At 35.4% G+C, this 138,067-nt stretch overlaps 20 protein-coding genes, 2 long non-coding RNA genes and 2 other non-coding genes across 37 annotated transcripts; 11 read left to right on the top strand and 13 right to left on the bottom strand.

Moving 5' to 3' along the window:
• Positions 1–19,023: 19,023 nt before the first annotated feature.
• On the top strand, positions 19,024–19,616 carry LOC122303660. The gene has a single exon (XM_043115530.1). The coding sequence runs from the start codon at positions 19,117–19,119 to the stop codon at positions 19,495–19,497; it is 381 nt and encodes a 126-aa protein (XP_042971464.1). The 5' UTR covers positions 19,024–19,116; the 3' UTR covers positions 19,498–19,616.
• A 6,006-nt stretch (positions 19,617–25,622) lies between these two features.
• LOC122302764 (truncated transcription factor CAULIFLOWER A-like) lies at positions 25,623–50,986 on the top strand. Of its 2 annotated transcripts, none has more exons than XM_043114179.1 (7): positions 25,623–26,257; positions 41,746–41,824; positions 42,598–42,659; positions 42,924–43,023; positions 47,576–47,617; positions 50,306–50,347; positions 50,452–50,986. In XM_043114179.1, exons 1-7 carry the CDS (start codon positions 26,073–26,075, stop codon positions 50,578–50,580), a joined length of 639 nt encoding a protein of 212 aa, XP_042970113.1. In that variant the 5' UTR covers positions 25,623–26,072; the 3' UTR covers positions 50,581–50,986. The 2 variants fall into 2 exon arrangements, with proteins under 2 accessions (XP_042970113.1, XP_042970114.1); XM_043114180.1 differs by lacking the exon at positions 25,623–26,257 and adding an exon at positions 41,018–41,185.
• On the bottom strand, positions 49,788–50,532 carry LOC122302765. Its single transcript, XR_006240514.1, has 2 exons — positions 50,393–50,532; positions 49,788–49,959 (listed from the first exon to the last, which is right to left on the bottom strand). It is a non-coding gene; the product is annotated as an uncharacterized LOC122302765 (long non-coding RNA).
• Positions 50,987–53,630: 2,644 nt separating the features above from the next.
• On the top strand, positions 53,631–54,752 carry LOC122302761. The gene is made up of 2 exons (XM_043114177.1): positions 53,631–54,184; positions 54,434–54,752. Exons 1-2 carry the CDS (start codon positions 53,821–53,823, stop codon positions 54,451–54,453), a joined length of 384 nt encoding a protein of 127 aa, XP_042970111.1. The 5' UTR covers positions 53,631–53,820; the 3' UTR covers positions 54,454–54,752.
• Positions 54,753–57,338: 2,586 nt separating this feature from the next.
• On the top strand, positions 57,339–57,835 carry LOC122302763. Its single transcript, XM_043114178.1, has one exon. The coding sequence runs from the start codon at positions 57,476–57,478 to the stop codon at positions 57,686–57,688; it is 213 nt and encodes a 70-aa protein (XP_042970112.1). The 5' UTR covers positions 57,339–57,475; the 3' UTR covers positions 57,689–57,835.
• A 4,220-nt stretch (positions 57,836–62,055) lies between these two features.
• Positions 62,056–65,527, bottom strand: LOC122302322. Its single transcript, XM_043113517.1, has 3 exons — positions 65,055–65,527; positions 64,499–64,619; positions 62,056–62,469 (listed from the first exon to the last, which is right to left on the bottom strand). The coding sequence occupies exons 1-3, from the start codon at positions 65,456–65,458 to the stop codon at positions 62,227–62,229; spliced, it is 768 nt and encodes a 255-aa protein (XP_042969451.1). The 5' UTR covers positions 65,459–65,527; the 3' UTR covers positions 62,056–62,226.
• Positions 63,418–63,964, top strand: LOC122302760. Its single transcript, XM_043114176.1, has one exon. The coding sequence runs from the start codon at positions 63,642–63,644 to the stop codon at positions 63,846–63,848; it is 207 nt and encodes a 68-aa protein (XP_042970110.1). The 5' UTR covers positions 63,418–63,641; the 3' UTR covers positions 63,849–63,964.
• Positions 65,528–67,152: 1,625 nt separating the features above from the next.
• Positions 67,153–68,617, bottom strand: LOC122302759 (nuclear transport factor 2B-like). The gene is made up of 2 exons (XM_043114175.1): positions 68,270–68,617; positions 67,153–67,473 (listed from the first exon to the last, which is right to left on the bottom strand). Exons 1-2 carry the CDS (start codon positions 68,564–68,566, stop codon positions 67,399–67,401), a joined length of 372 nt encoding a protein of 123 aa, XP_042970109.1. The 5' UTR covers positions 68,567–68,617; the 3' UTR covers positions 67,153–67,398.
• A 136-nt stretch (positions 68,618–68,753) lies between these two features.
• TRNAS-UGA lies at positions 68,754–68,835 on the bottom strand. Its single transcript has one exon. It is a non-coding gene; the product is annotated as a tRNA-Ser (tRNA).
• A 4,594-nt stretch (positions 68,836–73,429) lies between these two features.
• On the top strand, positions 73,430–78,357 carry LOC122302758 (protein NUCLEAR FUSION DEFECTIVE 4-like). 2 transcript variants are annotated; one of them, XM_043114173.1, is made up of 3 exons: positions 73,430–74,112; positions 76,460–77,391; positions 77,495–78,357. In XM_043114173.1, exons 1-3 carry the CDS (start codon positions 73,771–73,773, stop codon positions 78,012–78,014), a joined length of 1,794 nt encoding a protein of 597 aa, XP_042970107.1. In that variant the 5' UTR covers positions 73,430–73,770; the 3' UTR covers positions 78,015–78,357. The 2 variants fall into 2 exon arrangements, with proteins under 2 accessions (XP_042970107.1, XP_042970108.1); XM_043114174.1 differs by having other exon boundaries at positions 73,969–74,112; positions 76,446–77,391.
• A 927-nt stretch (positions 78,358–79,284) lies between these two features.
• LOC122302755 (peroxidase 55-like) lies at positions 79,285–81,806 on the bottom strand. Its single transcript, XM_043114170.1, has 3 exons — positions 81,475–81,806; positions 80,162–80,353; positions 79,285–80,045 (listed from the first exon to the last, which is right to left on the bottom strand). The coding sequence occupies exons 1-3, from the start codon at positions 81,682–81,684 to the stop codon at positions 79,479–79,481; spliced, it is 969 nt and encodes a 322-aa protein (XP_042970104.1). The 5' UTR covers positions 81,685–81,806; the 3' UTR covers positions 79,285–79,478.
• A 3,323-nt stretch (positions 81,807–85,129) lies between these two features.
• On the top strand, positions 85,130–86,739 carry LOC122302756 (protein transport protein Sec61 subunit gamma-like). Its single transcript, XM_043114172.1, has 3 exons — positions 85,130–85,399; positions 85,550–85,670; positions 86,494–86,739. The coding sequence occupies exons 1-2, from the start codon at positions 85,306–85,308 to the stop codon at positions 85,663–85,665; spliced, it is 210 nt and encodes a 69-aa protein (XP_042970106.1). The 5' UTR covers positions 85,130–85,305; the 3' UTR covers positions 85,666–85,670; positions 86,494–86,739.
• Positions 86,740–86,810: 71 nt separating this feature from the next.
• Positions 86,811–89,183, bottom strand: LOC122302757. Of its 3 annotated transcripts, XR_006240512.1 has the most exons (4): positions 88,717–89,137; positions 87,455–87,556; positions 87,081–87,347; positions 86,811–86,943 (listed from the first exon to the last, which is right to left on the bottom strand). It is a non-coding gene; the product is annotated as an uncharacterized LOC122302757 (long non-coding RNA). The 3 variants fall into 3 exon arrangements; XR_006240513.1 differs by lacking the exon at positions 86,811–86,943 and having other exon boundaries at positions 87,059–87,347; positions 87,455–88,136; positions 88,717–89,183; XR_006240511.1 differs by lacking the exon at positions 86,811–86,943 and having other exon boundaries at positions 87,059–87,347; positions 88,717–89,134.
• Positions 89,184–90,512: 1,329 nt separating this feature from the next.
• LOC122303286 (probable methyltransferase At1g27930) lies at positions 90,513–91,727 on the top strand. Its single transcript, XM_043114985.1, has one exon. It carries the CDS (start codon positions 90,767–90,769, stop codon positions 91,625–91,627), a length of 861 nt encoding a protein of 286 aa, XP_042970919.1. The 5' UTR covers positions 90,513–90,766; the 3' UTR covers positions 91,628–91,727.
• A 934-nt stretch (positions 91,728–92,661) lies between these two features.
• Positions 92,662–92,742, bottom strand: TRNAL-AAG. Its single transcript has one exon. It is a non-coding gene; the product is annotated as a tRNA-Leu (tRNA).
• Positions 92,743–93,640: 898 nt separating this feature from the next.
• On the bottom strand, positions 93,641–97,201 carry LOC122302754. 2 transcript variants are annotated; one of them, XM_043114168.1, is made up of 7 exons: positions 96,813–97,185; positions 96,669–96,709; positions 95,914–95,971; positions 94,881–94,974; positions 94,472–94,556; positions 94,324–94,389; positions 93,641–93,904 (listed from the first exon to the last, which is right to left on the bottom strand). In XM_043114168.1, the coding sequence occupies exons 1-7, from the start codon at positions 96,925–96,927 to the stop codon at positions 93,791–93,793; spliced, it is 573 nt and encodes a 190-aa protein (XP_042970102.1). In that variant the 5' UTR covers positions 96,928–97,185; the 3' UTR covers positions 93,641–93,790. The 2 variants fall into 2 exon arrangements, with proteins under 2 accessions (XP_042970102.1, XP_042970103.1); XM_043114169.1 differs by lacking the exon at positions 94,324–94,389 and having other exon boundaries at positions 96,813–97,201.
• An 18-nt stretch (positions 97,202–97,219) lies between these two features.
• LOC122302752 (ribonucleoside-diphosphate reductase small chain) lies at positions 97,220–98,720 on the bottom strand. The gene has a single exon (XM_043114167.1). The coding sequence runs from the start codon at positions 98,350–98,352 to the stop codon at positions 97,360–97,362; it is 993 nt and encodes a 330-aa protein (XP_042970101.1). The 5' UTR covers positions 98,353–98,720; the 3' UTR covers positions 97,220–97,359.
• A 1,383-nt stretch (positions 98,721–100,103) lies between these two features.
• Positions 100,104–105,805, top strand: LOC122302750. Of its 4 annotated transcripts, none has more exons than XM_043114161.1 (13): positions 100,104–100,600; positions 101,078–101,219; positions 101,305–101,441; positions 101,566–101,767; positions 101,860–102,098; positions 102,201–102,312; positions 102,402–102,546; positions 102,684–102,829; positions 103,064–103,236; positions 103,315–103,719; positions 103,791–103,846; positions 104,034–104,236; positions 104,320–105,805. In XM_043114161.1, exons 1-13 carry the CDS (start codon positions 100,388–100,390, stop codon positions 105,582–105,584), a joined length of 3,438 nt encoding a protein of 1,145 aa, XP_042970095.1. In that variant the 5' UTR covers positions 100,104–100,387; the 3' UTR covers positions 105,585–105,805. The 4 variants fall into 4 exon arrangements, with proteins under 4 accessions (XP_042970095.1, XP_042970097.1, XP_042970096.1 ...); XM_043114163.1 differs by having other exon boundaries at positions 100,109–100,512; XM_043114162.1 differs by having other exon boundaries at positions 100,109–100,600; positions 101,082–101,219.
• Positions 105,806–105,939: 134 nt separating this feature from the next.
• LOC122302751 (uncharacterized protein YciO) lies at positions 105,940–110,257 on the bottom strand. 2 transcript variants are annotated; one of them, XM_043114165.1, is made up of 9 exons: positions 109,905–110,250; positions 109,335–109,450; positions 108,849–108,902; positions 108,723–108,747; positions 108,344–108,466; positions 107,784–107,950; positions 107,502–107,571; positions 106,826–106,924; positions 105,940–106,407 (listed from the first exon to the last, which is right to left on the bottom strand). In XM_043114165.1, the coding sequence occupies exons 1-9, from the start codon at positions 110,202–110,204 to the stop codon at positions 106,318–106,320; spliced, it is 1,044 nt and encodes a 347-aa protein (XP_042970099.1). In that variant the 5' UTR covers positions 110,205–110,250; the 3' UTR covers positions 105,940–106,317. The 2 variants fall into 2 exon arrangements, with proteins under 2 accessions (XP_042970099.1, XP_042970100.1); XM_043114166.1 differs by lacking the exons at positions 105,940–106,407; positions 106,826–106,924 and adding an exon at positions 106,970–107,133 and having other exon boundaries at positions 109,905–110,257.
• Positions 110,258–113,173: 2,916 nt separating this feature from the next.
• Positions 113,174–116,599, bottom strand: LOC122302749 (mitochondrial import receptor subunit TOM20-like). The gene is made up of 6 exons (XM_043114160.1): positions 116,293–116,599; positions 116,060–116,138; positions 115,491–115,660; positions 115,336–115,383; positions 113,940–114,029; positions 113,174–113,653 (listed from the first exon to the last, which is right to left on the bottom strand). The coding sequence occupies exons 1-6, from the start codon at positions 116,569–116,571 to the stop codon at positions 113,528–113,530; spliced, it is 792 nt and encodes a 263-aa protein (XP_042970094.1). The 5' UTR covers positions 116,572–116,599; the 3' UTR covers positions 113,174–113,527.
• A 2,867-nt stretch (positions 116,600–119,466) lies between these two features.
• Positions 119,467–123,620, top strand: LOC122302748 (B2 protein-like). Of its 3 annotated transcripts, none has more exons than XM_043114157.1 (6): positions 119,467–119,589; positions 121,136–121,726; positions 122,013–122,113; positions 122,705–122,788; positions 122,897–123,007; positions 123,150–123,620. In XM_043114157.1, the coding sequence occupies exons 2-6, from the start codon at positions 121,147–121,149 to the stop codon at positions 123,195–123,197; spliced, it is 924 nt and encodes a 307-aa protein (XP_042970091.1). In that variant the 5' UTR covers positions 119,467–119,589; positions 121,136–121,146; the 3' UTR covers positions 123,198–123,620. The 3 variants fall into 3 exon arrangements, with proteins under 3 accessions (XP_042970091.1, XP_042970090.1, XP_042970092.1); XM_043114156.1 differs by having other exon boundaries at positions 119,498–119,653; XM_043114158.1 differs by having other exon boundaries at positions 119,586–119,737.
• Positions 123,621–123,925: 305 nt separating this feature from the next.
• Positions 123,926–128,265, top strand: LOC122302746 (protease HtpX homolog). Of its 3 annotated transcripts, none has more exons than XM_043114155.1 (9): positions 123,963–124,302; positions 124,501–124,558; positions 124,750–124,817; positions 125,946–126,125; positions 126,366–126,462; positions 127,031–127,140; positions 127,239–127,372; positions 127,456–127,633; positions 127,940–128,265. In XM_043114155.1, the coding sequence occupies exons 1-8, from the start codon at positions 124,078–124,080 to the stop codon at positions 127,589–127,591; spliced, it is 1,008 nt and encodes a 335-aa protein (XP_042970089.1). In that variant the 5' UTR covers positions 123,963–124,077; the 3' UTR covers positions 127,592–127,633; positions 127,940–128,265. The 3 variants fall into 3 exon arrangements, 2 of the variants coding, with proteins under 2 accessions (XP_042970089.1, XP_042970088.1); XM_043114154.1 differs by having other exon boundaries at positions 123,974–124,302; positions 127,945–128,265; XR_006240510.1 differs by lacking the exon at positions 127,940–128,265 and having other exon boundaries at positions 123,926–124,302; positions 127,237–127,372; positions 127,456–127,601.
• A 112-nt stretch (positions 128,266–128,377) lies between these two features.
• Positions 128,378–130,204, bottom strand: LOC122302745. Its single transcript, XM_043114153.1, has 3 exons — positions 130,057–130,204; positions 129,420–129,944; positions 128,378–129,059 (listed from the first exon to the last, which is right to left on the bottom strand). The coding sequence occupies exons 1-3, from the start codon at positions 130,148–130,150 to the stop codon at positions 128,479–128,481; spliced, it is 1,200 nt and encodes a 399-aa protein (XP_042970087.1). The 5' UTR covers positions 130,151–130,204; the 3' UTR covers positions 128,378–128,478.
• A 1,231-nt stretch (positions 130,205–131,435) lies between these two features.
• On the bottom strand, positions 131,436–133,760 carry LOC122302744 (pentatricopeptide repeat-containing protein At5g56310-like). The gene is made up of 2 exons (XM_043114152.1): positions 132,445–133,760; positions 131,436–132,359 (listed from the first exon to the last, which is right to left on the bottom strand). The coding sequence occupies exons 1-2, from the start codon at positions 133,684–133,686 to the stop codon at positions 132,333–132,335; spliced, it is 1,269 nt and encodes a 422-aa protein (XP_042970086.1). The 5' UTR covers positions 133,687–133,760; the 3' UTR covers positions 131,436–132,332.
• Between the last annotated feature and the right edge of the window lie 4,307 nt (positions 133,761–138,067).

Below are 138,067 nucleotides of genomic sequence, written 5' to 3'. Positions count from 1 at the left end.
GTTAAAAATTAACCAAAACATAAATTTAGCCAAGAACATCCACACTTTGGCTTATCTGAATATCTCTTTGCATAAAATTTCATATCTTTGAAACTAACATCAAATATCTTCAAAATAATAATATAACATGTATATAAGATGCTTAGGATTCTCCAATAAAATTATCAAAGTCATTAGAATAGGTTTAGACCACCAAAGAGTTAAACTTTCTCAAAATAGAAACTGTTTTTCTTCTTCCAGTTTCTAAGTTTCTAAATCTAAGCAAATATTTCATCAAAACCTTCAATCATGCAAAAATCCTCAACCAATAGTCATATATACATGTTAACAATACTCCATAAAAATTTCGGACCAATATCTATCCATTAGCTTGGTCAAAAACTCCAAACTATAACATATTCTCCAGTTTATCTCCAAGAATGACCTTTTTATAGTTTACACAATATTTGACTGACCAAATGATCTTCAAATGGGGCAAATAAGATATCCATGTAAACTAGACTAAAAAAGGAACAACTTATATGAAGGAGACTTTATGATAAAACACTTACAACAGCTTCGAAATGGGCATGCAAAAGAACTCCTAAAAGCTGTCCGAGAGAGAATGTTTGATATTCTTTTAAAGAAACGTGTAAATGAAGATAAGTTCGTGGGTGATGGCTGGAGATGCTTATGGAAGAGATAAGGGAGATGATAAGGCTGGAGTTGAGAGTTGAGTGTGGTTTTCTCCTACCCAAAATATCTATAAAATATTATCTCAAAATATTCTATCCAATAATATCTATAAAAATCAGTTCAATATATTTTCCAAATGTGGAGTAGACTTGAAAGAGTAAGGTGGATAAAATATTTCTATGTGTATTTTAAATCTCTATTCTTAAGATATTTTCCAAATGTGTATTTTGCTTAGGTGTCATGATCTCACACCTTGATTTCCTTCACAATTCTATCTAATGGTTTCTCTTTGTGCCAAGTATCTAATACTATTCATTATGTGTGGTTAAGATCTTGCCAAGTGTCCAAATAAAATATCACTATCCTAATTTGGACATTTCACACTATGATTTTGAAAATACTGCGCTTAGTACATTTACCGAGGTTACTATTCACTCCAAAAATAAACGTAATAAACTTAGTACTGAAAAATTCTAAATATTCAATTAAGCCTAGTGGTGTAGACTATAATGTATTCTGACACTTTTAACTATCTCAAATAATTAAAATCGCATTTCTGGCATCATAGTGAGTGATAACACTAACTATGTTGACAAGCTAAAATTTATGCAATTAGTCGATTCGTGTAAACTTACAGAGTTTTCACGAGGTTCCTAAAGTCAATAGAAATTCCTTAATTGAATTTCTAGCGGGCTGTTACATAATCTCTATAACAGAGATCTTGGGTTCGATCTTTATCTTCAAATTCTCTAATATATATATATATATATATATATAAGTGGTTGGTGTGCTGTCACAATATAAAAAGAAGATAGAATTGATGTAAATCCCTCACACCATACAAAATTGTGATGTATGAAGTATATGAGAAGCCTTCCAATATAAGAAAAAACAGAAGATTCAAGAAACCAATAATTGAAAGTGGGGGGCAATCTTTGTTTGTCAATAATGCACTTTGGAACACATGATGTCAATTTTCCAATCCAAACATTTTTTATAATTTTGAAGATAAATAGATAATATGTTAACCATTTTGCCTGGTTTGGATAGAGAGATGCTTCAGTCTCATCTCATCTAATCTCATCTCAATATCCAAACACCACAAATATAAATACTTTTCAATTACAAATATTCAACTTTTTCATCTAATCATTACCTAATTATTACAACTTTTCCAAACTTTAAAACAAAATACAAAAAATAATTCAATTTTTTCAAATCTCAAAAAAAAAAATATTAAAAAAATTATATTCTAACAATATTTTAACTTTGTAATATTTTTATGTAATTTTTCCATCATTTTTCAAAAAAACATTTTAATTCAAACCATTTCACTACTATTCATAAATCATATCACTACTATTCACAAATCATTTCAACTCACTATCCAAATGTTGGGGTCTACATTACCTGGGCAACATTTAATGCAGTGGAGTGTATATGATGTGTACATATCTTAAAAGAGTAAATCTTCCAATCGGTCACACTGTTCAAGGGCTTATCACAATCTTCAATTACTTCTTGCCATGTAGCCTATCTATGGGGCTAACAATAGGACCGCACGGCACACAATCAGACCCACCTAGGAAGCCCTCTCGCCCAGATCAGATCCCTCTACCCCCTTTTGCTTAAATCCCTCACCCCTCTCCTCTTGCCCATCGAAGCGATTGCAAATTCCCTCACCCTCTCGCCCAAATCCCTCACCCCTCTCATCTCTCCCATCGACGTCGTGACCCCCTCTCCCAAATCCCTCACCCTTGCCCCTCTCCCCAATCGATGTCGTCCAATACGACAACCTTGCATCAACTGCATTGACCCTCATCTCCCAGTCCCTCATCAACCACACATTTGTTGCCATTGTCGACCTAGATGACAAGTTAAAGGTACAAGAACCAAAATCAAACAATATTGATCAAGACGTCTCTACAAAACATGAAACTGTTGTTCTCCTTCTGCTAGTGGATCTCCCCCAAAAACATCATTATGGAATGACCCAATTTTTTGATTTGACAGCATTGTTAGGTCGAAGATTAGTAGAAGCAAGTCAAAGCAGATTCTATGAGAGATCTAAGGAGATATGTCGTGAGGTTAATTCTGACATCCCACACTCATGTCAGCTGCATTTGAATTTGATAGTGAACACTCTCACTTAAAGCAACCTGGCACCATAGATGTGGAGAGTGTCAACTTTTCATTTGATACATTCATCCTAATGCTGCGTTCAACTAAAGTAGGAATCATTTCGTCCAGATCTAGAAATTTTGGAGAGAAAAAATCGACTGTAATACAAACAAACAAACAAAAAAATGAACTTTCGAAGAATCAGACTTGAACATAAACAAATTTACAGATGAAAAAGTAAGAAGCTCCTCGCCTTTCTGTTGACTTGACATTGGTTTGGAAAAGATGAGCAGAAGTACAAGTACCAAAGAAGGTCTGGTAGTAGCCGTTTGTGGGTGGTGGCAACGAGTGATGGAATTGGTAGTGGTTGTCTAGTGGCAGCGACAACACAACTCGTCGGGTAGGAGAGGAAGAGGGAAGGAAAAAACATTTCTTTTCTTTTTAATTATAGGTAGAAATCACATGTAGTGAACCTATGGTGTTAACTTATGTAATGCTGAGATGGCACCTTCTTATTAGATGTTGTTAAAGGGCTTAAACCAACATATACTGTTACAAATTGTTTTTCATCTTAAAATTGTAGAAAGTGTTCCAATAAAAAAATGTTGAAAAAATTTAGTACAAAATCTTCTTTCAAAGTTGGAGGAAATTTCCTCCTATCCATCTATAAATTGACATAAGTTTTTTGAGCATGTAATAAGCACATGTTTTTCTTTTTTTCTTTTTTAAAAAAATTAAGTTAAAAAAGCGTCATGTACTCATTCATTAAAAAATCATGCTCTTGTCACATATTCAAGGAACACATGACAAGTTTTTAAATGGATTTGAGGAAGTTTAATCTAACTCAATTTAGAGGAAAACTCTGTCTGAAAACCTAAATCGATCAAACTTAAATTATATGAACAAATCTTTTTAGGGTCAGGAAGCTTCAGCTTTTAAAGCCTTGTGGCAAAAGTGGTGGCAACAACTGACTTGTTTTTTGGTTGTATGCGCATTGGGGGTCATGATCTCCCTAAGCAAATCATGAAATATTACACGTATGTACAGGAAACAAAAAACTGTTAGTTTTCAAGGGGCCAAAGATCATATAAAGAAACATGCTCTCATGTCCAATGACCTGAAAATGAAGAATAATAATGCTGTACCAATGACATTTAGAGAAGAAACTGAAACACCAACTAGATTAAGCCCATCTATGATCATCACTGATCATACGTCACACACATAACGAACACAGAGAGTATCTAATCCCAGTTGAATCATATAGAAGAATCAAGAACAAACACAATCGGGACCCTAGCTAGCTGGTATAACCGTGTTGAATCCAAGGTTTCAAGTTTCATGTGATTATAAATCTACACATGAATTTTGATGATAACAAATGAATTTAAAGGATAAAGGAGTTTAAAACTCAAGTTGTTCACACAATGGAATCAAGCACATCAAAGAACCAAGCATGAGCAAGAAGGAAATAAGTTCACATTAAAGTCATAGAATAATATTGTAAATCTCTTAAAATTCGAAATTAGGATTAATGCTCAAAATTAATATTTTATCATAAAGCATTAAAATACATTTTCCACATGTGCATGAATATTTTTGAAAATTAAATTTGAAAATTTTGAAATATGATTGATTGTCATCTTTTACATGTGCATGTCTTGATTAAAGGGTTGAACTTTGAAAATATTAAAGATGATTGATTGTCATCTTTCACATGTGCATATTTTATTTGAATATTTTCAAAAGTAATTGATGCTTTTTTAGACTTATACAAAAAGTATATGATTTTGTTTGAAAAATTTGAAAAGTAAAGTGTGCTCATTTTGTCATATACAAAAAGTAAAAGATTAGATTTGAATTTTTTGAAAAGGAAAGTGTGCTCCTTTTGTCATATGCAAAAAGTAAAAGATTAGGTTTAAATTTTTTGAAAAGGGAAGTGTGCTCATTTTGTCATATGCCAAAAGTAAAATATTAGGTTTGATTTTTTTGAAAAAAAATGAATGATGTTGTCTTTGACAATTGAAAAAGAAGAACCTTTTATTTGAATTTTTTGAAAAAGTGAATGACGTTGTCTTTGACATGTGAATCTTTTTAAATTTGAATATGAAGTCTCATATGCCTATAAATAGATCATTTGAGAGCTTCACATTCACAACACCAAGAACATACAACATTCATTCAAAGCTTTCATTCTCTCTTCTCTAAGCATTGAGCCTTAATCCTTGTTCATTTTGAGAGATATAGTTTGCGCTGTATTGTTCTTATTTCACTTATTGAGGAGTGTTTTCTGATAACCTACCCACTATTAGCTCTTGTATCAGAAAAATTGTGTGTATAACTCTTGTGTGTGTAGAAAGTATTCTATACGGGGAATAGTTGAATCACCACGTGTAAGGTGATTGCAAGTGTAGAGGGTGTTCTACACGGATCCTTTGTAGCGGTGTTGTTCAAAAGTGTAATAGGTTTCTATTTCCACCTGAAGGAGGTTAAGTAGTGAATTTGGAAATCTTCAAGGGGTAGCTTGAGGCGAGGACGTAGGCAGTGGGGCTGAACTTCGTTAACATACTGAGTTTGCTTATCTCTTACCCTTACTCTTTATATTTATTGTTATTTCATATTTTGTTTATATTTTATATTATATATTTGATTTATAATTGTTATTTTTTTTAATACAACTCAATTCACCCCCCCTCTTGTGTTAGTCATCTGGGCAACAAACCGTATAATTCTTATATATGTGGAATCAGAATTCCCCTTTTTCCTCAAAAAGATCATAAAGAAAATAAAAAGGAAGATAAAAGAATATAAGAATCAAAGTTTCTTCTTCTACTTCTTCTTCTTCTTCTTGTTGGTGTGTCATCATGTGTAAGTGTGTGTTTTTGACATATTATATGACATTTTTTCTGCCATCACGTGTAAGGTTAATGCAGTTACTAGATTCACAGTATAACTAGTTGCAGGTGATATCGATCCATGGGAATGGTTGCATGCCCTAAATGCTATATATGGTGATCTATAGATCAGAGAGCACTGAACATTAACATATATGATATTGGCACGGCTCAATCAAACTAAAGGACCCAACCATTGAGAACTTTGATTTGATTGAGCCTTGCCAACATCATGATCAACTGTTCCATATAGCTTGTATTGCCAACAAACTTTTACATCAGCATATATAAGGAAAGTACGTACAAACCCATGCCAGAAACATCTAGCTAGCCTTCCTCAATATTGATAATACATGATCGTACGCGTGCTCATGCAGCCACTGAGAGAATTGATCAGTTCGGGACGAACCCAGAGAAAACACATGCAGGATGAACCAGCCAGAAATTAACCAGAAATTAACGAAGTGATTTTACAGGCGAAACAACAAGAGGAAGCTGCATGTCCAAAATGTTCAAAGTACCGTGCATATATGAGAGATCACGAGAAATATTGGATTTGCTTTTTATAAGGAAGGGGCAGAGCGCGCGGAAGATAAAAAACATATTACTAGTTTCTTTTTCTCATGGATAGCGATTGATCTAGATATTGCCGTTGAGAGCATTCTTAACGTTTGAAGCTAAAGGTCCCACAGATTTCCATTTGAATATTTCAGAATAATTGTCATCACCATTGTTGTCAGCATTGCATCATTTATATATATATATATATATATATGATTAGAGGCGATTTGAATCCACTAAGAAACACTTTTATCTTATCTTATTTCATTATTATAATTTTTTCAAATTTTCATATAAAATTTAATAAACAATTCAATTTTTTTTAAATTTTTAAATAATAATAATATTAAAAAATAATATTCTAACAATATTTTATTTAACTTTTAACTTTTATCTAAAACTATCTAATCGCGTCTTACTATCCAAACAACCTCACGTCTCTTTGATTCCCTAGATCTCTAAATGCACGTAATACTGTAGAACATCAGTCCATGTCGTCAAAAGATTTCATACGTACAACGTTAAATATTATATATTATAGAACTGATCATCATATGCTTATTGTTATGATCATCAGTATTATCTCTGATATATCCTTAAATTGAATCGTCTAATTTAAATTGAAAATTGGAATTATCTCTATCTCCTAGCCTCTATATATGGCCCATCTCTCGAATTCCACCCTTTGACTTCACGAGCTTGGGGTATAGGCCAGATTCATTTAAACACACCAAAACGTGTAATGAAATGGATGGAGAGGACCCATTTCGAATTGCAAATTTGATTTTATCACATTAATTTAATGGTTTAAATATATGTACCGATGGATGCTACTTTTGTATAATTTATCATTAAATGATGTGACGACATATACGTACATGACCATTCATTAATCACTCGAATCTATTCAAAATTAAAAGATAAAATTTATTACTTCTAATTATTTGTCACTTAAAATGAAAAGTGTTGATACATTTTTTTTTATGCCGAAGATGAACATGAGTATGGTTACATAACCCACAATGATACTTGATTGCATGATGATAATACTCGATGGTGACGTTGTCATGGATGAGAACAGTACTAAACAAAGTGCATGCAGAAAATCATTGAAAAAGAGATGCCACAAATTTACATTAACAAAGGCTATATAACGTTCAGTACGGATTTTGAAGATCAGGCAAAATATACTATATTATTATACAAAAATTATGGATGCAACCGGCCAGGAGAATCGACGAGGCATCGCGTCTGACGTGGCATCATTAAAAACAACTCTGTTTCTGTTTGTTATCAAATCCAAGCACAAAGGCCTGCATCTCACCCCTACCCTCATCCCCACGAGTCTGAGTTTGTCTTCCCCAATTCCTTTCATCTAAGTCTTCTCTAGTTCCCATCGTATTTTCCATCAACGACCTCCATCCCCCATAGTTGCCAAAGACAACGAGGTGTTGTTGTTGTTGTTGTTGTTAATAGCTCAATTGAGTTAGCTTGGCTGTGAACTCAATGAGGGAGATGGTTGCTCTTGGGAGAGGCGCGGGGGGGGGGGGGGGGGGGCGTGGGGGCATGATGCTTTTGGGTTTTCTCGTAGGAGCTTGCCTCAGATTAAATCTGTCTGAAAACCCCGACAATTGGGACCCAACGATGACAGCCACCACCGATGGCCTAAGAAATTTCTAGTGAACAATTAACGAGAACTGGGCAAAGTGGAAAGTGAAAAAGTACACCACCGCAGCTTCTACCATGTTAGGTTCTGGATTCTGTTGTGTTTGGTTTCTGAGAAAGTCGCAAGATACAAAAAATGACATTTTTTATTTCTTTTTCTTATTTGTTGGAACGTACAAAAATCAAAAATCATCTCCACTTGCTGAGCTCAATACAAATGTTTCTTTTTGGTTCAATTGGCTCTCTCTCTCTCTCTATGTGTGAATCTGGGATGAAGAGGCAAAACACTTTTCACGTTCTGTGGAGAGAGAGAGAGAGAGAGAGAGAGAGAGAGAGAGAGAGAGAGAGAGAGAGAGAGAGAGAGAGAGAGAGAGACGAATAGATGAGGGGAGCAAGTATGGGAAATTGATTAATCGATGGAGTAGATATGAAGGGAAGGATGATCGAAGTTCATTAATTTTCTGGACACTCGTCTCGAGTAAAACTGTTCTACCATTCTGTTTGTGTTCACACAATATTCTCATATAACTTTTTTTTTTTTTAAATTAATAAATTAACTGACGGGACTAGCCGATTTCTCCATGATTTTCCCTCATGGTTGAACCTAGCAGTTTTTATTATTATATGTACGATAATTTTATTGATTTGTACGAGCTGTCATATTCTCTCAAGCTCTTTGCTACAATAGTTATGGGAAAAAGGAAGAGGAAGGCCAAAAGAAAGAAGAAGGTGGTCTCGTACATATATGTGTGTGTAAAAATCCATCTCCCCCTCTTTTGCTCTACACTATGTCCATTTTCTTCTGCCCGTACGTGCTGCCACCATTTGTTCTCTTTTTTAGCTTCAAGTTATCTCTTGCAATTGAGTCAGCTGCTTGTACCTTGTCATTTTCATCCCATTCTTGACAATAATTTTTTTTTTTTTTTTTTTTTTCCTCTTCTCGATCTCTTTGCGTTGCAGTGGGCTTTAGATCTATAATGGGTTGAGCTTAACAAATTAAAATTTATCCAAAAAATATTGTATGATTTTTTATTTTTGGGGGGGGGGGGGGGTGGGTGGGTTTAACGGGCTTGAAAAACTTGTATATTGGGCAGGACAGTGTTACATAAAGCTTTGTAAGAGCAACGCCAGTTTATTAGATACCGATCGAGCAAATGTGAGAACTAATAAAGAAATGCTTTGGAAAGAAGGCACATAAATATTAGATTTCTCTTAAAATCATTTGTAAGGACGAAATAATTATTATGCAGGCGAAATAAGTCGTGTTGATAGTTAATATTATAAGCAAAAGGTTATAAGGTACAGCACAACGTGAAGATGATCCTGTTCTTTTGCCTAGCTCTTGGCTCTCCGTGTATCATTTCAAAATCCATATCATGCGACCTGTGAAGATAACCCATCAACTCTATTGAAGAATACAAGATAGAAAGGTTCGCCACCAAACAAGCCGATACTATGATGGTAGGTTCGCTAGCTGTTTGAAACGACAGAAGTGCGGCCTCAAACTATCCTTATCCTTTTGGACCTGAGGCCTCGGAACCTAAGCGAGTCGCAATCTTCCTGATTTGAGCCCGTTTGGGTGCTTAACCTCTCTTAATTCATTTTAATTCATATCATCTAATTATTATAATTCTTTTAATTTTTAATATCAAAAATAATAAAAAAATTCAACTTTTTCAAACCATAAAATAATAATAATCTTAAAAAATAATATTTTATTTAACTTTCATTTCAACTTAACTCAACTCAACATCCAAACACAGTTACTAATATTTTAATATTGAAATGATGTTAGATGATTTAAATTGATATCAAAATAGAGAGGATCTTCAAGTCAGAACTCGTATAAAAGTGCCAATAAGATGCGGACACGTAAGAGTATTCACATTAGATTCCCCATAAAATTTTCTATAATTTAGCTAAAAATGAGATTTCCTAAAATTTTTTCTTAAATTTTACTCATCTTTCAAAAATCTCATACATTTCATTCCCTATACTTTTTCTATTCTATTAAAATAATATTTCTCTATTCTTTTTTATTACTTTTTTCTCACTTTTATTTACAAACTTAACTCCTCAATATTTTTTTGTTATCTTTTGAACTGTTACTCTAGCCAGTATTTTAAACAAAAATTTAAATTATTTTTTAAATTAATTTTTTGATATTTTCGTAATTATTTAAATTATTTTTAAAATTATTATTTAAAACTATAACAAATACGAGTATGATAAAAAGTGTAGATGATTGAAAGAATAATTTATTTTATGTATTAGAATAAAATATTGATAAAAATAGTTTAAAAAATAAATAATAGTTCCCCAAATATGGAAAATCACTGTTCATTCCCTAAATTTTTTTTCGTAAGATAAGGATCCGGATGTAAGAGGTATTTTGATCAAAATCATATAATAAAGTTCAAATTATAGGAAATTCGATACTTTGGGATACCGGATGTGAATGCTCTAAGAGACTCATATAATTTACCGTGGGTGCGCACTAAAAGCATTTCTCCTTGTTTCTTTCTCATTCTCAAGGCTTCCCTTTCATTAATCTTGGTCTCTGTCTCATCACCACGAATCGAGTCCCTCTCTCACACTTTCTTTCTCTATCCAAACAGATCCAATTCCTCTCTCTCTAACTTTGTTCATAAGTAAAGCAGTTGATGAGGTCGCGAGTCTCTCTCACTCTCTCTCTTTCCCATTCTCCCAGACTTCTCTCACACTCTCTCTCTTTCTCTATCCAACGGAAGTAGCAGGCAAGATCTCTTCTCAACAAGTCTCAAGTCAAGACTTTACCACCTGCAGATGAAATATGAATGACTTTTCTAGATGAACCGCCGATTTCCCTCTTTGACTTATAAATCGTCAAATATGGGTTGATGATTCTCAACCTTCCTCTCAATTGGTTGCGAACTCATTGATTTCCCTATTCTCAAGTTATAACCCATCTCCCTAATTAACCTCTGTAAGTGGTTTAATACCCGGTTATGGTTAATTTTAATACACTTTAACGTTTTCTAAAAATTCGATTTGGTTTCTAGAACCCATCTCCCTAATTAACTCTCTCTCTCTCTCTGTTTGTTTAGTTAGAATGGAAATGGGATGTGAGGAACCAGTGTTGAAGACTAATTTTAGGAAGGAAATAACTGTAAAATCAAATCCCAAAAATCACACAAGTGGTTTTCAAGGATTTGGTGCCTGGGAATGGACAAAATGGCATGGGTTGCGACAGTTTTCTATGGACAAACTCCTGAATTTGCCTAATGAAGATGGGTTTGTAAAGGAATAGCCAAGAAGATAAGAACTTTGTCTCTATTTCTCATCGGCAGGGCCATCAAAATTCCAGTACCAACATCACTTTCTCTACCAAAGATGAGTTTGGATCCAAACTCAACGTTCCAACTTTCCTTTTCTTGAATTCTACACTCCTTACCCATTTGAAAATTTAATGAAAAAGTCTTAAGAATTGAGTGCCGGGACCAAAGCCAATAAAGGCTTGTTTTATTTTTCCTTCTCATATTATCCATTCCTATATTTAGGAGAGAGAGAGAGAGAGAGAGAGAGAGAGAGAGAGAGAGAGAGAGAGAGAGAGAGAGAGAGAGAGAGAGAGAGAGAGAGAGAGAGAGAGAGAGAGAGAGAGAGAGAGGGTCCCTACCAAAAGTTCCAATCTATCCTATGGAACTAATTCTATTTCACTTTTGGAGAAACTCTTGTGTGCCATCTCTTGATTGGGTGGTGTAAAAGGTGTAAATACACCAAATTATTCTATTATTCACTCCCATGTAATATTAGTACTTTGTGTATCTTAAATATAAATATGTTGATATATGTGTTTAAATGTATAAAATAAGTTTAGATAAATTTAATTTTTTTTATAGAAAATTGAAAAAGATTGATTTAAGATAACTTGAAATATGCTTGCCAACCAAATACAGCCTAATCTCTAGGGCATTATTAGAACATTTGGAACACAACATTTTAAATTTAAAGTAAAATAAAAAATAAATAAAAATTGCACGAGTATTTATAAATATCTTGATATACTAAGGGAAAATGGTGGATGGAGGAGATTTGGCGTAGGGATCGCGCACAAACGTCTATGTAGAAAATAATACAGTGTGTTTCACACCAACAATCCATTCAACTTCTTCTCCATTCAAATCCATCTTACTCTCCTCCATCTCCTTCCTCCATCTCTGCAACCAAGACCCAAATTAACATCATGGGATTAATCCCAAAATTAACAATACCGACAAGGCAAAATCTTTCAAAAAGGTAAAAGCTTTGAACTCTATAAAATCCCAATTCATACTATTAAGGGTCAGGTGAAGGAATCATCCCGAAGATTATACCCCAAAATTAACTATTTAATCTCATATAACAAAAAACAACACCAGCACGGTAGCACCACACACCCACTGGTACCAAAAAAAAAAAAAAAAAAAAAAACTGATGAAAAAAAAAAAAGAGAATTTGTGTGGATGTATTCTAGCAGGCAGTCTACCTCTTGGAGATCGGGTAGAGGAAGGAGCTGAGGAGGCAAGATGTATGCGAGGGTAGGCCCAGAGAGTGAGGATGGTGGTCTAGCGGAGAACGCCCTTTATGGTCTCCACGAATAGGTTAAGGCTTCAGATCGGCGACACTTACAGGGTCAAAGGCACTATCGAGAAGGCAACCACAAACAATAGTTGCAACATCGAGTAACTCAATGTTGTGGTTTGTTGATTTGGATGATGTTTGTGTTTGTTTCTTCTTCTTTTCAAAAATGGGTTGCAAAAATCAGTATTTTTGAAACAAACATGAATGAGGGAGATGAACAGGAATGACAAGGAAATGGGTCGCAGTTCTTCTACGGGCAAGGAATGACAAATGCCTCTATTCATGTTTGTATGTTTCAGCTTTCCCAGTTCAGTTCGTGGACAATTGTCTTCTTCTTCTTCTTTTTCTTTAGTTATACTTGACGTGGCATAATAACTTGTTCCTGTACAATTTCTATGCGAACTTTCTTGACTGGAGAAGAGCTGTATATTAAGAGAATGACGATTAAAATAATAATAAATAAGTAAATTTTTTATAAAAATAGAAAAAGGATCACTACTGGTCCAAAATCCAATGAATTAATCAGCCCTCTATCGGGCCATCAGGGCATACAACTAGTAAATCGTTCATGCATATTATAGATAAATGTCATGACCACAACCAGAGCCCCTTATAGCCTTAAGGACTCATACTTTAGTACCGAAATTCAATTCAAGAAATACAATATATGTAACAGCCCGCTAGAAATTCAATTGTGAAATTTCTATTAACTTTAGGAATCTCGTGAAAAACCCATAAGTTTTCAAGAATCCATTAATCGTATAGGTTTTTGTCTAACTACATAGTTAGTGTTATTATTTACTATAGTATCAGAAGTGTATTTTTGATTATTGGAGATAGTTAGAAGTGTCAAAATGTATTATGATTTGTGCCATTAGACTCGGAGGGTTATTTAAAGTCTTATGGCGCAATAACATTTTTTCATATTTTCGGACAAAACGTATGTTCAAAACTGTAGATATTATTGGATAAAAAGAAATATCTTGAGGTAATTTTCGTGAATATTATTGGGTAAAAATATTTTGAGTTGATTTTTATAGATATTATTAGATAAAAATATCTTAAGTTGATTTTTGTAGATATTATTGGATAGAATATTATGAGATAATCTTTTATAGATATTTTGGGTAGGAGAAAACCACACTTAACTCTCAACTCCAGCCTTATCACCTCCCTTATCTCGTCCATAAATGTGTCCAGCCAGCACCCATGAACTTATCTTCAATTACTCCTTCTAATAAAAGATTATCAAACACTCTCTCTTGGACAGATTTTAGGAGATCTTTTGCATACCCATTTCGAAGCTGTTGTAAGTGTTTTATCATAAAGTCTCCTTCATATAAGTTGTTCCTTTTTGAGTTTAGTTTACATGGATATCTTATTTGCCTCATTTGAAGATCATTTGGTCAGTCAAATATTGTGTAAACTATAGAAAGGTCATTCTGGGAGATAAACTGGAGAATATGTTATAGTTTGGAGTTTTTGACCAAGCTAATGGATAGATATTGGTCCGAAATTTTTATGGAGTATTGTTAACATGTATATGTGACTATTGGTTGAGGATTTTTGCATGATTAAAGGTTTTGATGAAAGATGTTCTTAGATTTAGAAACTTAGAAACTGGAAGAGGAAAAACAGTTTCTGTTTTGAGAAAGTTTAACTCTTTGGTGGTCTAAACCTATTCTAATGACTTTGATAATTTTATTGGAGGATCCTAAACATCTTATATACATGTTATATTATTATTTTGAAGATATTTGATATTAGTTTCAAAGATATGAAATTTTATGCAAAGAGATATTCAAATAAGTCAAAGTGTGGATATTCTTGGCTAAATTTATGTTTTGGTTAATTTCTAACCATATGATATTGAATTAGAAGCTTATATATGTTTTAGGACATCTTTTTAAACCATGTGATGGTTTGGTTTGAAGATCATATATTTATAAGTCATAGATCAAGAGATTTATCAAAACTAGTTGAGGGAAAAGTTTATGTTTTTGGACTAAGTGTAAAACCAAAAACTCCAAATGTTATTTTGTGATTTTGGTGACTTTAGTTTGATGATTTAAAGCATGGTTGATGTTAGGATGATATTATGAATATGTTAGAAGTAAGATTTGATTTTTTGAAATTCTTGGAGATGTTTTGATTTAAGGTCAAAACTTGTGATTCAAGTGTTTGGATCTTTTTACAAAAAGGTTTAGTGTTGATTATTAGCTTTTTCTAAATGGATGTTTTAAGTATGGTTTTGAACTTAGGATTGGAAGATGTTTGTTGCAAAATTTTGGTTTAAGCATGAGTTTTGAAGTTGGAAGGAATTGCAACAAAAATAAATGGAAATGGCCTATGGATGTTTCGACCATAGTATGTTCTTCATAGTTGTGTTTTGTTTTAAATTTTTCTGAGTTGATATTTAAGTTTAGGACAAGATTTACATGAAGAATGTAAATTTTGGAAACTTTTGGAGTTAGTATGCAAAATCCTTAAGTTATGGGTAAAACGGTCATTTTCTCACATGTAGAGAGTAAAATGAAAATTTTACTCTTTAAGTTAGTATTTTCCATATTTCAAATTATTAGTGATTTAGTTCTAACTTTTAGAATCACTAATTACAGTTCCTCGTGATCGCACTTGAAGTTTTATAAGAAATGCGGAGATCGAGGTAAGTTAGCTTTTAACTTACTAGCAGTCTACTGTGTATGTGTGCTAAGTAAAAGAATTACAGTGTATGTATGTATATTATCATATATGTCATGCCATGCCAAGTTATCATGTAATTGTCTATTATACAGAATTTATTCTGTCATCAATTTTTATCTGTTACACAATATATTCTGTCATGTATTACTATACGTTACAAATATGTCATGCTAAATATGTTGTTTGTTATATGTTATGCCATGTTACGAAATGTTACTATCTCAAGTTGGTTATGTATTTCAAATTATGTTCAAGTCACGATATGTTACGTCAGGGCTTCAGTCCTTTCATATTCCAGTCACATTTCATCTTGAGTATATTCAGTAAGTGTAGAATACATGGGGCCACAACAACTGTGGAGTATGTATTTACACGTAGAATACATGGGGCCACAACAACTGTGGAGTATGTATTTTTCATGTTAATTCAAGTTTCAGAGCAAGTTCATGCTAAGTCAAGTTTCAGATCAAGTTCATGTCAAGTCAAGTTCAGTTCATGATTCAATTTAAGTTATGTCAATTATGCTATGTTGTACGCTAAGTTATGCTTTAATTACTTATAAATTTGATTATGCATTTATGCTTTTACTGTCATACATGCATCATTAGTCTGTATGGAAGTTTTTTGTTAACTTGTTGATATTTGTAATCAAATCTCACTGTGGTAGTCCCAACTACCATTCCCCCCGAATGGTAGATCTTGTTACAGGACCTGAAGGAGGATCAGGAGCTGACCAACTAGACACAGTCGACTGAACGACGGTGCGTCGTTAATGTTAATATAGTAGTTAAATTACTACTTGTACGATGGAGTTGTATCTCCAGTACTTTTGGATCATAACTATTTTGGAATAGTGCTGTGATCTTAGTTATTCAATGGATCTTTATGTATGAAGTATGTTTTAAGTATTGGGATATTTTCAGTTTGGTGCATAGTATTGCTAAAGAAAAAAATTATCCGCTGCGAATATTGCATAATGTTAGATGCATGTTAGGATTATTGCATCTTATATGTCATGAACGGGGGCAGGTAACCTTGTGTTGCATGTCTCGACGCTTCAAATGTCCGTCCGATCCCAAACGGAATTTGGGGGCGTCACAATATATCTACATAAAGATGACAAGATTAGCAAGATCAAGCAGTAAATCAACAAGAAATAAGAAAAGATTAAAGAAATCAGAAATATACACAGAAATTACGTGGTTCGACCCTAATGGCCTACATTTACAACATGAACAGCCTCAAAGATCATTCTTTATTGATGAATCTTCAAAGCTAGTGTCTCATATACAAGATTGAACTAATATGAAGCCAAAACAAGCCACAAGAAACGGCTTTCTTCTTCCCTCGATAAACCCTAGCTCTCTCTCTCTCTTAGACTCACAAAATCCCTCACAATCGGCAGAATGCACAAATGAAAACCCCAAGGCAACCCTAACACATCAACCTTACATATATATACATGCCCAACAGATTACAACATGTGTCTTGATCGAGCGGCTCTCCTTCATCTTTATCAGAGATGACACCATTTAATACTCACGTGCCCAGCACATGTCCACATCACTGTATATAGATAGAGCTGCTGCTTATCACCAAGTGTCCCATTTTATTGGCTGCATATTCATCAGTTAGATTGACATAGTCATTGTAAAATAATTGACACACTTGACCAATGTTCACAATTAATTCTGATGATTTGATTTCGTGGCTAAACACAAAAGGTTGTATTCGAGTTCCTTCTACACGTTGGTGACAAAACAGAGAATTTCAGTGAACGAGAGATCCCTAATCCCAAAAAAGGGGGCCACCATGCATGGCTATGCAGTACATGAGCGGGCCAATGAAATTCTTTAAGGATTGAGACCCAACAGTAGTCCCAAAAAGCTCTACAGAAGAACAATTGCGTATTAGTAGCACTTTGGTCCAGCAAAAACATCTCGCTTTAGGCAGGCATCAAAAGCAGAACAAATTAGACGGGGGAGGATAAGCATCGCAACCGATTCTTGGTCCATAAAGATGAACACAGAAACATTGGATGCCATTCTTGGACATTTTAATGCTTGAAAGCAAACTACTACTATTTGTTTCCTATATGTCATGCAGATAATTAGTATAAGATGCATGCTACGAACGTTATTGAGAAGTGATCAAAGTCCAAATTTAGTAATTTTGAGAAAAATTAAGAATCTATTAAATGGTGGAATCTGTTAGAATAAACTTATGTACGTTTACAGTTCAGAACACACAGAAAGATTAAAGAAAGAAACCCCACAACTTTCATGCAGAGGTGCATGCATGCGATGTGTAACTTGACAACATGCATCCAGAATATCTTATCCTTGACCGTCCAAAAGTGCGAAAACTTTATCACTGCCAGTACTCATGCATGTGTAGTAGTGTCTGAATAAATCAAAGCAACCCAAGTTGCAAGACGTATAGAGTATTCTCATTCGTAGGACGTTGCTCTATCATGGAAAAGTATAGCCAGATTTATACACATCCTTTATAAAAATTAAAGGAATCCTCGGGTCGTATAGTTGCTCTAATTAGTCACACGCATATATTCATGATCATGATGTACAGGAAACTTCGGTGTTGCTTGAATGCAAATATGTTATCATGTGGAATTAGTTATATTTATTCTCTTACGACAATTAAGATCAGCATAATACCATATAGATCAATGCAAGTGTAAATAGGATCTCTTAACCAAGTTATGCATTTCCTGCAGTCTGAAAAGTGAAAAGTACTACTCGTATTCCTGCAGTAAGATGCTCAACATATATAGTCACATACAAGAGTTAAAGCGCGTAGCTAGGGTGTTGAAAAGGACGCGATTCTTATCCATCCTAGCTACATGCATGCATGGCTAACTGTTTACTTTTTACTCCATTTCCTTTTCAATGAATCAATATAACTTGTCTGGTCAAGTTGAGGTGGGAAATTGATAATGCACATGCGATGTTGGGGGTGGCAATATGATCTTTTAAAGTTTATCTTCTTGAGGATGTACTGTCCTATCTCAGTCTATCCTTTTTACTAAAGTGCAAAAAAAGTTCAAGAATATTCAGACGCAAAAACTATCAGGATATGGTACTACTTGCTGCCTCACATGATGGAATCAGCTCGAGCCATGACGTGCTTTTGCGCCTGGCCCGGCACCCTTAGTGCTATTAACAATTAACTTTCCGTAAAACAGAAATATGATATTTTCTCTTAATTTGGACTTAATACATATAATAGCTGGTACCGATCTACAAAGCTATATTCCACATTTCCCCCCAAAGTAACACATTAATTAATTAGCAGATTTGGCGCCCCTTCGGTGCAGCTAATTTCTCTCTAATTACCAATTTGCTTAGTGCCTGAATATGGAGCATGCTCTCTACTAGCTGGAGAATTGCCATTCCATATTACTAACAAAGCAAACCAATGAGAATAAATCATATTATTCTGCTTGAGATCAGGGTTTCAGTGTGCAGGGTAACCTGCCTATAGCTAGCCAACCGACGTACAGCAGCTACTACTTTGAATAAATATCTCAACAAGATCGATTAATATTGGAATAAATTCCAAATATATTATATATGTTGATTAGGGTATATAAAGACGAAGTTTATCTCCATATCTTGGAAAGCGTCTTTGCTGTTTGGTGTAATATTATTGGAAGATATATATCCATCCCGCTAAGTAGTGTAGTTAAAGAAAATTATGCTTCTTGATATTAATTCTAGGGACCACGTACAACTCAGTCACAGTTTTCATGTCTATCTGCAAGCCTTTTAGAACAAAGAAAATACCCCCAGCATGCAACCAGTGTGTGTGTATATATATAGATCCCTCTTGCAGTACATACTCAACATTCGAGTTCGATATCAAAGTACTTGAGATTAAGATGGAGGCAAACCGTAAGCGCAGAGGGTTCATTAAAGGGAAGTTGATGTCATTCCAACGAGCAGCGAAGCCTTCCTCAATTGTGCAATATACCAGCAAGCTGGCTAAGCCCAGCCAGTCTTCTCCTTCAACTGCCTCAGTAGGCTTTCTAGTCCAACAGGACTATGTCGTTTCTCAGCCGAATCAGAAGGTGTCGTTTATAGTACCTGCCGATGACAGCCGCGACTTGATAAGCAGCCAATACGACAGCCTATATGGTATAGCGGCTGATGAGACCGTCGATACAAAGGCTGCAACGTATATATCTTCTGTTCAAGAACGTTTCAAGCTTGAAAGAATGAAATCGGAACACAAGAAGTGCCAGGTGGATGCACTCATGTAGATCGAGATCACTCAATATGATATATATCCCTTATCCTGCTAGCTAGCATATATTAGTGATCTCTACTTAGTCTTGTAATACAAATTATAAATAAGACTTCATGATCATTTGAAAGAAAACAGATGGTTCCGAAATTAAGGAGTGCTAGCTGTATATACTTGGTGTTGTGTATCTTCGGCCAACCTTAAAGTTCGTACTGTCTGACGTCTGTACTGATCTTAGGTAAAGGCAATCGGCCAGGTGGTATATATGCGTACGTATAGTACTACACGTAGTTGTTGAAGAAAAAGATATTCCCTTAATTTGATGCATGAGATGATAATGTTGCAGGAGTTGGTGAAAATTATTTATTCAAGAAAACAAATGAGACTCGGCTTTCGTGGTTTTTCTAGAAGGGTGATGCTAGCGGCCTAACACTTACCTCGTACCGCTAGCATAAGTATTCGCGCACCGCCTACACAAATGTAAGAATTTTTTTATTATTATTTTTTTATAATTTTTTTTACATATTTAATTATTAAAAAATAAAATATATATAATTTCACTAATAATTATTTTCTTAACTATTAAGGACAAAAAATAAATTAAAATACATAAACTGTAAGATTGAGGCCGGGGACTCCCTAACATTTTTCAATAATCAAAATATAAGGAAGATGGAATTTGAATATGAATGGTGGTAGTAGGCCGCCAACAGTAGCTTACAACTGAGTGTACCGCTAGTACAAATTTGAGGATTCTTTTTTTTATCATTATTTTGTAAAGATTTTTTTAACATTCTTAATCATTAAAAAAATAAAAAAAAAAATATAAAATTTTATTAATAATTACTTCTTTAACTATAAAGTAAAAAAATAAATTAAAAAAATTAAAATGCACGAGCGATAAGATTGAGCGGTAAGAATGAAGGGCTCTCATAGCATTTTCTTTTTCTAGAATTCTCCCACTTTTGAGGACAAAAATGATAATTTAACATTTGAAATGTTCTCTATTTGAATTTGGGAGATGTTGTTCATCACTCTACAATACACACTTTACATATTTTTATTTTATTTTATTTATTTATTATTACTAAATTAATTGAGTTGTTCTACTAATTATTCATATATCACATGTTTGTTATTAAAGAGGAAAAAATAAAAAATATATATAATGTACGTGTAGGATTATAAATAGAATTAATTTTTAAATTTTTACAGAAACCAATTATAGCTGCTAGATATTTATTTATTTCTTGCAAGGCCAACAACGTCTTGATATAAGGTGATATTTTCGAGAAGTGAATATCCAATATATAAGAGAGATTTGATCGGGCAAAAAGAATAACTGGAAATTTATAACATAACAGCCAAATACGAAGAAGAAGAGAGAATCTGATCTTATCCGTTGTGTGCATAATTCCCAGTACCCCAGAAGGTAGGCAGCATCTAGTTCGCTTATTATAAATATAGATATAAACACACACACATACACACACAACGACAGCATAGGCTTAACGTGCTAGGTACGCTTACCTAGTTCAAAGGAAAGAAAATTATCAAAATGTAAAAGTTCCCTGTAGAAAGCAGATGATAGCACAAAAAATACTGTTTTATAATGGAAAGATATATATATATTATTATATAATATAATAATATATGCGCTTTTCTTAGGCCTGTCCAAATTAACGAATTAATTAATGATCAGGTACGTCCTTCATGATTAACCCAATATTCTAATAAATAAAAAAATCTCAAATAGTGGTAATTGGAGGCTTGAAATTCAATCCGTGCCAACTTGATCTATATATTGCTTACTTAAATGGTAAGTAAGTTGCTTGTTCAGACATGACCCACAAGTTGCTTTAATATAATATATTTGAAGCACTTTGGCGTGAGCAATCTTACATATCAATTACCATGTTGTGTTTTTTATATAATCCAGTGGCGCCTCCCAGCTGGTTTGATTTGATCAAGTACACAAACCTACCCCCTCTCTGTTTGGCCCATCACATTCACTCTCTGTTTGTATTGGACCATCTCCGTCCTTTATAAAAATTATACTTCGTCAGGTTCAGCGCGTTCCTGTATTGGGTTCACTCGGATGGCAGAATAGATCTCTTTCGATTGGGCCTTGGGGACCTTTTTTTTTTTTTTTTTTTTTTTTTTATATATATATATATAATTATATTTGCAACTTTCCTTTTGGTAGAGCTGAAAATTGAATTGGTTGGTTTTCGAAATCGGAGCAACAAGTTTTTTAACTGGTATAACACCTGCCGAACCGATCAACTAGAAGATAAATTCGACGAATTTTTGGTCAATTTTAGAGCTGGTTTGGATAGTGAATTGAGTTAAGATAAAAGTTAAACGTTAAATAAAATATTATTAGTATTTTGAGATTTGAAAAAATTTAATTATTTATTATATTTTGTATTCAAAGTTGGAAAAATTTTAATAATTAGATGAGATGAATTGATATAGGTTTGATAACTAAACGCAATCTTAGACTTTATCGATGGAATACCGCATACTCAATACAACATAAACTCATCATGCTTCAATTACAACATATAAACTCATTCGGCACCACATACTAATTGGTTTTGGGACTTTCTGGTTATAGGAGGGACACACATGGCAATTAGGGGTGAGTTCGGTCCAGTCCGATGAGGTTTTGTGGACTGGACCGAACCTATTATATCCAGAGTTTTCATGTCCTAGACCGAACCGAGCTCCCTAAGGGTCTGGATAGTCTGGTCCGATCAGTCCACCCTTGCCTTTTTTTTTTTTTTTTAATCCCATGACATTTTGTTTAATATTTATGTAATTATAGTGTAATATATTTAATATATACCCATATAATATACTATTATATTAGTAATATGTTAATACTATTAGTCTATTAGTATATAGTAAATTAATAATAGTTCTTAACTTATTTACTATAATTAATAATACACTAGTGCTAATACTATAACTAATAACTATATGTATTAATAGTAATACTATATGTAATATACTAGTTTTACTATATCTCTTCAAACCCCACAAGTTTATTAATAGTCTATGTCATACTATTAACTAATAGTAATACTTTTATTACTAATACTCTATGTAGTTATATTAAATATTATATTACTCATACTCTATGTAATTATAGTGATTTATTACTAACATATTACATATTAAGTTAACTATACTAATATTGTTATAAATTTATACATATATAATATATTATAATTTATACCATAACTCTTATAATATGTTAATATATTAATATATACTAGTACTATATGTTATAGTTAATAGTTATACATTAAAGAATATAATAATACATTAATACTAAATATATAGTTATAGACTTATAATGATTTAGTTATTATGAATTTATGATTAATATAACTATATAATAGCATTAGTATTAGACTATTAGTAATTCAGTATAGTTATATTATATCAGTAATATTAGTTATGTTGAATCAATTAGTTAGTATAACTATTTTCTACATTCTTAGTATTAATAATATTAATATTAGTTATAGCTATATAGCCTATATTAGAATTGAGTCTTAGACTATATAATAGACTAATAGTATTAATAGTAGACTAATAATATAACTATATATTAGTATTAGTTATACTGTTATAGTGATTTAGTATATTTAATTTTCTATATTATAATTTATACTATAACTCTTATAATATGTTAATATATTAATGTATACTAGTACTATATATTATAGTTATACATTAAAGAATATAATAATACATTCATACTAAATATATAGCTATATTGATTTAGTTATAACTATATATTAGTATTAGTATTACTTATAGTATTTAATATAACTATATAGTCTATATTAGTATAACTATAGTATATTATAATATTAGACTATTAGTATTATCTTTTTCAATACCATATTAGACTATTAGTATTATTATATAATTATAAATATTAGCATTATTATATAATTATAAATATTAGTATTAGTTAAAAATTATATAATTAATTTATAAAATTATTTATATAAATAATATATATATAAATTATATGAAATCGTTTGATGTATATTGTTTTTAGAGAATATATTCTAACTGTTTGTTGCGTTAAAGTTTAAAAATCACTGTCCAATTAAGGTTGTCACGTCGTCCTCCCATGAAACTTAGGTTGACCCGCATCACACAGGATTGACTGCTCTCTCCCCTCTTCCGGACCCTCACCCAAGAGTTACAAGACCCTCTCTCCCATTAACTCAACTCTCTCTTCCATAGTTGTCATTGTTGCCATGACCAATCGCCTGCGACGACGAGAATGTCCAGTTGTCAAAAAATTGGTGCGTGGCAACAGAAATCGTTTATATCGCTTTGGTCCAATTGTGGTAGAGACAGACTTTGGTGTCCAACGGCGGTCTGGATTCTTGCGACGAGGCTAACGGGTTCACAGCCACACATACAAAACAGATGAGTTTATGAACTATATTTCCCATCACTTATGTGGGTTTTTATCCAATGTGATGACGCTCATTATATAGGGTTATGGATCACTGAGGGGCCTGGCTTTATTGGGGATGTGTTAAACTCCCAAATGGAATCTCCATTTCAAAAAGGGACGGTTGTTTTTAATTTTTATTATTCTTTTTTCGTAAAATGACAAAATTTAATTCACTTATATTAAAAATCATTTTATAAATGAATAATATATACATATATATATCATCGATTGATTTACTGATTTGCACATGGTTCAAATTGAAATGGAACCGACCGTTGATGCCGTTCGACCTGCTTTTCACCAGTTTCAGAATCAGCCGATTCCGATAGTTCCTTTATGGTCTTTATATCGTATGGAACAAATTTAAATGTGAGACTAGAACAATCATAAAAACTTAAAATACAAAAATAATTATTATTATTATTTTAATCAAGGAGACAAATTCTTATATTTTTATTAAGAGCAATGCTACATACAATCGTAGAATTACAAACGTCGCGTAATCGTTTTGAAAAAGAGTAGAGTTTATAATTAAAATATTAATTTTTTTTTCATGTGAGTCCTATATTAATTCATTTTTTTCAAAACGACTACACGCCACTTACACAATCACGATTGCAAATATCATTTCTCTTTTATTTATCATATCAATAAATAATTATTTATTCGAAAAAAGGATTTGAGACGCACCTTTTAAACCGAGAAAGTAAAGTGATAATTCCTGTTCGAATGGAAACTTTTTTTTTGGAATAAGAATGGAAAATTATAAAGGAGAAGAAGCCAGCAGGAGTTGACTTAACATAAAATGTTGCTTTGCTTCGCATAAAAAGGGGTAATGGGACTTCTCTTGTCTTATCTTTGACTTTTTTTTCCTTTTTTTGGTATGAATCGTACGATTGAGCTCCATGGACCGCCATATTACCGTGCACAAATCGGCTGCTATGATTTTCTTGGTGCCGTATGGAAATCCGATTAGTAAGGCAGGTTTAGTAAGTAAGCAATATTCAAATTTTAATTTTACGAGAGTTTAAAATATTATTATTATTTAAAATTTTAAAAAAATTAAATTATTTATTATATTTTATATAAGAATTTAAAAAAATTATAATCTTAAGATATAAATTTTAAATTAAAATAGAAATTTTGAATTGTGATATTTCTTCCGAAACTGCAATAAGACCCCTGGCCCCTGTTGTTTTCTAGGAATGGCCTTTTTCCGACACCTGTCTCTAACCTCAATCGCTAGCCTATTATCCGACGTGGATCTGGCATGTAAAGTGGAAAGGACGGTGCTAGGGCCGCAAATTCTTGTGGGCGTGTACCGCTAGCGGAAATGGCTTTTTTATAATTTTTTTAAAAATATTTTTAATTATTAAAAATATTTTTAAAACATTTTAATTATTAAATTTTTTTTTAAAATATAGAATTTTATTAATAATAGCTTACTTAATAGCTAAGTAAAAAATAAAAAATAAAAATGGCTAAATAGCGTTTTTTAAAGTAGAAATTTCGTATAAAATTTAGATCGTCGACGCGTGTAAAAAAACTTTCCACGTGGAACAATATGGACCTCGAGATATAATTCTTAATTCTTTAATATTTTGTCTCCACCTGGGGGGTCCACGCGTGCGGTTATATCTGCTACTAATAGAAAATACAGAGAGGAAGAAAGAAAGGGGATATTTCTAGTAATTATCGGGGATATCTCGAGTCCTAGGATTAGGAAGAACAAAGCAAAAACCATGACGAGCTTTTACCTCCCTCCGTTCACACGTGTGAGAACCCTTCGTCTCGCCGTCATGCGTCCCAAAAGATCTTACCCCGCGCTCGATAGTAAGGAAGGGAACTACAAATCGAAGAGCGCCACTTGTCAATCAGGAACACCACTTGGAATCACCGGGTTCACCATCGGTAGGAGTACTGGATTCGATAGCCCTGAAGATCTTTAATTCCCTCTACTAAAAGCGCACACTGTAACTCGCTCTTTGTTACCCGAATTGATAGCCGAGAAGACCCCGTTGATTGATCTCGATTCGATTGTCGTCGGGAAGCATCCTGCTAGGGTTAGGGTTTGGAGGTTAGACACCAGAAGAGAAGAAATGGGAAGGGGAAAAGTGCAGATGAAACGAATCGAGGACAAGACGAGCCGGCAAGTGACGTTCTCGAAGCGGAAGGGCGGGCTGATGAAGAAGGCTCGCGAACTCGCCGTGCTCTGCGACGTGGAGGTCGCGCTGATGATATTCTCCGACCGAGGGAGGCTCTACGAGTTCTCTAGTGCTGAGAGGTTGGTGTTTCTTGAACTTTCACACGCACTCCTTTCAAACGAAACGGAAGTTCCTTCCTAATCTTTGAGTTCATACTCGCTTTCAAATCAGTTTTCTATATCTCTGTGCTCTGTTCTTGCTTTCCGTTTCCATAAATATCTTTGCTTGCTTCGAGATTCGGATACGCTATAAAATATCTAAGCGCCCAAGATATTCTTTTTCTCCAAATCTTCACACGTGTTCCGTGCTAGTTGCATAACCAAACCCTAGTTAACTCTGGAAGATGTGGTGGTCTAATCGCTGGATCCACTCGATTGCTCTGTTTGATTTAGCGCACCGTCCAATGTTGTTGTTTCATTAAAATATCAGTTTATTGTTAAGCCCTGCTACCGTGTGGCATGCACACCGAAGCCTTTTCAATCTCAGTATAAATAATATATACGACTTTACTCCATTCCGGGATTCCCTTCGGAAATATCTAGGCCTGCCTTTATTGTCATGCAGCCTACTGGTTGCCATGATGTCGTAGTCTCGTAGATGGATCAGCGTGAGGTCGTATGCTATATGCCTGGAACTGTTTGTGCTTGATTGGAGACTTCGTCAATTTTTTGGGAAAACGTGTCCCAGTCTCTTGTCGTGAACATGCTGGAGTGCCTAGGTACTGTGGTTGGAATACAATTGTTGTACTTGGTTTAGTGTAAGTTATGTGGCTGTGCCAATCAGCATGTAATTTGTTGATTTATTATGTATCGTTCTTACTGTCCTTGCCTTGTTCAACAGAAATTCTGTTAAACTTTTGTATGCTAAAATTATTACTTGAATGCCATTTTGTCCTTTTGGGCTTATAATTTGCTTTCCAACGAAATGACTATTTCATAATTGTAAATTTTGGGGTCAATATTCTAATGGCATTTATTTTCTCATGAGAATGGAGTAGAGGGTATAATTATAAAATTCGATTTATCAAATAATTTTATAATTTATCAACGAATAAAATTTTAAAACTCCAGATAGAGTGAAATTCTAATAATATATAAGCTCAAAATTAACAGAGTTCTGCAAATAGTCCAAATTATTGCGAAAGAAGTTTAATTTATTCGTATGTAGTTTCCATCTTTCCATACGTTGGTTGTCAGCTGTCAGCCTGTAAAGTGGAGAGGTTGTCTTTTCCCATAGACACATGATGCAAGTTAGACGTATCTCTCCTCTCACCAGAAAAGTCCATTGCCTTTTAGGTTTAAGGCCTGGGCTTTTTATTGGTAACTAAGTAGGCTTTTGTCATTTTTTAACTCACGGCCTAAATTTGGCTAAATCTTGGGACGTGTGACAAAAAACTAAGGCCCACTATGGCAGTTCTCTATAAAAATAAGGCTTTTGTCACCATAAAAGAGAATTTGTAACTTCTTATATGGATGTCAATTAGTGTTTTTGCGCATTATTATTATTATTTTTGGCAAGACTATATAATTATTTTATGAGTAATATAAAATCTTATTAAAACTAGTAAATAGGTATATAGTCTAAATATACATGAAGTATATAAACAACAAACATCTAATTGTAAGTTAGGAGTTAGAAAGCGATACACGAGAATTATGAAACCCAAAAAAATAAAGTATGGAAGAATAAACTTCTACTCATTCAGAGAATGTTCCTTATTTTCAAAGTTTCGACCATTCTTTTCATCCAAAGACATCACATAATATATAAAGGAATCACTCTATACATTCCTAATATGGGGATTGCTCCAAATCCTTTGCCAACAAGTGAACAAATCTTATGACCCTCTAGGCATCACCCATGTAATTCCAATCTTGTTAAAAATCTCCACCTAACATCTTTGCCACCTCACAGCGAAGTAAAATATGATCCAATGACTCACCATTATTCTTATACATATGACACCAATCCATCATAAGGAGTCCAGGATTTCTTAAATTATCCATAGTTAATATTTTCACAAGATTACTTATTTTTGAGAAATTGACTAGACAACTATGGAAAATTGTCGACATTACTTACGAATGAGAAGTTCTTAATCTTTATAATGTTCTAATGGGGCTCTAATTGTATCATTGACTAGTCATTTTAAAATATAAGTCATTTGGGCCTTCCATTAGAGCGTTACAAATGGTATCAAAGCCTATCCCAATTAGAAATGTGGGACTTGAGCCGTGTCACCTATAACGGACATGCCAAAGGACAGGAGTAGATGGTATATGAGATCCCACATTACTTAGGAAGGAGAAATTCTTGCTTTTTATAATGTTCTAATAAGGTTCCAATTGTATTATTGATCAAGTATTTTGGAATATAAGTCATGTGATTTGAGTCTTCCATTGAGGCGTTACAAATGGTATCAGAGCCTATCCAGACTAGAAATGTAGGACTTGAACCGTCCCACCTACAACAGACAGGCACGGCGAGGATGTCGAGAATTTAAGGGGGATAGATTGTGATACCCCATATGATAAAAATATGCGTAAGTGGTGTATGGGATCTCACGTTGTTTTGGAAAGCGAAATTCTTTCTCTTTATAAGGTTCCAATGGGATTCTAATTGTATCATTAGTTAGTCCTTTTGGAGTATAGACCATGTGATTTGGGCCTTCCATTGGGACGTTAATAGCCCACCACCAAGACTCCCATTTTTCATGGTACCTCCATAGCAATTTTCCAAAAAGCACCTTATTAAAAACTATCAGGTCTTGAACTCTAGCCCTCCACTAGAAATCAGAGTGCATACCTTGACCCGCTTGATTAAGTGGAACTTGGCTTCCTCTCCAATTCCTCCAAACAAAAAAGCTCGAAAACCTTTCTCAATTTGTTTAGCCATACTAGCCAACGAGAGAAATAGAGCTAGAAAGTATGTAGGAAGATCAGAGTGTACTCTTGATTAGTATGGTTATTCCCCATTTTGACAAGTACTCTTGAGACAATCTCTTCTGTCAACACTTTGGTTAGCCATACTAGCCAAAAAGAGAAATAGAGCTCGAAAGTATGTAGGAAGATCAGAGTGTACTCTTGATTAGTATGGTTATTCCCTAGTTTGACAAGTACTCTTGAGACAATCTCTTCTGTCAACACTTTGGAAAATGAGCCTCCAAGAAAGAGATATAAGCAACATGTCCGACCTCATCCATGTCCGATTGTTAGACCATGTGAAAGCACCCCTAACTAGGGGCGAATCCAATCGATCCAAGTCAAAACTAAAATCAAAGAATTTTGCTATTGCTGGACATTAAAAGAATAGATATAAACAAAATATGGAAGATAAATCTAGAGAGATATGGTTGGGTCATCATTTAATGGTAGTGTGAATTGAAAAGGAAAGGTTGACTTCTTGTTTGCTTAAAAGTTGGGGTTTGAGACAAGGGGATCCTTTGTCACATTTCTTGTTTGTTTTAGTTATGAACGTGTTGAACAGAATGTAGAAGGCAATACCGGATAAAGGTCTCATCTTGAGGTTTTCGGTAGGTGGCTTGTCGAATGGTAGTTTAAAAGTCAAACATCTTCTCTTTGCTGATGACACACTGATTCTTTGTAAGCTAGATCTTGATTAGATTTATTCCTTGAGGCCAATAATGCTTTGTTTTGAAGCTATCTCCGGCCTCAAGGTAAAGCTATCTTGGGTGAATTGGTAGCTATCTTGGGCTGCAAGGTGTCATCCTTGCCTATTGGTCTACCATGGAGAGCCCCTCATAAATCCAAGGCAATGTAGGATGGGATTACTGAAAAGATTGAATATAGACTGGTGGGTTGGAAGATGATTTATTTGTCCAAAGGTGGTATAATCACCTTAATCAAGAGCACGCTATCTAACCTCCCAACATACTTTTTATCTTTATTCTCTTTGTTTGTAGGGGCGACGAATAGATTGGAAAAGATTTTCATGATTTCTTAAGAGAAAAAATTCCACTTGATTAAGTGGGATAAGATCTGCACCACTTTATCTTGTGGCGGTTTGGGATTAGAAAGTTGAGAATCTTCAATAATGCACTATTAGGAAAATGGCTATGGCGGTATCATCGGGAAGGGGATGCTCTTTGGAGGAATGTTATTAATGTCAAATATGAGAGTATTTGCGGAGGTTGGTGCTCAAATGAAATAAGGGAGCGTATGGTGTGGAAGTGTGAAAATTTATCCGGAATGAATGGGAAGATTTCTTTAGTAATATTAGATTAAAGGTGGGAAAGGGAACAAGAATTAGATTCTAGTACGACATTTGGTGTAGTGATGTTGCCTTGAAAAACGCTTGCCCTTCTCTTTGTAGGATTGCGTTGGATAAGGGTGCTTCCGTAGCCGATAACATGGAAATTTCTTCCGGCTTTCTTCAATGGTCTGTGAGGTTCATTAGAGCAATCCAGGATTGGGAGATTGGAGACATTACAGAATTTTATAGTGCATTATATGTGATGAATTTAAATGCTAGAGGGGAGGACAAGTTGCTATGGATCCATTCGAGGAACAAGAATTTGTTGGTCAGTTCCTTTTTCAAGGTTAAGTCGACCCATTCTTCCAATGTTTTCCCTTTGAATAGCACTTGAAGGATTAATGTTATTCTCAAAGTTGCTTTTTTTGACTACTTGGCCTACTTGGCCTCCCTTAGGAAAATATTGACTATTGACAAACTGAAAAAGCGCAATTTTTATATAATGGATTGGTGCTTCATGTGTAAAAGAAATGGAGAATTGGCGAATCATTTCCTTCTTCACTATGATGTGATCAAGGCTTTTTATGAGATGAAATCTTTACTAGACTTGGCATTGTTTGGGTCATGCCTAGGAGGGTGGTTAATTTGCTATCATGTTTGAGAGGAATTCAGGACAATTGCTAAATCGGAGTTATATGGAAGATAGTGCCTCTATGTTTAATGTGATGTACTTGGAACGGAAGGAATGGTCATTGCTTTGATAATTGGGAACGTTCAAGGGGAGGGTTTATGGACTTTTTCTTTCATACTTTGTTACTATGGGCTTCGGCTGTTGTACTAAATGAGATTAGTTTTAATGACTTTTCTGCTGCTTTTTACAAACTTAGCTTATAATTAGGTTCATCTGTATACTTCCTAGGTACCTGGCCATGCTTAATTTGTGGATTAATAAATTCTTCTTCCTTACATATATATATATATATATAAAATCTAGATGCCCTCACTACCATGGGTACACATTTCTTTCGGGCATTGGCCAACGGTTATGTAATGGATGCTTAGTTTAGATACACCTTTGAGTTATTCAATAGTCAACACTCATTGACTTTTATTTGAAAGTCTAATTCCATTCATGTAACGCCCCAATGGAAGGTCCAAACCACATAGCCTATACTCCAAATTGAGTAGTCAATTATACAATTGTAGCCCTTGGATTCCCATTGAAACTTTATAAAGAGCAAGAACTTCTCATTCTCAAGCAATGTGAGATCCCATACACCAGCTACCCTTAATCGTATCATATGGAGGTATCACAATCTACCATTCTTAAATTCTCGACATCCTCATCGAGCTTGTCTGTTGTAAGTGACACGGCTTGAGTCCCACATTTCTGGTTAGAGTAAGCTCTTATATCATTTGTAACGCCTTAATGGAAGATCCAAACCACATTACCTATACTCTAAAAGGACTAGTCAATGATACAATTGAAGTCACATTGGAACCTTATAAAGAGTAAGAACTTCTCAATTCCAAACAATGTGAGATCCCATACACCACCTGGTCTCAATCTTATCATATGCGAGTATCACAATTGATATTAAGAGTTGGATTCAAAGGAAGATGATCTTCATGCTACTAAATTGCATAGATGAGGATAATATAGAAGTAAATGATGGATTGGAACAAAGGATCTTTTGCAACAGAGTCGGGAGAAAGAGTTACTATAACTAGGGATCCTTCAATAAGGCTTTCTTGGACCTTTTTTCCCATTAGACTATTAGAGAGATGAAGACTCAGGAGTTTGTTGACTTCTTTAATGGACCAACAATAGTATAATTGCATGTTATCAATCTCAAACAAGGAAAACAAGGTTGAGAAATTTGAGTAGGGTTAATTCTAAAGGGTTGTTGATCTCATCATTGCACACTGGATAAAGAACTCTTACTTGGTTGATAAGGATGTTGCATAGAGAATAATCTTGAAGTGAGCATGGAGTTGAATAATTAGAGAAAGTGTTAGGCACTATGGTTGTAATCGGTCTGGTCTGGTCTGGTCAATCTTAGAGAAGAATTTTGGAACAAATTGGTTATTTTGGTCTACCAAAAGTTTGGACTGAACTTGACCGCTTTGGTTGGGTCCAATTGGTCTTATTAGGATGTCTCAGTCTAGGTCATTTTTTCTTTTTTCCAAGTTGTTGACAATAGATTTATTAAAATGATAAAAAAAAGTAATTAAATAAGTGATTTAATCTAAGTAGTCTAATTAAGTATTTTAATTAAATAAGATAAATTAATAATATTAATAGTATGTGTATTATCAATACCCTATCTTAAGATTTTTAACTATTAATATTTTATATAGTTTAAGTGTAAGTAATTAGATTGAAAGAAAATTGCATAATTACTTGCTTTCAATTTATATAACTACTTTAAAAAATAATAAAATATCATATAAAACATTTTGTAAAATTTTATATGTCGGTCTTAGGTGAAAAAACCCTATCCCAATACCGGACTGAAAACTAAAATTTCCTAATTTCTTGGATCGAGACCAACTGACTCTTAACTGATTAAGACCGACCGATTCCTTTAATTGGTCAGGTTCAAACAGAACAAAACTAGTTGGGTCGGGTTTTTTTTGCCCAAATCGAAATTCTTACACTCATATTAAGCACTCTAGCGTTGATTGACTACACATGGTATCGAGGGATTTTTTAGGGAAAAAAAAATCCTCTATTCAAGTAGTTGGTCTCATATCGTCCTATCATATTTCATCTCAACATCAAAACATTACTTACACAAAAATATTTTTCATTTTTTTTCATACTTTTCTATCTAATCATTACAACTTTGAGATGATTGATTAGAGATGAGTTGAGTTAATTTCAACAACCAGACGGAGCCTTAAGCTCCTAACCAATGCATGACACCTTGTGCCCAACAATTATGAAAGCTTTCATTTCAAACTTGTTTGCACAAACTACTTGCATAACCTTCTCTTCAACATATTCCTCTGTCTTTCAGCTAGTGGTAAGAGCCCCATGTACAAGCCAAAGCATAAGAAGGGGTTACGTACATGTTTTGATTTTTGAAAATGATTGATTTAAGATATATTCTAGTGATCAAAGCATATGATTGTTTGGAATTTTTTATGAAATGAAGTTTTTTTAACTTACACAAGAGGAAGATACCCCAATTTTTTTATTAAATATGAAATAGAGGTTTCATATTTAGGAACTTTTAGAATTAAAGGAGAGAGAGAACCCCTTGGGGGTTGGCTTGAGTGGTAAAGAACTTGGGCTTAGGGGCATGCTCTCCCCAAGCCTAAGGTTCAAATTCCTTTGAGTGCAAAAAAATTTCTAGAGGCCATTGGACTAGGAGATTTTTTCCTTAATTTACCCGAGGTGAACTTGTGGAAAACTCATGGTCGATAGCCTCTGCTCCACCGGGATTAGTCGAGACGTTGTTCCAGTGCTAATAAAAAAGGGTATTAAAGTTGGGAGATATGAAAAAATTTATAGTCCTGATTGAATCCATCAAGATATACTGTGGAAGATTGAGAATAGAAAGATCCCATGTCAATTGAGCTTTGAACCTAATTATAAGAAATGATTGAGATCAAGTGGATGCAATGATTGATAGGTTGTTCATGACTCAAATAATGAGTTGTAATGGTACTAATGCCAATTCTAGTTCGTAGAGTTAAACTTTAGCCATGACATCTATAATGGAATAGCTTGACAAGGATGCTCAAATTTAAGATGAGAGATTGTAACATATCAGATTAAGTATAGTAGGTTGGTGAATGTAATTTCACATTGCTTAAAAATGAGAAGTTCTTACCCAATTTTATGATTCTATAAGGCTTCAGTTGTAACATTGACTAGTTATTTTGTGGCATTACCCCAAATGTGGCTTAGGCTTTCTTGTAGTTGTGACATGGAGCCACACAAAATGTGTTGAGTTGACATATTCAAATCGAGAGAATTCTTTCTTTGTCGTCAAGTAGGTTGACCGGCACCCTACCAAATCCAATATTGGATGGCACCCTTTCGCTTCCTCCCTCTGAGGATAAAATCTAGGTGGCAAGTGCATGTAGACCTCTTCATGTAGATGACAATTTTGATGCGTGTGTTAAACTCACTAGATATTTCAATTATCCTCTTTACCAAGAGTATGTGGTTAGAAAATAACTCTTTCAGGATCCTTGAAGAACTAGGAGATTTCCTTTGATTGGTAAACAAAATTTTATTGATCATAAGAATAAGCAAAAAAACTGCAAAAGTCCAAGTGTAAGGGACATATACAAGAGCATTGCCTATGCATGCTAGTTTAGTATACAAAAAATCCATGAAAGTTCATACTATTAAAATAAATTGCAACCATCCAATGAAGTAAAGTATTGAAAAAGAAATTTCTAACTCATTCATTAACCACTCATGATCTTAAAAACTTATTTTGTTTTTCTCCCTCCAAATACATTATCATTGGCATATTAAGACCATATTCCATATTGCTGCAATATGAGAATTGCCCTTAAGGCCTTTCCAAAAGCCTAGGAGATCAATCATCATTCTCGATATCACCCAACCTTGTCCCACCTGAGGCAAAGAATCCATTCCACAAGGTCATTGAAATATCAAAATGAAGTTGTAGATGATCAATGGACTCTCGACTCGTTTTGCATATACAATACCAATCAATCACAATGATTCGGCCTTTGCTTAAATTGTCTATTGTGATTTGGCAATTCTCATATTGCTGCAATATGAGAATTGCCCTTAAGGCCTTTCCAAATCAATCATCCTTCTCGATATCACCTAAGCTTGTCCCACCTGAGCAAAGAATCAATTCCACAAGGTCATTGAAATATCACAATGAAGTAGTAGATGATCAATGGACTCTCGACTCGTTTTGCATATACAACACCGATCAGTCACAATGATTTGGCTTTTGCAAGTTGTCTATTGTGAGAATCTTTTTCAAGTAAGCCCTCTTTACAAAGAAGATTGCCTTTAGAGGTGTCTTGTGTACTCTTGGCTTGGTAAAAAGAGCGAATGGTGAATTTCCCTCTCTTAGAGTGGTGCTAAGAAATCTTGTATTCAATTCTCCCTCATACGAGTAGGGTACACTAGACTATAAAACTCAGAGAAAAAACGTCAGCTTTCCAAAGTTGAGCATTTCTAATGACTGCTTTTTATTGGAGAGTACCACTAGATAGAACTAAGAGGTCTGCAAAAGACAATTCTTTTATTCATGCTATACCATGAAATTCTAATTAATTAAGTTTAGTTGAGTGCCTTGTTGCGACACCCTATGTCATGCCAAGATTTGATTTTGGATCCACCATTCACCTCAAAGCGGGGTTTTCTAAAATATTATCTCACTCTTCTTATGTGCTTCCAAAGCCTCATGGTCACCTCAAAGTGGTTCTAACTACTTCACAATTAAGTTTTAGAAGAACTATAGTTTTCTGGCTCTTTTAGTACAAATAATGGCAATTCATCATTATGAGGGCTTTTTTTATCAAAGAAAGCCACATTCAAGAGAGACTTGTTATGCTAGATGCTTTTTCATGGAAAGGGAACACCTGCTAATGGGGGATCCACCAAATTTTGTCCTCACCAATTGGCATTTGCTCTTAATCTCAAGAGCACAGTAGATTATAGAATGAAGAGACCACTTCCACTTCCCAATCATGCACTAATATAATAAAGACTATATTACATTATCAAGTATCATTGGAAAATTGTAAATAGGCTAGAATCCACCATTCCAATCTCATCAAACAAATAGGGTAGCACATAGCCCGGTCATGCCCATTATGAACAAAATACCACATGTCCATAAAATCCCGCTTATACCACCATGAGGCATTGATCAAAACAATCTCTACAGGATCAAGATATTGTATCAAGCAAGGCAAAGTTGGGCTTGGATGAGATTGCCAAAGTTGGGCTTGGATCAAAACAATCTCTACAGGACTCAATGAGTGGGAGGCAGTGAGTAATTACTATAAGGTAGAGGAAGTGGAAAGCTATTAAGACTACTTTTAGCTACAACCCCTTATATTCTAATTAAGCTAACCAACAACTGATTGCCAAACACCTTAATAACTAGTGATGTTCCCCTTGCGGGTGAACCACCAATAGCAATTGAAACTACTTATGCCCCGTCTCGTTCTCCCCTAAAAACGAAAGTAATGTAGTTACTAGTCTAAAAGCGAGAAGTCGAACGTGATGAGACCAGCTAACCAACTAAGATAGCTGCCCTAAATGAATTAGTTATGGAACGAGTGGAAATCCCGTTCCTCCTTGATATAGACGAATGTCATTTCTTATAATTAACAACCTGATACACTGAGAGCTAGAGAGGGAGCCAACTTTTCTTTTTAGCAAATGATGATATTTTAATAATATGTAAAGTCACAAATGATAAAGGAGAGGGGACCCCAAATACCACCTCAATTTAGCTATTACAAAGCAAGAAAATGTATATATATAGTTTGGAAAATGGCAACAACAACGTTGGCAAGTCTCATGTTCTTACATTGATACCAAGAGATGATCACAAGAAGGCCAAATTCTAAGCAAGCCCAATCGTGGATTGCTATAAACAGCACTTTGTAAACCCTTAGGGATTGATTTAAGTGGTAAAAGCCTTGATTTTGGTGGTATACTCCCTCCAAGTCCAAAGTTTGAATTCTACTAGGTGCATGCAATCTCTAGAGCCGTCGGGCTGATGAATTTTTCCTTTGAATTACCTTGAATAAACTTAGGAAAAACTCTTTACTGAAGGCCTATGCACTCCCAAATTAGTCAAGATGTTGTTTTCGGACACCCAGTGTCAATAAAAAACAAATAAATATTACTATATAATAAATTGTCTCAAAGCAAGTATAAAGGCTTAAAATAGTCTAAGGAGGCCAAATCTACAAAGATCGGTTTGATATTCCATATTGAATGAGTATAGGTGGTGAATGAGACCACATTGCTTAAGCGGGAGAAGTTCTTAGTCTTGATAATAATTTAGGGCTATAATTTTATCATAGACAAATCCTTTTAAGAGTATGGGCTTATGTGTTATTTGGGCCTCCCTTAGGTTGTTACAAATGATCTGATAGAATTTCGATGAGGACGTGGAATTTGAATGTAATGGCTCCAATGGCATCATCTGTTGTTTCCATGATGAGACCGACATTGCCACCATGTAGTATGTAGTCCGTCAAAATTAGTGGTTATACGAGGGCTAATGGTATATATCGTGGCGGAGGAAAGGCTTGAGAAAGAGACTTTAAACGATTTGAAAATGTGTTAAAACTTTTATATCCTCAATATCTATCTAATTTAATTCGGGTGAGTTGCAATTATTTTGTGAGAAGCCTAATATTACTACCGAATTCAAACATACAATAGGAGGGTGGGAGCCTATTAAGCCAACTGTTACAAAGTAGAAAAACAGATTAAGATATTGAGCCAACGAATTGGTCCAACTCAATATATAGTTTCTAGGCCATAAGATCAAGAAAAGGGCCACTCGAAGCCCGTTACTGAAGTAGTCAGTTGGGCTATTTTGAGGCATTTGCTGCATTAAGATCCCATAGTAAGAAGGTCCGTATTGATATTGATATGGGAGCCTGAATTAAAGCCAGCTCTAAACAAAAGTGAATGGGAATGGATTAGCATTCTCTTTACGTAATCCATTCTATACCACTTGTTTGTACCTCGTGGATGGGAATGGATTGGCATTTACCTAATTTATTTATATATTAAATAAATATAAATACATACCTATATATCTTCTTGAAGATACATAAGAAGGTGCCAATTCTTATTTGACGATAGCTATTTATTTGCACTTTTAAGAACTATAAATTATATATCAAAGAATCCTCAAATTACAATGCCAATGACCTTTAGACTATGTATCACTTTCCTATGTAAAAATAACAGAGCTATGTTTAGATGATGAGATGAGTTGAGTTGTAAATAGTAATATTTTATAAATCTTATTGAAATGTGTTTTTAACTTTTTTAGGCTGAGATGAGTTTAACTTTTTAGATTGAAATATATTAAATAAGTTGAGATGAGCTTAAATTTGTTATGGAAAGTTGAAACAATAATGGGTCCTATCAATGATTGATTTGAGATGAGTTAAATTTAATTCAACAACCAAACACAACTTAAGACAGTAAGATTGTTGATTCTAATATATATATATATATATATATATATAAATATATGTATGTATGTATGTATGTATGTATATTTATAAGGATGTGAGTTATAAGATGTGAGTTATACCTACCCAGTAGGAAGAATCATAATAGTGGACAAATAATTACTTTACCTATAGAAACCTAAATGTATTTAATTGTCAATAGAAGAATTCCAAATCTTAAAATATGATAAATTCTGGTCCTCGATCGGGTCAAATAGGGAATCTGTCCTAAAATATTAAAAATGGGGTATTGAATGAGGCTGTGCTTTTAAAACTCGTAGTGCTTAGGAAAATAATAATAATAATAATAACAACGTGTGTCTAGTGGTCTAAGTAGATAAGACATTTATGACCCAAATGAAAACTTCCGCATTAAGGACTTCTTTGAGATTGTGATAGAAATCTTAAAAAATGTTCAATAATAATAAAAACTCTTTAATAGAAAAATTATGTTGCTTGGGTGTTACATATCGAAGCACTTTTAATCTCAAATAAGCTAAAAAATACGTTTGAGGAAAATCATCATTTTGGTGCTTTTCTTCAAATGTGCTTTTCGGATAATGCAGAATGTAATTCGAATTTTAATAAGACTATCAATAAACGAAAATACATATACAACTTTTAAATAATTACAACTTTCAAACTTTCAAGAATATGATCATAATTTTTAAAAATTCAAATAATCGTTATTTCTATCTTAGAAAACACTTTTTAAATTTGTTTTCAAACAAACGTAACGTGTTTGAAAGGGCTTCAAACATATAATTACTAAGCAGTAAATAAGTTTTTAATAATAGAACTTATTACTTAAGTTATAAGCTATAAATCGGCCTAAATTTATAAATTATATTTTCCACCGCAGTCCCAAGCATGCACTAAATCGATCTTAACTTCAGCAGCAGCTAGATTAAGATAGAGGAAGATGGTAAGGAATTACCTGGTTTAGCTTAATTCCTATCTATAAATCTGTGAAACTGGAGCCAAATCATCTAATTCTTGTTTCCCAAAGAATGAGCATGCTATATTGTTATGCTTAGGGCTCTAATACATATGCGTGCAATTTTCATATTGCATTACGAGTGTATTAACCTTTTCTTCTGGTGGCAGGTCTCTAGAGTTGAACTAACTTCATTTAAACTTGGTCATCTTGCTAAAAGGGCTGCATGATCGAAAATGGCAATTTGTCTACCAACTAAGAGGGATTGTTCCTTCTTTTATTGTGTTTGTATATGGACAAATGGAAATCATTGTCCAAAGCAAGTAGAGATTATCTAAAAATAAGGTTTGAGACTTATTTTCTAAATTCTTATAAATACATTTCTTAGAAGTTCCCCAACATTATGAACCACCCTAATATTGTTATTATTAAAGCTAATTTAAGATCTTGAATTAAACAAAAAGAAAAAAAGAAAAAAAAAACATTTTCTTTGTCTATGAAGACAGAACACTAAGGAACTAATTTTGAATTGAGACTTGGCATTCCTTAAACTACTGTAAAAAGCACTAATTTGAATGAAATTACACTTTATATCCTTGAGCCATCACTTTTTTTTTTGCAATATGCATTCCAAATACGAGTTTGCAATATGCATTCATCAGTAGTTTAGGGTGAACATTACAACTTTACATAGTTTAGTATGGAGATTTTCAAAGAAATGGTAGTTTGGAGAGGTAAAGTGTGGTTTCTGATTATGTGTTTTCTATTTTTTTTAGCATTGTCCCAAATAGTTTTTTAGACTCAACAAACTAGGCCAATCTAAATAAAACTTCTTATCCTATAAGAACATGTATCTTACAAATAGGTGCATGTGTAACTTACCACTGCAAAGTTAAAAAAAAGAAAAACAGAGCTTATTCCTTTTAAAACTTTAGGCATACACCTTGTCTATATTTCATTTAACCTATTTGGGACATTCCTTAAAAAAAGAAAAAGAAAACACATAATCAGAAACCACACTTTACCTCTCCAAACTACCATTTTTTTGGTAAATCTTCATCCTAAACTATGTAGCGTTGTGATGTGCACCCTAAAGCAAACTAGGCCAATCTAATGTTCATTAGATGCCTTTTGCCTTTTGCTTAAAAAAGAATCAAGGGAGATGACCTTCCTTTTTCATTGTGCTTTTCAGTTTTCTGTCTGGCATCAGCTCCCTTCTGCTTCACTTCTTCCTAACACTGTCGAACCCATTTTTATAAAAGCAAGGCCTAATTTCGAAACCTATACAAAAAGTAACCCGAAAAAGTGGTAAGATTTTAGTAGGTACTTCCCTTTCAACTGGAGATGAAAGGGACGCTTTTAATGAACTCAACAATGAAGTAATGTTGAAATAGAGGGTCTTGGCTATGAAATAGTGGCCTACCCTGTTTCAATCAAAGGAATTAGGTTGAGTAGATCAATTTGAGCCGAAAGATAAAACATGAAATGGTCTCCACTCTTCAGATTTGCACGAGTTGTGAAATGGTTTTAATCTAGCAATGCAAAGTACAAAAGAATTGCCCCGTATCAGAAGTCCTTGGCTTGTTAAAAAAAGCAATTATCTTCAAGCCTACTCTGCTTCGTTCTGGTGCCATTTAAGGAAAGCAAAGCAACGTTTCGTAGTCTAAAAATATGAATTGTTTGTATAGAAGAACTCAAATCTTCTGGCTCGAACTTCTTAGTTTTCAAGCGGGCAGGAATTGACTGCTGATGCACTCCTGTTACCCAAGTTAACCATATCTCAGCACAAGGAGAGCCCATTCTACAAAGGCCACTTACGTGTTTGTATTCATTGTTATGTGCAAGTTTTGTTGCTACAGCTTGGGTTCAATGCTCTATGAACTCATTGGCAAAAAACATTCAGATGATTCCTATTTTTGTTTGAAAGAAATGATTGGTCTGCACGTGGTTTAATATGATCTGTTAGATTATAAAGTTCTTTTTATTATAAAATGTATCTGCTGTATTGTATTAAGCTACATCAGTGTGTAAACTTAGATTTCTATATAGAATTAGCACTTGTCTTTTTCAAATTACACATAATATGACCCCGCTTTGCATAATTATATTTATTGCTTTATTTTTTGAGTTTTTTGCTTTCTTGAAGTTTGATTGATATGAGAAGCAATAAGGCAATGACATATTTTCCTTGTGCTACAGTATTGGAAAAATCCTGGAGCGGTATAGGATACATGTAGAAGAAGAAATTGCTGTCCGCCAGAGTGCTGAGAAAGGAAAGGTTAGTCAAAATTTTCCTGCTCCATGTAAAACTAAGAAGAACAGTATTTTGACAGGAACAGATATTAGCCATAATCTACTCCATGTTTTTAAGGGTCTCCAAATTCGGCCAAGAAAAGTAGAATTTCAGCCTTTTGACTTCGTGCAACAGCTACTATTTCGTATGTAAACCCATGAAAATCCAGAATTAGCAATTCAATTGATCCTTTTTCCATTACAAACTGTGTTAAATTGAGATTCTGATGATGGAAGAACAATGACGCTCTGCAAGAATGATGTATCCAATAAGTTTGGTGCCAGTTACAAACAGATCAGAGGCTGTTTGATCTTAATATCAAACAAATGCCACAGCAGTGACGATTATTTCTGCAGATTTTTTTTCTCGATAGTTTTAAGTGACCTGCAGATTCTTTTCTATTTAATTGGTGGTCATGAAGAAAAGAAACGAGGTCACTGAAACTTGATCCTTTCCCCCAGCAGGGTTAGCGATTATGTCTCTCTATCACGAGTCGTTCACGTTTATTTTTCCACTCTTACAAGATTCCAAATCAATGCTATCATGTTTATTTTCCTGAAAGACTGATTGTAATGCCCAAGTGGAGGACAGCGCTCTGGATAGAGCCTAATAGATTGGGATGAGGAAAAGAAACATGGAATTTTCAATACTGAAAGGGCGATGATAATTGACAATTTCTCGTTCCGAAGCCTAAAAAAATTGACTGCTTTAGTCTCTCTCTCTCTCTCTCTTACTGGTATAAAATTTTTATCATTCAGAGGTATGATGCTGGCTTCCCAGATCAACAGATGGACACTAGCCCGCAACAAAAGATACAAAGGTAGCATCTTTATGGTCCATACACGTGCTGCAATTGGCACAGTGGAAATAAATAACTCATGTAACAGGGAAAACTGCAGATTCATCTTTTTCATGGTTCATAGGTAACATCTTGAAGATCAGTTTCCCCTTTTACATGATAACTAAAGGATCCTTTGTTAATATGTACAAACTGTCGCTCCTCATTAACATAGCATCTTTGGGGCCCCAGTAAATTTGCTGCAATGAACCAGCTAATTTGCATTTATTTATGTGCTTTTGGCAGGTACATTGAAGAGCAAAACATCGAAGAGAAGAACATAATAGAACTTACACAGCTCGAGAAAGAACTGGATATGATATTGAGGCAAACAAGATTCAAAAAGGTTAATTCTTACAAGCTACCTGCTTTTCTTCTTTTTTGAGGTTGAAATATCGAAGTTTAGTTAAAGCCATGATCAGTGATTAGTTGTAGCCCTGAGGTGTCATTCAATCAGTAGTCAAAACTCATGAAAGCAAAGCAGATAGAAATTAGATTTGTTCTAAGATTGTGTTCTCATATGCAGAAGTAGATAATAGACAAGTTGATCTGATCTTCAAAATTCTTCGAGCATGTCATAGATAATCATTGGAATCTTGGTTTGAAAGTGCATAAACGGTTCCTAAATGGAGAATACTGAAAAACTAGTCAAAATATGGGACTGATAGCAGTGAAATATTCCTTAGAGAATTAAAATAAGAATCAAGGAATTAAAGCACTCTTAAGCATCAGACTACATCATGGCTTAAGAATTGTGTGACCTTTACATTCATTTTTTGATTGGTGAGAATAACCTGTGTATATTAAAAGTTGCAAGTGATGCATATCAAACACGTTTCTTCACAGCTTGTCAGACCATACTGAAATTGTGATGTGTTGTGTGGTCTTCTGGTGCAGTTATTTTACTTTTGCTAAACTCTGGAAGTGAAAAATAATAAAGGAAAAGAGCAGAGAGCCAAGAGTCCTGCAGACACTGCTTATGCCATCTACTTTGATACTCTTGAAACTGCAGAGCAATTTTCACCTGTGATCCCACTAACTTACTGATACAACTTTCTTGCGAATGGCCTTTAGATCTAATGGCATATCCTTCCTATAAACAAGGTTGGGCTTTAAAAACACTAATCATTTTCTATGAATAAAGAAGGGGAAAAAGGGAGAAGGAAAAGAAGAAAACCTTCATGGGTTTTTGTTAACATTTTCGTACTCATACCGATGTCTTCAGCAACTCTATGGATAAACGGTTCCCATGGGTTTTCCACTAATTCACACTTCCCCTCTAGAGATTTTCTTCACTTATTCAATTCCGCTTTAGAAGCAGCCACTGCTTACTATTTCCTGAACTTCTATGCCGCTTTTAACTCATTTTTGGAGGCCCATAGCCAGAATCCTAGCACATCAATGACATCTCATCTCCGTGGTAACTTTCTGTATATGGAAATATCTTCTGAAAACAATGAATGCCTTGCAAGCCCTCTTGAAGTTGAGTGAAATAACTGAATTAGATACCCACCCTCATATTACCCAGAATTTTAATCCACCATGTCATTCCACGCCATAGCTGCAGAATAATTGTGTTGTTGCCGGTGTAGATGACCTGGGGTTCTATTTTAGCTTTTAAACCCTAGTTAGAAAAATATCATTCCACCCAAGAAGTTTTTGTGTGCTTTGATAATTTGTTCTCAATACTTTTTAACTTTTTTTGGTACACAATAATTAGACGCCCTAACTAATGGGATACAATATGATTTACGGAGAAAAACGGAATATGTTCAGTTCTTGAGGGTGTTTTTTTTTTTTTTTTAATAATTTTTTCATCCGTCGTTACAAAAGAATATTTACCCATTTTCACATATTTTGGCGAAATTTATTGAGTTTCTTTCATATTCTATCGAAGGAACCTGAGAATATTTGCCCTTTTCGCATACCTTGAGAATATTTGCCCTTTCGCATGCTAAAGAATATCTGCCCTTTTCGCATATTTGCCTTTCTATTCCATTTACAAGCTAGCCTTGTGAATGATAAAAAGTGTGGATTAATAATGTCGAATGCTAAACCATCCAATGTTGACCTCCAATCATGCTGCTCCGTAAAGAGGTTCTCATAGAAAAGTCAAACGTGCTCGATCAGGTGGAGTTAGGATGTTAAAATGAGTTAAGATAAATTAAGATGAGTTAAATTTTTTATAAATAGTAGTGAGTTGAGATGATGGAGTAGATTTTGTAAAGTCCACTTAAGATAAATTTAGATGTATTTGAATATTAAAATAAGTTTAGACATATTTATCGGAAATTGAAAAAAGTTGTGAGTTTTGCGTATAAAGAGGTGTTGAGTTGAAAAAAGTTGTGGGTTCTACGTGTAAAGAGGTTTTGAGTTGAGATGAGTTGGGTGCTTAGATGTTAGACTAAGTTTAAAATTAGATTGAACTGAGTTGATATCAGTTCTTTCCAACTTCCAAACGGAACCTTAATGTGATCCTTTGAGTGCTCAATGGATAGATCAACCTTTTGGGGAGAATGAAGTTCTTTATGTTGTTATAGGAATGGTCAAAGATAAGACTCCTGGCCCCGGATGGTTTTACTATGGTGTTCTTTCAAGATCGTTGGGACATCGCGAGGGAGGATGTTATAAAGGTGTTTCATGAACTATACGTGTTTGATAAGTCTGAAAAGAGTTTAAATGCAACTTTTATTACACTTATTTCAAAGTGGGTGCGAGCTGCTGATGTCAAGGATTTTCACCACATTAGTTTCATTAATGAGGTTTATAAGATGATCTCTAAAGTTCTAGCCAATCGTTTAAGCAATATTATGGGGATGATTGCATCAAAATCTCATAATGCATTCGTTAAAGGGAGAAAAGTTCTGAATTTTGTTGTAATTGCAAATGAATGTTTGACAATAGAATTAAATCGGGTGAACCGGGTATTTTATGTAAGTTTGATATGAGAAAGCTTACGATCAAAAGAATTGAAATTTTCTGCTTTATCTTATGGGTAGATGTGGTTTTGGGGGAATGTGGTGTAGTTGGATCAAACATTGCATTTTGACTGCTCGTTTCTCAGTACTAGTGAATGGTTCTCCGAAAGGTTTTTTAACAGTTCTCATGGTTTTTGAGACAAGGGGACACGTTGTCTCCTCTTAGCCGTATGTTGGGGTTGTGGTTGGTGGTGGTCTGTTGCCAGGCTTATCTGTGGGAGGGCCCCATAATGGTTTGATTACAGTTTCTCACATTTTGTTTACAGATGATACATTTTTATTTTGTGATGTGAACCCTAGTCATGTGCAAACTCTGCAAGGGATTCTACTTTGTTTTGAGGCTATATTTGGTCTTAAAGGTAAATCTAAGTAAGTCCAAGATGATAGCCGTGTGTCATGTGAGAAATATGAGAAGTTTGGCAAGTATTATAGATTGTCAAGTTTCCTCTTCGCTGATAAAATACCTTGGGCTTCCTTCTGGGGCTACGTTTATGTCTAGCACAGTTTGGAATGAGGTGTTGGAGAAGGTAGAGAGAAGGTTGGTGGGTTGGAAGAGATTGTATTTGTCAAAAGGGGGAAAATCACTCTTTAGAAGTCTTTTGTCTTTTCCTACATATTTTCTAGCTATGTTTTCCATTCCAATTGGTGTGGCAAATCAGTTGGAGAAGTCATTTTGAGACTTATTGTGGGGTGGCATTGAGGAAGGAGTCAAGTTTCATTTGATTAGTTGGGATAAGATTATACTCCTTTGTTGTGTGGTGGGTTAGGAGCTCGAAAGTTGAGTATCTTTAATAAAACCCTCGTTGGAAAGTAGTTATGGAGATATCATCAGGATTGTGAATAATTGTAAAGAGTTGTAATTGATTCTAAATATGGGAGTGCCTGGGGTGGATGGAGTTCTAATGAGGTAAGAGGCACTTACGATGTGGGATTGTGGAAAAATATAAGGAGTGACTAGGATGATTTCCCAAAACATGTTAATTTTGTGGTTGGTGATGGTTCCATAATTCGGTTTTGGCATGATCCATGATGTGATGGAAGGGTTCTTAGTACAATTTTTCTAGACCTCTTTCGTATCTCTCAAAATTCGGAAGTTTTTGTGGCTGAAATTTTGGATTGTTCTAGTGGTTCCAACCCAATGGAACCTTCAGTTCACTAGAATTGTAACTGACTGGGAAATGGATGGAGTTTCTTATTTGTTTGGCTTATTGTACGCTACACAGCTTGGGAGGGATGTGAGTGATAAGATGGTTTGGATTCGTACTGGTAAAAAGTTTTCATTTCGTTCTTTGTACTTGATGTTGTCTAGGCCGAATTTGGTACAATCTTTTCCTTGAAAGAGCATTTAGAAGTGTCAGGTGCCATCAAAGGTTGTGTTCTTTAGTTGGTCTACTTCTTTAGGAAAAATTTTGACTTTAGACAATCTTAGGAAGCGTGGTTAATTGTTATGTATTGGTGTCTTATGTAAAAAATCTAGAGAATCGGTGGATCATTTGTTACTACATTGTGAGGTGGTATGAAGTGTTTAGTAGGAGTAGAATGACTTGGGTGATGCCTAAGAGAGTGGTGAATCTTTTTGCTTGTGAGAGATGTTTAAGGGCTAATTTGCAAATTAGTGTTGTTTGGAATATAATCCCTTAATGCCTTGTGTTGATGCTTTAAAGATAGGGAATGCTTAGTGGATGAACTTGGATTTCTTTTAACACTTTATTTCAATGGGCTTCGATTGTTGTCTTTAATGGAACTAGTATATATGATTTTCTTGTTTCTTTTTCTAGTTCTTGACTTATAATTAGGTTTTAAGATTTGTATACTTCTGTGCATTTGGCTTTCCCTTGTTGCTTGTCTCAATAAAATTTTGTTATTCCTAAAAATTTTAAAAAAGAGTGTGGACTAATGCTTCTTCGTTATGTTAAACAGACACAGCTAATGATGGAAGCTGTAAAAGCGCTGCAGGATGAGGTATGCCCTTCTCACTCTTTGTTGATTGTTGATGTGAAGGTTGATGCATTTTACAAGTAAACAGGGTCCCAAATAAGAACAAAATTTCACTTAGTTTTCATGGTTTATTTTAGAGAAGGTTCCAAACCCCTTCAGAAAACATTGCTAGAAACCTATAATTGGGATACAAGTCAAGATTGAAGGGATGTATCTCAACTATTGTTTCAGCCCAACTTGAAGGTGTTATTAATTTAATTGATCTTAATTTTAGTAGCCATGCAAATAGAGTCTAAATCAAACTCTGATCTTGTTAAAGGTCTGTAGTCTGATTGGCATAACATCCAATCCTTCAAAATAAAGGTTTTGGATTCCAACCTCTTCTCCAAAGTCATAAAATTAAATTAAAATTAAAAAAAATAAAAATAAAAACTCTGATTTAATTGTAGTATTCTATTAATGCTGGATGCCGCACCTGATATTTCCTGATAGTTTCAATAATCCTACAATGATTCCAAAAACATTAATTGTGAAGGACAATAAAAAAATGAGCAGCTTTATCCACCATTACAATAGTCTAGGACCTAGACTATACATAGATAATAAGGCACTTTTCAAATATTCAAATAATAATGGCAGCTAGTGGGCAACAGGTAGCATCCAGCCCCAACAAAAGTTAATAAGGCACTTTTCAAATATTCCCCACCCCAAAAAGAAAACCCAGCCCAAGGGTCTGTATATTCCATCCCCAAATACTCCCAACTCAGATAAAAATCCTGGATTGTCATACGAAATGTTGACATTGATTAAATTGACTAGAAGAACCACCATAAGGAGTTCATGGCAAACATGGTGGTAGGATCTATAATAGTGGAGCGATCTCAGTCAAAGCAGAGCATCTAAAGACTTTTTGCATTAAAATTTACATACAGTACTGAACCTAATGGGCTGGAGGCAAGTTCGGAGGACATAAGACTTCTCACACTTATCATAACGGTGTGATTAAGTGGGTTACTGATTTTGTTGGGGATTTTGAATATGATAGCTTCCTACTATGGTCAGCCTATTCTTTGGAGTTGGTAAAACTATACAAATTGCCCTGTAAAGGGGGAGTTTCAAAACATCAATGACCTTACTCATGGTGAAGTAGCTTAACAAAGGAAATTTGATGGGTTGGTCAATCGTTATGTTCATTGAAGCCTGACAGTCTCGTCAACTTATAAGAGATCATGATTTGGTACCTACAAGCTGTAGTAAGAATGGTTGCAACTGATGATAGTACTTTGGAGTTGAAGTCATTCATAAAAAAAAGTAGGTCGAGAGAGCACAACTTTGGCCTTGAAAACACTAGCATTTTATGAAGCTAAGGTCAGAAGGTCACATTTCCTTGAGAGGGATGCTCTCATGAAAGCGCGACACTTATGAAGTTGAGGTCGGAATGTCTCATTTTGACACTCAAAACATTCTCAAAATTCCTCATAATTTCCTTCTCAAACTCATTTAAACACAAAAAACTTTTCAATTTCAAATCTTCAATTTTTTCATCTAGTCATTAACTAATTATTATCCAAACACAAAATTCAATAAAACTTTCCCATACTTCTAAACGAAACATAAAAAACAATAAAAATTTTTCAAATTTTAAAACAAAAATAATATTTATAAATTATGTTCAAACAATAAAACATTTGAATTTAAATCATTCTACTACTATTTACAAATTTGTGAGATATTGAGTGTCCAAACCAGCCTTTCTTCTGAAAGAGTTTAAAAAGCAAGACCCTTTTTATGCACTAATGGTTACACAAGGGGCTCGGCTCATTACTTTCTCTTTACTGTGTTTTTTGTTGCCATGTCACTAGGATATATGCATAGATGGTTCGCAAACCAACTGTCAAACTAGCCTAGAGAAGAGATTGGTCAGGAACCAAAACTATTAGTTATAGGGATATTAAAAACACTTCCCGCGCCCCCATCTTTCATATGTCTCCTATGGCTACTGACATATGTTGTTGCCAAGTAAGTCAAAATGGAAAGGAGAAATTACACTTTTAACCTACAAAATACCATATGCTTTTTCACTTATCTTAAGCTACTATAAAAGTTCTAATTTGTATCCTAAACTACCTATGCTTTTCAATTTTGTATCACCAATGAAGATCTGGCTATTAAGATGAACAACAAGCTGGTCACATGGCACAATCAAACAGTCAGATCTAAACAATTATTATGCCAGAAATCAAGTCACACATCTTATCAATACAACAATTGGATTTAAGCTTTTGGAGTTACATGATAAATAAGACTGCACTTGTAGATCCTTTATCTCCCATCAAGTACCATGTAGCTTGTCCTTAATTCAAATCCTATGAGAAAAAGTGTAGATCTTAGTGAACATAACATTTAATATTTGTAGCAATCATTGTCTGTACAAAGTAAGCCTATGGAGTACAGATACATATGTAAGTGTGATTTCTCAAGACACAGAGTCTGCATTCTGCTGCCGACACAAATATGAGCATAAAACCAGCAAATAATGCCATCTTATTCACAGACAAGAACACTTTAGACCCACATAGAAAACTTGAAGATACAAATATACAAGTACATAGGCATCAAGTAAAGGGAAGAAGTATTCACACAGCACGTTGTAATTCACTGTGAAATCATGAAATAATCTTTTTTCTAACTTCCAACTGCTATGATGAACAGCAACAGAATCTGAGAAGAGAGAAGACTCAAGTGGAGGAGGAGGTATTGTAATAAAAGGAAACAAAATCTGATTAGAGAGAACTGTACTCATTTATTGTAATCGGGCTGATGAGCAACTTGTTCTTGCTTGTGTCATGGCCTTTCAGATGGCAGCAATGAAGAGTGATCAGAACCTCAACGATAACCACCATAGCCATGCTCTGGAACTGGAGTCCAACCCCCATGCCAATGACTACACCCCTCACTTCCAGGAGGCCATGCTCCATCTGTTTTAACCTAACGAAAGTACAACACCCTGCCCTGCTGCTGGTGGATGCAAAGCATGTGAAAAACCAAAAAAAAGTGTCGCTGCTTTCTAGATCTAAAATGTTGTCTTGGACAAGTATATTCCTGCCAAGTGCCTAGCCTCGTCAATCGATGCATCTTAGCAATTCGTAGTGCTGGAATATTATATACAATATTAAGAAAATGCTTTCTTATGTATAATTATTATAGAGACCTGCGTGTTCACTTTGGTGGACCCTTAGATGTGTCTGTCACCTGAAAAGTGGCATAATCCACCGATCTGCTCCCATCTTTGAGGTTCTTATTGGACCGCTGTCCTCTCTTAGCTTGTAATATTATCATATGTAATGGTCTGATAAATAAGATTTGTAATAAAATATTACTTAACTGTGTTCACTACTGGTGTTTGGTTATGGCTGAAAAAAATAGGGATAAATTGCCCCTATATACTTCTATGGTTTAGTCCACTCCCTACCCTACTACTAGATTCATCTTTTTTTTTTCAAATAAAGTAAATTATATAAACAATAAAAAGTTTTTGAAAAATAAAATAAATGTTTAATATTAGTTTAGATTTTTAATTGCAGGCCACGTGTTGACATATGATGTGTCACGTTAACATCTACCATTGTGCTTTTTGTCGTCAGCGGACGGAAACCAGTAACCATATAGTCTTCTTCTTTTTTTTTTTTTTTTCTTTTTTCTTTTTTTTTAAATCAGTTACCGTATAGTTGTGACTTTTCTTCGACTTGTCTTGTTTCGATAGTACTAGGATTTCCAGAGTGGGACCGGCATTCCTGAATCCTGATTAAAACATCATATTTTGCAACTTCAAAAAAAGAATAAAAACCATCATATTTTGCGAGGAAGACAGAGCAAGCGGGCTTCACCTTTTCAATGGTTTTAAGAAAGATCGGGCCCAATTATCTGACACCAAGCCCCAACAAGATCCCAGCTCTCTCGCCGTCCACCATTAGATTAAATTCCAATTACTTGAAATGAGAGGAATTAAAATAAAAATTAAAAATTAAATAAAATATTATTTTATTAATATTATTATTATTTATTATATTTTATGTAAAAATTTAAAAAATTTAAGATGATTAATAATTAAATGAGATAAATTGAAATCAATTGAGTTTAAACTTCATCTATTTTCACAAATCTTCTGATCTCATCTTATCTAATTATCATAATTTTTTTAATTTAAATAAAATATAAAAAATAATTAAACTTTTTCAAATCTCGAAATAAAAATTATCTTAAAAATTTATATTCTTTCAATATTCTATTTAACTTTCAACTTTTATCTTATTTTATCTAAGTAACCAAACAAAGACTTAAAACTTTCTATAACCTTTTGTATAAATACTTTTTATATTTATAATTTTAAGAGGAGACAAAATATAAGTTTTACCGTTACTAAATACGGCATGTAAATAATATGGACATAACATTTAATAGAATAATATATGGAGTGTTTTTTTTTTTTCTTTTTTTTTTCTTTTGAACACAAGATATGAAGTGTTAAGTTTATATACAAATTTTATATAAAAAAATTTGGCAGTTGCTAGAAATACCAAGGGATCTCATATATTGATGTGGCATGTATCTTTTTTTTTTTCCTATCCCCCCCTCTCTCCATGCTCTCCCCTCCTTCCCTTCCCTCCACTCCACCGCAGCTGCCATGCGCTATCTCCACACCACCGGATCACCACCACCGAGCACCCATTCCTTAGGCAACCACATGCTCTCTCAATCACCGTCGAAGCCCCCCTCCCCACTGTGGTAGCCCCATTGACCCTGCAAGACCCTATTCTGAATGGGTATCCACAGTTTCTCTACCGTAGTGCCGTTGTACGCCGTCCCCAAGCCACCAGACCATTACCACCGACCTCCCCTTCCTCTGGCGACCAACTCATGCTCTTCCTGCCACCATCGAAGTTACCCATGCTCTTCATGGTTGGCGCAGGAGAGAGGGCACAGGGGAGGAGGAAAAAAAATTGGGGGGGGGGGGGGAGAGAGAAAGGAAGAGAAAACTAGGAAACGTGGCACATTCCCAATATATCACGTTAGTATGTGAGATTTCTTTGTGTCTAAAGTGTTTTTCAAAAAATTTACATACTAACTGCCCATATTTGGTTATAAAAACGTTGGAAATATTTTGAGAATCTTTGAAGTTTGTTATTGAGAAATGAAAGAGAAAATTTTAATAAAAATATTTTTTAAAATAATCATTATATTTGAGTTTGTAAAAGTGAATAGATAAAATTGAAAAGTTGTTTGAATATAAAATTTTAAGATGATTTCTTGTTTTGAAAATTTGTATTAATTTTTTTTATTTGAATAATAATTAGGTAATAATTAGACTAAAAGTTGAGAATTTGAAATAGAATTTGTTTTTTGTTTTTTTTTTTGGTTTTAAAAATGTTTATTTTGATTTGGAAGAATTTTGAAAAATCCTAATTATACGTTAATAATCTTAAAAATTCTAATAAATCTCGAAAACTTGTGAAAATTTCTAAAAATTTGAAAGAATTTAATACAATATGTTAGATATATTTTATAATAAAAAAATTTATAATATGATCAATATATAAATTTGTTTTGTCACTTGGATACCAATATTTTTCGTAGAGCTTTATTATTCATCATCTTTATATATCACATACTATATTTATTTTTAATTTTTTAATTTTATTTTTCTTAAATTAATTGAATACTTACACTAATAATCCATATACCACATATTTGATAAGAAAAAAAAAATTATATATGATATATAATATGGAAATGATAAATAAAATTTTTATTTAGACAATACTAAGGTGACTAACAAATATAGTATAAATGAGTTTTTTTTTAATTATTTTTAAAAATTATTAATCATTAAGAAAGAATAAAAATATATATATATAAATTCACTACTAGTATTTTTTTAACTGTAAGAAAAAAATAAAAAAAAAATATAAGTAGGCAACATATTTAGTAATAGTTTACTCTTTATTTACCGTAATATACATTTTTATCTTTCATTACTCTGATGATTCTCTCTCTGTTCTGATCCGTGCCACCGGTGCAGTGCTTATCCTCTTGTCTCGATCTTCCCAAATCCTCCTCCCCGTAACATTCTCTCCCCAATCGTCACAGATAAAGTTTTGGGTTTTTGGATTCGTGAATGCTCTGAACAAAGCAAAAATCAAAGCTAGGAATTCCTCCTCCCAAGTACCATGAGAGATCAAGACCCCCAATCCAGGGTTTTCTACGAGCTCTGCTCCATGATCATCCACCTCCTCACATCCCCTCCCCTAGCCCTTCCCTTTCCGACCTTACATTCAGGCGGGCAGTTGGAGGCTTCGTCGTCCAGACAAGCCCCCACCTCGTCTCCCGCCGCTTTCGGCTCGCTTTTTCTCGGGATTTCTGTGGCTCTCATGCTCTTCGGATCGGTCACGTTCTTCATTGGCTTCATACTGATGCCTTTGGTCTTTGGGCTTGTCTTCCTCTTCTACTTCGCTGGGATCGTCTACAATTTGACTGAACTGGGCCGCTCCATTATCTGCCCCGCCGCCTCAGACAAGAATGATTATGTTCCTAGTAAGAGCCTCTACTTCATTTTTTCCATTTCTTTACTTCTTTCATCTTTTTTGCTTTGCTCGCTTATCAAGCCAATCTAGTACAAGAGTTTAAAATTAACATCAACATAAACTCTCATTTAAGGTTACAATTTTAGTCCTAGTGTAGATTATCTGTTTGTTCCATTTAATTGCGTTTGTATTGATTTTATACGGATAACGGTTAGAGAGCCACCCTGTTAACTATTTTTCCGGGTGCTAATTGGACCAGCATGGAGCTATGAAAGTTGAGGCGTACAGCTTGTTGAAGCGTGGGAAAGCCAGAAACCAGTGAGCATTTTTTAGGTTAGCTAGATTGTGAACAACATATTAGTAGGATAATTTTTTTTTCTTTAGCAAAAAACAATGTATCGAAATGTTTATGCTGGCCCTGTCTACTAATGGATCGTACCGACTTGGCTGGGGAGTGCCAAAGTTCTTGCAGTGCATTTTTCATGCTACGTAACTGCAGGGTTTTCGTTTTCGGCCTTTTTGGAGTTGTACTTTTTGGTGTTATTATTCATAAAGAATCTTCAATCTTCATGTGATACTATATTAGTCACTGCAATTGCTAAGTATTCCTCTTTACCCTATTACTCACGAGTTCATCAGGAATGACCTTTAAGAAATTCATTGACTGCCTAACAAGCTATGTGATACCCGATGCTTGATGAAAGGTTTTTTCAGTTTGTGATGGTTTTTGTTCTTTTCTGCAACTAGACGGTTTGAGCATGGCTTTTAATACTGTATTCTAGTTTATAAGAAATGCCCAAGTAGACAAAGTTAAAACCCGGTCACGCGATCAAAGATGTCGAGCATTCAGTTGTACGTTGTACGTTAAGTTTAGCTTTCCTGAACGGTTATATGGCAAGATGCTAACTTGGATTATGTGGTCTGGGTGGATGGGTACACGTCTGCCATTGATGTTAACACTAGGTGCGTTGTAGATGTTAAACTGTAGCATTTGAATGACGGGCGTAGATTTAGGGTGGTGTTTCTGTTGTGGTTGCACATATTGTGCTTGATTGTAAATTTTGAGTGTGTACTTTCTTGCAAATTGGTTTGAAATATTTCCTTATTATTTAGAACCAGTTTAAATTTGTCCAGTTGGAAACATTCTTGTTAAAGAACCCAAATAAACACCACAATTGGCTTTTTTGTGAATTGCAATTGCTGGAAGTATTGTTACTCGTTATTTGTGAACCTATAGAAAGGGTCTTCAAAGTTAAAAGTTTATGTTAGGGTGGGTTTTGGGGGTCTGAACTCTGAAGTGAAAATCGCAGTGTGAATGATTTTGAATTGCATCTCAGTCAATTTTTTCCAGTAGCATAGTTCCATTCAGCTAGAAATGCCCGATTGAATGCCACAATTGCCCACATTTTTTACAGGAGAACAGGTAAGATTTATAAAGTTGAAGCTTTTGGTTGGTTGATGTATTCCTTTTAGAATTTGGTTACCATTGCTTTGTCTGATTGTGGGATCGTGTTTGATTTACGAATACCAGAAAATTTGGCTAACTTTTCGAGACCGTCTGAAATTTCCACGGTCATGAAGTATGCTCTCTCCGCTGTTGTGATGAATGGAATGATTTAAGACTGCAGCGCAAACCTTCTCCGCTGTTGTATTATTATATCAATAATACAACTTTTGCAAACCTTCTTCTCCTCGTCCTCTTCTTCATGTGCTGATAAGACAGCAGCGCAGTTCTTGCTTGATTGCCTGGCCAGCACTAACAAGATAATACAAAGTCGAGCTGCGGGCTATTGATATAATAGGCAGAACCCAAAAAATATTTTCCCAAATTTCAAGCAAAAAGGCATGTAAGATATTTCAGAGATGGTGCTAAGGAGCCACACGAAGTACAACACCATTTCGTTCTAATTAACTACCTTGCTGATGAACAACTTCAGATGAAAGAGAGAAAAAAAATGATACAAAATCAGGAGGAGAAACAAGAGGTGGGTTTACAGATGCATAAAATTATCCGGTGGTGATATGAACACTAATGGCAATGAGGAATATGGTGATGCGTCCGAAGTAGATGATGGTGTGGACTGATATGGATACTCCGCTCGTCTGCATGTTCGCAAATTCCACCGCTCGGCTATTGCCTGGCAGCTGGAACAACAGCCCTGGCGTCAACAGCACCACAGCTATCACCACAGCTATCGCCACTCGAAACGAAGCAAGTACCAATTAAATGAGCAGTGGGGGTAAAGAGATCATTTAATGTTGGTGGGTTCGTAAATAAGAAAGAAAGCCACACGATGAGGACAAAGTGAGAAATTCAAAGATAAAGAGATTCCAGAATCGGCAGATTGACATTGGTTTCGATGCAACACAACTCAACACTGACAGCAATGTAATACAAATCCAGTAGTTCGGCTTCATCTGGCTTCTTTCCTCTCCTAGGACGGCTATGTCTTGCTAAATCAGGGAATGTAGGGTTATGCTACGAAAAAGTTAATAATAAATATATTTTTCGACAATGCAACATATATTAGTATTTTAGTATGGATGGAACACCAAAGCGATGGGCTTGCATATGGGATTTGGACCTGCCTTTTTTTATAGGTTTTTGTTTGATTCTTCAATCTGGGTTTAACTTCCAAAGTCCAACATTATATCAGCCCAATTAGGGTTCCTAATTCTTGGCATCAGCTCACTTCAAAAACCTGTTCGAAGTTCAACTCTGAAGGGTGGCCGACTTGTGGTTTTGGTCCTTACCATATTTCTTTCAAATAATTATCTGCCTGTTTTCACTTGCTGTATTCCCTACATTCCTCAATGCACGCGTTTAGCTCTTTTCTGTAAATACGTAAACCAAACGACGAAGCATTCAAAACACGCGTAGCCTCGACAACACCTTTACACATGCACTGATGCACTTCCTTTCCTAATTTTCTCTTTATGCATGATTTCTTTAATAAAGACTCCACCTTCATCAATCTCTAAAGCAATTGAAAAGAAGCTTGTCGTGAACAATTATTATTTGAAGCTAATGAAAGAAAAGGTCTCTGTTTCCATCTCCGAAAAAGCAAACCCCACTACCATAGCATACCTTTCCTCTCTTTTAAACCCACTCTCTTTTTTCTCTCCAAGTTTAGCATCCCCATCTCCTTCACCACCAAGGAAATTCGTATCATTCGTTTCTCTACATATTAGGCAGTTCACATCCTTGTCTTCTCTCATTCGTACTCTTAGAGAAACCTCCAAGTTTCCAAATCTCCTTTTTCAATTGAAGACAAATTGACATACAGACAGGCAAAGAGAGATGGGTGCTGATTGGGGGCCGGTTGTTGTTGCGGTTATTTTGTTCATCCTCTTCTCACCAGGGCTGCTGTTCCAATTGCCGGCAAGAACAAGGGTGGTGGAGTTCGGAAACATGAGCACAAGTGGGATTGCCATTCTGGTTCATGCTATTATATTCTTTTGCGTACTCACCATATTGGTCATTGCAATTGGTATTCACATACACGTTAATTAATCTAAACTCTGTTCAGCATCCCCAAACTTGTCAGCTTTTTCTTCAACCCCCTGTCTAAACCTCCTCAAGATGGGGTTGTTGTTGTTGTTGTATCTTTTTCTTTGTTGAGTTTTCAAATTTAATATCCCTTCATGTGTTCCTCGTTGATTGTTTTGCTGTTGGTTGGTACGCTTACATCAAATGCAAAGTCCATAAATTCAGTGTCCTCTCAATAAGGTTTTACTGGCAAGAAGTTTTTCTCTAATTTCATTATGCTTCTTCTTTGGGCTTATCTACTAGTGTGACATTTTAAGAAGCTTAGGGCATGATTTATTATGGGATAGCTCAAGTGGTAAAGATCTGGGGCTTGGGGGTATACTCCCCTCAGTCTAAAGTTCAAAAATTTTATAAGTGTAAACAATCTCTAAAGATCATTGGATTGAAAAATCTTTTTCTTAAATTATCCGATATTTATTTATAAAAAACTCCTTATCAAAGGCCTTGCACCCCCGAGATTAGTCGGCACGGCTGTTCCTAAATATCCAATACCAATAAAAAAAATTTATTATCTTCAAACGTAATTCATCCGTCAATTATTTTTCAATTTGAAGAGAGAGAGACAAGAAGTTAGTGATCTCTATTGACCATCATAATCAGCTATCACGTCACTAAAAAGATAGAAGGCAAGTTAGTCTAAACTTGTCTGGAAAATCGTGTAAAGCACCGGCAAATATTGTAAGCACAGGAAACTCAACCTTGGATTCAATAAAGAGGATGTAGCACGAGTTCGTCCTGAGAAAGAACAAAATATATATATATTTTTACATTCATTTTTTTAAACAAAATTTCACAATATCACTAAAAAAAACATTTTCTTAATTACTAAGTTTAAAAAAAAAAAAAAAATTAGTCGAGACCCAACCAAGCATAGCATTTTTGTTCAGTAAATAGCACACCTAAGGGTCGTATGGCCTATTTTTAAATGTGTTCTGAATATAACACACATCTCGGCAATTGATTGAATATATTAACTTTTATTTTGAAGTTTTGTTCTATAAATTAGTGCTCTACCTCTAAAGGTTTTGCTTACATATTTCTAAGTGATTAAATCTACAAAATAAAAATTGATCAAATATGATCAATAGCCATAAGGTCCAATCCAATGAGTTAAATCAATCCATAGTATAAGGTATCCATTAACGTGATGCTCATAATCTAACGCTATAAGATAAACAATTTCTAGAACTAGAGCTTTTGATGCGAAGAAATTCTATAATTCCTATCCAAAGTGTGATAGGTGATCGATATTTGTATTACTTACTCTTAGAGAGAGAGAGAGAGAGAGATTGTTTTGTACAATAAAAAAAGGAAAAATATTTTACCCAGTCAGACTGTTCAAGTCCTCAAAACAGCTCCCAATTATATGCTACCACGTAGCACATCCATCGGATTAAGAATGTAACCACACAACACAATCACAAACCTAGATCGCTCACCCCTCTCTCCTCTCTGCAAATTCCCTCACCCCTCTCCATTCGTGAGTAGCTCTCCCATCTGCAAATCGATATACCTCTTTTTCACTATCGTTTTCAGGTGTAGATCTGAAGCAATATACTGAATGTGTTGCGGAGTGAAATGGGAATTTCTAAAAGAATATATGTTGTAAATATTTTTACTATATTTAATGTATAAATTTTAAAACAAGTAGAAAGATTTTCATCCAAAAAAGAAAAAGAAAAATTGAAAGAAAATCAGTGATTTTGTTTCTTTTTCGATCGCAGGATAAGTATCACTCATTCTTCTTGCTTTATTTCTTCGTATATTACCATAAGGCCATAGCAAGTAGGTCCATCTAAAAGATATACGGATGCTTTTTTTCCTAATTTTCCAGCCTTATCAATGCTTTAGATGTTTGTCGTCGACAACAACTTCTTCTAGTTAGGAATAAAGGTCAATGGTAGCCTGACGCCGGACTGGGTGAGTCAGCGACAGATTGGCTAGATGTCGGATTGGGTGATCATCTGCTGGTGCTGTCAATGGGTGAAACCAGCCAGTGTCCGTGAGAAGCATTTTTTTTTTTTTTTTTAAAAAAAAAATGCTATTTTTCTTTATAAGCAACTCATACCACTAAAATTATCAATTTACAAACTATCAGCCTTTTATAATTTAGAATGTTAATATAAATAATCGTTAAAATAAAAATACACGTGACACAAAGTACGAGAACCCAAACTACGATGAGAAAGTAAATTATTTTGAGATGCGAATCTGATAATTACATCCAAATTTATTATTCCAGGTCGAGGCTGTGCGCGATGTAAATTATCCTTTTGAGATGATAAAACCTAAACCATTGGATTATTTAAAAGAATAATAATAGAGATTTTACTCGCTTCCTACTGAAATCGAACTCATGCTACGAAGCCAAGATGCATAATAATGAACAGCAGAAATCTAATTACCGAATCATGACAGACGACAGATCTGTGTTTTTTGTATATCCTATTGACTAAGTATCACATGTATCATAGAAAGAAATAAAACACATACAGATCTGGAACAGAAACCGAAACCTAGAGAAGCAGAGACAAAATCCGGGATTAGCCAGTGTAGATGTGGACGCGGACGACCAAGATGAGGACAGCGTAGATAGCAAAGAAGATAAAAGTATGGATAGCTATGGCCTTGCCGTTGGTCTTCAAGCTGCCGAACTCCAGCTGTCGGTTGTGTCCCGGTAGCTGAAAGAGAAGCCCAGGCGTGAGCAGCACGAACAGTACGACGCCGATCACTACGGGAGCCCAGTCCGCCATTTCTTTCTCAGAAAAAACCAGGCGTCAGAGAAGTGAGATGTGCTTGTCGGTAGGGAAGGATATGGATAGTCTGACTGTCTCGAGCAATAAGGGAAGTAAGCGTTTCCTTAATTAATTAATTGATATATATATATGATGTTTGAGCCTTGGCAAGGTAGTAGCCAGCCACCTAGCTTTAAGGAGACGCAATGGGAATGTCGAAGAAGTTAAAAATCAATGAGAATGCTCATTGGTTTAGGGCAATGCAAAGTCATAATTTGCATAATGGAAAAGGCTACGGATCCTGGAGCTGCCGCTCCTCTTTTTTCCTTTTTTATTTTTATTTTTACTTAATGATGATTAAGAAAATATTATTTAATAATATTATGAATTCTTTTTTTAAATATTTAAAAATATGAAAAAATAATGTTAAAATTTTTTTTTAAATAGCTAGTAAGAACTCCCACCGGTCGGCATAGACCCATGCTTTCCTTAATATCACCTAATTTTACATTTAATTATTTCACTTAAAATTTATTTTTATTTTAATTTATCTATATATTAGTCAAAATAAAAATAAGATATTAATATTTTAATGAGAATAGTATATAAACAGTAAAATAGTAAATATACAGTACAAAACAATAAGTTAATAATATAAAACAGTACAAAATAGTAAATAAATAGTTGCTATCCAAACAATAGATTACACCCTTTTATCAAATCTCTTCTATCGTCTTAATATTTAAACACATATTTTTTTATAAATTATTTCATCTAATTTTAATTTAAAAATTTTACTATTATTCAAAATATCTCATCTCATTTTATTTCATTCCATTTAAATGATACTTTTTCTCATAATTTGATAAAACTTTTAGGGTTTTGCTTAAAATAATGTCTACATCTGGATCTCCATTTTAGAAAAAGTATTTATAAAATGTACAGTGATTCTCTATATTTAAAAAATTACTGTAAATCTCCATATTATTTTTTATTAATATTTTATTCTAATTATTTAGACTTTCTATTATATTTATATTTATTATAATTTTAAATAATAATTTTAAAAATAATTTAAATAATTACGAAAATATAAAAAAAATGAATTATAAAAATATTATCATACCCACAAAAAATAATTTAAATTTTTGTTTAAAATATTTACTAGAGTAATAATTCAAAAAATAAGAAAAAAATATTGAGTAGTTAAATTTGTAAATAGAAATGAAAGAAAAAAGGAATAAAGAAAGAATATAAAAATATTATTTTAATAGAATAGAGAAATGATAGAAAATTAAATGTAGGAAGTTTTTAAAAGATGAGTAAAATTTAAAATATATTTTTTAACTAAATTATAAAATTTTTTATGAAAAATAGGGCGTGAATGTCCTAAGGGTCGTTAAATTACCCATTCACATGCTATTACCTTTTATAATTTAGAATCTTAATATAAATTATCGTTAAAATAAAAATAAACGTTACACAAAGTTCGAGAACCCAAACTACGATGAGAAAGTAAATCATTATTTTAAGATGCGAATCTGATGTAAATCTGTATATAATCGAACTACAAAAATGCATACTACGAAGCCAAGATGCATAATAAACAGCAGAAATCTAATTACCGAATCATGACAGACAGATCTGTGTTTTTTGTATATCCTACTGCCGAAGTATCACATGAATCATAGAAATAAAAAAAAAAAACGCATACACAGATCTAGAACAGAAACCGAAACCCTAGAGAGGCAGAGACAAAAACCGGGATTAGCCAGTGTAAATGTGGACGCGGACGGCCAAGATGAGGACAGCGTAGATGGTAAAGAAGATAAGAGTATGGATAGCTACGGCCTTGCCGTTGGTCTTCAAGCTGCCGAACTCCAGCTGTCGGTTGTGTCCCGGTAGCTGAAAGAGAAGCCCCGGCGTTAGCAGCACGAACAGTACGACGCCGATCAATACGGGAGCCCAGTCCGCCATTTCTTTCTCAGAAAAAACCAAAAGAAACAGGCGTCAGAGTAGTGAGGTGTGCGTGTCGGTGAGGAAGGATAGGAATAGTCTGAGCAACAAGGGCAGTACTAAGCGTTTCCCTTCCTTGATTAATTGATATGATGTTCGAGTCTTGGCAGCTAGCTTTAAGGCGACGCAATGGGAATGTCGAGGAAGTAAAATGAAATGAAATTGCTTTTCTTTTCTATTCTTTTTATTTACACAGAATGTATGGTAACAGCGTTCCGATTACTTCGGATAATTCGGTGACATTCGGTAAAGAATATTTTTTTTTTAATAAATGCATTCAAATAATTTTAAAAAAAAAATCTCTAAATTTAATTATTCTTAGAAATTGTTGCACCAAGAAAATTCGAATCTTAAATACGAGGCAGCATACATCTTTATCACTTGAGAACCTTTTAAAAATAAAGTGATTTTCAGTCTTCAAAGAGTCCCTCTCGCTTTGTTAATTTGGAATAGTTTTGGAAGATTTTTGTAAGCAGATGAGGTGATAGACTTTGGTGAGTGGGTGAGGGTGCGATCCTTATTCGATCATATATTTCATTGTCTTATAGTGGTGAGTTTCTTTAAAAAAAAAAATATTAAAAATATAAATTGGATTGTTGCCAGTAATTCTTCTTTTTTATGGATAGCCCATTCAGACCGACCTTAGCCCAACCCATTTAGGATTGGGGGCAAAAATGGTTCTTTATCTGCCAGCCCACCGAAAGACACTTCACGGCCCCACCTAGACTTGCAAGTTTCCACTTTTAGTAGGGAGAGGCAATGGTCCCACTTCCTTCTTTCAAGCTATTATTTTTGACCAATCCTCTCCTAGCACTAGTATTCTTTTTTTCTAAAGTGATGGAGCATTATCCAACCCCATACGTTATTTAAATTTTAGTCCTGCAATTGATTGCCAACTGCATGTTTATGATTCCTCTATACTCCTCGTGGCTTTGACCACAATAGAAAAATGATGCTCTTTACCCAACAATGCAACAAAACTTTAAAAAAATAAAAAAACCAGAAAAGAAAGGTAAAGAGAGTGGTTGATGATTCTGTTCTTGCTTTAAGGGATTCTGTTCGATCCCCATCCTAAGGTCTTCAATTCATAATAAAAGGGCATGCTTGCTTGATTCTTCTTCTACTGTTGGAAACTAATTTTTTGGGTAAACTGTTGAAGTTTTAGAATGAAGGATTGGGCTGCTCCCCTCATAAGTGCGGCGCTGTTTGCACTTCTGTCACCAGGAACACTCTTTCAAATGCCCGGAAAGAATCGCCCACTTGATTTTATGAACATGAAGACTAGTATTGCTTCCATGTTTGTGCACGCAGTTCTCTACGCTTTGCTTCTTATTCTGTTTCTTGTTGTTCTCAACATTCACCTCTACGTCTAGGAAGCAATTAGGTTGCTAGATAGGACAAAAACTATGTTCCTCATCTCTTTATTTTGCTGCTCTTGATCGATGTAAGCCCTCGGGAAATCAGAAATGAAGAGGTTGTATAACAATCATTCGCATGTCCCCTCTAACTTTCGGCTTAGATTTTCAAGCTAATCTTCTTCTTCTTCTTTTTGATGCGAAAGAAATTTGTTTTGACATGCGTATCTGACCCGGTAATATTGTTTCTTGATCCAGCAACTTAAATTGCAAGATGCGGGAAGGCAAACGACGGTAAAATTATGACAAATATCCTAGGTTACTTATGTTCTGTTTCACAAGCGCATAAACAGAGCGTGTTTTGCCTATTCTTTGAATGTAATGTGGCTAGAAAGTTTAGACAGAACATGTTGAAAGTTGACAAATAAGCCTCAAACCCAAGGGTCAAAAAAACTAATCCCACACTATTACTTTTATGCTTGTTTTCACTATATGCGCTTGTCTCCATACTAATCCTAATAACTACAAGAGAAAATAAACACTGGTTCAAGCACAGAGACCATGGGAATGAAAGCTGTATTACCCATTGCTCTTACAATATTTTAACCTCCTTGTCAATCTCTCTCGCTAACTACACTAATACGTGACGACAACATAAACTGGCTAACCGAATTATAGTAACGTATAGATTTCAAATTGGCCCGTGAAGCAAAGAGATTCAAGTGTACCCTATGATCATCGGAGTTTTCCGTCAGAACTTGTCGTGCAGATCCATCCTGACTGCCCCAACTACATCAACACTGTTGAAAATATGAAAATTGCATCCTCAAGCCAAACTTTAGTCATGCTAGACACTGGACTTAACAAACTAAAAGATTGGCAACCCATGTGTATTGAATCAAGAGAATTACTTGCTGTGATAATAAGTAGAAATGAAATTATCTATGCCTAGTTGCCTATCATCCTATGTATTCACTCAGTAGTAGAATTTTGATCCGAGAGTAATCAAGAATCATGCATTCAAACCAGTCAAACCATTTGTCATTAATAGGCAGAATCAAGGGAAATCTGGTTAAGTACAAGTAATCCTAGTTATGACTAAAGTTGTATGATTTAAAAACACAGAGAATACAGATGACTTGATGACAAACAATAGAGAAGCACAGAACATTTCTACTAACTCGGGAACTTGCAGGTATGGGTGGAACTTATTCTGGAAGTAGCTATGACTCTTGGCCCATGAACACATGGACACCAACGGCTAACAAGAAGATGCATATTAGAGCAAAATAGAGGATGGAATGAACCAGAATGGAAACTCCGCTCGTCTGGAAGTTGCCGAATTCCACGAGCTGGTGGTTTCCCGGTATCTGAATCAGCAACCCCGGCGTGAGCAGTATGAAGAGCACCACGGCCACACACACTGGCCCCCAATCTGACATCTTTGCCGTTATTGCTCTTTTTCTACACAGTCCCTCTACACTCTTTACCTTATCTCTATCAAAGTCCACTACTTGTGGCAATGGAATTGAAAAGGAAAGGATGATTATAAAGGTGAGGTTTCGCTTAAGGAGGAAGGGACAAAGGAGTTGATGACTAGGAAAAGTGAAGTTCAGAGAATTAATCATTTCGGATACACATTTTACATCTCATATCATAATCATATGCACAAGGGTCGAAGGAAACTTCCGACGTCGTACCAGTATATTTGTCCCCCTGCAACTGCAAGGCGCCAGACTGCCTCTACAATCTATTAAATAAAATAACCGATAATGTGAAAACTATTATTTCGACACAAAACTTAGACAAGTTAATGTATTAAAGGGGACTCGATCATAAAAGACGTCTTCACCTTTTCTTTTCTGAAGTTTCTCGCCTCCCATAAGAACAAGAGTGGGTAAATAATGTAATATTATTGGACCACGCCTTTGTTTATAACGTTACGGAATGTATATAATGTTCTATGTATGGGGTTCTTTTGAAGACTTCCCTAAATGTTTATCATGCTGATATTATAATCTCGCATCTCAAAAGCACTTTTTAATTGCTCATAAGTAAAGTATTCTGGTGGTGGCATTCATTGATATCCACATGATCATCCCACCATCACCATAAGTTAAAGCGATTTGAAGTAGCACCAAATTACGAGTGGGTTGCGCTGTCACAACACGACTAGGAGCCTGCTTTGTTAGTGATCTTTTTTTTGATAGATATGCTTTGTTAGTGATCTTCATCTTGGTAATCTGAAATGTGGATATTATGTCTACAAGCTGGATTTGGTTTGTAACGTATTCAATGCAATTTACCTCAGTTCTCACACGCTTCAAATTCCGAACCATTCAGATTCTGATTTGCGATCTCCTAGAATAAGGTGCTTGAAGGCACATTCTAGACACTTTCTCCACGTATAACTTGGTTATAAGTGTGTCCACAATACTGTTCCACATTATCGCTCTAAAAACAGGTCTATAGAGTGCAATGTTAAATATTCCCTAACATCAATGGGTTTTACGTGGATTGGCAGCTCACTTCCGACAAACTTTGCTATGACTTGTTAAATGTAAACATCCTAATCCTCTGAAGAATGATCCCTCTCCATCTCATAGCATCTGTCCCATTCACCCCATAATAGAGCAACAACCACTGAGCACTAATAATAAAGGCAAAATACACCAAACAAAATGTTATGCAGGCTTAACATGGAAAGCATATATCGAACAATGTAATAAGCCAATCATCTCCCCTTCCACCTTGATGAAAGATATGCATAATCTCCATTTGTGTATCCGATGTAAATCCAACCTAAACCACCTAACAATACCAGATGACATAGATGGTGTGTAACCTTAATCACCTTATCAAATATAGGCCCACTGATGGTATACTTAATGTATTTTTTATTTTATTTTTGGTTCTTTATATGATTTATGCTTAATGTAAGGCCAACACTAATCACATCTTGGGAATAACATCCAGTTAGGAAATAAAATCCATCAAATTTCCCATAAGCATCATGGCATATCTAAAATACATCCATGAAACAGAACCCAATTAGAATCCAAAAAGTTGCCTGAGACCATCATGGCATAGGCGAAAGAGAGCAAGGTGGGAATACCGTGGGATAGGTCCGAAAGTATGGAAATAGACATTAAATAAAGAAACATTGTTGGAAACACCAACCATATTGACTAACCCTAGAAAATGATTAGTATCCCACCTTATCCAAGCATGAAAATATGAATCTTTCCCCAGCTAATGCTAGCAAGGATAATGAAGTATAGAAATCATTTAAAAAAAAAACAAAAAAACAAAACAAAATGTGTGTTGCAACTCATTCTTATAGATTTGAAACAAGGAGACTACTTTATATCAAAGGATAGCAGACTTTCAAACGAACAAACATAAAGAAACAAGCAGCCAAACATAGAAAAAGTTAGAGTAACCCTTCCAAAAGCACAAAAACAAAATCTGGTTTTAACTTTCGATGTTCAATTCAAACATTAAAAAAAAAAAAAAAAAAAAAAAAAAAAGAGTTCTCTGTCAAATTCCTGAATTGTCTTAACACTCCTCATGAATAATTCAGGCGAAAAATGTCATTCAACACGTAAAAGCTCCCCTGTGGTGTTGGTATCAGGTGGAACATCTACACAAAATGATGCGTGAAAAAGTTAGAAGGAAAGAAATACATGAGAGACAGAAACAATCACAAATCAGGAAAAATGACATATGAAAGAGACTTAGGAAAGCAAGAATTACACAGGAGACTAGAATGTAGTAAACTAGAATATATTCACTAACAAGAGATCGATTCCTCCTTCAAACACCATGTTCTAGAGGAACTATGTTGGAAAAACCATTCCTAAATTCTCCCATTTCCAAAAATACCAGAGGTTGGTAACCAGCTTTCAGCAAAACTCTCTCCCTTAAAAAAGTTTTACATTGCAAATATAAATCCAACTCACCAGATATACTACAATCTAGTGTAAGTTAAAAGTCTAGCCGTTGACTTGGCATAAAAACTCATTTATTCCTTACCCAGGTAAATACAACTTACGAGACAATAACTGCGGGGAGAAGAACACTAGGGAAGTGTTCTGGAGAGACCTTGATATAATATGTTGAACACTAACACGTGCAGTCATGACGTAAAACAATCAAAAACATATAGTTCATCAAAGAGAATACAGAGAAGCAGATTAATTCCATGTTCGCGAGGACTTACGATGAAGTAATGATAAAAACATGCTCCCATGTCAAAGCAATCAAAAGTTTGATTACCAAGCACCCTATATTGTGCAGAAACTATAAATCGATGGCTATGCCTTCGGCAACAAGAATTAACTATATACTTCTTGATGGTGAAATGCCCAGAGATAAGGAGGCAGATGATTGAAAAGCGGCAAACCTATTGGTGGTTTATTAGGCGTTTGAAGAAATACCTGACTGAACTTGAGCGCGTGCTGCTCGCCTACGAGCTGAAGATGGCCGCTGACGAAGACGAGCATGCCGCCAGCAGGGCCGGAGGGCTGACAGTCTACGGTGGTGATGGCATGCTTACACTGCTGGAAGGGGAGGCTGGTGAGCTTGGCTACAATGTTCTGCGCGCCCTGGATTTTCTGGCCCTCGAAGGTCAGCATGGACCCATCCTGGTACAGGTTCGCCAGCGCCGCTCGGTTCGAATCGAACGTTGAGTAGTAGTGCTCCACGAACGCCTTTGCCACATCGTCTGGGTTCATTTTCCTTCTCTCTCTCTCTCTCTCTCTCTCTCTTCCTGCGTCGTCTGGATCTCTTTTGTAGTAGTCGGGGATCTTGATGAGTCGTCTGATGAAAACAAAATTTGTTTTGAATGAATGGTGGCCGTCTGATTAGGGGGCATCAAAAACATGAAAAAAAAAAAAGAAGAAAAAGAAAAAGGGCCCAAAACGTCGACAGCAGGGTTCGAACCTGCGCGGGCGTAGCCCAACAGATTTCAAGTCTGTCTCCTTAACCACTCGGACATATCGACGCATGTGCACTTCGGATATGCAATTAAATTTTGATTCCTCACCATTCGAATCAGTACTTAATCTGCCACATCACTAGCTGTATTAATATAAATTAAATTCGATATCTAAGATCGTTTGATTATACAAATAAAATAAATTTTTTTAAATAATAATAAATAAAATATTATTATAATATAATTTTTTAATATTAATTTTATATTAAAATTTAAAAATATTAAATTATTTAATGAAGAGTTAAAATAGAATAAAATAAAATTTATAGTTTTGATTAACCAAACGGGATTTTCTTACCTTCAAATGTGTTGCATCAATATTTAATAGAATTGAAATCAATAAATACACGAGCACACGTGTTTGATAATTAATACAACTGTTTTGGATAGACGTTCCCCGTCGATGATGGCAACATTCTATTACGAAAAAATTTAGTTGTTTATGTAGTAATACGTGCATATATTTAATATAATTAATTAAAAAATAAATTTTATTAAAATTAATATTAATTTAAATTTTAAATATAAAGATATTAATATTAATACGTAAATTCGCTTGTACATAATATTAATAATATTAATAATATTATATACAGTCTTTAAGTGTATAATTTTTCCGACATTAATCATACATAATAATAAAATTAGGTACTCTAGTTTTAATTTTATTTTTTACGTTCTTTCCTTTTCACCATCCTATATTTGTGGAATTGTTTAGATTCATGTTATTAACCGCTACAATAATAATAATTTGAAGAAATGCGATATACATCTATTTTATGGAGATGAGATAGGAGTACAATGATGTACTTGATGCAACACACAAGGCACAAGAGTGCCCAATAAAGTCTAATGACTAGTGATCAAGATATTACTATATATTCGAGTAATATTATATACAGTCATTTTTATGTATTTTTTGTGTACTCAATTGATATATTTAGTAAAATTAATTTTTTTAATACGTAATAAATCACATTAATAAAGTGTGTAAAATAGTATGTAAAAATGATTACACATAAAATTTTTATATGTAACCTATCAAATGAAGTAAAATTGTTGTAAACATGATCGATTCTATTTTATGCAAACTAATTCTCGAAATTAATCACCCAAATCTTCTCGCGCAACATTATTGATAAGACTTCTTTCAGCATTTTAGGCTAACTCATCAAATTGAAGATTAATTAGTTAGTAACATTAAAAATTGTATCAATATTTCAATTGAGTAATGATATTCGTATAATTTTTTTACTAACTATTTATAATTTATATAATCATATTTTAAAATGAAAAATATTTTTATAAAATATCGTTACTTAAAATAAAAATAAAAACTTATTTTAAAACATAATTATATAAAAAATTTAAAAAAAAAAATAATGTGCGTCCAATAGATTTTTTAAAGTCTTGAGGGACGCTGTCATTAGCCAATGTTGTCTCTCACTTTTTGGTCGTAGATGCCATCATTTGGGGCAAAGCTAGGTGGCCCCGTCTGTGTCTCGTGCTCCAATTGGTACAGAATCCCCATCCCGGCAACTTCAATGACTTGGAAATTCAACTTCATGTCTGCCATGGAAATATTGGTAAAGTGTACCCAATAACAATTTCACGTTGTTTATGCTGCAACCTGAAAGCTGGATCGGGGAACAGAGTAATCATGGAGGATGTCTTGCAGTTGCCACCCACTTGCATGTGACCTATTCCTGTTCTTTAGTCTTCTTTTGCTTCCTTTTTTTTCTCTTACCTTTTATTTTTGGGGGGTCGGGTGGGGAATTGTTGCCTTGTTCACTCAGTTTTACGAGTGGGGTAGGCTCTTAAGATTGCAGGAAATGGAGCAGCCATGCATGCTTACAGCATGGTCAGGAATAGGTTGTCACCGACAGAGCAAATCAATATGTTTCAACTTCATACAAGATCTAAGACATGATGATCTTAGAGTTAGATTTTTAAAAGAGATGTTATATTTAGTCATTTTTACATATTTTTTATGCACTTTATTGATATGATTGATCAAAATAATTATTTTATATTAAAAAAAGTGATGTAGCCAATCACATTAATTGAATGCACAAAAAATATGTAAATGTAACTGCACATAGAGTTTTTATTTTTTTAAAATGCATGTAGAGAACGGGATAAATTTTCAGTTTTCTTGGAGCTTTTGTCTCCTCCATGTTTGTCCCTCGATAGTGTTGGATAGGTATTTGTAATGAAAAATGATATTTGTAGTTATAAAAGATATAAATATCGTGTATTTTTATTAAATAAATAAATAAATATGAGATTCATATGAAAGAATTAATTTTTAATAATAAACCATAATTTTTTTTAAAAAGATGCAAGACATTTACATAACACATGACGGTATCTCTTACTTATCTGCAATTTCTTTCTTGATGAACAAAGCTTTATTATTTATGACCCAACATTAACCCTATTAAAGACACCACAGCGAAGTTTGCAATTTTTTATGACCAGGGTTCAATAATCAATTCAAACCACATTGATATACTTTATTTTATATTAATATAAAAAAAAGGATACAAAATGTCTTACCTTAAATTTTTTAAATAAGCAGTGGCTGTGGTGAGAGATTTAAAAAATGCGATACAACAGTCTGAAATATTTAAATGATAAAATTTATCCATCTGGTAGTTTTACATCAAAGTACTTCTAAATAAAGAAAAAATAAAAAATTAAGTTTCAACAAAATCATCAAAATGATGTTTTTTGTCAAAAGTACTTCAGAAAAAATAGTCCATATTTTATGATACCATATACATTACAAAATGATCCTTAACATTTTAACACAATGACAATTTTGCTCATCTATAATTTTCATTATTCTCGTATAATCTACTAAAGACTTTGCCCATCAATATTTTCACTCTTCTCCTATCACTTATCCATCGTTGAAGAGATTTTATTTTTCATTATAATTACTAAAAAATCTATTATACTATTTTTATTATTATTTTATTATAATATATATATTTTATCAAGTATATGCCTTTTTATGTCATTTTTATCTCAATAAGTGATTTTTTAATTTATTTACAAACAAATCTAATACGTTTGAAAGTACTTTAGACATACGGATCTCAAATAATAAATAATTTTTTAATAATAGAGCTTAACGTATTAAGCTTTAAGCTATAAGTCTTAAGTTAAAAGTAATATTTTCCATCACAATCCTAAACATATACTCAGGGCCTATTTGAGGTTGTGTTAAGAGTCTTAAAAAGTGTTTAAATATTCTTAAAAACTCTTTAATGAAAAAATTAGGTCATTTGAGTGTTATATGTTAAAGTACTTTTAATCTCAAATAAGCTAAAAATTAAGTTTGCTGTTTTTTCTCAAACGTGCTTTTCCAAATAATGAGGAACGTAATTCAAATTTTAAAAAGACTGTCAATTGATGAAATATCTATATAACTTTAAGATAATTACAACTTTCAAATTTTTAAAAATATGATCATAATTTTTAAAAATTCAAATAATCGTCATTTCTACTTTAGAAATTATTTTTTTAATTTGTTTCAAAACAAATGTAATATGTTTGAAAGTGTTTTAAATATATGGTTATTAAACAGTAAATAAATTTTTAATAGTATTATTATTTAAATTATAAGTTATATTTTTTATCGCAATCCTAAACATGTACTTAAGCTTCTTACCAAATTAATGTTTGGTAAACTTTTTATATTGTAGAGGACAAAGTTCACAAAAAATGGACAAAAGCACTATTATTAGGTATTTTTTTAAATAAATCTCTTATAATATTAAGGACTTAAGTTGAGATAATTACGATGTTAATATAGAATTTAGAGAGATACCTCACAAATACGGAATGCTTTTCTGGATCCCAAAATCACAACCTGGATGTAGATTTTGCCATCACAATTCACAAACAAAAATATTCCACCGTTTGCTGTCTATATTGACTACCGTACGTATTACAGCCTAGAGATCAGACTATTCTTTTCCACGAGGGAAAATAAAGACAGGTGTTGAAATCTGTTGGATGGAGACGATCAAGACAATGTTCAAGTTTTTCTTTATTTTTTCTTTTTGATCTTTAATTTTTTTAATATTTTCTCTATGAAAAATATGTAATTTTGTAAAAGAGGAATAGTCTAACCATAAAACAAAATGATTATATAAAATTAATTTGATTTAACGTGATTTGTTAAATTATAAAATAAATTTGACGAATTACATGAATTACATTAATTTATAAAATTATTTTTATGTAATAATTTTGTAATTATAACACTCTTCTTTATAAAATGTTTTAAACAAATGTGTTCCAGATTTTTTTTGTTTTCTTTGTGGGGTTTGGAGTGTTCTAAGCGGCAGTTCAATCAAAGTTGGGAATAAGAGTATATGGAAGAAAGAAACATGGGCTAAACACCGGCCATGGAAACGGTCAACCACAGCCTAAATTTCGAAATCTATAGTCGTTTGTCTGTTTTATTTTTTTCCCCTGAGTAGGTAAAAAGCAGCCATCATCCACGCCATTATACTAGTCTTATATTAACATCCCCCATTTTCAGTGGTACATGGGCTGCAATATATATATATACACACACGCACGCATGCACGCATCTTGCTGCTATGCATACAATGATGTCGATTCGCTGTTGATACCGTATATTTTATACGATCAACAAAGTGTCATTCCTGTAAATCTTTTTAAGTCACATTTTCTTTATTAATGGTAATGGGCATGATGCCAAACCATCCAGTTCGCTGTCGCAACCCAGGACATCATTTCATCGTCAGCATCCTCCCTCCGCCTCTATCTCTTTCTCTCGCTCCAATTTGCTTTCGTTGTATTACATAGAAAGCTCAAAAACTTTCTCAGAGAACAACGAAAGGTAAAGAGAGAGAGAAGCTTTGAATTTTTGGAAGGCACTGAGTGAGGGAGGGAACAAATATGGGTGGTGGGTTGTGGAGAGAGAGGTTTGGATCGTTTTTTACCAACAGATGGCTGGTGTTTGTGGCGGCAATGTGGTTGCAATCGTGTGCGGGAATCGGGTACCTGTTTGGGAGCATATCGCCGGTGATAAAGGGATCGCTCGGCTATAATCAGAGGCAGGTTGCGAGGCTCGGGGTGGCAAAGGATTTGGGTGACAGCGTCGGGTTCTTGGCTGGGAGCCTTTGCGAGGTCTTGCCCCTGTGGGCTGCTCTCCTCGTCGGTGCTCTCCAAAACTTAGTTGGATATGGCTGGGTTTGGCTCGTCGTCACTGGCAGAGCTCCCACTTTGCCTCTATGGGCTGTAAGTAATTCGTTCATCTTTTTTATTGAATGTTTTGTTCATCGTCCATCCAACCTGGCTTCTTTGATTTTATGGGTCATGAGTTTCGAGAAAAGGATGGTCTTTTCTGTTGTTACTTCTTATTAATCGTAGATTTAGTTGATCATTTCGGTTTTCTATCATATATTTTGATGAAGCTTGTTTTGTAGTGTTTAGTTTTGTGCTATTTCGAAGAACGGATGGTGTATGAAACGAAAACTTTAGAAAAGGAGGGGGTGATGAAAATAGACGTCCTTTTTAGTTTCAGAAGCCTTTCTGCAATGAGATTTTGTATTTTGTATTTTTTTTTTCATATCTGGGTGCAGGACTTTTGATTTGCATCCACTGGATTAAGATCGCTATCATATACTATCTCTGGAAATAATTCGGTATTCCAGAAAACCTTGGCTCTAATATTGATTTGCCCACTGGTGCTCCACAAAAAAACAAAAAACAAAAAAAAAAAAAAACAAAAAAAAAAGCAATGAAGCATTGATGTAACATGTTTCAGTCTTTGATTTCCATTTTTTTGTCGAATAATTCATTTTCCCCCTGTTTTGTAACATGTGAGAAATCAAGCTGCAATGGGCTACTTGTTATCACGTACTTTGTTACCGTGTTTTTACCCTTTTCCAAACTCATCTTTTGTACTGAGCTCATTCTTTTCTATGGAATTGATGGTTTAAAGCAACACGTAATAGTCAATTAAGTGTAATAAATCCTTTTAGCTAATAGTTTAGTGGAACTTTATGTACTTCCAACTTTTTTTTGTTTTGTTTTTGGAATTAGTTGGTTGTATGATGAATTATTTTTTGGAAAATACTTTAGCTACAAAGGGATTACACAAAAGTAAACCCACAAACTAATGTGGCTTGATGTGGTACATCAAATTGTGAAGTTACTTTTATTATAAAGTAGATCTAACGGATTTTATGAAGCCACATTAGTTTGTGAATTTACTCTATATAATCTTTTTGTATCATTAGCAGTTTTCTTAATTTTTTTGTTCATTATTGGTTTTAAGTCAACAGTTTTATTTATTTTGTGTCATTTTTCTAATCAAGGATCCTTGATATACAGGCCAAAATGATATGGAATGGGATCCTCTCTACTAACTAGATATGGGGTGTTTTGATCATTTCACTCGTCAATTTAATCCTTCTTAAAAACTCAATGACCAAATACCTCATGTTTTTTTTCCTAAATGGATGCTATCCATTTCAAGTTGAATGTAGAGAACAACCCTATTCTAATTGTATGTGTTGTGAATTTTATGTTCCTTTTAAATGCTTCAATCAAATGTTGGTTTCTAAACTTGTTGTCAAGCCAGAAATTTGTTCCTTCCATCAGATATTCTTTCCCAATAGTTTGTCTCATGCTAAATATTGTAACCGTTGGTCTCTTACTTCTCTATTTAATGAAGGCACCTCATTTTGTATCATTTTAGTTTACTTGAGCATATATTTTGTTGGTAGATACGCATAAAATGGCTATTCGATTTTTTAGCTTTGTATTTCAACTGGAAAACTATTCGATTTTTTAGCTTTGTATTTCAACTGGAAAACTATCTATGGTGGATATTTATGAAATTGCTTTATATGATGATAGAAGAGGGTGTCTTTGTCTCTTTCCAACCGATAAATGGACATAAGTATTTGTAAACAATCAAGAGCTTAGAGATCGACTGATTAAAGAACTCTCAAGCTCTATCTCTGCCAAACTCAATTGACTTTATTTTTGTTTAACTTGCTTGAACGGCTATTGACCTTAGTTACGTAATTTATCATTTTCCCCAGACCTTCCCCCAGAGAGTCCAGGGGCTTGTCAACAAGTTGAATTCTATGAACTAATCTTGATCTCTAAATGATGAACCGTGGGCTGCACAAGCATGAGCAAGTGAAGCTCATAAGCTGTAACTGCTAAATGAGCCTTGACCGGCTTAATTGAGTGTTTCGTTTCTTCCATCTCTTTCTTGATCTCCCTCTTCTGTTCATTTGTGTGTGGTTTCTTGTTTAATTCCTGGTTGTCAAGTCAAACATGCACACTTTCTTGATACCATTTCTTTGGTATCTGTATGTAATCATATTTACCTTTATTGACTGCAACCAAGGACACTTGACATGTGGCTCACATTTGTAATGTGTCAGACAGTTCCTTTTTTTCTTTTCTTTTTTTCATCTTTTCAGTCGCGCACGTACTTTTCTGTTGAGCTAATTATCTGAAGGCTCAATATTTATACCTGTGCTCTAGCAGTCTTGAGATTTTTAGCAAACTTTCCAGACTTATACCATCTTGACTGGCTATATCATTAACAGATATCAGTATGCAGATGTGCATTCTTATATTTGTTGGAACAAATGGTGAGACCTACTTCAATACAGTTGCTCTGGTTTCCTGTGTGCAAAACTTCCCAAAAAGTCGGGGTCCCGTGGTTGGAATTCTGAAGGGATTTGCTGGATTAGGCGGCGCTATTTTGACTCAGATATATGCAACAATCCATTCCCCTGATCATGCATCTCTGATATTCATGGTCGCAGTTGGTCCAGCAATGGTAGTTATTGCCCTAATGTTCATTGTCAGACCTGTTGGAGGTCACAGACAGGTCAGGTCAACTGATGGTATAAGTTTCACATTTATCTATAGCGTCTGCCTCCTATTAGCTGCTTATTTGATGGGGGTTATGCTTCTTGAGGATCTGTTCAATTTGAACCGTACACTGATCACAGTTTTTACTGTGATTTTATTAATTCTTATTCTGATTCCAATTGTAATTCCGGTGTCATTGAGTTTTTGGCTAGAGCCAAGAGCCCCTGAAGAAGAGACTCTCCTGCCTGAGCCACAGAAACAAGAACCTTACAGACTTCGACAGGATTCTAGCGAGTTAATATTCAGTGAGCTGGAAGATGAGAAGCCAAAGGAAGTGGACTTGCTTCCAGCACGAGAGAGGCAAAAGCGAATTGCCCAATTACAGACAAAACTATTCCAGGCAGCCGCAGAAGGAGCAGTGAGGGTGAAGAGAAGGAGAGGTCCCCATAGAGGGGAGGACTTTACCCTGTTGCAAGCTTTAATTAAAGCAGACTTTTGGCTTATATTTTTCTCACTTCTATTGGGTTCTGGATCTGGGTTGACAGTGATTGATAATCTGGGTCAGATGAGCCAGTCTCTGGGGTATGATAATACACATATATTTGTGTCCATGATCAGCATTTGGAACTTTCTAGGACGTATTGGTGGGGGTTACTTCTCTGAGGTTATTGTGAGGTACAAGTTGATTTCATTTTCCACCTGGATTTTTGTTAAGCATTAATTTATTTATCGTTTATCCCTTGTTCTTCTCATCCATGCTTGTGATTTTATTGGATAGGGATTATGCTTATCCAAGATCAATTGCGATGGCTGTGGCCCAACTTGTTATGGCAGTTGGCCATTTTTCCTTTGCTATGGGGTGGCCTGGCACAATGTACGTTGGCACTCTGTTGATTGGACTTGGCTATGGGGCTCACTGGGCGATTGTGCCGGCTGCTGCCTCTGAGTTGTTTGGTTTGAAAAAATTTGGGGCTTTGTACAATTTCCTCACACTCGCAAATCCTGCAGGTTCTTTAGTCTTCTCTGGTCTAATTGCAAGCAGTATATATGACTATGAAGCAGAGAAGCAAGCTCATAGACACCATTCCTGGCAGCAGAATTGGGGATCCATTTTTTCAGGCATGTTTGGTGTGGATGAGCCACTGAAGTGTGAAGGTGCCATATGCTTCTACCTAACTTCATTAATAATGTCTGGATTCTGCATTATTGCATTTGTACTAAGCATGATTCTTGTCTATCGGACCAAGATTGTATATGCCCATCTATATGGAAAAACTAGTGCACCTCGGCTTACATGACCAGATTATTCATCCAAATTATTGTGGTATTTGAACACTTTGTTCAAGGTTCTGTCGATTTCTTGCTTGTTCTTGTAAGCATACGCCGTGTGACAATGACAGAGTTGTGAATGCTTTGAAATACTTCTCTCAAGAGTGAGACTGCTCTTCCCCCATTATGATGCGGTTGGTCACCATGACATATATAGTTATGTATGATTTTCTCTCTCTATTTTGTCTAAAACTGAAATGCTGTATTTACCACTTTCTCAATGTGGACATTAGTTGGCTTGAAGTTTTTAAAATCAGAGTCAGTTCTGTCCACTGTGTTGGGCAGATGAATAAATGTGATTGTTCATATGTTTTCTCTTGGTCTCTTTGTGAATTTAAGCATTTTTCTCTTCGATACCATTGCTCCCAAGTGCTAAGTAACTCATGCTGGTGTTTGACAAAATAAGCAGAGGTTCTAAAATTGCAGGGTCAAACTTAGTGATTGATGGCTGAATGTGGGTTTGGCTTAAAACATAATTTTGTTGAAAATACATGCAGCTTACTCGGTGAACTGCTGTGCGCCAAAATTATTGCGAAGTTTTAAGAATGTCTATTTGGTAGTAGTCATATATGCACAGAGAACGGTACTGTTTCTAATTGTCATAGAATTGTTTGGTGCCAAATATGTAGTAAGTCATGCTGGATACAGTCCTGGAATGTATAAGGCTCGTATACTCGTTTGAAAAAATGTGAGGCTTATTATTTTTTCATGTGGATTTCAAATATATATCCTTTTTTTTTTTTATTTAAAAAAAAGGCGCGAAACTGAAATTTTATCTATCTACGGATAGCACCCAAAGTAAACTACATCCAGGTTTTGAGTTTATATTAAGAACTAAATGCAAATAATGTTCATCCCATTACCAGCATATGGACATTGTATTAAATGATCGGAAAATTATTTATGATATATTAATTATTTTATTCTCCATCAAGAATGATGAGAAAGAACACTAATTAAAAAGATAATAAATGGGATTGTTGTTATAATTTTCAAACCGATCACTAATGCTGCGAGTTTAATTCACTCTCTTGATGGCGCACATTTTGCAAAGCTATTTGAGAAATGTTTTACATTACTGCATATTTTGCAATTCTATGTAAAACAAAACTAATTAATTACAATAAATTTTTTAACTATAAAGAAGTTTTACAGATGAACTTATATATTAATATGACTTGAAGTGATATGTTAAATAATAAAATTATTTTTATTATAAAATATATTTAACTTATCATATAAATAAAATATATATAAATAATTTTATTTATATCCTCCGTAACAACAAATTTTGTGGCTGTAGTGACAACTTGACAAATCACCAGCACGCAGATTGTCACTACGAATTTTGAACTTCTTTGGAGGATCTCATTACATGATCGTTTTCTCCTTAATTGGGGACCTGTGTGTGATTATTGTCAAAGAAATTATTTTCATGAATTGAAGGCTGAGCAGTCTCTCCTAATCTCTCCAACTTTACCAGTCTTAATCCCCACTCTACCAAGCTTCCTCATTGCCGTGACGAAGGCTCCATTAAAAGCACCAGGATTGTTAGCAAAATCAACAACAGTAGGCTGAGATTCAGAATCAGTGAAGAGAACCTGGTCTGTAGTAAACAAGCCCTTTCCTGCAACCAGATTTTGGTAATATACATTGTCGAAAGTTCGTGGGGTAACAGGATCCATGTCGATGGCAATGCTGGGGTCCACGTTTCGTGGGCAGGCTGCTTCCAGCTGTTTGGCATAGTCGGGGTCTAACGTGGGGTCCACAGTGGAGGAAGAGTACAAGCGGTCTGCAAAGCGGTCGCAATGTGAGAAGCCTAGAGTGTGGGCTCCAGACAACGCGATCATATCGATTTGGCTAAGATTGTTTCTGGCAAAAATGGTGTTGAGCTCGTTGAGATGGAAGTCGGGTCCTGGAAGATTACCGGCAACCCGAGATGCCTTCGAAATAAGGCCATCACGACGTCCAAGTTCTACATTGAATGAAGGGCCTCCAGCCTGGGAGTTTTGGGTCAATTCCAACATGAATGATAAGAAATATTAGTTTTGCTTTGAAGTAGAAATGATTCAAAAAGCAAAACTTTATCGAGGTAGCAGGCTTTGGGCATTCTTACCAGGACCACGACATCCCTCGCAGCAATGGCTAAAATGTCTGCACATGAGACGATGCCAGGGCACGATGCTTCGACTGCTTGCTTTGCCTTTATTACAGTGTCAAACCCGTCTCCTGCTAGGGAAAGATTGTCTTCTGAATCCTTTTCTGCATCAGAATTTGGCGATGCTATCATGACCGAGGCATCGCATCCCTACAACCAAAGTTAAAGGAAAATTCATTAATACTTTTCAGCTTCCTATATATGGGTATTAATTTGAAAATTGCATACGCTTTTTGGCAAAATATTTCATTAATATTTACGAGTACTATAGTACTTCTCGTAACATCATCAGTAGTGTAATATAAATACTTCATCAGTAATTGCATTAATGGTCTTACTAGAATCTTCAAATGTTGTTTTAGAAGTGTTAATCATATTTATGCATGTCATGGGCCCTTTCATGTTTACCATACTCCAATCATGATCGATCTTCACTCCGACAGAAAACTTGACTGTCATAACTTAATTTTGAGCTCAAACATTGTAGATAGGTCTTTCTTTATCTAATTAATGACCATGATTTCCGCCCATGAAAAATCAACAGAAGTACTACGTACGTTCAAAGCTGTGGAAATTAATCGCATGTAGGTACTGGAAAGCAGAAATCATTGACAAAGAACCTATTGAAGGAACTCAGAACTTTTTTATTCGTCTACGTTTCTAATATTTCTAGCTCCTCCTTCTAACTTTTCTCCTTTTTCTGTCATCCAGAGGGTTTACGTCCTGAAGTCTCAGTCAAACAAATTAGTTGTCGAGGACTATTAATATATATGCTAGATGCTGTTCTGATCTGGTGACCAAATGCCATTTCTTATTATTAATTATGGTAGGTCTGCCTAAACACATGAACAGCCTCCAATTCGTATTCCTTTTTTTTTTCAACAAAGCAGCATGTTATATATAAGGCATAAAAGGAAAGCTGTTCAGCAGCAGTAGCAGTAGTAGGACATTCAGAGCCTACTAATTATATATATATATATATATATGATGATGATGAGAATGATGATCAAATAAATAAGATATACGCAGAAACGGCAACAATACTAGGACATTCAGAGCCTCGTGTATTTACATGTTTGCTGCATGCAATATGGGTGATAAAATCATCATCTATAGGACTTAATTTTCGTATATTAACAGCACCGTAGAAGACATTATAGAAAGGTAATAACAATGTCTGAAAAAGTATCAAACATCTATTACGATTTAAACATGACCGAGCTAGACAGACAGACAGACAGATATAAAGACTACTTTAATTAGTAGCCTACCTCAACAAAGCAATCATGGAAAAATAGACGCAGAGTCGCCGGGATTGTGGTGAACGTCTGGCTAAACTTTGTAGATACTGCCTGCGACACGATGGCCTCCACGTTTGGACAGCTCGAGCTATAGAAGTTTTCTACCAGCTGCCCCTCCCCACTCTTCATAATCATAAAAGCCATTAATCCCAGAAACAAGCCCCTCCATGCAACATCCATTTTCGGGCCTGGCTAGCTAGCTCTGCACTGCTTCTCTCTTCTCGTGATCACCTCCCTTTCTTTTCTCTCTCTTTGTCTCTCTCCCGTGCCCATTGATGACATTAGACATATATAAGATGGACACAAGGTGGAAAAGAAATAATAAATTAAAAAAAACCCCTTTAATTCATAGTTGTTAGATAATAAGATGGCTTGCATACTTGGTCCAAGAGTCTAAAGATTCAATGGTTCTAGTAACCGTGTATTAGTTTGTTTTTAACGTTGTTGGGTATTGGTCTTTGTCGTGCAGAGTGCCACCCCCAATAAGATTTAGCCACATCATCTCTTATACTGCGTGTAACATAATTATGAATCAAAGTTCCTAAAAGGTTTGTAAAGGAAAAATGAATTCGCTATATATAATTGAGATGCTGTGGGTAGATAGTGTGGAGAGGGACTACAACTCAAGACTTTTAGTGACAGGGTCTTCTAAGTTATATATATATATATATATATAGCTTCATAGGCGTGAACTACCGAGCGATTACAAAAGAATCTCTCTAGCTATGTATAACTTAAGAAAGTCGTACTGAATTATTGGCCTCTTAATCATCAGTTTAAAGCAATCTCTTTACTTGTTTTTTCCAGAGAATGGGAGACACGATATACAGAGTACTGCAAAGCAATCTGGTCAACTTAATTGGAAATTATTGTTGGTTGGTTCATGGGTTTATTGAGAATTAATATATATGCTTAAATATTGCTTGGAAAAGAAATTTTTGAGATCATGTACTACAGCTTGTGGTTTACGAAATTAAGATGGATTAACTAAGGGTTTAGTCGAAAATATCCATGAAGATCATCATGAACATAAAATCTCTATCATGAATTAAGTCCATTGAATTATGATCTAATCACATACATGATGATGACCCTATTATATTTAAAGACCATTAATTAATTGTTTATGCACCTAAACCTAATTAATTAAAGAAATCATGATTATCAATATATATACGACTGCATGCTCATCATCATGACTTGATTTTTCTACTAGTTGGCCGGTTACTTGGTCTCTCGATATCTCAGTTTATCAACCTCGATCGATTGTAATTTAGAAATCATGAAAACGACACCTTAACCAATCAATATTTGAAAGTTCCACTCGTTTAAGATCGAAGACTAATTCTCATGTCTAGAGGTCAGAAATTTGGAACAGTGTTAGATGGCTTGCATGCTCAATTATTAGTACTTAAGATAATATATATTATTTATTACAGCTTGTCAATAAACTCTCTTTTTTTCCAAGTGGCCGCTACGTTTATTTAATTTCATGGTTTAAATAGGAAATAATTATATATATTGTTAGACAGTGTTATGTTCTGTGGATTTAGTCTTATTAAGTTGGCTGAATGAATTCTCTTGGGTAATTGATTGAAAAGCTAGTTTGAGAACCAATCAAACCTAAAAAAGTCTGAAGTTTCATACGAGGAAATGAGAAGTTGAACAGCTAGCTGAACCACTATTGGTCATTATCTGACTCTGAGCGCGTTTAAAATCATGCAAGCAGTAGCTCAGCTTATACAGATCAACCAACATGATAAATATATATTGACAATTCATTTACGCGTGCTCGACCTCGCTCTTTATACTTAGATTGGTATCGTGTCATTTTCAGTTTTCCCAGCTCCCTAGCTTAATTATTTCTACATGATGTGTCTTTTTCCTCCGAATAGTATACATCTTATGGAATACGTTGCATGGTTTGAAACCTCAACATGATAGCTATGAAGAAAATGGCCGGGATTTTTTTCCCTACCACCAAAAAGAAAGGACAGGATATGGGTTGCTCACAGGATGCACAAAAAAGGAATCCTACATTGATTTACCTTTTCTCCCTCACTATCACTAGCAAGTTCATGGAATATGACAGAGCGTAAACAAAGTCAAAAATATTGATCTCTCTCTATCTAAAGTTTGCCTCGCGCCATTGAATTGCCTCAAGAGTTTATGTATACGTGGAATAATGGATTCAAGGCTTTTCAAGAACATTTACAGCTTGAGAAAAAGCAAAACATGCATTGGATGGCAAGTACTGTGGAATAGGGAGATGCTGTCGTGAACAACGCATAGAAAATAAATACAAATATTAGGTAGCTTCAAACCTATTGAAAATCGAGAAATGATATTTGCAGTCGTAGTTATACAAACGGCGTGCAGTCGTTTTGAAAAAAATGAATTAATATGGGATCCATATGAAAAAAAAAAAACTAAATTTTTAATCGTGGACCCCACTTTTTTCCAAAGCGATTACGCGGCGTTTGCAATTTCATGACTGTATGTAGCATTGCTCTTGAAAATCACATCTATCTACTTTCTAGAAATCAGAACTCATTACTTATTAAAGAAAAGTAAGAATTCATTGACAACAAATAAATTATGCAAGCAACTGAAGCAGCTTATTTGTTTAAATCTCAGCTAATCTGTATTGGAAACCAAATATTATATATATAATCACTTTATATATATATATATATATATATATATATATATATATATATATATATATCTTGTGAAATACGTTGCATGGTTTGAAACCTCAACATGATAGCTATGAAGAAAATGGCCGGGATTTTTTTCCCTACCACCAAAAAGAAAGGACAGGATATATGCAACTTCCCATATTTTTTTTTTTTTATTGGCACTAGCAATCTCGTAACAAAGTTCAAACTAATCTCGAGAGTATCCGATAGTCATTAGAAATTATCCATACCAAAGAGAATTTGAAACTTAAATTTGGAGGAAGCTTATTACCAAGACCAAGACATTTACCACTTGAGCCAAACCTCATAGGTTTACAGTTTTCCATGTATATATTACATGTTCCTTTGTTTTAGTTTCTGGTTTAATTAAAAAGGCGGTATTCTCAGTTTTTCCTCCACCAGTTAGCTCCCCAAACACATGCAATGAGTCATATACAATGTCAAACAGTGCCAAAACTTGGGAATAAAGATAATATTAGAATGGAAAACATTTCCTAAACATCATTTTCTTGCCTATTTTTTCCCCCTCTTTGTGGGGCCAACACCAATGTTCTTATCTCCTTTTCTTTTTCTCAACCCTCTTTTTCCTTTCCCTCCAGAAATAGAGAACAGTGATTCTAGCATGCCTTGCCCACATAAGACTACAAAAGAAGGCATCAAAAATAATTTTAATCGATATCCTAAGGGTGTTTTCAAATGTTAACAGCATGTATCTATATAATAACCATATATAACCAGAACGAAGATCCAAAAATTATCCAATAATATAAATACATTATATTAATATGTCAACATAGAGATATATCTTCTAAACTATGGCAAAATTTAATTACCAATAAATATTTAAAATTAAATTTCGGATTCCGTCTAAGAAAAAGAAAAAGAAAAAAATAATAATAAGGGGGAATGCACATCGGGTAGACGCGTAGGGGTGTTTCGCTAGGCTACAAACAATCACTCCGGACGCGGTCAGGCCTAAGCCAGAAGGCAAGGGAATTTTCTCTTTGTTTACCAATACCTGCCTCGCTTGTTTTCTTCTCAAACTCTTCCTCCTTCGTCCTCCTCCAAGTTAATTTCTTATCCAACCCAGAAAAAGAAAATGGATGCTATAGACTCAGTCTTCGACCCCCTCAGAGAATTCTCCAAGGATAGCATCCGCCTCGTTAAGCGCTGCCACAAGCCAGACCGCAAAGGTAATCCCAAAACCTGGAAAAAAAAAAAAAAAAAAAGCATCTTTTGCTGTAGCGTTGAATTTTCGATCCGATCTTGGGATTTTATGTTTTCTGATATGGGTTTTTTTCGGATTCCTTTGATGGGTGCGATTGCGCTGCCTGGTTCTGTAGAGTTTACAAAGGTTGCGTTCCGTACTGCGATTGGGTTCGTGGTGATGGGGTTCGTTGGGTTCTTTGTGAAGCTGATCTTCATCCCCATCAACAACATCATCGTTGGGTCCGGTTAAATCAGGTATGGTTCATCCAGTTATCATTTTTTTGAGTACTTTTCTTATGGTTAGAGATCCTGTTTTTGAAGGTGTATGTTGTGAAGGTTATAAGAATTATTGTTAGATTACACATTCACCCAGTGAGTCCTGAAACCTCGATCTCACGCTCCATCCTGTTCTTACAAGGGAAGGAAGCGCTATCTGAGCTAGATATGCTTCCTGAGATCAATGTTAAGAAAACTGTGATTCCCGCATTGCGACGTGAGGATCGAGATTAATTCGGGTTTTACACTTTCATTTGTTTTCTTGTTGATTTAATATCGGAAAAAACGAGAAGTTTGGATGGAAGTCTTCTGTTAGCTGCACCTAAGAAATTGTTTCACAATTTATTGAGAACCTAAACATCAACGGCCATTAGGCCAATGGTATCACTATATGAGAATGAGGTGGTCGGCGAAGTCAAGAGGTTTAAGTTCCCATACATTTTGTTTTATATTCTTTTATTAGGTTATGGAACGAGGCTTGATATTTCAGCTCTTATTGAATGGCTGAATTGTATGGGACTATATATCAATGAGACCGGTAGAAGTTTCCAAACTTTTCGGATCCCCTTTGCTTTGTTTTGGTCTCCGGTTGCAGGGCTAATGTTCATACCCGTGGTGGATGCATTTAATAATGGAATTACTCTGAAGATATAACATTTTGCTTTTATCAAAACTATTTGCTTTCTTCTCTGTGAAGGATAAGTACGAGGGATATTGAGTGGGGTATATATGTTTGATGGTACCCAAGTTTGATTGCCTTTTTGTGAATGTTATTTCTTAGAAAACTTTGTTAAATCTGCAGGTTATTTGAGATTGCTGGCCCACAAAAAGGATGCGGTAGAGTAGTCAACACACGGGAGAGAAAAGATCCATGATTTTGTGGGTTTTACTTTTTTGTCAGAAAAAATACCTTAGCAGCATTGTCATGTTTTCAGAGTAGATATGAGTAAAGTTTTACGTCTTTAATCTTAGTTCTTAGTTTGTTCTGATGGATGGATGTTTAGATTCGTTTGGTATACTTACAATGGAAAGATAATTTTCTCTCTTATTTTTTGCCCTTGTTTGTTTGATGGTTTGAAGATTATAGCAACAATTAATTGAAAATATGGCAATGAATTCTGGATTGAAGCATGTTGTTGTTTGATAACGGGCTGGTTGGGTTACAAGTTGTTTAACATGAGGGAAAGCAGAATGCACATTTGCCTACTCTGCATTCGATTCCCATTGCACCACCACGAGTCAACAGTAATTTCTGTGCTGATAAAAAACATTATCAAATTCTATAGGTAATGCTAAGTTTTTGCAAACACCAGAAATCGGTTTGAGAAAACTTTGGATACCACCTAGCAAAAAGGAAAATGAGAAAATAAAAAATAAAACAGAACTCACGTTTGCAAAGCTGGTGCAAGTGTTCACAGCTACACTACTCGATGTCAATGATTCAGATTGCAGCCTATACCCAAAGCGAGAATATTAGCAAATGATATGGCTATATGTCGCATCAACAACAGAAGCCAATACTTGTTGAGATCAAGCAGAAATGCCTTCCATTGTTGCTTTCATGCGTTCCCGCAGTCTAAAGTAGTCTCTCTTCTCTGTAACTGTTGGGGTTCTCTGGCTGTATTTCTCGTGGATATATAAAGTATAAACACTCACCTGTCAATCATTAATTAAAAAAAAGAATCCCTTAGTAGTCCAGGTCAGTCTGGAATGTGTAGTTCTCTCAAACAAGAGATCCAAGGTTTAAAAGCTTAAATGCCAACCTTCTTTCTGTCAGGTCCAAACTTCTCAAATTTTACGAGTCCATCAATCAAAGAGAAGATGGTGTGGTCCTTGCCAAGCACCACGTTCTTCCCTGCATTTAACTGAAATATTGCAAACTGGAACTTTCAGATGTCCTGTGCTCGGGGGATGAGGTACCATAAATTACAAGTTCTGGTGTTTCTAATAGGGTAGCCTGAAAGTATAGTGTAAAGAGGTGGGAAAACTAGGATGACAGTGGTATGCATGTTGTCCCACTAAGGAAGAATACATTTTTATCACCACTAACGAAGTTCATGAGATTCATTGTATTCCTATTAGTACCGCCTTTCTATGTTCTACGTAATTTCAAGATCATAAGCAGAGACATGTAAATGCATCGTGTAGCACCCATGAACCAACTCACCCAAAGGGGAATTCTTCACACAAAGTTCTCAGTCTTAATTTTTGCGCTAGCATAACAATGTCCATTTTCATGGGCAACCCACAGCATGCCACAAGCCCTTTAGTGCTGGAAAGGATTCATTATCCATCCATTATCTATGTCGATCCGAAATGTAGCTTCTAGTTCCCACAACTGGTTTGCAAGCCACAAAGCTAGCTGAAATCTTGAGCTCAAAACAATTTCTCCTCGAAACTAATTATCACCAACCATGCGACACTCAATTAGAAAGAGTATCCTCCCTGACATCATGATCAAACTATGGACATGATGGTTGGAATGAAATGCTTTATATACAAAAAGGTACAAATCAAGATTACAACTCGAGCTTCTTTGTAATCATTACAAAGCCAATTCCTCCTAGGTATGCTAGTAAGGAACAATTGTGGGACTTTGACACTCATAATCTTTCAACTCCATCAACTTAGTGGGGCCTTACAGATCTAGCCAATTCCCAATGAACAAATTTTACTACCTTTTTTCCCAATTAAATCACCATGAAGCATCGTATCCCAGCCGTGGGATTACGTCTTAACCATATGCTCTGTTTACAATGTACACAGTGGACATCGCAGAACCGAATTCAGAGTCGATCGTATTCTGAGGAAAGACATTCTCTCCTTTTTTATTGGTGCACTTCTATTGTCGTTCATACAGACTCACAGTAATTTCCTGTCTTTAGGCAGACCCATGAGTCATTTAACTAGAACGGAACTCTAATACGTTATTCACCTCAAAGTGTGTCAGAGGAGAACCTAGTAGCTATATTAGGTATGTGCAGTTTGTACATATTAATAGAACATGGAGGGTATATATATTCACCTTGGTCCCGCGCTGGCGAACGATGATGGAGCCGGGCTTGGCAGCCTGATCGCCGAAGATCTTGACGCTGAGTCTTTGGCCTCTGGAGTCCCGGCCGTTCTCGTGCCCCCGGCTCCTGTGCGCATTTTGAACGGTCAATGGGAATCTCACGAAGGCTGGCTTGGGTGGACCCACCACTCGTATGGGACCCAAGTACGAAAGTTGACGGGGAAAAGCCCGGAGAAGCTAAGGTCAGGTGAGCCCTCTGAATGCCCCAGATAGGTTGAGACTAGCTACTGCCATTTTTTTTCAATTGTTTTTTCTTTCTTCCGTGAAATTTAGTCAAAAATGGTTATGGAGGAAGGCAAAGAGCGAGTGCGCCAGTGGCAATCTTATCTTCGGAGTCGGAGACTAATGGCTCCCACATACGACACAAGACGGCATGTCGTTGTGTCACATTTATTGGGTCGGGCCGTGTCGTGAAGTGGTATATAAGATCTATCTTATAATATCCTTCGTGCTTGTTTCCTTTTTGTTACCTGTGGAATAATATACATTAACTGAGCCCACTTTGAAATGAGTAAATATAAACTCCCATTTTATTCTAATCACTTAATAAATTAACACTTCAAATGTGGTCCGTTTCCTCATATTAAAACAGTTGTGAATAGATGACTTAAAAAGTTTTTTTTTTTTTTTTTTTTTTTTTTTTTTTTTTTTTTTAAGTAACTTGAAAAATGGATGCATTCTTGAACTACCTTAGAAGGAAAAGAAAAAAAAGGTTTTTCCAAGGCAAGATAAGATCGTATCTTACATGCTAGCATGTAACACCACTTAATCAATCGTCCAAGATTTTAAAAGTAAATTAAGGTTAAGGGAGAGGGAAATCAGGGGTTGGTGTTGAGCAGACTTTCTATCAAAATCACTTTCATTGTTGGGATAATATCGTTGAAACCCCAACATGGGGATCGGAGAAGATTCTACTACTGATCTTGTTCTTTAAAATCTCATAGATCAGGAAACATTAATTTGGATGGGTATCTTTTATGAATCATGTGCACTGTAATGAGACATAGAGTTGCCCAGTCTTCATCGTCAAACATCAACAAATTATGAAATGACTAGAAAAGTATATCCCACTTAATAATGGAAACATATATATGTTTGATGATGCATCTCATCTCCCATTTATTTTTCTTTGCTACCTTTTTCTCTTTCTGTGAACTAACTTAATTACTTTTCATGGCATCCAAAAAACTGAAGCAGACATGCCCTCTTGGGTGACACATGAGCAAGTTAGGCTAGCTCGATCCGAATCATAGTAGATGTATGAATTCGACCAGCTGCACCCACAAGCTGCTTTCTTTCCACCAACATGATTGAAACTAAAGATCTCAAGGCATGCATATCCTCTTGACCTATTGCTTCGATCCTCACGGATTAATGATACATCGAGATCAGAGTTATACAAAAAAATCCATTTATAAATAGATCATCATGTAAGTTATACGTATCGTGGACACGTCAAATTAAAAGACAAAAGTGCAAACCAGCTGCTAGAAAACCCAGGATTAACATATGCGAATCATGGAGCAGTTGATCATGTGATGTACTTGACCACCACCATTAATACTTAAACCACCACAATATATTTTTAAAATGTTGATGATTAAGCCTTGTCCAAACCGACAAAAACAACCTATCACCTAGATCAGAACGCACATAAATACATATAAAACGTGATGTACAAACGCCTCTAGCACAACATCTTGATCATTGGCTCCATCGACTTAATTCTCGTTTGTGTACGTTTCTACCAGTTGTAGACGTTTCCGAATTCCGACCCCATACACAGGGATAGAGACATGTCCGGAAATGAGGACATTTAAGTCAAAGTACGAGATAAATTAGGGGAACTGCCCACGTGTCATTCCACTGACAATTATTTCTCGCTACGCTGCCATGGCAAAGTAAGAAGGTAAAGTACCTCCCCGTCGGTACTTCGATCCTTATATATAAAAAAATCGAAGCCCCCAGGCCCCAGTACTCTCATTTCTTATCGACGAGAGACATGAAGAATAATCATCGCCGTTACGTTCCCGAGAAGTCACGTCTCCTCGCGTTTCTTACGGCCGGATCCATCACCGCCGCACTGATCGTAATCGGCTTGAGCCGTACGTCCAATAACACAACCTCCTTGCTCTGCTCCATGACCGCTACGCGCGTCCCCACAGAGGATTCCAACCATATCGCCACGACGCCGACCCAGCTCCTCGCCGTCCTCCACTACGCCACTTCTCGCGTGGTCCCGCAGCAGTCGTTCGCCGAGATCAAAATCTCCTTCGACGTGCTCCAGTCCCTCGCGCCCTGCAACTTCCTCGTCTTCGGCCTCGGCCACGACTCGCTCATGTGGGACTCGCTCAACCCGCGTGGCAACACGCTGTTCCTCGAAGAGGACCCCAAGTGGGTCCAGACCGTTCTCAAAAGCGCCCCGGTTTTACGCGCCTCCACTGTCCGCTACAGCACGAAACTATCCGAGGCCGACGACCTCCTATCCACGTACAAATCAGAGCCCGACTGTTCCCCCGCCAGCGCGCGCCTCCACGACACGAGTTGCAGGTTAGCTCTAACGATGCTACCGGAAGAGGTGTACGAGAAGGAGTGGGACTTGATAATGATAGACGCGCCAAGAGGGTATTTCCCAGAGGCGCCGGGGAGGATGGCGGCGATTTACTCGGCAGCGGTGATGGCGCGTGCTCGAACTCGGCCTGGGGTGACGCACGTGTTCCTACACGACGTGAATAGGAAGGTGGAGAAGGTATATGCAAGGGAGTTCTTGTGCATGAAGTATAAGGTCAACGGCGTGGGGAGGCTCTGGCACTTTGAGATCCCTCCGTCTTCTAACATGACCGATTTTAGCAGGTTTTGCTGACCATCAAACGAACCACATTTTTTTTTTCATTTAAATTCTTACAGTTATTAAAATATATACTGTGTATGTTTGGGAGTGAATAATATTATTTATTGATTAATCGCCTCAGCAAAACTCTTTTATTAACAGTTTTGAGGTAATAATTACGTATTTATCCATGACTATGAGCTTACAGCGTATTGACATATATTTATCAGTATCGTATAATTAAGAAAAAGAATTAAAGATTTGTTAATACTCCAATCCGTTGACTAGAGATTTATGTTAATTATTAATACTTGTCCTGTGTTAATATTAATAAAATAGGAACATGACAGCGCAGTAAACGCCAAACGGATAATTTATACAACGTACGGCAATATTCCGACCATTATGATTAGTGAGGGTATCTTTTACCAACCAAGATATGCGCTGGCAAGCAACGGAATTGGCCACTTTAACAGTAAATGAGTAAAATCCCACCGTCAAGCTTTGCTCAAACTAGAAGCAATATTTCGCCAAAGAGGGACATTGAGTACGGTTTGGATTTCTAAATTCAATCTATTATTATTATTATTTTTGTAAATTTTTATATAAAATATAATAAAAAATTTAATTTTTAAAATTTTAAAATAAAATTAATATTAAAAAAATATATTATAATAATATTTTATTCAACTTTTAACAAAAACACCTTATTTTATTTAAATTGTATAATTAAATAAATCCTAAAAAAAGCCTAAAAGGACATTGAAACCCAATGACTGGAGGAGATGATTGGGACCCCCAGTCGCCACTACTGTCGGTAGCACTTCGCCATAGAGTTGCAATGCTAAGATCATTGTCCATTTTCTATAGTTTTAATTTTAAACCACTTTAACGTAAGAAACTCACCATTTTTATTTTCATTTTATAATAAATAAATCACACCAATTTTCACTGACTGTGACAAAAGTTAAGTCTGTCCGGGCCAAGATCGGAGATATGATTATAAATTATTAGCTGGGCCTAAAGCAAAACATGAGCCCAAAAGAAAGATCAAATAAAATGTGCAGTGTGGAGAGTGGGATTTGAACCCACGCCCTTTCGGACCAGAACCTTAATCTGGCGCCTTAGACCAACTCGGCCATCTCCACAATTGCCTTTAAAGCCCTCAAAACCTAAAGATATATCGATGTAACGAAGTCCAATTCCACTCATCCCACGCCTTAAATCTAAAAGAAATATCAAGCAATGATTAGCTCCAAACTGTCACATGACCAGTGAATTCAACTCCACCCCACGCCCTGCATGCGTGTTCTATACAAGAGTAGAAACCCTCACCCTCAATTTTAGCTTTGCTTTCAAGTAGTAAATAAAGTGCTCAGACATCATAATTATGTAGCATTTCACATGATACCTATCTCAGATGGTTGAAATGAAAGAGATGGGCCTCCTCGTGCAAACACACCATACCTTTTTGATATACATATACACACACATATATTTTAAGAAGAGGGCGACACCTAATTTTATTTAAAATCCTAAATATATATATACACGATTTATACCGTTTTGAGTCTAGTTCAAATTGAAATTGAATTCATCACAGGGCCTATAATTGACAAACTTTAATACATTTCCCTCTCAATTTTCCATCTCCACATGGCTAGCACCATGCTAGCATACCACCTGCATACTTTTATTATTTTATGTAGTACTTTATTGCTTTTGCACATTGGCACCATGACCGCAGGTAAGTTTGTACAAAAAAACAAAAAAATAAATTATCTTTTGTACCGATAACAAAAAGGAATACTAGGTAAACAATAAATTTTAATAATAAAATTCATTTATTTTTATAACTTTATATATATATTTAAACTCATTTTAACATCCAATACAATGAAACTCATTTAAGTTAACCTCACAAAACTCACTCAACCTTAAAAAAGGAAAAGCTTATCAAATCACTGATTCATACACACTCGGACCCAATTCGTTGCTCCACAGACTCCCACCCCTTTGGTTTAGGATTCAAAAAAGAAAATCAAATCACCAAAAAAAAACAAAAACAATTTAAAAGAAACGAAAAAATAAAACAGTCGAGTTCAAAAGTCTAACATTCCATCATGCATATCACGAGTGATAACTACAACCACCACTTGCGATACATAATGAATGGGCATATATTTTAATCCTGAACTACCTTGGCCTAAACAAAGGTGAAACCCTCCTCTGAACAATCTCCTGAATCTGTTCAGATGACAAAACCGATGAGCCCCCTTCATAATTGTCATTTTCCATCTGCTGATGCAACTGCAAAAACGCAATCTCAGTTTAAGGGGGGAGAGGAAGAGAGAGTTTCGACCCAAGGATCCACTAAACATGTTATTAATCAATAAATCAAACCAATGTGTTTTAAAATATTCATGCTGCTGCTAAGTAAATTTTAGTTGGGTTCTTTAGCATGGAAGCAGCAGCCTTGAACCTAGAAAATAGCAAGAGCATGGTTCTTGTACAAATAATTTAAGACTGATTGTCAGCATTCCGTATAAGCCAGTTCTAGCTACAAAGTCCAAAAACGGCCATCTACATAATTAATATGAAGTAATGAGTTGGTTTATGTTTGCAAATAGCTGATACTTGATGTGTCTTGTATTTGGTTCAATGACAAAACCAATCTCCAAGTGCCATAAGAACCAAGTTCTGCCTATGTGAGCTGAAAAGGCATGTACCTTCTCAAGAATTGCAGATTGGTCATCCAAGTGAAATTTACGCATGTGCTTTAGCATCTCCAGTTGCTAAAAAAAAAAAATCCACCATCTCTACTTCAGCAACATCTATTTTCAACCAATATTATTCACCAAAAGTATAAAAAAATACCTGTTCCTGCAGTTTCTGTTGACCCAGAATTCTTTCTGCAAATTCCTCTGGTCCAAGCTCAGCTTCATCACAGGCCATCTCTTCCCTGTCATTCATTCCATGGTATGAGTACTACTAGCAGAAATATTAATAATAAAAAAAAGAAACAACTACTCGTGTTTCTGTTGAGGAAGTTCTACCTGAAAAATTTATCATTCACAACATAAAAGAGTGGTGAGGGAAAGAGGCTCTTTTCAAAGTACAGTACTTTGCCAAGCACAAAAAACCAATATCTAAAAAGTGGTAGAAGTTTTACAAGTTGGGTGTGAAAGGAAGGTCAGGATGTCTCACATACAAGTAACAAGCAAGATGAAATCATCATCATTCTACAGTTAAAATACACACATGCACAGAGGGAGAGTGAACTTACTTTGCAAGAAATCTATAAAAGCGAATCATCAAATCCTGATCATTCTCAAAAACCACATTCACTTTCCCCAGGCATGATAAACCAAACGTTGGATCTGTAGTAGAAAATAAGATATAATTTTAAAGATAGTACAGAAGTTCAGAATCCTATTATGCTGTAACTTATGCATGGGAACTTCCAGAGGGATAACAGTGCAAATGATGTGACCAATTATTGCCTAATTTATTGTCTGTATATATAGCTTCCTAATCATAACTGTCATGGATTAAAAACTGACAATTGCATCGACATCTACAACTTAAGATGCACAAGGTAAGATTAATGTCATATATTGAGCCCTTTACATATAAACAATCAGATGGTAAATTGATAGAGGCTAAGTAATTTCCCGTTTCCTCTTGAAAGCCTACCAATTACAAAACCAAGTGATATCATCAAATCCACCAATACAACTTTATGCATTTAGTATATCTTACTTCACTCAAGTGTGTAAAGTTACACTATTTGATTTCCTCAACAAGACTCATGTTGATCACGAAGTGGTAATATCCCACTGTATAAATATTTAGGTTACGTTTAGATAGTGAGATGATCTCAGATGATTCGTAAATAATGTAAAAAAATGGTAAAAAAATAATGATAAAATATTAAATAATAGTAAAAAATAAGTGAAAAGTAATAATAATATATTAAATAGTAGTAGAGTAATCTCACTACCCAAATACAACCTAAGACTCAATTAGCCACAAATTTAAAATGGGTTTAGCAACTCCTCACTAATGCAGAGTGAAGTAAACCACAGGTACCTGTAACCACAGACAAGCAAGCATCACATTTAAACAAATTTAAGTTTCATGCAGTATAAACTAAGCTGACTCTCTTGGTCAATATATCTTTGGTTTGGCATCACATGCCTGCTGAATGGAGGGGAAGACAAGTTTTCTATTTGAGCAAGACAATCACACCAAAAGAAATGAAAACTTCAAAAACTTTAGTGCACTGGTGAGCATTATAGCCTATAGGCGAGGCTTACCAACTCCCATCTCCAGAAATATCTCCTCTTGGATTGCAGTGGTTACAGCTACAGCTTCCTGTAGAATGTGATAATATAACAACTGAGCAACTAATTGATGTGATACTTGCCACTTGAAAATCCAAGCGGAGAAACTGTATTTTGACATAGTGGTAGCCTATGCCACACAGGAGGTAACATACTCCCGAATTATAAACATTATTTTCAAGAGGTCAGTTCTTATGCAATATCGTTTACAGTCAGTCATCCCCTATAAGCCCATAAAAAGAGTTGAAAAACGGTTATACCAGTCCCATTAAACGATTGATGTCACACTTGATTTTCAAGCCGTTCTGATATATAGCAGAAATGCAAACTCACAACTTCAACGCGCCTACTTCTAGAGTAATTAAATGCAATTCCCATATGCTCCTCATAGTATTAAAAAAGAGGCCTAAGCAACTAGTCGCATCGCTAAATTCCCATCTCAAAATGACTCAAAAGGCTCGAGACAAGTAACCCAAATACTCGTGGTAGGCAGGATTCAATTGAATACTATACTGTACTAACCAAGTTGGTGAGAGAGGGACATAAAATTTCTAAACCAATGAGTGAAACAAATTCTGTGAACCCGTTTTCCCCTTTCCAATAATCGAATGCAGACTATAAGATACTAGGTCTAATTGAAACCCAAATTTATAATCATATGAACAGTAAAAATGACAATAATATACAAATCAACCAACAAGGAGAGCAATGGTATGCGGATTACTCACCTGCTTATCCTCAACAGCGTCTGCAATCCTTTTCTTCACATCTGCAAGTTATTTTCAGAAGTTCTATTATTTGAAAAGCAGGTAAATTTATGCCCAAAAGGAAAAACATAGAAGAGCGGAGCCAAAAAAATCTGGAAAGGGCACCAGGCAGGGAAGTGAGGAAAGAGAAGCGGTTGAAGAGATGGAGCAACTGTTCTCTAGAGAGGAATCCGGGGTTCTGCAGCTGCGGAGTAGTCGTAGTCGTAGTTGGGACGGCCATTTTTGGGCCCCTGAAGCTTTTCCTGCTCGAATGGTCGTCTTTGACGTGCACAAGATTAACCAAAATCCCCGTTATCGATATTCTTCACTTCAGTTTCGGGGTATTGGGGCCAGAACGTTGTCCTTTTCCCAAACCCAGCGACGAATCGAATAAAAGGGAAAAAGATAGTTTATTCCTTGATATAGAATTTAATGGAAAGTAGGGCAAAGGGTAAAGTGGACAACGGGAAATTAACAGTAGTTTCAAAAGTACAGAGGAGAATTTGTTCCAGAAAAATTAAAAAGAGACAAAATATTGAAGCTGAAGTTAGATATATAGACATGAGCGAACAGCATTTTACGAAAATTTATCCCTTTTTTTTCTTATCATTACTGGACAGAAAAAAATGCCCAACTTTAGAACAAAAAAAAGAACCACACAAATGTTACAAATTCAGAAATCCTCGTCCAACTTGAAAACATGGGTCCCACCGCCGTTACCGTTGAGGCTGGACATGACGGAGGCCTTCTGGTACTCTCCGACCCTCTTTTCGAAGAAATTGGTCTTCCCTTGCAACGAGATCAGCTCCATCCAATCAAACGGGTTCTGAACGTTGTAGATCTTTCCGCATCCCAACGCGCCCAATAGCCTATCGGCCACGAACTCGATGTACTGGCTCATCAGCTCTCTGTTCATCCCCACCAACGCGCATGGTAGCGCGTCGCACACGAACTCCCTCTCGATCTCTACCGCGTCGCGGACGATCCCCTTGACGCGCTGTTCACTCAGCTTCTTCCTCAAGAGGGTGTATAGCAGGCACGCGAAGTCGCAATGCAGCCCCTCGTCACGGGAGATCAGCTCGTTGGAGAAGGTGAGACCAGGCATCAACCCGCGCTTTTTCAACCAGAATATGGCGCAGAAGCTTCCGGAGAAGAAGATCCCTTCGACGCACGCGAAGGCGATGAGACGCTCCGCAAAGGACTCCGAGCCGTCGATCCAGCGCAGGGCCCACTGGGCCTTCTTGGCCACACAAGGGACGGTCTCGATGGCATGGAAGAGGCGGTGCTTCTCATCAGAATCCTTGATGTAGGTCTCCAGCAACAGACTATACATCTCGGAGTGGATATTCTCGATGGCAATCTGGAAGCCATAGAAGGCGCGGGCCTCGGCAACCTGGACCTCCTTCATGAACCTCCCAGCGAGGTTCTCCAAAACGATGCCATCTGAAGCCGCAAAGAAAGCGAGGACGTGGGAAATAAAGTGTTTCTCGTCGGGGGTGAGGGCTTCCCATTGGCGGAGGTCCTGGGAGAGGTCAACCTCCTCGGCAGTCCAGAAAGAGGCCTCGGCTTTCTTGTACATCTCCCATATTTCGGGGTACTGGATCGGAAACATGCAGAAACGGTCGGGATTCGGAGCGAGAAGCGGCTCTTCTGGAATGGCAGGCATCTTCTTAAGAACCGTGATCGAAATAAGGAATTAAAATTAGGTTTTTGAATTTTGGGTTGGTTGGCGTTGCAGAGGATCTACGAGAATTGGGTGAATTTATAGAAAAGAGATGGCTTTTTTGAATTCAAGAGAGAGATAGAGCGGGGAATTTGAAATTTTTTGTGCGAGAGAGAAGCTTGCGGGAGAATGAACCCGGTTTGAAGGATATTTTATAGTTTTTGTCAATTAGGACGAATGTATCCTAAGATGCGGTTGGAATTACCTTATGAGGAACCGGACTTGTACAGTGAATTTGGATGGACGTTAAGGGGTTTAATTGGGAAGAGGAATGAAGCTGAAAGCAATTAACTTGTTAAATTGTTATTGGCAGGGAAAGCTTGAGAGGGAAGCTTCTCCTTTAATTTGATTTGTTTTGTTTTGGTGGAGAATGATCAAATTTGTATAGTGGCGGGATTATGTTTTAGCGCGCTGGTCTGTGTCTTTCACCTTTGGCTCCTTTCCTTTAAATGATATGTGGACTCCTCCACCTAATGTTAGGTCCTTATTAATCAGATTTGTCCCCCCAATACCCAAATATTAGCACCTCCCGTTGATCCAAGCTATGACTGTCCTACATCACTCATCAAATGCGGCAATGCCCAAACATATCAAGCCACATATGATGATTCGTGGTTAATGAAGTCTTCTGATGTTTTCTTAGTAATGTCGACGAACTTTGCTTTTGGAGTTATAAGGCCCGGTTTGATTAGTCATTCAAATGAAAATATCTACTTAAATGAACAGTATAAAACACTAAAAATTGATATAAATAATACGTGAATAATATATGAACAGTACACAATTCGGATATTCACACATCTTTTAAATTCTAAAAAGTAAAAATTATTTTATCACATCTCACTATCTAAACATATTTTTTTTTATAAATTATTTCGTCTCATCTTAACTTAAAAAATTTATTACTATTTAAAATACCTCCTCTAATTTCATTTTTTAAGTGCATAACCAAAGGATACCGGGTTCTACTTGGTAAGTGAGATGAAAATTTTGAGTTTAAGATAAAACATTAAAATATTATATTTTAATATTATTATTGTTTTGAGATTTGAAAAAGTTAAGAAAAAGTTAAATTATTTATTATATTTTATATAAAAATTTAAAATAATTGTAATGATGGAATAAAAATTTTTAATTATTTTAAATTTGAGATAAAAATTTCTACCTACCAAACGGAACCAATGTTGAATTTCATCGGTGATGCAATTGCACTGGGGTCTGATCATCTACGGCGACTGGGTGGGCCACTCCTCTTGAAATATTTTTGAAAAAAAAAATGAATCATTTGGCATGCAAATAATGTACTCGAGTATATTACGCCTAAAATTAGCAGGGCTAAAGGTACCGGAGTGCAGGTGTATAACACTAGGTCCAAATCATTTATTTATTCACCAACCCCACAACCTTTGTCATCTATTTATTTCTCTCAGCATATATCCACACGCAGACACACATAATTATTAATAATAATTTTTTTTTGGTTTCATTCCACGCTTTTCATAATTCCTATCTATAAAATGCTGTTGAAGTCCATAAAGATTGTCACGGGAACAATATAAAGTGTTTGATGTCAAATTATCTAACCAATCTAATAAATCTCAAAGCTTTCTGCCTAAATTATCGAGGGTCGCAGCTAGTTTTCTGTTCATCCTAGCTTTCTCAAAATAGAAAGCGTGAAGCATTCATGGGACATTCAAGAATTAATAAACAAGTGAACAAAGCTTGCCGGGGGACATGTCTTTTCTCGGTTCGGCCTTTGAGCTGGCGGATGGTAATTAATGGGGGCACTGTGAATATATTTAAAGAAGCAGTTATGAGACTGACAACTATGGTTGCGGTAGTTGCTCCGAGCCTTTACGTAGCTCTTCAACTTTTGTGCCTCATCGTTCCTAGCAGCTACCCCAAGTTGCTCATCTTCTTTCTCCTCCAAAAGGGCTAGCCTTTTGGCTTAAATGTGAAGTACTTGGCACTTTCTGGAATGGGTTTGCAGACGTTTCTTCAATTGTGTATTTTCCTAGCTCTAATGGCGGTGGGAGTATTAACAAACTCAGCTGAACCCACTGTTCTTCTTCGTTTTACTCGTGTACCTGCGCCTCGGTCAAGGTTCTCTACTGCCATTTTTAGATACTCCGTTCAAAGACTGAATGGTTCCAACGCATGTAAAAACAATGGTTGTTCCATTTCCTGCGAGGTACCATGCATTCGCTTTTTGTTTATGCTCGATTTGAGAGGTCTGCACTGCGCTGATGTGCATGTTTGAATCTAAGTGCTCAGTTTCTTAAATCTTATATCCCTTCTAATTTGGTCGTCCCAAGTGGGGGAAAATATTAAACATCTTAAGCATTGTATGAAACCAGTAATAAAGATCAAACAAGGGCCTCTTGCTCTGTACTTGGCTTTTTTAAAGCATAGCTGGTGGAAAGTTTAAAGGTATTTTCACCAGTTTCCTTTTAACGTGCTTGGACATTAATTTATCCAGTTTTTCTCCCCCACATCCATTTGATGCTATCTAACAGGTTTTCAGTACTAAATAAATGCCCTTAAAAGGAATGATGTAATAGATTAATTTATTTGAGTATCACCTGTCTTCTGCCTAGGTCATTAAGGTCTCCTCCATCATGAACTTAATTAATCGCTTTGCTGTTGGGGAAATTTTGTGTTTGGACAGCTAGATGGGCAAGCTCTGAGACTTTGTCCGGCTGATAGAATAGTAATGAAAAACTTAACTGTAAACCGTGAGCACAAATTTGTTCTCAATGTCACCACCTGGGATGGAGAGACAAACTCGTCAGCTTATTCGTGGTTCATTGGTAAGCACTTCTGCTTAATGTTGCAGAACTTGGGAAAATACTGTCGAAAGGAAACTTATTCCTTTGTTGCATCATTGTTTGTCAGATACAATACCGCCAACTGCAACAATTCATAGCGAACAGACTTATACCAATGCGGAAACATTAGCCATTGATGTTACATTCAGTGAACCTTGCACTGGACAGGGTGGTTTCAAGTGTGTAAACTCATCCAACTGCAATGTAAGTTTGTTTCTTGCTCAGAAACTTATGTTTTATTAATGCAGATAAGTAAATAGACCATATTGTTGCTACGTGCGGTATTAATTTGTACAGTTCATGCTGTAATATTCAGACGTCTTTGTAGGTCATACTAAATGGTCCTGCCCAGGTACGAGCATCTTCAATAAGGATTATGGAACCTGGAATCAAATACGGCCTCAATATACTTCTCTCCTCGAGAAGCATGTATGGACGTGTGGTGATAACAATGGCAGATGATTTTTGTACAGATAAGGCAGGAAACCATTTCATAAGAACAAATGGTTCCACTGTAATCATTCACTTTGGTGAGATATCAGTCCCTCTTTTCCTTTAACAATGTTTCTATGTCTAGCCCCACTTTGACACCTTCACTACTTAAATCTAATTGCTATCTTAGATAGGAGGCCGGTGCTGGTGGATTTTTGGACGTCTGTTTCATCCTATGAGTTGGTAATTAATGGGGTCCCAAGAACTGTGCTTGCCACAAACAAAACGGAGGACATTAAAATCTTCCTTGATTTCAGCATTCCCATTATAAATTCAACAGAACAGATCCTAAGGGCATTACATGCAAACTCGGGTACCTTAATACCTGTTCATGATAAAGTTCAAGGGAACCGCCGATTTGTTTTCGAAGTAAGTATTGCATTTCAACTTTTTCAAAGTAACGGCATCATACATCTGATTAATGCGATCAAATGAATTGTGGCGATATGCTGCTTACTTTTCATTTTGTAGATCAAGAATATATCAAGTATAGAAATCATCACAGTTGAACTACAGGCTGGTTCAATAATTGGTCGGACAGGCACTCCAGTCTCACCTGTTGCTTCAATTACATTTCTTTTTGGTACGTTATTATACAGGATGTCTCCAAATTAGTTCCGGACTACTTTTCAGTGGCCCCAGTATTAAGCTAATTGCTATATTTTTCTCTAGATTCCACAAGCCCCTGTGTATCGTTGAGTACAAGCTCACCAAGCATCACAAAGGAGTCTAACATCAATGTCATAGTCGAGTTTACAAAGCCAGTTTTTGGGTTTAAGGCCTCCGTGGTAAAAGTGGTTGGGGGATCACTGATAAGGCAGGTGCATATGGTGTCTCTCAGAAGTACTGATATAATTATACCATCTATAAAAGTCATGATGCATTAGCCCCCAACATCATAATGTTAATTGAAGGGTTAAGTGATACTTTAATTGTCTACTTTCGTTACTATAGGTTTAAGGAACATTCAAGAGCTCTCTACTCGTTGACAGTCCTGGCAGAAGCTCAGAATTTGTTATCAGTTACCATTCCTGAAGGGAAAGTAAAAGATATTTCAGGAAATCTTAATTTGCGATCCAACCAACTTGAAGTGAAACATTGTATGACAATTCATGTCTCTTACTTCTGTCTTTTTGTTTCCAGTCCTTGGCAGTTCTTCATTGTTTACATTTTATTATTGCTAGGCATTCAGCCATTAAGCGTTAATGAGTTAAGAATGACAATTTATGGGAAATTAAGCATTATTTTTATGGGAAATTAAGCATTATTTTTAAGTAATTGAGCAGATACCTGTTTGTATGGCTCCTTCTCTAACGATTCTTGAGTTTTCATAGATTCAACCCCTGTAATATCAATCGCACTATACACATTTGTGACTGCGGGAACAGTTTCAACAGCACTGGCAGCTGCCATTCTTTCAATCTCATCTGCAAATCTCGGAGCAATCAGTGCTGTTGCTTCTGGGAGTAACAATGCTATTGCTTTGGAGCCATCACTGAATTTACAGGTAAATAACAGAGTTTTTATCAGAGAGAATGGCTGGACACCTACATGTGTTTGTATATTTAACAAAATTTTATTGCAGGGAATGGTTGGACATCTGCAAGTGTTTGTCCTTTCCGACTTGTTCTCAGCAAACCATCCAATCGAATATTCTGAGACAACAAAAGGTCTTACGTGGATCATAGCTCGCCAAAAGCTTCCATGGAATAGGGATCGCGCTTCTACATGGCCCAACTATATTTATTTAGCTGAAGAGAACCTTGCAGGGAAATTGAGTGGCTTGGTTAATGGAAGGTCTTCTCATGAAATGCCTCACCAGCCAATTGGCATAAATATGACCAACTCATCTTCTACACAACCTGAACGACCATTCCCAATCGAGATTGACCCTATGTCGACTTGGCTCCAAGGAAAGCATGACATTAGCTTTAAAAGTACTGCTTTTGGGCTACCTCTTGACTCCAATGAATACTTCATCCATTTCTTGGTATGTATCCATTTTCTACTTGTATGTTGTATAATGAGAACATTTCTAAATTGGAGTAATTTGTCTTGTAGAGAGGAGAGCCAATGTCTGCTAGCGATGCTGTCAAGATGCTGGAGAATTACAAAGGGTAGCCCAACAATTTCCTTTACATCTATTATAATACTGGTCTTAGAATACGGCCACCTGCACTAGACTCTAGGCTGCAAAGGCTGCAAAATTTGTAAGAGAAAAAAGAAAGGAGCTGTCTTTGTGCAAGCTTAACTTGCTTCTGTTGGTGTGGTTATAAGAATAATGCTGTGGTTCTTTCCTGACAGGTGGCGAGATATGGAAATGAACTTATTCTGGCTTGCTGTGGGAGGTGGTAGTTTACTAATACTTCATTTTCTGATAATAATTTTCCTAAGATGGAGAACAGGAACACCAGCACATGGGATACTTTCGGTACCCAGGTTTGAGCTTTTTCTTCTGATTCTGATGCTACCTTGTATCTGTCAGTCTTCAGCTTTTGTCATAAGAGGTAATGAAATTGAAGTTTATTCTTCTTTGTTCAATTCATTCTGTCAGGCATGTCATTAACTGAAGAGTACTATTATTTTGCAGGCGGTACACCGGTGGGCATCATCATCGGGGCCTTCTTGTTAGCCATCCCTGCAGCATTTGTTTTATCAGTGTGCCTCTTTCTCATAATAGGAATCTTCACTGGCAGTTTTTCACAGTACAAAGAAGTTAAGTATGCAACCATGGAAGAACCATGGTGGAAAAAGCTATGGTTCTTCTTCACTGGCAGGCCTACAACTGGAAAGTGGTTTTATGGGGAAAGGCTGCCTTCATCTTTCATCCCACGCTTTGGAATTCTCTTTGAAAGTTGGAAGGGTCCTCCTTCGTTTATCTTTGTTGATCAGATTGACAAAAACAGCATACCAAAGTGGACTGAAAGTTGCAAAAGTGGGATTGGTAGCATGCGAGCAGTCAGCTCAGATGACAGCAATGAAGAAACCAGAATACCCAGATCTAAAAGGCTCTTGGGTTGTGCTAGATCCTCCTATATCATTCTTGATCTTTTAAGAAGGATCAGTTTGGGTTTCATATCTGGAGCTCACTCGTTGCCGAAATCAAGCCAAAGCCTTTTCGCATTGACAATCACACTGTTACAATTCATGTATCTGTTTGCTCTCAAACCACACATCAGAAGGGGAGTTAATGTGGTGGAAAGTGTCTCTCTCTTGTGTGAGGCAGGCATCTTTGGTCTATCGCTCAGTATCAGTAGCTCTAATCTAATTGAAGCAAGAAAGCTAGGATTTCTAATGCTGGCTCTCCTTTTCTTTACCTTTATTGTCCAAATTATAAATGAGTGGTATGCTCTGATCAAATCAATATTAAGACTGTCACAGTCTCGTGAGAATTCTTTCAAGCTTGGATTGAAGTTTGCTGCTAAAGGGCTTATCCTGCCTTTCCTTCCGAGGCAGTATTGGTCGAGAGTCATACCCGTAACCTCCCAACCAACTGGGCTAGCTCCAGCCCTTCCCTTAAGTCCAGAAACAGAGCTGGAAAGAAGAAATACAAGAGTACAGTCTGTTAATCCAATTAGCTCCATGACTGCAACAGTAGTCCCTGTGCTCAGTCCTGGCTCACCAGGCCCCAATGTCATGCAAACAACACGTCCCACGAACCCAGATGCTATCATCAGTGGGATGAGGTCAGGGGATGGAAAACGGCTGAAGGGCATTAAATTTGAGCCCAAAAGCGAGATGAAGAAATTAAGGGAGTTGGCAAGGGCTAGTTTCTCAGGGGATTCAATGCGCGAGGAAGCTAGTACCAGCTATGCTTTTCGGCCGCACTCCTCCGCTGATACCTCAGGAAGTTAAGTAAGAGCATTCAGGTCCGACTAGCCAAAATTTAGCCGTAGTTTAGCCATTCAAATTTCTATCTTAACTGCCCATTTTCCAAAACCCTGTACATCCTAATCCTAATCATTATTCCGTCGTAGGAATTTGGGTTTTGAGTGTTCTGTCGATACTCCATTTGAGTATTCTTTCTTTATGTTAATCATTATCATAGGAATTTGGGATAGAAGATTTACTTCAAATTGCGTCACTATGTAAGTCTTGATTGCAATTTAGATTGATAGCAAAAATTTACACTTTCCACCCAAATGGCATCGCATTACAGACCATTTCAGGCTGTGATGAAGCAGAATTTGTGGCATAAAACATGGCAGAATGTCTTCAATGGCTAGTTCAGCCTATAACGCAATTAAATTGCAAAACAAATCACCAGAACCCACTGACGTATTTACTTATAAAAGTGACTCTAAAAGGAAGGGCATGGTGCAGAAATTTTGTATGCACTATTAGCTCATCCTATGGGATCTACCCTTTAACCTTTTCCACTATACCATTTCTTGACCTAACGTTCACAGAGCGCAATTTCCCTTGTATCCTGTATGCCCTTGACTATCATCCAATATCCAATAGAAACCACAAGTTCAAAACCGCCTCAAAACCTTATTTTTGGTAGTAGACATCTAAAACACTGTACAACCTTGAAGGAATACAAATCATGTTTCGCTACAGTGTTTCAAGGAAGCATGTATTAGCCTCAAGTAGCATAAGGAATGATGAGCTTTGCTTCAGGCATAGCAGCAGATTCATCATCATCTTCAGCACCCATCCAGTGTAACTTAGGCCCCTGAATCAGATATCAAGAACAACAAAAAAGATCAAGAAGTACGAGAACATTGTGCCAGAGATGCAGAACACAACAATTCGATAATGCGTAGTTTTTACACACAAAAATCCCATATAGTCGGAATCAGGTGGTTATAAAAGGTAAAAGAATATACTGCGTTAAAAAATTAGCATGGGAGGAGGTGTTATTTAAAACGAACATTTGGTTTTTTTTTTTTTTTTTTTTTTTTTTTTAAGTATTAACTTTTTTGATAAACAAGAACATTTGTTTCTTCACATACCGGACTTTCTCTGAAGGCAAGAAAATAGCTTTAGCCACAATAGGACGCTTAATGGAATAAATGCTAGATCGTACTACATAAAACGAAGCAACTCATCATGTAGAGAACATGGTTCATCAATAGCATAGACTTCATTACCTTTCCCTGCCTTACTATCTTGGGAGGAATCACCAACATGTCAACAACAGTGGATGGATCTGCCACTCTTACCCCTCCATCAACAACAAAGTCCAGACCCTAAAATTGAAAGTCAGTCAAAATATTTGTAACAATTTACAGTACAGATTATGTAATAACTTTTCTTAAGAATGATTAAAGAGAGGAGATCAATTTTATTTTTGGGCTGGGGAGTTGGAGGTAAATTGTCATAATCAAATTTCCATCGATGCTAAAAAAACTTGGGGCATCACAAAACAGGAAGATCACAGGGAGATAGTCTCAGCTACCTATCAAAAAAAAAAAGGGAGATAGTCTCAGCTACCTATCAAAAAAAAAAAAAAAGGGAGATAGTCTCAGCTACCTATCAAAAAAAAAAAAAGATAAAGAGTCTCAGCTGTCATGAATTCCTACATTCATTTTTTCATTGGTGTCACTTTCTAAAATCCTATAAAACCATGTTCTGAATAAAAGGAAGGCCTAATATTAAAAAGCAATCTATTGCATTTTAATATTAATCCTCCAATGTATTGTCACAATTACAAAAAAAAAAAAAAAATTGCAATGTATTGCCATCCTTCCACAGGGCATTCACTTTATAAACAACAAGGACAATCTAACTTAGAATATAGCTAAAGAACCCTCAGTTGATCCATACCTCTTGTCCATATATATCAGCTATTACAACCGGATCTATCAGCCACTCATTCTCCTTTGGGCACTTGACACTGACACAAGGGACACGCATTCAATACCGTTAAGGTATGAGAAGTACAAACAGCAGGTATGATATATTTGCTTGCTTAAACATCAGTGATTGATGAAAGAAAAATGAATACAGTTATTGGAATCAATAATGAAGCTAAAGTTAAAGATACATTTAGTTTCCAACCAAATCACCACTCCAATTAAAATAATTAAGTGGACAAATGTAACTAACCTTGTGGAAATTAAAGGGGCATCCATCCTCTCGAGTATTGCCTGACATATGGCATCATCAGGCATACGAACACCCACATTTTTCCTCGATGCAAATTTGGCAGCTGCAGTCCCATACCTTATACACTGTTTAGGTAACTCTTTACTTGCAGTCAGGATGAAAGTATACTGTTGCATAAAAGGTCTTTTAGAGATGAAAATTCTTCACTTGAACAGTTCAAGGAACCTACTGAACTCAAAATGAATCGACAAAATTATACGCACATATATGAGTTCATTAATTTGAAGATTTTTCTTCAGAATTCGTCATTATGTCTTTAAGACTTTAACCATCACAGAAAAGAGAAGGAGAGAGTGACAAAAGAAGGATGCAAAAACTAAAATCTATCAGATCTTTAGTTTAGAAAATGGTCTGCCAGGTGTGCCCCTAGATGTTGGGTACCATTGAGCTCTGTTTATGCAAAAGGTAACTCTGTAGTTATTTTAATGGCTCCTGGATGGCACTGATGCACACCTACAATTTCCTCCAGAAACAACCACAGGATCCAGAAAAATACTTACAGGCCCAGGTAAGCAATGCTTCACAGCTCGGAATATACTAGCATGACCTTGGCTATCACCACGAGGGAACCCTGTTGTATACGTATCAATGTCCCGGAAAGAGTGGCATAAGATGCTAAGAGGCTGCATTAAAAAAAAAAATATGAAGATGTTATTCGTAGAACATGCATGTGCAGGAAGATATCACCTGGCATAAAAAAGTTGTCAAACCACAACAACATGGATATCATATCAATGGCTTTTCCCTATGCTGTGACCATGCACTACCCAAGCAGACTACAGAATCGAGTATCTAGGCATATATCTTTCAGTGGCAAGAGTTTCATTTTATACTTGCTAAAGTATCAGAAGCTGTAGCTTGAGAGAAGCCATAACTTGCCTTTAAAGCATCTATATTTTTTATCCTGCAATGGAAGCATGATAACACTCTTGTCACCATAATGCAAAATAATAAGTACTGAGGATAAACTTCTTTTAAGTTTCATAGAATTACAACTGAGTCTACCTGCGAAGACGTTCAATTGCTGAATTGCTTTTCAAATCACAGACGATTGCATACCTATGAACAAAGAAACCTGTTACAATAATCAACTGAGAAAGGGGAACAATAAAATTACGAGGTACCAAAATAAAAAAGAAAGGAAAACAAGGGGGGCGATACATGACCACATCACAACAACAAAGTGTGAGAAAATCAAGGATAGGAATGTGAAAAATTTCTTGCAGAGAGAAAGCCAGAACATAATAGAAATGAAAGTAGAATCTAAATTAGCTTTAATAAATTCATAATTAATAAATGACACTTAAGAAAAGGTCAAAATGAATATTTAATGAAACAAATGCCCTTCGAAATTAACTTGACCACACAACCATGACTAAAATTACAGCAAGAAAGATATTACATAGGGTCCAGAACAGCGCAACCGCTGAGGTTACAATGTCAAATATTGCCTCAAACAACTCAGGCAACCGAAGAAGAAGAGCAACATACACAGTGTCCGTAGGAATGACCCCAACAGCTCCCTGTTTCAAAAGATTGACAACTGGCTCCAATTTCCAGCTGTCTGCTCCGGATGGATCAGCTTCAACATAAAGCAAGCCATTCTCCTGATGTTTTCATGCCAATTAAGGTAAAATTAAACCTGGTCCCTCCCGCTATGAGAGCTTTGTTCAATATGCTTGTCAATCAACCGATCAATTTCTTTTCTTTTTTTCTTTTAAAAAGAAATCCTTTCGGGAATAAAACTGATGAACAAGTGATCATCACAGTGATTTATTTTCTTAGACTTATTATGAACCGGTTGCGTTTATTACTGATTGAAGAAAATATCAAAACGTATAAATAGCCTCTTTTTTCTTTCCAAATTTCATCAAGCCTGGCCTCCTACTTATCGTTTTTATCAAACTACAGCTATCGCAAATAAATGTCTTATCCTCTCTCTAACGCCATTTTTTCAGCAACCAAACGAGTCCTTTGTACGGAAACACTAACTACCGGAAATCAAATCAAGCATGTGCGGTCTACGTGAGGGAAGAAATGACAGTAGGGCGAGAATGGGACCTTGGTGAAGCGAGGAGCAGAGTATTTGAGACGCTTGGGGCTGCGCTTAACGGCCATGGCCAAGACACGGTGGAGCCGCTGGGGTTTCGGGAGGACGAAAGAGACACCGCGGCTTGGAAACGGGGGGACACGTGGACTCAAGAAAGACCGCCGGAACCAGAACGATAACGCTGCGTCGTGACCGTACAGTTCCGACCGTGTAGTCATTCTCTGGAGTCTGTACACTTTGGCTGCACTTTCAGCTAGTTTGGAGAGAGATGAGCGATCAGAGAAAAAGACATGGAGGTCACAGGTCAGCATCCATCGGTCCCGGAGGGTAACTTTGATTCTGATACAAAACGACAGCGTTTCCAAGAGTTTTTACTTTTTAGGCCTCGCACAAACTCTGTGACAACCTATGCTACATTTTTTTATTTTTTCAAAACAAGCATGCGTTATCTATATCTGTTGAAAAGGGAGATACAACGAATTCAAGGAAGATACTTCCCACTAGTTATATATAGAATATAATTAGAAATATAAAAAATGGGTATTCGACTAAAAATTATTTTAGTTGTTGTAGTGGGCACGCCAATTCTAAGATTAGTGTATTTTTTTATCCTCTAATTTTATTTAAAGATGAAAATTTTGGCTGATGTTCACTAAAATCGGAGATATTAGCCACTGAGATGAAAGAGATTAATTTGTTGTAGCATCTATAACTATTTGGATATCTCTTTCGAGAAATGAGGGCCTTTTTTTATATGTAATTTGTCATTTATGTTGCGAGAAAAACAGTTGAAACCTCTATAAATGTTAGGTTGATATTTTGAATTTAAAAGTCCAGACTTTCACAATTCTTCATTCAGAGTCTCGGCATATAGCTGGAGTAGTTGAGAAGGAATCTCTAATTGCTGCATCAAACGAATAACTCCAGCGATTCGATAGTGGAGAAATCCAGCTTACCTTAAGGAGATTATTTGCATTTTGTTTTCGTGCTTGTTTGTAAGCTTGGTAGTAGTATTTAGCTGGACAAAATATTTTTGTGGGCGAGGAGGATGAATGATTGTAAATAATATCATCTATTTTCCTTCAGATGAAATCTATAGCAATCACTGCAAAAAGTTGTAAATGATGTATTTCTAATTTTTTCAAACCAAGTTTGGGAACATAGTTTATTATCAATTTTATTTAGTCTCTCATGGAGGTGATTGGTAGTGATGCCAGATTCAGGGGCCATCTACTATATTTTCATGGTATTTGAACCACGGGTTAGTTAACAAAAATTTGAAGCAAAGTTTCTTTTGCTTGGTTGCATAAAGAATAAAATTATTGTTGTAAATTCGAAATAATGCTGCTTAACTTAGTCATAGTTGGGAGAATGTCCCATATGGTTTTCCAAAGTAAGAGCTTGTGACGATCATGTATTTTCAAATTCCAAAGATTTTTGAAGTTGATTGTTAGGAAATCTTGAAGGATTGTGAAGCATATATATTTTGCAGCAAGATAATGGACTGTTTTAATTAAGAATTTCTCATCGTGATTTGGGAGCCATATCAAGGTATTACTTCTTTGATTGCATTGAGAGAGGAATTTTTTGAATGTGTTCATGCTCCAAATATTTGATGGTCTATCAATAAATGTGTGGACAAAATCTTGGATACCAAACATGGAAGATTTCAAGTCAAAGCCTATCCAGAACATGACTACGGTATATCCTCTATTAAACGTTTACGATATCATAACTAATAATCTACGTGCTTGAAATATTTTTATTGTTCTTATTTTTTTAAAATTATTATTGTTTTAAGATTTAAAAAAATTAAATTTTTTTATTATATTTTGTATAAAAATTTTAAAAAATTATAATAATTAGATAAAATGAGTTAAGATGAATTGTAGATACTTTTGAATCCAAACCGGACCTCTTTAACAGGTAAGACCATTAACCAATATTTTTGGATTATATATCTAGATGTGACTTGAGTCTTTTTTCTGAGTAGGGCTGTAAATGAACCAGTCTGTTCGATAGCTCGCTCGGTTAAACTCGAATCGAACTCGACTCGTGAAAAAAAAAAAACTCGTTCGTTAAAGCAGATGCTCGCTCGATTTGTAAATGACACATACTCGACAAAACTCGACTCGACTCGACTAAGGCTCGTTTAGGCTCGCTCGTTTATGCTCGAGTCGACTCGTTAGCTCGACTCGATTAAAACTCATTCATATATTAATAAATATATACATACAGCTATGCATGTATATATGTATTAACTAATAATATAAGCATACCACTTTTATAATTAAATATATAATATGTATTCTAATTCCTTATGTCTATATAGTAAATATACTTCATAGGAATATTTTATAATTTGTATAATAATTAGTTGATAAAATTTAATAATTTCATATACTTGTATGTGAAAACCATATATGAAATAGATATATTCTATCATATTAAGTATATGTATTAATAATATATGTAGGCATATAATATATTGTTATTTTGGATAAATATCAACTAGTTAGATATTAATTATTTATAACTTTTTTAAAATTTTATAATTTAATAGAGGTTCTACTTGTTAATTGTATAAATTCAATATTAATTTTTATTTATTTATTTATTTAATTTATTAATTATTAAATCTTATTAAAAAAAATAATTCAAGTTCGAGCTCGAGCTCGACTCGACTCGAACTCGTTTGTGGGATGAACTCGAGCTCGAGCTCGAGTTGAGATTTCAACTTATCGAGTCGAGCTCGAACAAAGAATTAAAAAAAATCTCGAGTTTGGACTCGAGCTCGAGTTCGGCAAGCCAAAGCTCGGCTTGACTCGGCTTAATTACAGCCCTACTTCTGAGGCGTTATAAATCGTACATGAGTCTATTCTAATTAAAAGTCTGAAATTTGAGTCTCGTCATCTACGATAGACTGGCCAGAAGAAAAATTTTAGGCGAGTGTGTTATAATTTATACTGACCGATGGATGTAAGTGATATATAAAATCTCATTTCTTACATGATTCGGAAACTTAAATTTAAAAAAAAAAAAGAGTCACTTCAGCAGTTCTCATTGAGCATGTGTTTTTTAATAACTTGGGCGAAAATGGTGGAAAATAAGTTGATGCGGAGTGCTGCCTTCTCCAGACCACAAAAAGGACGAAAAGTCGAGCACTTACAAATTATAAAGGTATCGGCGTTAATTAAACACCAATAAGCTGCTTCTTGACCTAAACGGACCTAGTTTCCTTCCATTTTTTCCGACACAACCCAGTGGAAAATTTGTCTAGTTACAGAAACATTTTCCATAAAGATTTTCTGCTGAAACAAACCAAGACAAAAAGGAAATACTAAAGCTGTATCCCAATGAAAACATCCATAGCGGCTCAACCACTAATTTGGGGAGAAAAATTAATATTTCACATAGAAGATTGAAGACACTTTAACTTATCAGTTGTACATGGAATACGTTACTAAGGCTAACCAAAAAAAAAACTAATGGAGGATGGATTAGATTTGATCCTCAAACTTTTTTTTTTTTTTGAGAAAAGTGAGAAGGTGGATTTGATCCTCAACTTTCTGCATAAATCAGGTCAGAAACACTCAAAATGTGCAAAATCCCCGGCGGCATGCAAATGCCTCACTTATCGTGGAGGAGGTGGAGGAACCTGTGATTTTGCAAAACCCACCCATGCAACAATGCCAACAGCAAGAATTATCCATCCAAATATGTCATACTTGAGATCGCTCTTCTTTTTCTTTGAAGAAGTCTGCAACAGGGGGAAAAAGTAAACCTCAATTACAGATGTCAACTGATCGAGAAAACTAAGCATGATACACTGAGAAAAAGGTGGTCCAAGCAAAACACACCGTGCTTCTCTCTGACAAACAAATAAAACAGGCATTCAAGGAGCATACTTAGAGCATCCATAAATACCAAATGGATAGGTGAGGCACTACCTAATGAAGACAAAACCCACAAATCGTGTATATATATTGACACCACAACCAAGAGAACAGAGAAAAATAAGAGAAGCAGAAGGCTCAGGATCTCACCTTTGAACCTGATGAAGTAGAAGGTCCTGCTGCCCCCATTGCTTGTTGAGCAAAACCATGCTTATGAATTTCCATGTGCAATTCAGGGGCCTAAAGAGAGTGATACAAAGTTTCAAAGATGCATTGATATCTAACATCAAAGCAAGCAAATATTGGAACATTCTAAGAACTCTAAAATCGAACTTCTTATTCCCTGAACTCATGTGAAAATCAGCCTTTCTGTCATCCTCTAGTTGCTAAATTTTCAGAAACACCACGTCGGTACAAATAAATGTTTGACACGTGTCAGTAGCAAGCCTAAAAGCCATAGTATTTATAGACTAAAAGACTAGGCAGATTCCTATTCTATGCTCAAATGACACAAACAGAGGACTGTATCATTGTATCATAGCCGTTATACAAATAAATATATACAACACGTTCTTACTAAAAAAAAAAAAAAAAAAAAAAAAAAACACATATACCTTCTTGGAGACAGAGAATAGAACAGAAAATCAACAGGAAAAGGAAAAGGAAGATTCACAATATCTAGATCCCAATATGATCTTCCCCAAAGTTCAAAGACTAGAAATAGAACCAGCATCTCATCCATTTTTTTTTTATAGATAACCAGCATCTCATCCATAAATGTCTAGCTTTCTACATTTCAGACAATTCTTTTAAATTGCTTAATGAAACAGCCTACAGCTCAAATGACCAATTACATTAGTAAGAGTAGTAATTATTTTGCCCACACTGACAATAATAATAGCAATTTAAAAAATAAATATCAGGTTTTCAAGGGGAAATAGGTGCCCACAACCACATATAGTTATAATCCAAAGTGTCTAGGTAAATAACAAGCTCAAGTAATTTGCTTTCAACATTTCATCCAGCAATAATAACATGTGTTCATTCTTCATGTGTATTTCATAACTCTTGTGGTTGTAAAATAATTTTGTTTTAAAAAAACCAAGGTTAAAGTCATGAACACAGCCAAGTGATTATCTCAACTTTGTAAACATTTACTTTACAATAATGTTAAATTTAGCAAGACGGTAAATTAAGTTGCCACTTAATGTCACCAAATCACCCACTAGTATCCCAGCAATGCCATACAAGGAAGGTAGCAATGCCGCACAAGGAATACCTTCTAATACTCCATTCCCTACTGTTAATACTAATACTACACAATTTATATATATATATATATATATATAAGTAGTACCCAATTAAAAGCAAAAGAAATTAAAAATCGCACAAAAAAGTTCTCTATTAATGCAACAATGGCATCTCCTTCTCCACCCAGTCACGGTAAGAGACCAAATTGAATAGGTCAAGTGTAAAACAAATCGAACAATGGTTTTGGACTCAGCATTTTGTTGGCTAAATATTAAACAATATAACAGAAAATTACCTTGGCAGTAACTTCCAAGGACTTGCGATAAAGATCATTCCCTGGATCCTACAAAATGGTGGAGCAACTCTATAATTATAAATCTACAAAGCTGTGGCATTTGCAAACACAACAAAGGACCATATGCTTTCCCGTGAGATTTTCAAAAGGAATACCTCATCGACCGCTTGCTGATAGTTGAAAGCTGCCTTGTCAAAATAAACCTTTGCCTCATCCTGGTCTGGTGTCAAAAATGCATAAGAAGTGTGAGCATTTCCTAGGCACCAAAGAGCATCATGCTTCATGGGATTAACCAGCAATGCTTCCTCCAGCTTTGAAATTGCATCTGTGAATTAAAAACACATACAAGGCCCTGGTTACAAATTCTTGCCCAGATGCAAAATGATTATGGACTTGATATCAGTCACAAAAATTGATCAATATAATTTAAAAACCAAGAGTAGAAACATGCTATTGAAGCAGTCAAGCATGTTAAAAGCGTAATATAAATTGTCATTCCAATATCATTTGCAGCAAGCACTACCATAAGATCTGGTAAATCAGACAAAGAATGATTTTGTTCAAGTTTTTTTATTTGGGGATGAATTTGTAATATATTGAACTTGTAGATAAGCCCAATAATTTTAATACCATAAACCAACCATCAAAACTATTGGTTCTTAAAATACTCAAGCTTATATGAAGCTACGGTTCAGTAATCCAGTATATTCACGAAACTAAGCACCTTGAATCATCTTTTTCGAATCAGGAACGCTCTGAAATTGAGACAACTCTAACAGTACTCCTCCCCACCTCGTCAAGTTCTGGATAAATAAACAAATAACCATAAACAATAATAATAACAAAACCATCAATCCCACACAACAATTAGGTAGAAATATATCGAATTTCCCATCAGTTCTCAGAGACCAATCAGTAAAATATAAAATTAATTTTCAAAATTGGTGATTTACGAACATCAGCATCGAGAGGGTTCTTAGCGTAGGTAGCCTCGGCGGCTTTGCGGGCCTGTTCGAAGAAGAGTATCCGATCGAAATCTCCCTGCTCCATGGCGTGCATGTATGTTTCTTTTGGGGTTTCTGAGGAATTCGGACGAACAGTGTGGCTCTGGGAAATTGAGAAGAGTTTCGTAACGAGTCGGGCGGCTCTTTGAATAACCCGAAATGGTTGTGAGTAAACGGGCCGGTCTGCCAAAGGCGGTGTCGTACTTTTTAACTCTGCCTCGAAAAATAGCATAAATGTAGAACGGTCGTTGGCCTATAACCACGAAAGAAGATTGGCATTGGGTTATATATGTTTATTTCCCTTATTTATTTATACGCAAAAATATCTTTTTTGGAGATTACTTTTACCATTTAAGAAAAATCCCCTTGGATTATATATATTTTTTACAATTAGCATCCGCTACATAAAAAATATAATTTTTTTTTATATATTATATTAAAAGTATAATAAAATGATTAAAAAATATAATATTTTATAATAATAAAATGAAGGTAAATGTAAAAGTTTGTTGTGTTGTCGAGGGAGGGAGAAGTGAAAAGGGTTATTAGAGAGAGAGTGAGTTAGAGAAGAGAGAAATAATAAATAAAATAATATTTGAGGAGTTTCCAAACTTTAAATATTGTTCATAAGTATTGTAAGGGGAGCAAATCCTACGGTCCAAAGGACTAAATCTAGCCCACAAAGACAAAAAGGAACAAAATGAAAGATGAGCCATGGAGTGTCAGGAAGTGCATAAAGTAGGGGGACTGGACGCATGCATGCTGTTAGGAAGGCATGCTGGGCAGGTGGTCAGAAGACATAAGGGTTTCAAAGGAAAGGGGAGCGCGCAGACAGAGCTCTCGCATTAAAAAGGGGTTGGCACTTCTTCTTCATAGGGTTTTTTTCCTCAGTTTTTCTCTTCTTATTCAACTTTATTTTCAATATCTGGATAGAGGACTCCAATGCAAGTGTTCCTTTCCACTAAATGTATCCATAACTTTCTTTATACAGTGAAAAATGAGATGTTGTAAATAAAAATATTATAGTAAATTTTTCCTCCTCAAATGTCTGTGGATATAGGCATATGCTAAACCACGTAAATATGTGTGTTCATCTTTTTATTTTCTCTACTCTAATTTCCCTTTCACCATCACGAATATATGCATTGACATCGTACGTGTTGCACCAGATCATCGTCAGAGGCATTAGATCACACCGTTTGAGGCCTGAATCACCTCCGTGGGTCAAGAATGATTGTTTCTCCTATTTCGGCTTGTTGTACTATTTTTACGATATTAACATATATGTAAAATTATAGAGATGTATAATGCAATATAGTCAAACTAAGGGTTATATTATACAAATATATTTTTGTATTTGTATATGCATATACCAATGCCTATACTTTTAAAGAACTTAGGATTAGGAAGTTAGAAACTCCCCAACACATTATATATTCTCCCTCCTCTTATTGCATAATATGGAATCAATTAAAAGAATACATAATAAATCCTGATTTTTTATTTATTTATAATTATTTACGATTAAATGCACCGTCTATCGAACGAGTTTTTTTTGGTTGAGTTTTAACTCACATATGCCAGAGACAGAACTTGATGATCTCTAATTTTCATTCTTTTATTTTGCATATGATAAAATCCACATAAAAATGGAGAACTTAGTAAAATGGATAAAATAAAACACCTCGTCAATCTAACGGAGGAGCTCATTTCTTCCTCAAACAAGGGATCTGCAATTATCACAAAAATCCTGTGTTTGCGACAAAGTTTGGGAGAAAATGCTCTACTCTGGACGAGGCTTTGTAGGTATTCTTCTTAGATGAACTATGCTCGATTGGTTTAATTTCCTCTATTTTTTATTTTATTTTTTTGAACTCTAACATGGCAACAGGTTGCATCAACCGACTGTATTCTACGAATAACTGTATGTAGAAGAATTATTTAAATCCAAACCCAAAAACAGGGCCTATATTAGCCCAAAATATCCTATAACCTTTGGACCACGAAGTAGTCCGTGAGCCTGCCACCTATCACTAGCCCATACGAATGGCCTAGCCTTTTGCAAAAAAATCAGAGGCCCATAGTAGAAGTTGAGTCTCAAACCTCTCCAAATGGTCACATTCAATGAAACGTGAATGAAAGCGGTATTGATGTGGATCCTATACCCTTTCTAGTGTTACGCTGCAACAAATCCGCACCAACAAACCAACCTTAATAGTATCGCCTAAAGAGACAATCCATCGATATGGAACATGATTCGATTACACCCTTTATTATAATACTAAACTAAAATAAATAAATAAAAACAGTCCGTGTCTTCAGCTCACGGGGGAATGTTAAGGAGGTTGTTTTTCTAGTTATATGAACAATCCTTCTGGCCCGATTCTCGTAGCTCGTTTACATTTCCTCTCACGGCTCAAATACATTGGATAAGGACATCGTAGCTTCGTATGAAGTGATTTGCCAGCTAATTTTGGACACCGTACGGGCTCTCCTACTTATTTTCGAATGCCCGTATTGCCCCTACTATGTCCTCGTAATGTTTTGTGGCTCCTTAAATACTTCCTCCGGACAATAATGGCACCAGCAGCAATGAATATGCCATAAAAACATACGGCAGATTTCAGTTCCGACAATATTGTTACCGGCAATTAATAACGATAATAACGATTAGGTATTACCGTTAATATCTTTCGTTTTTAAGTAGAGTAGCTCTACAGCCACACCTAGAATCTTGATGGGGTTACCATAACTTTTTTAAAAAAATTTAAATATTATTAAAAAATATTTTCTTGATTATTAAATAAAAAAATAAAAAATCATAATCGAAATCCACAACCAGACCGAAAATGCATAACATAATTGCCCATTACAATGAAAAAGATTTGGTTTTAGTCAAAGATTAATTAAATGAAAATATCCGATTATATTAATCTATCTTCTTCCTATTGTATCACACATTTTAAATAATTATTCATTAAAAAATAATTAAAATATACATATTTATTATATAGATAAATATGTAAAAGTATTTTTTAAGTTTTTATCGAAAAATCTACGATGTAAAACGACTGAAACGAATTTCTATCTTTTAATGGCAAGCGGCGAGATTCAGTAAACTGTGAAGGGCATTTCCGGCACACGGAGAACTATAAAGATAAAAAATCCCACCTGCTCTTCTCCCCTCTCTCTCTCTCTCTCTCTCGTGTCCTCCAGGTTTCACAACGAAGCAGATAGATAAAGCCTAAAGGTGCGCTCTTTCCCTTTCTTTCCCTTTTGGATCCCCGAATCTAGAGCTCTTGAGGCGTCTCCTGGTAAATCCGCTAAATTGAGGCCTTCGATATCATCTGTAACTCTAAACTCCGAAGTTTTCCTTTGCTTAGTTCAGCTGTTACTTGGTAATTTTGTTTGTCAATTATTGCATTTCCTTGCATGTCTTGGATCTTACTGTAGAAGGAGATTTTGTTTGTTTTATGGGTTTACTTTTAGTTGATTAGCTTGAATAAGGTCTTGATTTGTTGTAATGTCGGTCATTTCTGTGTTAGATACCGTTAGGGCTCGTTTGGAGAGTGAGATGAGACGTGACTTTTGTAAATAGTAGTAAGATAATTTGTGAATAGTAGAGATAGTTTGAGTTGAGTATTTTTTGGAATTTGCAAAGTGAGAGAGAAAAAGTTGAATAAAAAAATATTATAAAGTTTAAATATTGTTATATTATTTTTATCTGGAAATTTGAAAAAACTGAATTTTTTTAATATTTTGTTTGAAATTTTGGGAAATTTATAATGATTAGTTTGAAAATTTTGTATTTGAATTATGTTTGGGATGAGATTTATTCCAAACAACCCCTTAGAGTTTGAGATTTTGGAACTCGTTTGGGTTGGGAAATTAGGTTTGACTTTTGAGTTCCATATTTTGTTGGTGTAAAAATGGGCAGAGAAGAAGAGAACTCATAATCTTTTTTCTTTCTTTTCTTTTCTTTTTTTTATTTAATTTTTTTATAGAAGTAAAATAACAAATAATAACATATACAAAAAGAAGAGAACTCATAATCTTAACGTACATTTTTTTTTTTCATTTTCTTTTTTGGAGCAATGTGGTTTTTGATGTGGATGTCTTTCGTTTTGTTATGAGCTGATTTATTTGTTGCTGAATGGACTAGTATTTTCTCAGTGGCAATGGAAATGCTAAACTTGATTCTGGTTGAGATTTATGAATTCGCTGATTTCTTTGATGCCTTGTAATCATTGGGAATGTCCCTTCGCCTTCGTAAGGGGTCCTCAAAATGTTGTTTCAACAGTGACCAGAAATTTGATTTTCAGTCTTTGTTCGAGATGATTTTTTTTTTAAATAAAAAATAAAAAGGACATATTGGATCATAATATAACTTCTTTTTTTTATAGGTAAAAATAATATACCTATGGAGATAACTTGATCATGAAGAGTTATTTTTTCCTTATTCGGTAGATATACGGGTGTAGGAAGTTTATTCGGAGATAACTTGTTCATCCTTTTCTGAATAGCCTTCAGTTGAAGTTGTTATATCGTATTGGATTGATAGTGTTTGTTTTATGTTTTAATGCTGTTCAGTACAGTCAATGCTTTGTTTTCTTTGACCAAAAGTTTTTGGTTGAAATAAGTGTTCTTCACTTACCTTTTGTTTTGGAAGTTTATTATTTTTTATCAGTAAAAATTTATTAATATCAATAGGTGTAGCCAGGTACACTGGGTGTAGGAAGTTTATTATTTTATCAGACTAATGTAAAAGGACTTGTCCTTTGTGTCAATGGAATTAGGCTTTGCAACTATGGAGAGCATGCAAAGCTTTTGGCAGTTGTCCTCTGAGCTTCGTGGACAATCAAAAGCATCAGAGGATCACAAATGGTCAATGGTTGCTTCTAAATTGGCTGAGCAGACCAGGTCAAAGGGCGAGCGCATGAATAACCTCGATCTCTCCAAAGGCCCAGCTGAAATAAGAACAAGGGAGAAAGTTGGATTCCAGGAAGATAACAAATTTGAAAGCCTCAACTTCAATATGTTGAATTTGGACTCTAAATTAACTGAGAATGGGAGCAAAAGTTCTTTCAGGAATGGTATATTCAATATGAATGCAGTGTACCAGAAAAACAATGCAAACCTTGTGGGAAACCTGATGGCTACCAAGTATATTGGCAATAACCACAGCAATAAAGCTTCTAACGACAATGGCAGCAGCAACAACAACAACAGCAACATCAACGAAAATGCCAACACCAACAATGCAGTTGACAAAAGGTTCAAGACCTTGCCAGCGACAGAGACCCTCCCACGGAATGAGGTGCTGGGAGGATACATCTTTGTGTGTAATAATGACACAATGCAGGAAGATTTGAAGCGACAGCTGTTTGGTAATCCTCTCTTTCTTATTCTGGACTTAACCAAAGGTATTGAAGGTTTGAGTGGTAATTTGTGTTTAAACCAGTGCTTGAATATGGATTTTGAAATTATTATCAGCACTTTATGCACAAAAACTAATAATGAGGATGGAACATCACATATCAATAATCAAGATAATTGCACCTATTCATCAAGCTTTGCAAACCGGTTATCTGGAGTGTCAGCATATGCAGACAAACCTTACAATTTATTTATTTTTCATTATTGAGAGAATATCTGATTGCCTTCATTTCACAGGTTTACCTCCAAGATATCGTGATTCTGTACGGGCAATTACCCCAGGCTTGCCTCTCTTTCTGTATAATTATACTACCCACCAGTTGCATGGAATCTTTGAGGTTTGTTCTCGTATTTTTCTTATTTGTTCTCTTTGTTTCCTTTGCAATGCTCTTGGTACCACAGTGACTATTCAACGTTAGAACATCATGCTTTTAGCGACAAAATATATATATATATATTTTTTTTTATCATTCTTCTCCACTTCATTTTAATTGAGAGACCAAAGCATAGTCTTGTGATTGTCTTATTTCGAATAGGCTCCCATAGCCAGATTTTTTATTATATCTCCTTCCTTTTGATGGGCATGAGCTTGTTAAGAGAGAATTTATTTAGAAGTTGTTGAACTAGGTGTATGAAGTGAATAAGCAAAGGCTTGGGAGTTAATTGTTCGATATATTCCTGTTTTTATATTACTTGCCATATTTAAATAATTCTAAATAAAGTAACCTTTCTTTTTCATTTGTTCTTTCACGTTCTTTTATCCTTCTTTCTTCTTTTTAATAATATGTTGCATGTAAGCTACTTATCAAAAAGAAAAAGAAAAAAAATGTCACATGGAAGCTAAAGCTCTTTTCCTTAAGAGGAATTGTGAGATGGATTGCTTATGTGCCTAGATTGATTTCTTATGTCTTGATATCAATTTTGTTCAGGCTACAACTTTTGGGGGGTCCAACATTGATCCAACTGCTTGGGAAGATAAGAAATGTAAAGGCGAATCTAGGTTTCCTGCTCAGGTAGATATTTGGATTGGTGAATTGCAAAGCTTTGCTCTTTCTTTCTTTTTTTGGCATATATGGCAGATATCTGATATGCTAATACTCTGGTTTTACATATTATGATAGGTAAGAATCCGTGTTAGGAAAGTCTGCAAGGCTTTGGAAGAAGATGCCTTTAGGCCAGTCTTGCATCACTATGATGGTCCCAAATTTCGTCTTGAGCTCTCAGTTCCAGAGGTACAATAACTATCATCAGTTCTCATCTTCTTCCTCGTTTTCATTTTCATGTCATTTTGAATCAATTTATGGCAATCTTTCCTTCACGGATGGCCTCATAGGTTGAGACTGATGTTGAGTTTTTTACTTGGTGATCTTGCAGACCCTAGATCTATTAGACCTCTGTGAACAAGCAGGCTCAGCAGCATAAGCAAAATGCGAGCAGAGTTCTGCAATGTGGTTAGGTTTTGTGGTGCATGTCAGCTGTGTGCTTTTTTCAAAGATTTCCATAGAGCGCAAGCTTGGGGAGGCAAGTCTGGTTGGGCAAAATGTGCTTGAAAAAAATAGGGTAACGTGTGCGAGCTAGCTTGAATAAAAGGTGTTGTATCTGGTGAAGATAGTTGTTCCCGTGTTGTTGCATAACTAGGATAGCAGTATAATGTAGACAAAGTTGCAAGATGTCAAAGAGTGATCGAACTTGTGTGTGTACCGTGTAATGGTAAAGTCCTCTAAATATGAAGGGCTTGGATCTGTTTGCCATTTCTGCCTGTAAGTTGTGAACAGAACTCCCAAACATCAGCTTCTGTTTTCTTTTCTTTGTTAAAAAAGATAAGAGCCCATAGCATTATATCAATCAGCTCACTTCAGGGTTGTTAAGTGAAATTGCACCATCCTCCTATACTCCTAATGTTCATGTACAATGCAAATATGGCAAAACTTCACTTTCTATTCTCAAAAATCCTTTAAACGGCGACGTTGATGAGATATTTACAAATGCCAAATTTTTAATTATTTATTTTGGGAAATTATATTATTTCTGTAAGAATGACAAGTTGTTCATATTTTTAATCACATTTCAAACCAAAAGAAAATTAAAAGGAAAAAATCATAGTCGGGAGACGATAGTCAATAGAAAGCGAAATGGCGCGAAGCCGTTGCCAGTAGATTGGCTGTGGACACAAACAGACTTACGCTTTCGTACAAAAATCACACGTACACACACTGTTTTCTTCTAAGCATTACAACAGAATTTCAAACGATCTCGATCTCGATCTCTCTCTCTCTCTCTCTCTCCTTGGCTTATCGCTTTCATGGCCTCCGTTCCTCTCCCCTCTCTCTGTTTCTCCCATATCCAAAAGCCCAAGTCTCTGAGTTTCAGCTTCCTCGCCTCCGATAGCCTGAGGTTCGGTTCGTCCTCGTTCGAATTCAAAACTTCGGGCAAGAATAGCAGAATTAGGGTTTCTGTCTGTAGAGCTGCCTCGGTTGTCTTCCACGATCTCGACGCCGATGATTTCCGACATCCTCTTGATAAACAGGTGCGACCGGGTCCAGGTTTATGCAAATATATTCTATTTGTTTCTCGACAAGCTTGAACTTTATTTACAGCGGAACTGATCCGAGTTCCTCAGCAAACAATTCGAGGGATTGATTTTCTTTTAGCTTAGTTATATTTGAAAGAAAGGGCCTACTTTTTTCTTTAACTTTGTTGTTTCTGTTTATATTTGACTTGTCAGAACACGTTGATCCTGAGGGCGATTCCAGGGTTGAATGAGCTCGGAAAGGCTCTTCTTGGTAATAAACAATGTTTCATATCCTAAGTGGTAGTTTTCAAGTCGGAGACTCGGAGTTGTATTGTTCTCACTAAGCAGGACTTTGTTATTTGAGGAGATTATTCGTCAAAAACAATATAGGCAATATGGATTTTAATTTCAAGAATTTTGTTCTATTTAATGTCAACACCAATGCATCCCCGTTTGCTGCAGGAACTGTTGCAGAGCAGGTCATGGTTCTGGAGAACATAGGGACATCAGTTCTTGTTTCTGAAAATCAGGTAACATGTGAGACTTACCCAAAGTGAAGCATGGTGTAGAGGAAGATGTCCATATTTTTATAATAGGGTACTGTATATGTCCTGTATACTTGGGGTTTTGCCTATTTTTATGATCAATAAAATTTTGTTTGCCAATCCAAAAAAATATAATAGGGTACGCGTGTTACTTTCTTTAACCGGACCTCTTTGGGAATGCATCGCAGGTTTCAACTGGATTGTTTTTTATACAATTGTTTTAGCATATGGAGACAAGTTCATTTATTGGATAATGCCACGTCGGAGATATTTTTTCTACTTGATTGTGGCATTAGAATAGTGAATAATCTTTTTTGTGATGCTTGTTCCTTCTTTTACATGTAAGAATCTGGGGTTTGCTTTGTGGAAGTTGTTAAATCTCAGCTAGTTAGATATGATGAGCTGGCAATGTTGCTGACATGGAAGATTAGTTATAACAGATTTTTTCTTCTTTCTTCTGTAACCTTATTTGAACTTCGTGTATATATAAATTGCAGATGTACATCATTTTTAATTAATGTAATCATTCTCTCAGCTATTAGTTTTCTCGGTCTCTCCAAACTTGGTTCAGTTCTTGCAAGTTTACTGTTACTTTTGTCTGAAATCATGTGTTAGATGAACGTGGTTGCTTGAATGTGCTAAAAAAGCCCCCATCAAAGTTTTCTTTCATGACATTCAAATGCTTTTTATCTTTCATGACATTCAAATGCTTTTTATGATTCTCTCTGATATGAATATTTTTATAGGATATGAATTGAAAAAAAAAAAAAAAACTTAATCTTGTTGGGCATCGTGTTATCCAAGAGGAGTCAGGACGTGTCTCCAGCTCACTTCATATTATTGCCCATGTCATGCCCTTTTCAAAATGGGCATCTCACATCTTATGGAACTCTTGTAGCACACACTGCTTTTATTAATGCTTGGTGTGCAATTTCATTGTGTTTAAATATACTATAGTCATTATAAAAGAAAATTAAAATATATTATAGTTGCTTTAGGTATGTTCATTCATAAAAATTTGTATCCCTTAATGAAAGACAAATATTTGAATGTGAAATTGTTTTCCTGCTATCAACTTATCTAATGGTTTTTATAGCGTTATGTTTTTATCAGCTTTCTGGTCTTCATGAATTAATGGTTGAGGCTGCTCAAATATTGAGCATAGAAGCTCCTGATCTGTATGTCCGACAAAGCCCTGTGCCAAATGCATATACTTTAGCGATAGGCGGTAAAAGGCCCTTTGTTGTTGTTCATACCAGCCTTGTGGAGCTTCTGACAAAGAAAGAATTGCAGGTCTTTAATTTTATCTCCTAGTTACAAAAATCTTTGCAATTCTTTTGTACTGCACAATTGCAATCCTCTCCCTTTTCAGCATATTTATTGACTGCTTATAATCTTTGCCAGCAAGGTCTATAGTTAATATGCTTTTGGGCTGCTTTGGTCTATCTACATCATTGTCTACCTATTAAATTGTAATGAAATTATTATCTTCAATGATGAAATGGTAACAACTTCCTACCTGCTGCATTATAGGCTGTTTTGGCTCATGAATTGGGCCATCTGAAATGCGACCATGGTGTATGGCTCACATATGCAAATATTCTTACCCTTGGGGCTTATAGCGTACCTGGTATGGGATTTTTTGATTAAGTTCTGTTCAGGAAAATATTTACTATAATTGTACTTTTTTGTTTATCATGATAGAGTTATTGTGATAGATAATTTGGCAAATGGATCTGGCTCCTCAACCAGTTCTGGGATTTCGGCTTGAGGTCCCCCACCTCCGATGGCCCTTTATATGTCAGATTACAAGCTGACATAGAGAATTTGCTTGTTTGACTATGAGAGGAAAACAGCTGTTATATTGTGTGCTTGTCTATGTATGTGCTAGCAATGTGTGCATGTGCATGCATGCATGCAGACATGTAAAGAAGCAGTCTTTACTCAATATCTGAGTTTGAAAGTACCCAAACATTTGTAGTAGCTACCAATTGATGGAATCTGGTATTTTTTCCAGTTATTTTTCATTATGTGAAAGATGTAAATGTAGGGGACACTTTAATCATGTCCATGACTAGAAATCTAGGATGTGGATTAGTAAGATGATTGATAGCTTTATGTTACTAAATATGATACTCAGCTTCTAGATCAAGTATCAATATGCATATGTATATTTTTAATGTTTATGATTTTTGCAGGTCTTGGTGGACTGATCGCTCAGAGTTTAGAAGAACAGTTGTTTCGCTGGCTCCGAGCAGCAGAGCTGACTTGTGATCGTGCAGCCCTGCTTGTTGCTCAAGACCCTAAGGTATACGATATTGAAAGCTTTGAATTACAGATTCTTTATTATCTGTTGTATGGCAGTCGGATTGATTATGCAATTTCTGTTTGACACTCCCACAAGAGGTGGTCATCTCTGTTCTTATGAAATTAGCTGGGGGATGCCCATCCATGGCTGATCAACTGAATGTGGATGCATTCTTGGAACAAGCCCGCTCTTATGACAAAGCTTCTTCAAGCCCAGTTGGGTGGTATATAAGGTGAGCAGCTATTTATGAAAACATAAAGTGGGTTATTATTCATCATCTTCCTTATCGATACTTAATCTACTCATGCTATCCAGAAATGCTCAAACAAGGCAACTTTCACATCCTCTACCTGTTCTACGTGCGCGTGAGATTGATGAATGGTCAAGAAGTCAATATTATAGATCTCTCTTGAAACGTGCCATGCAGGTCAATTCCGTACAAAATGTTTAGCATTGCCCAGAGATGGAGTTCAAAATCCAAAATAGTGACATGGTTAGTCTTCGATTTTAATCCGTACAGTAATTTATTGCATTATTGTATACACGGCACCTAGGGCCCCTAGGTGATAATTGCTGATGACATGACACTCGTGCGTTTGTTCTAGAATAAAATGTTAACATAGACCACATTTTGTCAGTTTGAGACGCAAGGAATTTATTTGAATGAAAGTTTACACTCCCTAATCTCATGCATGCAGACCCTGTAGATTGCTTTCTTGTTTTATGTACTTGTATGATGCATGTTCAGGTTTGCTTATTGTACCCTGATTTACTTATCTACTTGCTTGATTTGCAAAAGCACAGGAGGAGAAAAATGAAAGAGAAAAAGGGCAGCTATCACGAGGATTTGTGGCTGCAAATTCTTGGCTTATCAAATCGCGGCAAATCTACAAATGGAAGTACACTGTTGGTTTTGAGAAGGCTTTGCCATATACCATACTGCTGTTGTAAATTCAGAGGTACATATTTTTTCCTCCCCCACCCCCGGTGGTGGTTGGTTTTGTTGTTTTTTTTGGGGGGGGCAACTTCCTGACAGTTCCATAAATACTAGAAGTTATAGTCCTGTTTGAATGTTCTTTTTCAAGTGCTTGAATGGGAAATACCATTAATGCTTGTGACGGATAAGATCCAAAGAGAGCGGTTAGGTGACACATCCTTTAATTAATTTTCTGGGTATGCTGTTCTGTTCATGCCTCATCTAGCAGTTTCTAATGCCCCATTTCTCGGAAATTGAAGGTTGGACACGGAAGACAAATGGTGCTTAATTATTTCATCACTCTATTTTCCAAATAATGACTAGCAACCAAACGGTCATGAAACAAGTGCTTGATACCATCCCTAGTGGATTTGGAAAATGGCTACAAGTATATATAATAAAATCAGGACTTTCAACTGCATTTCTAGTTTCTGCCCATAAGAAGCACGTAAAACCACATAATCAACCATGGGGCCACAGAATTCACCATCTTTTGTCTGGGTTGTTGTATAGCTGAGAAATCCAATTAGAGTTGGACTTGGACCTGCCTTGAACGTCATGGAGAAATTCTTGGCTGAGCCGATCCCGCTGCTCGCCAACGAGAAATTTTGGGCAGTTGATCCTGTTTGAGCTTCTACTATGAAATCTCCCACGCAAGTGTCATTGGCATCTCCCAATGTGAACTCCAAGTTATAGGTAGAGCCTTCTTTTAGTGTTGCTGCTGTTTGTATGCCAGCTGAAACTCCTGAGACAATTTCCACTGCAGCATTGCCTTGTGGGACAAAGAAGTGTTTGGAGTCTATGTATTTGACAGTTCCTAGCACAGACCAAACTCGTAGTGGGGAGTGAACCAGACTAGGATTTTCATCAAGCAGAACTCCCTCGGAAGAGTTACTCAGGAAATCAGGGCCAGTTTCGAATCTTCCATTCGGCAATAGGTTGTCTGTGTCCAACCAGAGATTGAAAACAAGAATGTTACATTTGTGACAATGCAACTTTTTTCATCTTGAGAATGATCCTCATATTGCATTTTATTGAACAGTCTAAAACTACTTAAGCCAATATATTCTACTCAAAAGCTATTTTGGAGTAAAGATATTTTGGAGTAAAGAGATGAACAATTCAACACAATATCCTTGGCAAACATTGAGAGACAATACTTGAATTTCCCCCGTCAGAAAATTGTTAGGAAAAACTGAACAAGTCTTCATGGTCTTTTTATTATTCCCATAATTGGAATCCCATCATCCACAATTATAGATTGAAATTCTGACTGAAATTGATTAGAAATGTGCTTGCTTACCTTTGGCTTCGGGAAGCGTTCCCACGCTCTTAAGAAGAATCGTGTCAATCACAGGCCAACATGTGGAGTTGGGATACGATTCTGATGTCTGGCTTTGAAACACAAGATTGACATTCTCCCCGTCGCCCCAACTGCCCAAGTAGTGACCATAGCTCTCCCATGTTTCCTTCCCGTGAAGTTGCTTCAAAGAAAACATCCTGCTACTGTCTGGCGCTGATACTGCTAATGCTATATCCGTATTGGCTGAACAATTCTGACCAAAGGAGGCGAGGGTGAAGGTAAGCACGTAATCCATGATATCACCATTAGCAATGAATGTCTGGTTGATTTCGCCATCTTGACCCAACTGTATGGCATTTCCACTCCCTGGCAATGATGCGTTTTGGCTAGCTTTTACATACAGAACAGTGCCTTCAAATGTCCATCCCGGAATAGTGTTATTTTGGCTCGACAGGACAAATGGGGAGTTGAAATTTTCAGGCAAGTTTGCCGGCGGAGATTCAAAATCTGGATTCTGAAGAAGATCTGTAAATGAAGATTACAAACTACGTTATAGCCAAAAATTAAAAAAATGATAACTTTCTCTGCAATTATTAGTTATTTCCAATTGAAGATTGATCTGTATAGTTGACATTACCTGCGGATGCCAATCCGAAGAAAAAAAGTGTGAGAAAAAGGATTTCCGGCTGCATCTTCATTGGCATAGAAAGAAGAGAAGGACCATATAACATTGACTTTATGGAAGTAATATGAGTTATATATGTATTAGTGGCATGCTATATTATATATTTTTAAGGAACTATTTTTTGTTTGTCACAATTTTTAGGAGTTGACTTTGTATTATGAATTTGTTTCGCGTAGAACGTGCGACGAGATTGGTTAGCAATGGTGGGTTATGGGTCAAACAATAGTCAGAGGTTCTCACCCGTACCCTAAAAGAAGTTTCTGACAGTTGGGGTCCAAATTGCAGTAAATTGCATCTGTGCTGCTACTGAAATGGACCAGCTTTACAGGCCAGAGCAACCTCTTGTGTTAAAGCATAATGATAGGTTTCCTACTATCTTATTATTTATTTACTATTTTTTCATATTTATTTTTTTTAATTTTTAATTTTACTTAATCGTTAAATGACTATGAGTAAAATTATATATTTTTTTAAATTTTTTTATTGATTAAATATGCTAAAAAATACTTAAAAGAAAATAATTAAAAAAAATAAAAAACTTCAAATACACTATAAAGTAGTAAATGGGTAGTAACTCTATTACTACCATGTGTTAAAGGGTATCCGAAGGGAGCTATCAATGTAGTCTATCGATCGATCAGAGTGTAACCGACATGTAACTGAAGGGGTTAAATCATCAGTTTACTTTGAGATAACCGAAAATTAAGTTACGTTAAAAAGAAATAAGATAAGTTGTCTCAGACTTTTAAAAAGAAAGATACTCAAACTTCTAAAAGAAAAATATTTCACATGATAAATTGGACTCAATCATTCTAAGAAAATAGACCTCTATATAAGGAGGAGACCTCCCACAAATATAAAAAACTCTCCACAAGCTCTATACAAAATCTCTCCATAAAAGCTCCCTACACCTAGACTCCACCACAAATAGTGACTCTAAAGGATCTCATCTAAATTCTTCCATTCTATTGTAAGATGTGTGAGCTATAAAAGATTGTAAAATCACCCGTTATAATGAATTTCGCTCCCAAACAACTCATGGACATAGACTTTTATACTGAACCACTTAAATCCTTGTGATTTTCTATATTTATTTTCATTTACTTATTTATTACGTATATTATGGATGAATGCGAAAAACACCATATCGAAGCCCGAATTACTAACGTGGATTGAGAATCATTTTTTCCTCCCTTCTGATCTGTTGTGCAAATTAAGACATTAACGTAACCGATGCTATTTCATCATGTATTAGTATAGTATGTCAATGAAAGCTTTCCCCGATATACTTCTTTAATGCATCAAATGCAAACCCAAATGGCGAAGGGCTATGAAAAAAGAGGAAGCAAATTTATTAATGGGCACAATAAAATTTAACTAATATTAAACAATACTGAATGGAATGTCATAAACTTGATACAAAGATAGTAGCAGAGTAATTATACAATAGCATAAGGGTCTTTTCCGCTCGGGAAGTCCAGAACACATGGAGGGATCCAATTTAGAGGTATGCTTCTAAAGATTTGATTAGAAGCTGCCCATTGCGCCAAGTGATGCGCACATCGATTTTGAAATCGATGAATTTTTTTTTGCAGTCCACTGTTCAAGGCTTTGTAGCATGTGCATAGAATAGAAATACACCAGAAATTAGAATTTAATAGTTTTGTTCTCATATTTTTAAGTCGAGAAAGAAGCCGCCTTGAAGATGCTCGTCTGTTGAAGAAGGACACGACAACACTAGGATGTGCATTTGAATTATTCGTGTTGACTGTCAATGAGATCTCTTCTTCCGCATGCATGGAAATGGGGTACATGATGAACATCCAGTACAAGCAAAATAATGAACGAATGAGGTTGAGGTTTGAAGCTCTGGAGGTGAGTACGAGTTGTTGCAGGAGGCACCATATGGCCGATGAGATGGCGTCCTGCTTGATGAGTGGTACGGTGATACCAAGGCCTTGAAAGTTAGTGGAAGGGCGTGTAGGGTGTGTCTAGAGTCCATGTATATCGACACCCAAGCACACTTTGTGTTTCCTCTAACTCCAACAGGATCAGAATGCAAGTCAAAACGCATTGGGATCATTTTACACGTTATTTTTCTTTTTCCAAGTGTCCGTCTGCCAAATGGGTTTCTTGTGATGGATATTTATATACAGTAGCATCACCATCCACCAGGCTCCACCCAGGCGTTTTCTTTATGCTTCCTTCTTTCATCACCTTTCTCAGTTTCAGAACATCCTCCCACTGTCCAGCCTCTGCATACATATTAGATAAAACAACATAAACCCCCTGATTATGAGGTTCCAAAACAATAATTTCTTTTACCACTCTTTCAGCAACCTCGGTATTTCCATGAATGTTACAGGCTGCCAACAAAGCACTCAAAATCACCATATCAGGCTTCCAAAGCATTTCTTTTATCAACTTCTCTGCCTCTGTCAGCTTCCCACCTTTCCCAAGAAGATCCACCATGCACCCATAATGTTCGATCTTTGGCTCAATGCCATACACCTTTTTCATTGAAAGAAAGATCTCATGTCCGATATCAATCAAGCCAGCATGGCAACAGGCAGAAAGAACCCCTACGAAAGTAATATCATTTGGCACAACCTTCTCCTTCTCTAGCTTCCAAAAGAGGCTAAGCGCTTCTTCGGCATGTCCATGACTTGCTAGTCCACAAATCATTGCATTCCAAGTTGCAACATTCTTTTCACACATGCCATCAAACAAATCCTGAGCTGCTGAAATTGCTCCATTCTTTGCATACATATGCAGCAATGCCGTGCTAAGAATCACTCCCACCTCAATCCCCCTCTCCTTTATAAATGCATGAATTCTTTCTCCCAATTCTAAACAACCGGATTGAGCACAAGCAGACAACACAGAGGCCAGAGTCACGCTGTTCGGTTCAAAACCCTCAACAACCATTTGATCAAAAAGCACCAACGCCTCGTTAGAACAAAAGTTCTGTGTATAACCACAAATCATTGTCGTCCAAATACTCAAATTCCTATCAGGAGATTCCGCAAACAGCAGCCGGGCATCACCCAAACTACTCGAAACAGAGTACGCCCTCACCAACCCATTTACCACATGTAAATCCAAGTCTAATCCAGATTTTACAACTTGGGTATGAACCTGTTTGCACAATCCAAGTGAGAAAATCCTGGAACAAGCTTTGAGAAGAAACGGGAACGTGTGCTTACCCGGTACTACACCAAGCCTCCTCATCTTTACGTAAAGAAGCACAGCCTCACAAGGGTCCGAGCCACTAGCATGACCTCTAATCAGCGTATTCCACAAGAAACCATTCGGGACCTGCGTGTTTTCGAATATCCTAATAGCATACCCAATATCTCCGGCCTCGGATAGAGCGCAGAAGGAGAGTAATCGGCTGGCGGCGAATGTGTCGAGGATGCGAGCGGAGACGATCATTTGGGCATGGACCTGTTTGAGTTGGCGCATTGAGTTGCAATTGTCCGCCAGGAGAGAAAGGTGAGGAGTCTTTGATATTGGTGGTGGGAGAGGAACAGAGCGTAGGCCCATGTGTTTGGTGAAGAACGGTGGTTTTGGCGGTAACATGCAGAGGTTGGTTTGGTGTCTTGAGAGTTGAAAGCCAAGAAAACAAGGAATGGGGCGACTTTGTGCTTTATTTTATCGCACGTTAAATTACTTATGATAAGAGTCATTAATGAACACATCAAAGTATATATTTATTAAATATTGTTGGATTCAAAGATGAGATGATTTTAGATAAAAGTTGAAACTTGAATAAAATATTATTATAATATTATTTATTATTATTATTATTATTTTGAAATTTAAAAAAGTTAAATTATTTAATATATTTTACATAAAAATTTAAAAAAATTATAATGATAAGATTAAATAAGATGAAATACTTCTTGAATCCAAACGAATCCATAAAGTATTTATTTGAATTCTAAATTCTCAAATTAAAGTGTAAGATATTGACATAAAATAGATTTTAAAATATTTAATATTATCGAAAAGAATTTTATCAAAAATAAAAATTCGAAAAGAAGACTCGTATATGCAATCTTGAATCAAAACTCCATCCCAATCTTACTCCAATTTATTTATTTGTTTTTCCAAGTGGTAGTGCATAGAAAGGAATATATGCTAGAATAACTTTTTTTCATTTTATTTTCAAAACTATTGTCAAATATGTCATATAAATGCCATGGATAAGGAAAAAGGGTAAAAATACAAACAAGGAAAAACAAAGATTTTTATATTTCCTCGTCTATTTTAGGCTTTAGCCATTTGTTGATTTCTCTCATCTCATTTTTTTTTCTTAAAAATAAATTTCATTCATTCATGAAAGTGAAGTTACAACTATGACTTGATATAATTACAAGCCAACTATTTACAATTGGGACTCCTTCAATACACAAATTATTTTACGACTGATATGATCTTAATTTTTATAACTTTTTAAAGATAAATCATCTATAAAACAACACTCTGCCTAAAGTATAAATTTCATCCCCCACCCTTTATAGGAAGAAAAGACTTTCACTCTATGGACAAAATGTCCAAAATACTATTTATTTTTTATTTTTTATTACCTAAACAAAAGTAAATAACAAAATTTAAAAAGATAGAAATTAAAATGACGAATTACAGCTTGAAAAACTTTAGTTCTACATTTTCAGTCTTGCAGGCAAAAAAATACAAAATCAAATAGACTGTAGTGGTGATGATGGGCACGAGCCAACCTAAAAGTGTAGCGGACGGTCAGGTTTGAAGAAATCGAGAGCCTTAGTCCCAAAAATGCAGCATGTGGCGGTAGTAGGAGTTTCCCGATGTGGTGGCGCGTGTAACTCACATGCACTTTGACTTGCGCGTGTGACTCGCACTACTCCGTTTAATGAAATTTTTCATCCGTCTGAAAGATCAACGGCTTGAAAATTCTGCATTAGGGCATGTGGTGGTCGTTGGAATCTGGAGAACAATAGATTAACATTTTGCTATACTTTGGACGGAAAACAAAACAAAAATTAGAAAAAAAATGACTACACACTGTTTGGTATAAACATATGGAAGGAGGGAGTGAGGAGCCGAAGACCCAGCCCCCATCTAGCCTAGTTTTTGCTCTTCAGCACTTAATAGATGTAACATATTTTTCTCACTTATATCTATTAACTTTTACTGCATTTTTTTATGGACTAAAAAAAAAAAGACTTTTATTGCATTTTCTTTCTCTCAACTTTTGCAATTGTTGGATTACTTGTAATACTAATTTTATATATAAAAAAAAAAACAGAAATACTCTAATTATAAAAGAATTGTAAAAAAATAAATTCACAAACTGAAGTGAGTTGATGCAACATGTCAGATCAACACATGAAACCACATTAGTTTGTAAGTTTATTTTTACGTAATTTCTTTATGTTTGTATCTAATACTGGACAGAATAACGATTATTTTGCAGGCTAGTTTCAACATGTAATTCACACGAAAAAGATAAGAGATTTGCCTAAAATACAGAGAAAAAACTTTGAATAATATTGTTGAATCCAAGGTTTCAAGTTTCATGTGATTATAAATCTACACATGGACTTTGATGATAACAAATGAATTCAAAGAATAAAGGAGTTTCAAGCTCAAGTTGTCCACACAATGGAGTCAAGCACATCAAAGAACCAAGCATGAGCAAGAAGGAAATAAGTTCACATTAAAGTCATAAAGTAATGTTGTAAATCTCTTAAAATTCGAAATTAGGATTGATGCTCAAAATTAATATTTTATCATAAAGCATTAAAATACATTTTCCACATGTGCATGAATATTTTTGAAAATTAAATTTGAAAATTTTGAAAGATGATTGATTGTCATCTTTTACATGTGCATGCCTTGATTAAAGGGTTGAACTTTGAAAATATTAAAGATGATTGATTGTCATCTTTCACATGTGCATGTTTTATTTGAATATTTTCAAAAGTGATTGATGTTTTTTTAGACTTATACAAAAGGTAGATGATTTTGTTTGAAAAATTTGAAAAGTAAAGTGTGCTCCTTTTATCATATACAAAAAGTAAAAGATTAGATTTGAATTTTTTGAAAAGGAAAGTGTGCTCCTTTTGTCATATGCAAAAAGTAAAAGATTAGGTTTGAATTTTTTTTTGAAAAAGAAAATGTGCTCCTTTTGTCATATGCCAAAAGTAAAATATTAGGTTTGATTTTTTTGAAAAAATGAATGATGTTGTCTTTGACAATTGAAAAAGAAAAATCTTTTATTTGAATTTTTTGAAAAAGTGAATGATGTTGTTTTTGACATGTGAATCTTTTTTAATTTGAATATGAAGTCTCATATGCCTATAAATAGATCATTTGAGAGCTTCACATTTATAAAACCAAGAGCATACAACATTCATTCAAAGTTTTCATTCTCTCTTCTCTAAGCATTGAGCCTTAATTCTTGTTCATTTTGAGAGATATAGTTTACGCTGTATTGTTCTTATTTTACTCATTGAGGAGTGTTTTCTGATAATCTACCCACTATCAGCTCTTATATCAGAAAATGGTGTGTATAACCCTTGTGCGTGTAGAAAGTATTCTATACGGGGAATAGTTGAATCACCACGTGTAAGGTGATTGCAAGTGTAGAGGGTGTTCTACACGGATCCTTTGTAGCGGTATTGTTCAAAGGTGTAATAGGTTTCTATCTCCACCTGAAGGAGGTTGAATAGTGAATTTGGGAATTCTCAAGCGGTAGCTTGAGGCGAGGACGTAGGCAGTGGGGCCAAACCTCGTTAACATACTGAGTTTGCTTCTCTATTACCCTTACTTTTTATATTTATTGTTATTTCATATTTTGTTTATATTTTATATTTTATATTATATATTTAATTTATAATTGTTATTTTTTTAATACAACTCAATTCACTCCCCTCTTGTGTTAGTCATCTGGGTAACAAATGTTGATTTAATAATAAAATTTAAAATTATTTTATGAAACCCACAAGTTGGAATTAAATAGCTGCAAAATTTGATATTTTGAAGATTTTTCTAAAAATAAAAAAATCTAAATTATTTTATGATAAATTAATATATAAATAAAGTGGAATCCTACAAAAATTTAGTCAAAATCAAATTCAAAATCACTTCCAAACTTGAAACCAAATATTTACTAATAAGGTAAGAATAACCATAAATATATGATTTGAAAGAAAATAATTGATACTATTCTAAATGATTTTAGAGAAAGTAAATGATATTTCATATCAATTTAGATTTGCACCATTTTCACCGGGTTATAGAGAATTCGAGGATAAATTCTAAACTCTTTTACCTCGATCTTTTGGATGTCTAATTAAACTAATCTTTTTTTCCTTTTGTTATATTTTCCTGATAGTCTGAAAAGACTAAAGTTGCTTTGATCGGCTCAAAATAACTCCAAAATTAAGTTTCTTTCCCACATTTTATATCCAAAAAAACTATTTTACATAGGAGAATTTGAAAAAAAAAATCCTCAACTCCAAAAAAATCAACATAGTTAATTGTCTCAAAAGTTGTTCCATGATCTTCAAATTTCAAAACTTCACCTCCATTTTCTTTTTCTGATTTTTCTATATTTTCAATAAAAATAGTTATCTCATCCACTAGATTATCTTCATCAGGATAGGTATCGTAAATTAGTATGAAGTTCCACCTTATGGAAGAATATCTATCCTCAAACTCTGCTTCCTTGGTGTAATAAATCCACTTAACCTCGTGCAATAAATCAACGAAACCTTCAACTTGAAGAGTGTTAGAAAGTTCTGATAAATTAACTCTAAAATTAAGATCCCCATGACACTCCTCCCTATCATGATGCTCTCAGAATAGAGCATGATTGTGATACGGGTTCTCAAAACTGAAATCAGAATCGTGATATTTCATCTCACAATCAATGACGTAAGGTTAACTTTGCAACTTGTTTATGCAAATCTTAAAT

Source organism: Carya illinoinensis, chromosome 3 (assembly GCF_018687715.1).
Source record: "Carya illinoinensis cultivar Pawnee chromosome 3, C.illinoinensisPawnee_v1, whole genome shotgun sequence".
NCBI classification, from domain to species: Eukaryota; Viridiplantae; Streptophyta; class Magnoliopsida; order Fagales; family Juglandaceae; genus Carya; species Carya illinoinensis.
This window is presented reverse-complemented; position numbering and strand designations above follow the sequence as displayed.

What these genes read in the sequence shown, in the direction of transcription:
- LOC122302759 (XM_043114175.1), bottom strand. Translation starts at nt 68,566, where the DNA reads ATGAACCCAGACGATGTGGCAAAGGCGTTCGTGGAGCACTACTACTCA. An exon ending in ACGCGCTCAAGTTCAGTCAG is followed by an intron (nt 67,474 to 68,269) that starts GTATTTCTTCAA and finishes CATTTTGTGTAG; the next exon opens with ATGTTCCACCTGATACCAAC.
- LOC122302754 (XM_043114168.1), bottom strand. Translation starts at nt 96,927, where the DNA reads ATGGCCGTCCCAACTACGACTACGACTACTCCGCAGCTGCAGAACCCC. An exon ending in TTTCCTCACTTCCCTGCCTG is followed by an intron (nt 96,710 to 96,812) that starts GTGCCCTTTCCA and finishes AATAACTTGCAG; the next exon opens with ATGTGAAGAAAAGGATTGCA. An exon ending in AACAGAAACTGCAGGAACAG is followed by an intron (nt 94,390 to 94,471) that starts GTATTTTTTTAT and finishes TTTTTTTTTTAG; the next exon opens with CAACTGGAGATGCTAAAGCA.
- LOC122302748 (XM_043114157.1), top strand. Translation starts at nt 121,147, where the DNA reads ATGGAGAGCATGCAAAGCTTTTGGCAGTTGTCCTCTGAGCTTCGTGGA. An exon ending in TTTGAAGCGACAGCTGTTTG is followed by an intron (nt 121,727 to 122,012) that starts GTAATCCTCTCT and finishes TTCATTTCACAG; the next exon opens with GTTTACCTCCAAGATATCGT. An exon ending in TTGAGCTCTCAGTTCCAGAG is followed by an intron (nt 123,008 to 123,149) that starts GTACAATAACTA and finishes GTGATCTTGCAG; the next exon opens with ACCCTAGATCTATTAGACCT.
- LOC122302751 (XM_043114165.1), bottom strand. Translation starts at nt 110,204, where the DNA reads ATGCTGACCTGTGACCTCCATGTCTTTTTCTCTGATCGCTCATCTCTC. An exon ending in CTGCTCCTCGCTTCACCAAG is followed by an intron (nt 109,451 to 109,904) that starts GTCCCATTCTCG and finishes TGAAAACATCAG; the next exon opens with GAGAATGGCTTGCTTTATGT. An exon ending in AGCATTGCTTACCTGGGCCT is followed by an intron (nt 107,951 to 108,343) that starts GTAAGTATTTTT and finishes TTTATGCAACAG; the next exon opens with TATACTTTCATCCTGACTGC.
- LOC122303286 (XM_043114985.1), top strand. Translation starts at nt 90,767, where the DNA reads ATGAAGAATAATCATCGCCGTTACGTTCCCGAGAAGTCACGTCTCCTC.
- LOC122302761 (XM_043114177.1), top strand. Translation starts at nt 53,821, where the DNA reads ATGAGAGATCAAGACCCCCAATCCAGGGTTTTCTACGAGCTCTGCTCC. An exon ending in CAAGAATGATTATGTTCCTA is followed by an intron (nt 54,185 to 54,433) that starts GTAAGAGCCTCT and finishes TAATTGGACCAG; the next exon opens with CATGGAGCTATGAAAGTTGA.
- LOC122303660 (XM_043115530.1), top strand. Translation starts at nt 19,117, where the DNA reads ATGGAGGCAAACCGTAAGCGCAGAGGGTTCATTAAAGGGAAGTTGATG.
- LOC122302763 (XM_043114178.1), top strand. Translation starts at nt 57,476, where the DNA reads ATGGGTGCTGATTGGGGGCCGGTTGTTGTTGCGGTTATTTTGTTCATC.
- LOC122302744 (XM_043114152.1), bottom strand. Translation starts at nt 133,686, where the DNA reads ATGTTACCGCCAAAACCACCGTTCTTCACCAAACACATGGGCCTACGC. An exon ending in ACATTCATGGAAATACCGAG is followed by an intron (nt 132,360 to 132,444) that starts GTTGCTGAAAGA and finishes ATATGTATGCAG; the next exon opens with AGGCTGGACAGTGGGAGGAT.
- LOC122302756 (XM_043114172.1), top strand. Translation starts at nt 85,306, where the DNA reads ATGGATGCTATAGACTCAGTCTTCGACCCCCTCAGAGAATTCTCCAAG. An exon ending in CCACAAGCCAGACCGCAAAG is followed by an intron (nt 85,400 to 85,549) that starts GTAATCCCAAAA and finishes CTGGTTCTGTAG; the next exon opens with AGTTTACAAAGGTTGCGTTC.
- LOC122302760 (XM_043114176.1), top strand. Translation starts at nt 63,642, where the DNA reads ATGAAGGATTGGGCTGCTCCCCTCATAAGTGCGGCGCTGTTTGCACTT.
- LOC122302755 (XM_043114170.1), bottom strand. Translation starts at nt 81,684, where the DNA reads ATGGATGTTGCATGGAGGGGCTTGTTTCTGGGATTAATGGCTTTTATG. An exon ending in TCCATGATTGCTTTGTTGAG is followed by an intron (nt 80,354 to 81,474) that starts GTAGGCTACTAA and finishes CTTTGGTTGTAG; the next exon opens with GGATGCGATGCCTCGGTCAT. An exon ending in CGAGGGATGTCGTGGTCCTG is followed by an intron (nt 80,046 to 80,161) that starts GTAAGAATGCCC and finishes CAAAACTCCCAG; the next exon opens with GCTGGAGGCCCTTCATTCAA.
- LOC122302749 (XM_043114160.1), bottom strand. Translation starts at nt 116,571, where the DNA reads ATGCTATTTTTCGAGGCAGAGTTAAAAAGTACGACACCGCCTTTGGCA. An exon ending in ATCAGCAAGCGGTCGATGAG is followed by an intron (nt 115,384 to 115,490) that starts GTATTCCTTTTG and finishes ACCATTTTGTAG; the next exon opens with GATCCAGGGAATGATCTTTA. An exon ending in CCTTGGAAGTTACTGCCAAG is followed by an intron (nt 114,030 to 115,335) that starts GTAATTTTCTGT and finishes CACTCTCTTTAG; the next exon opens with GCCCCTGAATTGCACATGGA.
- LOC122302322 (XM_043113517.1), bottom strand. Translation starts at nt 65,458, where the DNA reads ATGATTAATTCTCTGAACTTCACTTTTCCTAGTCATCAACTCCTTTGT. An exon ending in TTCATGGGCCAAGAGTCATA is followed by an intron (nt 64,620 to 65,054) that starts GCTACTTCCAGA and finishes GTGTTGATGTAG; the next exon opens with TTGGGGCAGTCAGGATGGAT. An exon ending in CTATACGTTACTATAATTCG is followed by an intron (nt 62,470 to 64,498) that starts GTTAGCCAGTTT and finishes TCACTACTCTGA; the next exon opens with CGCCTGTTTCTTTTGGTTTT.
- LOC122302758 (XM_043114173.1), top strand. Translation starts at nt 73,771, where the DNA reads ATGGGTGGTGGGTTGTGGAGAGAGAGGTTTGGATCGTTTTTTACCAAC. An exon ending in CCACTTTGCCTCTATGGGCT is followed by an intron (nt 74,113 to 76,459) that starts GTAAGTAATTCG and finishes ATCAGTATGCAG; the next exon opens with ATGTGCATTCTTATATTTGT. An exon ending in TTCTCTGAGGTTATTGTGAG is followed by an intron (nt 77,392 to 77,494) that starts GTACAAGTTGAT and finishes TTTATTGGATAG; the next exon opens with GGATTATGCTTATCCAAGAT.
- LOC122302752 (XM_043114167.1), bottom strand. Translation starts at nt 98,352, where the DNA reads ATGCCTGCCATTCCAGAAGAGCCGCTTCTCGCTCCGAATCCCGACCGT.
- LOC122302750 (XM_043114161.1), top strand. Translation starts at nt 100,388, where the DNA reads ATGGGTTTGCAGACGTTTCTTCAATTGTGTATTTTCCTAGCTCTAATG. An exon ending in AATACTTCATCCATTTCTTG is followed by an intron (nt 103,720 to 103,790) that starts GTATGTATCCAT and finishes TTTGTCTTGTAG; the next exon opens with AGAGGAGAGCCAATGTCTGC. An exon ending in TTCAGCTTTTGTCATAAGAG is followed by an intron (nt 104,237 to 104,319) that starts GTAATGAAATTG and finishes ATTATTTTGCAG; the next exon opens with GCGGTACACCGGTGGGCATC.
- LOC122302745 (XM_043114153.1), bottom strand. Translation starts at nt 130,150, where the DNA reads ATGTTATATGGTCCTTCTCTTCTTTCTATGCCAATGAAGATGCAGCCG. An exon ending in CTTCGGATTGGCATCCGCAG is followed by an intron (nt 129,945 to 130,056) that starts GTAATGTCAACT and finishes CTTCATTTACAG; the next exon opens with ATCTTCTTCAGAATCCAGAT. An exon ending in AACGCTTCCCGAAGCCAAAG is followed by an intron (nt 129,060 to 129,419) that starts GTAAGCAAGCAC and finishes GGTTGGACACAG; the next exon opens with ACAACCTATTGCCGAATGGA.
- LOC122302764 (XM_043114179.1), top strand. Translation starts at nt 26,073, where the DNA reads ATGGGAAGGGGAAAAGTGCAGATGAAACGAATCGAGGACAAGACGAGC. An exon ending in AGAGTGCTGAGAAAGGAAAG is followed by an intron (nt 41,825 to 42,597) that starts GTTAGTCAAAAT and finishes TTTATCATTCAG; the next exon opens with AGGTATGATGCTGGCTTCCC. An exon ending in AGACTCAAGTGGAGGAGGAG is followed by an intron (nt 50,348 to 50,451) that starts GTATTGTAATAA and finishes ATGGCCTTTCAG; the next exon opens with ATGGCAGCAATGAAGAGTGA.
- LOC122302746 (XM_043114155.1), top strand. Translation starts at nt 124,078, where the DNA reads ATGGCCTCCGTTCCTCTCCCCTCTCTCTGTTTCTCCCATATCCAAAAG. An exon ending in GACATCCTCTTGATAAACAG is followed by an intron (nt 124,303 to 124,500) that starts GTGCGACCGGGT and finishes TTGACTTGTCAG; the next exon opens with AACACGTTGATCCTGAGGGC. An exon ending in TTCTTGTTTCTGAAAATCAG is followed by an intron (nt 124,818 to 125,945) that starts GTAACATGTGAG and finishes TGTTTTTATCAG; the next exon opens with CTTTCTGGTCTTCATGAATT.